Source organism: Tachyglossus aculeatus, chromosome 17 (genome assembly GCF_015852505.1).
Source record: "Tachyglossus aculeatus isolate mTacAcu1 chromosome 17, mTacAcu1.pri, whole genome shotgun sequence".
In the NCBI taxonomy this organism is placed as follows: Eukaryota; Metazoa; Chordata; class Mammalia; order Monotremata; family Tachyglossidae; genus Tachyglossus; species Tachyglossus aculeatus.
The window spans coordinates 55,652,004-55,789,848 of NC_052082.1; the positions used below are offsets into that span (position 1 = coordinate 55,652,004).

The 137,845-nt window shown below is 55.2% G+C and overlaps 7 protein-coding genes and 1 non-coding gene across 12 annotated transcripts; 3 read left to right on the plus strand and 5 right to left on the minus strand.

Moving 5' to 3' along the window:
* Positions 1–10,620: 10,620 nt before the first annotated feature.
* BCL7B (BAF chromatin remodeling complex subunit BCL7B) lies at positions 10,621–19,842 on the minus strand. The gene is made up of 6 exons (XM_038759220.1): positions 19,718–19,842; positions 14,686–14,761; positions 12,634–12,730; positions 12,207–12,377; positions 11,874–11,953; positions 10,621–11,663 (listed from the first exon to the last, which is right to left on the minus strand). Exons 1-6 carry the CDS (start codon positions 19,807–19,809, stop codon positions 11,571–11,573), a joined length of 609 nt encoding a protein of 202 aa, XP_038615148.1. The 5' UTR covers positions 19,810–19,842; the 3' UTR covers positions 10,621–11,570.
* A 9,157-nt stretch (positions 19,843–28,999) lies between these two features.
* On the minus strand, positions 29,000–35,232 carry TBL2 (transducin beta like 2). Of its 2 annotated transcripts, XM_038759158.1 has the most exons (7): positions 35,115–35,232; positions 33,247–33,380; positions 31,819–32,003; positions 31,457–31,608; positions 30,608–30,734; positions 30,332–30,484; positions 29,000–30,073 (listed from the first exon to the last, which is right to left on the minus strand). In XM_038759158.1, exons 1-7 carry the CDS (start codon positions 35,230–35,232, stop codon positions 29,611–29,613), a joined length of 1,332 nt encoding a protein of 443 aa, XP_038615086.1. In that variant the 3' UTR covers positions 29,000–29,610. The 2 variants fall into 2 exon arrangements, with proteins under 2 accessions (XP_038615086.1, XP_038615087.1); XM_038759159.1 differs by lacking the exons at positions 33,247–33,380; positions 35,115–35,232 and having other exon boundaries at positions 31,842–31,927.
* Positions 35,233–39,503: 4,271 nt separating this feature from the next.
* MLXIPL (MLX interacting protein like) lies at positions 39,504–56,418 on the minus strand. 3 transcript variants are annotated; one of them, XM_038759624.1, is made up of 17 exons: positions 56,048–56,418; positions 51,596–51,702; positions 51,289–51,371; positions 50,890–50,979; positions 50,604–50,648; positions 50,206–50,398; positions 48,300–48,380; positions 45,218–45,372; positions 44,611–45,112; positions 43,619–43,683; positions 43,250–43,388; positions 42,951–43,072; positions 42,086–42,205; positions 41,859–41,986; positions 40,477–40,600; positions 40,221–40,350; positions 39,504–39,719 (listed from the first exon to the last, which is right to left on the minus strand). In XM_038759624.1, exons 1-17 carry the CDS (start codon positions 56,416–56,418, stop codon positions 39,601–39,603), a joined length of 2,574 nt encoding a protein of 857 aa, XP_038615552.1. In that variant the 3' UTR covers positions 39,504–39,600. The 3 variants fall into 3 exon arrangements, with proteins under 3 accessions (XP_038615552.1, XP_038615551.1, XP_038615553.1); XM_038759623.1 differs by having other exon boundaries at positions 40,221–40,345; positions 40,466–40,600; XM_038759625.1 differs by lacking the exon at positions 39,504–39,719 and having other exon boundaries at positions 40,257–40,350; positions 40,466–40,600.
* A 10,695-nt stretch (positions 56,419–67,113) lies between these two features.
* Positions 67,114–71,916, plus strand: VPS37D (VPS37D subunit of ESCRT-I). The gene is made up of 4 exons (XM_038759531.1): positions 67,114–67,251; positions 68,116–68,287; positions 71,182–71,264; positions 71,509–71,916. The coding sequence occupies exons 1-4, from the start codon at positions 67,114–67,116 to the stop codon at positions 71,914–71,916; spliced, it is 801 nt and encodes a 266-aa protein (XP_038615459.1).
* An 11,256-nt stretch (positions 71,917–83,172) lies between these two features.
* BUD23 (BUD23 rRNA methyltransferase and ribosome maturation factor) lies at positions 83,173–93,253 on the plus strand. 2 transcript variants are annotated; one of them, XM_038759451.1, is made up of 12 exons: positions 83,173–83,239; positions 86,793–86,830; positions 87,365–87,460; positions 87,563–87,645; positions 87,727–87,823; positions 89,142–89,238; positions 89,402–89,452; positions 90,376–90,461; positions 90,613–90,658; positions 91,078–91,139; positions 92,587–92,676; positions 92,774–93,253. In XM_038759451.1, exons 1-12 carry the CDS (start codon positions 83,192–83,194, stop codon positions 92,826–92,828), a joined length of 849 nt encoding a protein of 282 aa, XP_038615379.1. In that variant the 5' UTR covers positions 83,173–83,191; the 3' UTR covers positions 92,829–93,253. The 2 variants fall into 2 exon arrangements, with proteins under 2 accessions (XP_038615379.1, XP_038615377.1); XM_038759449.1 differs by lacking the exon at positions 83,173–83,239 and having other exon boundaries at positions 86,581–86,830.
* Positions 91,698–91,830, plus strand: LOC119939862. The gene has a single exon (XR_005454822.1).
* STX1A (syntaxin 1A) lies at positions 93,206–110,693 on the minus strand. Its single transcript, XM_038759452.1, has 10 exons — positions 110,614–110,693; positions 100,200–100,277; positions 99,606–99,705; positions 99,197–99,271; positions 98,185–98,258; positions 97,660–97,768; positions 97,261–97,334; positions 96,267–96,404; positions 94,667–94,777; positions 93,206–94,529 (listed from the first exon to the last, which is right to left on the minus strand). Exons 1-10 carry the CDS (start codon positions 110,641–110,643, stop codon positions 94,452–94,454), a joined length of 867 nt encoding a protein of 288 aa, XP_038615380.1. The 5' UTR covers positions 110,644–110,693; the 3' UTR covers positions 93,206–94,451.
* Positions 110,694–130,986: 20,293 nt separating this feature from the next.
* Positions 130,987–134,503, minus strand: ABHD11 (abhydrolase domain containing 11). Its single transcript, XM_038759417.1, has 6 exons — positions 134,421–134,503; positions 132,687–132,822; positions 132,344–132,517; positions 131,881–132,051; positions 131,559–131,740; positions 130,987–131,303 (listed from the first exon to the last, which is right to left on the minus strand). Exons 1-6 carry the CDS (start codon positions 134,501–134,503, stop codon positions 131,171–131,173), a joined length of 879 nt encoding a protein of 292 aa, XP_038615345.1. The 3' UTR covers positions 130,987–131,170.
* Positions 134,504–137,845: the final 3,342 nt, after the last annotated feature.

A 137,845-nucleotide genomic window follows, 5' to 3' on the forward strand; every position in this document is an offset into this window, starting at 1 on the left:
GGGCCTGGCGGAAGTCAGGGTGGCGAGTGACCCCGGACCCCTCTACATAATAATAATAATAACGACATTTATTAAGCGCTTACTATGTGCAAAGCACTGTTCTAAGCGCTGGGGAGGTTACAAGGTGATCAGGTGGTCCCACGCGGGGGGGCTCACAGTCTTCATCCCCATTTTACGGATGAGGTCACTGAGGCCCAGAGAAGTGAAATGACTTGTCCAAAGTCGTCACCCAGCTGACGATTGGCGGAGCCGGGATTTGAACCCCCGACTTCTGACTCCAAAGCCCGGGCTCTTACCGTACATGTATATGTGCTTGTACATATTTATTACTCTATTTGCTTATTTATTTTACTTGTACATGTCTATTCTATTTATTTTATTTTGTTAATATGTTTGGTTTTGTTCTCTGTCTCCCCCTTCTAGACTGCATCCTCGTGTCTCTCCCCACTTCAATCCATACTTCATGCTGTTGCCCGGATTGTCTTTGTCCAGAAACGCTCTGGGCATGTTACTCCCCTCCTCAAAAATCTCCAGTGGCTACCAATCAACCCGCGCATCAGGCAGAAACTCCTCACCCTGGGCTTCAAGGCTGTCCATCCATCCCCTCGCCCCCTCCTACCTCACCTCCCTTCTGTCCTTCTCCAGCCCAGCCCGCACCCTCCGCTCCCCTGCCACCGCTAATCTCCTCCCCGTCCCTCGTTCTCGCCTGTCCCGCCATCGACCCCCGGCCCATGTCATCCCCCGGGCCTGGAATGCCCCCAATCCCTCTGCCCCTCCGCCAAGCTAGCTCTCTTCCTCCCTTCAAGGCCCTGCTGAGAGCTCACCTCCTCCAGGAGGCCTTCCCACACTGAGCCCCTTCCTTCCTCTCCTCCTCGTCCCCCTCTCCATCCCCCGCATCTTACCTCCTTCCCTTCCCCACAGCACCTGTATATATGTTTGTACACATTTATTACTCTATTTATTTTACTTGTACCTATCTATTCTATTTATTTTATTTTGTTAGTATGTTTAGTTTTGTTCTCCGTCTCCCCCTTTTAGACTGTGAGCCCACTGTTGGGTAGGGACTGTCTCTATATGTTGCCAATTTGTACTTCCCGAGTGCTTAGTACAGTGCTCTGCACACAGTAAGCGCTCAATAAATACAATTGATTGATTGATTGTTGGGTAGGGACTGTCTCTATATGTTGCCAACTTGTACTTCCCAAGCGCTTAGTACAGTGCTCTGCACACAGTAAGCGCTCAATAAATACGATTGATTGATTGATTGACCAGTGGCCGGCGGTGACATCGGCCCGGGACGGCTTCCTCACCAGCAAGAGGCCTGGAACGTTTTAATAATAACAGGCAGCGTGGCTCAGTGGAAAGAGCCCGGGCTTGGGAGTCAGAGGTCATGGGTTCAAATGCCGACCCCGCCAATTGTCATCTGGGTGACTTTGGGCGAGTCACTCCACTTCTCTGGGCCTCAGTTCCCTCATCTGTAAAACGGGGATTGACTGTGAGCCCAACGCGTGGGACAACCTGATCACTTTGTAGCCTCTCCAGCACTTAGAACACTGCTTTGCACATAGTAAGCGCTTAACAAATGCCGTTATTCAGCACTTAGAACAGTGCTTTACACATAGTAAGCACTTAATAAATGCCATTATTATTAACAATAATAACAATGATGGTATTGGTTAAGCGCTTATTACATGCCAAGCACCGTTCTAAGCACTGGGGGGGATCCAAGGTGATCAGGTCATCCCTCGTGGGGCTCACAGTCTTCATACCCGTTTTACAGATGAGGGCACTGAGGCCCGGAGAAGTGAAGTGACTCGCCCAAAGTCCCACGGCTGACAAGTGGCGGAGCCGGAATTAGAACTCACGACCTCCAGCTCCCAAGCCCGGGCTCTTTCCACTGAGGCACGCTGCTTCTCTGAAGAAAGAAATTCGGCTTTAGAAACAAATTCACGAGATCCTATGGGAACAAACGGCTAACTCGAACCTAAGAAGAAGAATAGTGATGGTACTTGTTAAGCGCTTACCGTGTGCCAGGCACTGTTCCAAATGCTGGAGTAGATACAAGATAGTTGGGTTGGACACAGTCCCTGTCCCATGTGGGGCTCGTAGTCTTAATCCTCATTTTACAGATGAGAGAACTGAGGCATAGAGAAGTAAGGTGACTTGCCCAAGGCCACACAGCAGACAAGTTTTGGAGTGGGGATTAGAGCCCACGATTGTGGTAACAACTGGTATTTGGAGGGCGACTCAACATAAGCAGGTCGGACGCGGTCCCTCTTGGGGTTCACCGTCTGAGAGAGGGAGAGCTGGTGTGCCCATTTTACAGAAGAGGAAACGGAGGCACTGAGCAGTTCGGTTGCTGAGTCCAAAGTCACACAAAAGGCAAACCGCAGAGCCCAGCTTACAACCTAGTCCCTTGGCCCTGTAGTCTTTCTCTTCAGCGACGCCGGGTTTGCCGGCACCCAAACCTCAGTTCCCCTTCTGACAGAGGAAAACCTGAGCCGGAGGAGAGCGGGAAACCCTGAGGTGATATTGGGTCTGACCCCGTAGGACTTTGGACATCTCATAATAATAATAATAATAATAATAATGGCATTTATTAAGCGCTTACTACGTGCAGAGCACTGTTCTAAGCGCTGGGGAATTTACAAGGTGATCAGGTTGTCCCACGTGGGGCTCACAGTCTTCATCCCCATTTTACAGATGAGGGAACTGAGGCCCAGAGAAGTTAAGTGACTTGCCCAAAGTCACACAGTTGACAAGTGGTGGAGCCGGGATTTGAACCCATGACCTCTGACTCCAAAGCCCGGGCTTTTTCCACCGAGCCACGCTGCTTCTCATGGTCAGACCTCTTCAGCCTCAGCCAGCTCTCACTCACGCCAGCCATAAAGACATACGGAAGACAACGAGAAAGTAAGTAGAACCGCGTGGAATCACCTTTAGCGGTTTTCTCCTCCCCCAACCTGTCTTAACTGAATAGACTTGGCGATATAACCCTTGCAAGTGAACTAAAGCATCCCTAAAAAAGCTGGGTAGACAACAAGGACAAACAAGTGAATGTGTGAGCCTGGAAATGAGTTATTGGCTAGTACAGATGTAAACCTAAAAGAACCGCTGAAAAGCATCATGGTGAACTGTACTTTCCAAGCGCTTAGTACAGTGCTCTGCACACAGTAAGCGCTCAATAAATACGACTGAATGAATGAATGAATGGAGATGCAAATAATAGAGAAATAGTGAGATGATAACCAGCGGGAAGGAGAAAAGCAGAGTGGATTATTCTCAAACTGGGTAAATCAACTCCAGGATCTTTAGCAGGGGAAAATATTTTCCCAATCAACCGATAGGATTTACTGAGCACGATGGAACGTGAAGCGCTGCACTAAGAATTTGGGGGAATACAGTGGAAGCAAGACACATCTCCCTGCCCTCAACAGGTTTATAATCTAACCGAGCTAATTTTCTCTCATCTCTAAATCCTGAAGTTGGGACGGGTGAGGCCAAGAATCGAATTGTCAGGTCAGGAAAGCCACTTCAGGGGCGTATTATTATTATTCTGGATTTTTTGAATCATCGGTGACATAGGCTACTTAAAGAAGCAGTGTTGCTGTGTTCTTCCTTCTCTTCCTCCTCTTCATCCACATAGGTAATAATATTGGTATTTGGTAAGTGCCTACTAGTGCCAAGCACTGTAGTGAATATTAATTATCTTGTATCTATCTCCGTGCTTAGAGTGTTGGCACATAGTAAGCGCTTAACAAATAACACAGTTATTAAGATAAGCAAATCAGATGCAGTACCTGTCCCTCTTGAGACTCACAGCCTAAGGGGGAAGGAGAACAGGTATCTTCTGTCCATTTTACAGAAGGGGAAACTGTAGCACAGAGAAATTAGTGACCCAGTTCACGGGTATCTGGGAGAGATAGCTTCACTGAGTCATGGAGAGGGGATTAATGGCGAAAGATTTCCTGTAAGAGGTGATTTTTGATTTACAGACCTCTGTAGGATCGGCATGTGAACGGGCTAGGGAGCGCACAAGTTGTGAGAGGGCCACATTGTGATCAGTTCATGCATACCCATCTGACCTCTCGGCACCCTCAAATAGGTGTATATTCAATTGTATACACGATCATGTATTTTGACGACTCTAGTTATAAATAGACAGCTCGATCTCACCCCCAAACAGAGGGAGAGGTATTTAAAGCTGAGGTTTGGTTTCTCCTGGGGGAAGACAGGATCCTGGGGAACCAGAGTTATGAGTTGGAAGTCAGATAGAAGCAAGAGAAAAGGAGAAGCACAGGGCTGGGAGGAAGGGAAGGGGAAAGGAAAAGAGCAGCAGAAAAGGGAAGAAGGGGGAACACACAGCCGACTCTAAGAATCCTTCAGCTTCCTCCTCGAAACAGGTCACGAGGGAGAGGAAGGGGTTAAAGCAGAAGGCCAGGAGGGTGTATGGAGAAACTTTGGGAGGGCGGGACCTGAGCTGAGTCAATAACAATAATAATAATACTATAATAATAACGGAAATGGTGGTATTTATTCGGTGCTCATTACGCACCAAGCACTGTGCTGACCACTGGGGCAGACACAATACAATTTGATATTAAAAGGGGAGTCACCTTCTGGGAACCGAGTTGGTGCCAAAATGCCCACGTGCGATGTTATGTGTGAAGGGATCCAGGGATCAGGGACAATCTTCCAAGAAACAGGATTTGGAAAGAGCTGGAGTGACTTTGGAGGAAGCCCATTTTAACCAGGCCGAGGCTGGGCGTGCCTGGAACGGATTTCGTTTACAAAGGAAGTGAGCCTACAGCGGTCTGGACAGTGAGGCATTACATCATAACTCGCGAACAACCCAAAGAGCAGAGAGAGAGAGACGGAATGGGATTTGGCCAATAGAATTCAAATAGGAGGTCGGGAGGTGGGAGGAGAGGGAGAGACAGACAGAGGAAGAGGAAAGAGGTACAAACAGGGACAGAGAGGGCGAGAAATAGATTTAAAAAAAAGGGGGAAGAAGGAAAGATGGAGAGGAAGACAGGGGGACCTTGATAGAGGTGAAGAAAAACAGAGAGATTGGTGGAGAGGGAGGGAGATTGATGGGGAGAGAGAGCGAGAAAGACAGTGAGAAGGGGACAGCGCTGTGGTAAAGATAACGGGGTCACAGCCCCCTGCCAGGATTTTCCGTTTAATAATTTAGCAGTCAGTCAGTAAATCCTATTTATTGAGCACTTACTGTGTGCAGAACACTGTACTAAGGGCTTGGGAGAATACAGTTTAACAAAAGACCCATTTCTGGTCCACAATGAGCTTACAGTCTAGAGGGGGACACACAGACATTAATATAAATAAAGAAATAAAATTACAGATAGGTACAAAAGTGGTGTGGGGCTGGGAGGGGGGATAAATAAAGGAAGCAAGTCAGGGCGATGCAGGAGGGAGTGGGAGAAGGGGAAAGGAGGGCTTAGTCGGGGAAGGCCTCTTGGAGCAGATGGGCCTTCAAAAAGGCTTTCAGGTTGGAGAGAGTAATTGTCAGATATGAAGAAGGAGGGTGCGCCCGGCCAGATATAGGATGTGGGTGAGAGATCTGCAGTGTGATAGACAAGATCGAGGTGCAGTGAGTATATGTCAAGCACTGAACTAAGCGCTGGGATAGGTACAAGATAATCAGGTTGGACATAGGCCCTATCCTCCCTGGGGGCTCCCCTTCAAAGTAGGAGGAAGAACCGGTATTGAAACCCCATTTTACAGAGGAGGAAACTGAGGCACAGAGGAGTTAAGTGACTTGCCACAGGAAGCAAGAGGCAGAGGTGGGATTAGAACCCAGGTCCTACAACTCCCAGGCCTGTGAAATAGGCCACACTGGTTCTCATTTGAAATGGCAAGAGTCTTCTCAGATGATTCCGAGAGCAAAATATCCCCAGTAATAACTGTGGTATTTGCCAAGTGCTTACTATATGCCAAGACTCTACCACGTGCTAGGGCAGATACAAGATAATCAGGTCCCACATGGGGTTCGCATCCTAAGCAGGAGAGAGAACAGGTATTGAATCCCTATTTTGCGGATGAGGGAACCGAACCCCGGAGAGGTGAAATGACTCGCTCAAGGTCACACAGCAGCAAGTGGCGGAGCCAGGATTAGAACCCCTGTCCTTCTGATTTCCAGGCCTGTGCTCTAGCCACTGGGCCACGCTGCTTTCATTCATTCATTCATTCATTCATTCAGTCGTATTTATTGAATCCCCCTCCCCCTCTTCCCCCTCCCCATCCCCTCCGCCTTACCTCCTTCCCCCCACAGCACCTGTATATATGTATATATGTTTGTGCGTAATTATTACTCTATTTTATTTGTACATATTTATTCTATTTCTTTTATCTCGTTAATATGTTTTGTTTTGTCGCCTGTCTCCCCCTTCTAGACTGTGAGCCCGCTGTTGCGTAGGGACCATCTCTAGATGTTGCCAACTTGGGCTTCCCAAGCGCTTAGTCTAGTGCTCTGCACACAGTAAGCGCTCAATAAATACGGTTGAATGAATGAATTTATTGAGTGCTTACTGTGTGCAGAGCTCTGTACTAAGCACTTGGGAAGTCCAAGTTGGCAACATATAGAGACAGTCCCTACCCAACAGTGGGCTCACAGTCTGGAAGGGGGAGACAGAGAACAAAACATATTAACAAAATAAAATAAATAGAATAAATATGTACAAATAAAATAGAGTAATAAATACGTACAAATATATATACAGATGCCTGTGGGGAGGGGAAGTCCAAGTTGGCAACAGATAGAGACGGTCCCTACCCAACATCGGGCTCACAGTCTAGAAGGGGGAGACAGAGAACAAAACATATTAACAAAATAAAATAAATAGAATAAATATCTACAAATAAAATAGAGTAATAAATACATACAAACATATATACAGATGCTGTGGGGAGGGGAAGTCCAAGTTGGCAACAGATAGAGACGGTCCCTACCCAACAGCAGGCTCACAGTCTAGAAGGGGGAGACAGAGAACAAAACATATTAACAAAATAAAATAAATAGAATAAATATGTACAAATAAAATAGAGTAATAAATACGTACAAACATATATACATATATACAGATGCTGTGGGGAGGGGAAGGAGGTAAGGCTGGGGGGATAGAGCGGGGGAGAGGAAGGAGGGGGCTCAGTCTGGGAAGCCCTCCTGCTTGTCACAGCTTCCCAGAAAGAGGCATCACTGTGGGCCGGCTCTCCCTGAAGACGCATCAACTCAAAAATCTGAGGAATTAGAAATGTTGAAGAACTGCTCGAGAAGGTGAGAAGTGCCACCTGCCCAGACTCAGACTCTAAAACATTCCCGGTGGAGCGAAGCCTCTAGCCAGGGTTCCTAACGGGATCTGGAAAGGACAGACAGCTAGTGGAAGGTCACCGGGATTGCTCAAGATTCTATTTCAGAAGAAGGAAAGAGAGGAACTGCTGAGAAAGTCACTATAAATACTGACTGAAGACTATCCGTGGAAACCAGTGTGGTCTAGCGAGTAGAACCCGGGCCTGAGAGTCAGAAGGACCTGGGTTCTAATCCCGGCCCTGCCACTTGTCCGCTGCGTGACCTTGGGAAAGTCACTTCACTTCTCTGAGCCTCAGTTTCCTCACCAGTAAAATGGGGATTTAAGGCTGTGAGTCCCACGTGGGACACGGACTGGGTCTAACCTGGTTATCTTGTATCATCATCATCATCAGTCGTATTTATTGAGCGCTTACTGTGTGCAGAGCACTGTACTAAGCGCTTGGGAAGTACAAGTTGGCCACATTTAGAGACAGTCCCTACCCAACAGTGGGCTCACAGTCTATCTTGTATCTGCCCGAGCGCTTAGTACAGTGACTGGCACATAGTATGCACTTTACAAGTACCATTAAAAAAAATTCCTTACAGGAAATGACTGAAAATCCACATTTCAAGAAGTCACACATTTTCCCCAAAAGTGACAGTATCTCATAGCATTTCTGTATACCTCTACAATAACAATAATAACCATGGTATTTGTTACGTGTTTACTATGTCAGCTGTGTGACTTTGGGCAAGTCACTTAACTTCTCTGGGCCTCAGTTACCTCATCTGTAAAATGGGGATTAAGATTGTGAGCCCAACATGGGACAACCCGATCACCTTGTATCCTCCCCAGTGCTTAGAACATTTGCACATAGTAAGCACTTAACAAATACCAAATTATTATTATTATTATGTGTCAAGCACTGTTCTAAACTCTGGGGAAGATACAAAATAATTGGGTCAGATACAGTTCCTGGCCCACACAGGGCTGACAATCTAAGTAGGAGGGAGAACAGGTATTGAACCCTATTTTACAGGTGAGGCAAAGAGAAGTGAAGTGACTGGCCCAAGGTCACACAGCAGGCATGTACCAGAGCAGGGATTAGAACCCAGAACCTCTGACTCCCAGTCCCAATCCCACTGGATTGTGACTCCTCTGTGAGGGCAGGGATCACATCTACATACTCTCCCCCAAAACTCTCAATAGCTGCCATTGAGTGATTAATTTGCCTACTCTTAATATTTAAGCACTTACTCATCCATCTATCCATCTCTCCATTCTCCCTTTTAGCTAAAATGATTATTTATGTCCGTCTCCTCTTGATTGTAAACTCCTTAAAGGCAGAGATGGTTATCTTCTAACTCTATTGCATTCTCCCAGTGTGGGGTACACAATAGGTGCTCAATAAATACTCCTGATTGATTAATATTTTTGCCCCCAGAGGTTTTTTTCCCTAAATTGTGCCCAGTTAATATTCATGGCCTAGTGGATAGAGCATGGGCCTGGGAATCAGAAGGACCTGAGTTCTAATCCCAGCTCCACCACTTCTGCTGTGTGTCCCTGGGCAAGTCATTTAACTTCTCTGGGCCTCAGTGACCTCCTCTGTAAAATGGGGATTAAGAGTGTGAGCCCCATGGAGGACAGTCACAACTTGAATCTATGCCAGCACTCAGAACAGTGTTTGGCACATAGTGAGCGCTTAACAAGTACGATTACTATTGTTATTAAACACTGATCAGTTAGAACCTGTAGTGGAGAGAAACCCGGCTCCACTTCCAACCACCGTCCGTGGCCTATAATCGGCAGATTCAGACTCTGTGCCTTGCTCAGTCAGTCAATCGATCAGTGGTATTTACTGTGTGCAGAGCACTGGACTAAGCACTAGGGAGAGTACAATATAAGAGTTGGTAGACACATTCCCTGACCACAAGGAACGTAGAGTCTACAGGGGGTGAAAGATAGTAATGTTAAAAATTAATAAATTACAGATCTGGACTTGAGCGTGACTGTGAGTGACTCCAGACTGTTAACTCACTGTGGGCTCCCCCTTTTAGACTGTGAGCCCACTGTTGGGTAGGGACTGTCTCTATATGTTGCCAATTTGTACTACCCAAGCGCTTAGTGCAGTGCTCTGCACACAGTAAGCGCTCAATAAATACGATTGATGATGATGATGATGATGGGCAGGAATGTGTCTGTTATATTGTGCTCTCCCAAGCGCTCAGTACAGTGCTGTGCACACAGTAAGCACTCAATAAATACGACTGAACAAATGAATGAATGAGTACTGTGGGGCTGAGGGACGGGTGAATAAAGGGTTGTGAATTTTCTTTCCGGGCCATTGACCGCGATACTTGCCCAGCGTGGAGTTCAGTTATTATTATATTATCATTAATAATAGTAACGGTATTTGTTAAGCACTTACTTTGTGTCAAGCGCTGTTCTAAGTGCCGGGGTAGATACAAACTAACCAGGTTGGACCAAGTCCACGTCCCACACGGGGCCACAGGGAGTTTACGCTCTAGTGGGAGGAGACAGACCTAGATCTACTTAAGCGAGTGGGTCTAGGAGAGAAAAGTCCCCCACTTTGTGTCCGTGAAAATGCTACTTGTTTGCTGCGTGACCTTGAGTTAGTCATTTCACTTCTCTGGGCCTTAGTCACCTCAGCTGTAAAATGGGGATTGAGACTGTAAGCCCCACGTGGGACAGGGACTGTGTCTTACCCGATTTGCTTGCATCCACCTCAGCGCTTAGTGAAGTGCCTGGCACATAGTAAGCGCTTAACAAATACCGCCATTATTATTATTACAGTTGTTCACCTTCTCTAGGCCATGGCCATAAGGATGAGCATATAGGTCAGACACCAGTGGTTAACAGAGAGATCAGAAGAAATCATTGATGCTGCAGTTGATTATAGTAATAATAATAATAATTATTATTATGCTATTTGTTAAGCGCTTACTATGTACCAAGCATTGTTCTAAGCGCTGGGGTAGATACAAGTTAATCAGATTGGACACAGTCCCTGTCCCACACGGGGCTCACGGGCTTCATCCCCATTTTACGGATGAGGGAACTGAGGCACAGAAAAATGAAGTGACTTGCCCAGGGTCACACAGCGGGCAGGCGGCAGAGCTAGGATTAGAACCCAGGTCCTTTTGACTCTCAGGCCCATGCCCTCGGGCTTCCGATGCCAGCTGGAAGGGATTGGGACCCCTCCATTAAACTCATCCTCCGGTCCCCGGCTCCCAGACAGCCCCCTCCCGCACCCGGGGGCCCTCGACAAGACCAGGACGCTCGGACGCCGACGAAACGTATTTCAAATAGTTTAATTTTAAAAATATTCTATTCAGTGCTAAAATATGTCTTCACTCACAGTCGCCCATTTCCATTTTCTTAAACTTCTGTTTTCTTCTTTTGGAACGAAAAAAATAAAATCACAAGAGTTCGATTCGACATGCAGATTCCAAAGAAAAGGAGTTTTCCCGAAAATCTGAGCTGGGTTGAGGGGGAGGGAGTGGAGGGGAGAGAGGGGTGGGCAGAGGGGGATTGCCGTAGCCACACTACACAGGCCACACAAGCTCTTGCTGGGACACGGGCCGGGGTGGGGCCGTGGGGGGAGTGGGCGAGGGCAGGCCGCTGGGGCGGCTCCGGGAGACGGGACTACTGTAGGGAGCGGGAACGGGAGCGAGAGTGGGACCACCCCGGAGGCCTGTCCGCCGGGGGAGTTTCTGAGCATCTCCCCCTCCTTCTCCCCACTCCTGCTCCCTTGGCACCGGCCCTGGGGCCTGCTGGGAAAGTCCCCGGGCCGCTGCCCAGCCGGTGACTATCCGGCTCCAAGCCGGGGGCATTCGGGAGGCCACGGGGTGGAGGCTCTGGACGGAGACCCTTCTCCAAGACCCGTCTCTCCAGGGGGCGGCTGCAAACCTGGGGGCGACAGCTGGGGTCTGGGGCGGCGGTGGCGGGAGACCCCCCCCCGCAACCCGAACCCGGCCCGCCGAGGTGGCAAGTGGAGCGGGGGTGGCCCGGCCCCCGGCCCGTATGGCCTCCGCCAGCCCGGGGCCCGGGGGCCGGAAAGCAAGCAGAGAGGGACCTAGGGGGCAGGGAGGTAACGCCGGGATCCCGGGCCGGACCGCGGGGCCGAGGCCCTCCCCGCCCTCGGCGACGCGGCGTGGCCTGAACCAGAATCCAATAAATAGAGGCGAGGGGCTGGGTGGGTGGGTGGGCGGGCGGTCGGGCAGATGGGGCTCTGGGATCCCGCTAGCTCTCGGATGCCGTCGGTGGCGCCGCGGGCCGGTCCCCGCAGAAGCGCTTCAGCGGGGGAGCCCCAGGGTCTTCCGCTTCCTCGGAAACCTGGGGGATGGGACAGAACGGAGGAGAGAGCTGGAGTGGCCGGGGAGGTCATGGGGGGACTGGACGGCCGGGCACCCCTGGAGGCCCTGGGCTCGGGCTCCTGGGCTGGTTCCCTGCCCCCTCCTCGCTGCCCCAGGGCGGGCCCCCTTTGCCCGGCCCTGGTGCCCGGGCCTCCCTCCCTGTCCACGGCCCTTCCGCCGGCCCCCTGACCTGGGTCTCCACGGGGACGGGCTCCTCCTTCGTCAGGGTGGGAGGTTCGTCGGCGACTTCTGAGGCAGGCAAGGAGGGCTCTGGGAAGGCAGGAGGGTCAGGGAGGCTTCCCGCCCACCCTCCCCCTCGACCTTCCCCAGGGGCCCATCCCCACCCATGCCACCCACTGGAAAGGGCAGCCAGCCTCCACCCGCCGGCAGCGGTACAGCTGCTTCCCTGGGCATCAGAGATTCGCTCCGTCGGCTCCCCTCACACCCCCGGTGCGGACGATGATGGGGAGGGGCCACAGGAGGAAGGTGGGAGCCGGCCTCCCCCTGCCCGGGACTCGCTCACCCTCCAAGATCTCCTGGCCCAGGGTGGGCGGCTGGGAGTCGTCCGTGCGGAAGTCGGAGGTGTGTGCGGGGCTCAGGGACTCGCTCTGCTGAGGGCTGGGGCTGGAATTGGTGCTGCTGTCCACTTTGAGCTGGTACACGTCCGACATGGAGCTCTGATTGCTGTTCTCGTCTGTAAGCCGGACAGCACCGGGAGAGGAGGAGGAGGAGGAGGAGGAGGACAGGGCATTGGGGGCCCGGCTCTGGGCCCGCCCCGCCCTGCCTCGCCAGCACCGGCCCGACGGTGGGCTGGACCTGGGCCGGGCAGGGCCTTGGAGAGGCCACGGGCTGGAGGAGGAGTCCCTGGCTTTGGGCAACCTCGGTCAGAGGGCCAGGCTGTGGGCCCTTCTCGGTGCCCCCCGACCGTGGGAGAGGCAGGCGGGACTCACCCTGGAACTCTAGGAGGAGGGAGGAGTTGGCGGAGGTGTCGGAGGGAAAACCGTTGGGTTCCCGAGCTGCCGAACTGTTGGACTTGGACTTCTCTTTCTGGAAAGAAGGACAGGCGGCCTCCCGTTAGGACTCGAGCGGCTGGGGAGACCAGCACCCCTGAGCCATCCCAACTAGCTCCGGGTTTGGATTAAAAGAGGGAAAAGTCGGGTGTGTCGGATGGCCCGCCCCTAACCGGGAGGACCGCCACCCCCCAACCCCCCGGGTCCGGCCCACGGTTTTTCCAAGCGTCGGGCGGCCGGAACTTCATTGCTTCTGCTCCCACATCCTCCCCGAGGCGCTTCCGTTCTCAGCACCGACTCCTGCACTCCACTGTTTAGGCACCTACTCACCTACTGAGCCATTTTTCCTTTCTAATAATAATAATAGTTGTGGTATTTGTTAAGCGCTTACTATGTGACAAGTACTGTTCTAAGTGCTGGGGTAGATACAAGGTAATCAGGTTGGACACGGTCCCTGTCCCACATGGGGCTCACGGTCTCAATCCCCATTTTACAGATGAGGTAACTGAGGCCCAGAGAAGTGAAGTGACTTGCCCAAGGTCTCCCAGGAGACATGTGGCAGAGTCGGGATGAGAATCCACATCCTCTGATTCCCAAGGCCCGGGCTCTTTCCTCTAAAGCATGCTGCTTCCCTTCTCTTCTTCCTTTCTCTTCTTCTACCTGTAATTTTTTTTGGGGGGGGGGGGGGTGTCTGTCTTACTTGCTAGAAGCTCCCTGAGGGCAGGGGTCGTGGCTACTGACTCTCCCAAGCATTTAGTACAGCGCTCTGCACGAAAGAAATTGTAAGCTCCTTCAGGGCCCGGTTCCCATCTACTAACTCTTTTGTACTCTCCCAAGTGCTTAGTACAGTCAGTGCTCTGCACAAAGTAGGCGCTCGCTCAGTAAACACTCCTGCTTGGCTGATCCTGAACCAGACACATGTTCAGAGGCCCAAGAGTCCTCGCTGCTCCCAGACACCATTTCTAAGCCCGCAGACTGGGAAGACGTGGCCGTTCGGGTGCTGTTCCGTGGGCCTGGGGGACATCGGGGGAGGAGAAGGAGAGGGGCTCCGAGCCCAACCAGACCCCCAGAGGTGCAGAGGGGGAACGAGACCCTGAACCAACCTGTCTTTCCGGGATCGGGGAGTTTTCGGGGGTCTCTCTGGGCTAGTCCGGGCCATGCTGGGGGCAGCAAGGAGCCCTTCAATCGTTCGATTGTATTTATTAAGCGCTTACTTAATAAACCACCTTCAGCCAACCACTTTTGGCTCCTGGTTAGGCAGCGGGACAAAGAGAGCCTCTTTGCCAACTGGGTTGTCCCCTGGGCCCAAGGGCATCTGCGGGGGTGAGGGAAATCTCAGGATGTTTGTGCTGCGGAGCAAGGGGAGGGGAGGCTTGGGGACCCATGGTCACCCGGGGGGTTCCGCGGCCAGCTCTTGCCCCCTGGGCCCCATGGACTTCTTGCGAGGTTCAGCCCCACGCGCCTTCCTTACACAGAGCACTGCCCCCGTTGTGGCCCCATCCAGATCTGGGCCGGGACCAAAGGCAGAGAAATCCTCCAGTCTTCTGGAGGCTAAATAACACTAATAATAATGATGGTATTTGTTAAGCGCTTACTAGGTGCCAGACACTGTACGAAGCAGTGGGGTGGATACAAGCTAATCGAGCTGGACAGGATACAAGCTACTCGAGATGGACACAATCCCTGTCCCATGTGGGGTTCCCAGTCTTGTTCCTTATTTTACCGATGAGGTAACTGAAGCACAGAGAAGTGAAGTGCCTTGCCCAAGGTCACACAGCAGACGAGTGGCGGAGCTGGGATTAGAACCCATGACCAATATGATCTATCTCCCTTTGGGGCGAGCCGGTATCCCGTCCCTCTGCCTTCCGAGGTCTTCCGATGCCGAATAAAGAGGGGGCACTGAGGCCCCACCCTGAAATCTGAAGGCTCTCGGAGAAACCCTGCCCTCGCTGGGACGGGAAGATGCCAGTGTCCCTGGCATCCAACACTTACCTCTTTGCTGTCAGTCACTGGCACCCACTTAAATATCCGAAGGGACGTGTCACCCACAGTCACCCACTTCTTCTCCCTGGCACAGGAGGAAACCGGTTAGAGCAGGCAGAGGTCGTTGGCTCCCATTCAACCCGAGGGGCTCCTCAAGGCAGCCCTCTGCCATGTTAGGGGATCCAAAGTCATCCCAAAACAGGGCCTCTGGGGGTTAATCTCCCTTCCCTCTGGTTTAAAGACCTATAGCTCTATACTCAGGCCAGCTCACTCTACATATGTGTCCCACAGCACGTATGTATAGATCTGTAATTTATTCATTTATTTACTTATTTATGGACACTAATGTCTGTCTCCCCCCTGTAGACTGTGAGCTCGTTGTGGGCAGGGAATGAATGTATCTATTGTTGTACTGTACTCTCCTGGCTCTTAGTACAGTCCTTTGCACACAGTAAGCGCTCAATAAATACGATTGATTGATTTGCACACAGTAAGTGCTCAATAAATACAATTGAATGCATTAGTGAAAACATCCTTATGGATCAGAGGGGGAAGTGTTGCAGAGCGGGGGGATTTTCCATAGTCATCCAGGGAGACAATGGAAAAGCCAGAACCAGAATTCCAATCCCTCATTCCAAGCCTGCTTTCTAAGAAGCGTGGCCTAGTCAAGACGAAAGAGCACAGGCCTGGTGACCAGAGGATATGGGGTCTCATCCCCGCTGCACCGCCCCTACCTGCTATGCAACTTGGGGCAAGTCATAACTTCTATGTGCCTCAGTTTCCTAATTTGATGACGATGGTACTTGTTAAGCGCTTACTCTGTGCCACGCAGGGTTCTAAGCGCTGGGGTAAATAGAAGCTAATCGTATTCAAACTTGGTTGTCAAGGCCAGGAGTAGCCTCTTCGATAGATCAGTCCATGGTATTTATCGAGCGCCTGGGAACTTGTGTTGTGGACAAGCAGGGGAACTTCTGTGTGACCTTGGGGGCAAATCACTTCACATCTCTGGGCCTCAGTTCCCTCATCTGTGAAATGGGGATTGAAACTGTGAGCCCCACGTGGGTCAGGGACTGTGTCCCACCCTATATGCTCGTATCCACCCTAGCGCTTAGTGCAGTGCCCACCACATGGCAAACGCTTAACAAATACTGCAATTATTATTATGGGGCACTTGGGCAGCAGGGGATTTTCTTGCAGAAAGTAATGCCCTTTTCGAGGGGTGCCAAGGTGGGGTGAGGGTAAGTGAGATCTCAGCGGGAAGGTCCGTCTGGTCTGGGGGAGGGCATTCGTTCTTTCAACAGAGAAGCAGCATGGCCTAGTGGCTAGGGCTTGGGAGCCAGAGGTCGTGGGTTCTAATCCTGGCTCCTCCACCTGTCAGCTTTGTGACTTTGGGCAAGTCACTTCACTTCTCTGGGCCTCAGTTCCCCCATCTGTAAAATGGGGATGAAGACTGTGAGCCCCACGTGGGACAACCTGATCACCTTCTATCCCCCCCAGCGCTTAGAGAAGCAGCGTGGCTCAGTGGAAAGAGCACGGGCTTTGGAGGTCATGGTTCAAATCCTGGCTCCGCCAATTGTCAGCTATGTGACTTTGGGCAAATCACTTAACTTCTCTGTGCCTCAGTGTAAAATCTGTAAAATGGGGATGAAGACTGTGAGCCCCCCGTGGGTCAACCTGATCACCTTGTAACCTCCCCAGGGCTTAGAACAGTGCTTTGCACATAGTAAGTGCTTAATAAATGCCATCATTATTATTATTAGAACAGTGCTTCACACATGGTAAGTGCTTAACAAATACCATCATCATCATTATTATTATTCAATCGTATTGATTATCTATCCCATTATTATCTATTGAGAAGCAGCGTGGCTCAGTGGAAAGAGCATGGGCTTGGGAGCCAAAGGTCAAGGGTTCGAATCCCAGCTCCGCCACTTGTCTGCTGTGTGACTTTGGGCAAGCCACTTAACTTCTCTGTGCCTCAGTGACCTCATCTGTAAAATGGGGATGAAGACTGTGAACCCCCCATAGGACAACCTGATCACCTTGTAACCTTCCCAGGGCTTAGAACAGTGCTTTGCACATAGCAGGCGCTTAATAAATGCCATCATTATTATTATAACAGTGCTTTGCACATGGTAAGTGCTTAACAAATACCATCATCATTATTATTATTATTCAATCATATTTATTGAATATCTATCCCATTATTATCTATTGAGAAGCAGCGTGGCTCAGTGGAAAGAGCACGGGTTTGGGAGCCAAAGGTCAAGGGTTCGAATCCCAGCTCCGCCACTTGTCTGCTGTGTGACTTTGGGCAAGCCACTTCACTTCTCTGTCACTCAGGTCCCTCATGTGTAAAATGGGGATGAAGACTGTGAACCCCCCCATAGGACAACCTGATCACCTTTCATTCATTCATTCAATCATATTTATTGAGTGCTTACTGTGTGCAGAGCACTGGACTAAGCGCTTGGGAAGTACAAGTTGGCAACATATAGAGACGGGCCCTACCCAACAGTGGGCTCACAGTCTAGAAGGGGGAGACAGACAACAAAACAAAACATATTAACAAAATAAAATAGAATAAATATGTACAAGTAAAATAGAGTAATAAATATGTACAAACATATATATACAGGTGCTGTGGGGAGGGGAAGGAGATAAGGCTGGGGGGATGGGGAGGAGGGGGAGAGGAAGGAGGGGGCTCAGTCTGGGAAGGCCTCCTGGAGGAGGTGAGCTCTCAGTAGGGCTTTGAAGCTTTGCACATAGTAAGTGCTTAATAAATGCCATCATTATTATTATTAGAACAGTGCTTTGCGCGTGGTAAGCCATTAACAAATACCATTATTATTATTATTAAAACGTATTTATTATTATCTATCCCAGTGCTTAGAACAGCGTTTGGCACATAATAAGCGCTTAACAAATACCATCATTATTGTTATTATTCAATTGTATTTATTGAGCGCTTACTGTGTGCACAGCACGGCGCTAAGGGCAGGCCTCTCAGGAGAAGCATTGTAGCCTAGTGGAAAGAGCACAGGCTTGAGTTCTAGACTGCAGCGTGGCTCAGTGCAAAGAGCCCGGGCTTTGGAGTCAGAGGTCATGGGTTCAAATCCCAGCTCTGCCAACTGTCAGCTGTGTGACTTTGGGCAAATCACTTCACTTCTCTGGGCCTCAGTTCCCTCATCTGTAAAATGAGGATTAAAACTGTGAGCCCCCCCCCACCCCAGGGACAACCTAATCACCTTGTAACCTCCCCAGCACTTAGAACGGTGCTTTGCACATAGTAGGCGTTTAACAAATCAATCAATCAATCAATCGCATTTATTGAGCACTTACTGTGTGCAGAGCACTGTACTAAGCGCTTGGGAAGTCCAAGTTGGCAACATATAGAGATAGTCCCTACCCAACAGCGGGCTCACAGTCTAAAAGGGGGAGACAGAGAACAAAACCAAATAATAATAATAATAATGATGATGGCATTCATTAAGCGCTTACTACCTGCAAAGCACTGTTCTAAGCGAACAAACTAACCATACTAACAAAATAAAATACCAATAACAAATACCATTATTATTATTATTAGTCTGTGAGCCCGCTGTTGGGTAGGGACCGACTCTATGTGCTGCCAACGTGTACTTCCCAAGCGCTTAGTACAGTGCTCTGCACACGGTAAGCGCTCCCTACACAGGATCGAATGAATGAATCTCCACACGTCAGCTGTGTGACCCTGGGCAAGTCACTTCACTTCTCTGCGTGGCTCAGTGGAAAGAGCCCGGGCTTTGGAGTCACAGGTCATGGGTTCGAATCCCGGCTCCGCCACATGTCTGCTGTGTGACCTTGGGCAAGTCACTTAACCCGGGCCTGGAATGCCCTCCCTCTGCCCCTCCGCCAAGCTAGCTCTCTTCCTCCCTTCAAGGCCCTGCTGAGGGCTCACCTCCTCCAGGAGGCCTTCCCAGACTGAGCCCCTTCCTTCCTCTCCCCCTCGTCCCCCTCTCCATCCCCCCATCTTACCTCCTTCCCTTCCCCACAGCACCTGTACATATGTATATATGGTTGTAAATATTTATTACTCTATTTATTTATTTATTTATTTATTTTACTTGTACATTTCTATCCTATTTATTTTATTTTGTTGGTATGTTTGGTTCTGTTCTCTGTCTCCCCCTTTTAGACTGGGAGCCCACTGTTGGGTAGGGACTGTCTCTATGTGTTGCCAATTTGTACTTCCCAAGCGCTTAGTCCAGTGCTCTGCACATAGTAAGCGCTCAATAAATACGATTGATTGATTGATTCTCTGAGCCTCAGTTACCTCATCTGTAAAATGGGGATTAAGACTGTGAACCCCACATGGGACAACCTGATCACTCTGTATCCCCCCCAGCGCTTAGAACAGTGCTTTGCACATAGTAAGCGCTTAACAAATACCATTATTATTATTATTATTATTAGACTGTGATCCCGCTGTTGGGTAGGGACCGACTCCATGTGCTGCCACCTTGTACTTCCCAAGCGCTTAGTACAGTGCTCTGCACACGGTACGCGCTCCCTACACAGGATCGAATGAATCGCCACACGTCAGCTGAGTGACCTTGGGCAAGTCACTTCACTTCTCTGTGCCTCAGTTCCCTCATCTGTAAAACGGGGATTAAGACTGTGAGCCCCACGGGGGACAACCTCATCTCCTTGTGTTCCCCCCCCCAGCGCTTAGAACAGTGCTTTGCACAGAGTAAGCGCTTAACAAATATTAACATTATTAACGAGGGGCAGCCCCCTCAGAGGGAGCGGGTGACGGGGCGGGGGCTCCCGCGCATGCGCGGGCTCCAACGGTCCCTGCGGGCCGGACCACGTCTCGCGCTGCGCCGCGATTGGCTGCGTGGCCGTCACGTCACCGCCCCCCGACGCCGGCGCTCGGCCCCGCCCCCTCCTCCTCATCTCCCCCCCCTCACCCCGCCCCGCCCTCCTCCCTCTCCCCTCCCCCTCCCCCTCCTCCTCCCTCAGGGTCGCTCGGCAGCCCCCCGACCCCGCTCCTCCTCACCATTTCCGCACTTTCTCGATGGCCGCCATCACCTTTTTGATGTCATCCTTGGCCCGGCTGCGGGTCTCGGCCCGGACCGACCGGCCCGACATGGCGGCGGCGGCGGGAGCGGCGAGGGCCGGGGCTCTTGCTCCCAGGACACGGAGCGAGCGCGCGCCGCACGCGCCGCCGCCGCCGCGTCACCGCCCGCCTGCTCTGCCCCCCCCCCCCCAACACCTCCCCCCCATCCTTCCCCCTGGCGCGCGCGCGCGCGCGCTCTCGCGCACCGCCCCCCCCCCCCCGCTCGTGTCCGCAACGCGCCTGCGCGGCCCTGCCGCCTTTCCCGCCCGCGGCGCGCGCGCGCGCGGCACGTGCCCCGGCGCTGAGGAGAAGGCAGGCGCGAGGACCAACGCCACGGCCTAAGAATAATAATTAATAATAATAATAATAATGTTGGTATTTGTTCAGCGCCCACTATGTGCCAAGCACTGTTCTAAGCGCTGGGGGAGGGAGGTGTATCTCCCACAGGTGATCAGGTTGGCCCACATGGGGCCCACAGTCTGCATCCCCCTTTTACAGATGAGGTAACTGAGGCCCAGAGAATAATCATCATAATAATGATGGCATTTATTAAGCACCCATTAAGTGCCAAGCACCGTTCTAAGCGCTAGGGGGGGATACAAGGTGATCAGGTTGTCCCACGTGGGGCTCACAGTCTTCATCCCCCTTTTACAGATGAGGTAACTGAGGCCCAGAGAATAATCATCATAATAATGATGGCAGTTATTAAGCACCCACTAAGTGCCAAGCACCGTTCTAAGCGCTAGAGGGAGATACAAGGTGATCAGGTTGTCCCACATGGGGCCCACAGTCTGCATCCCCCTTTTACAGATGAGGTAACTGAGGCCCAGAGAATAATCATCATAATAATGATGGCATTTATTAAGCACCCACTAAGTGCCAAGCACCGTTCTAAGCGCTAGGGGGGATACAAGGTGATCAGGTTGTCCCACATGGGGCTCACAGTCTGCATCCCCCTTTTACAGTTGAGGTAACTGAGGCCCAGAGAATAATCATCATAATAATGATGGCATTTATTAAGCACCCATTAAGTGCCAAGCACCGTTCTAAGCGCTAGGGGGGGATACAAGGTGATCAGGTTGTCCCACGTGGGGCTCACAGTCTTCATCCCCCTTTTACAGATGAGGTAAGTGAGGCCCAGAGAATAATCATCATAATAATGATGGCAGTTATTAAGCGCCCACTAAGTGCCAAGCACCGTTCTAAGCGCTAGGAGGGGATACAAGGTGATCAGGTTGTCCCATGTGGGGCCCACAGTCTTCATCCCCCTTTCACAGATGTGGTAACTGAGGCCCAGAGAATAATAATAAAATAATGATGGCATTTATTAAGCACTTACTATGTGCAAAGCACTGTTCTAAGCACTAGGAGGGGATACAAGGTGATCAGGTTGTCCCACGTGGGGCTCACAGTCTTCATCCCCCTTTTACAGATGAGGTAACTGAGGCCCAGAGAATAATCATCATAATAATGATGGCATTTATTAAGCACCCACTAAGTGCCAAGCACCGTTCCAAGCACTAGGGGGGATACAAGGTGATCAGGTTGTCCTACATGGGGCACACAGTCTTCATCCCCCTTTTACAGATGTGGTAACTGAGGCCCAGAGAATAATAATAAAATAATGATGGCATTTATTAAGCACCCATTAAGTGCCAAGCACCGTTCTAAGCGCTAGGGGGGGATACAAGGTGATCAGGTTGTCCCACGTGGGGCCCACAGTCTTCATCCCCCTTTTACAGATGAGGTAACTGAGGCCCAGAGAATAATCATCATAATAATGATGGCAGTTATTAAGCGCCCACTAAGTGCCAAGCACCATTCTAAGCGCTAGAGGGAGATACAAGGTGATCAGGTTGTCCCACATGGGGCCCACAGTCTGCATCCCCCTTTTACAGATGAGGTAACTGAGGCCCAGAGAATAATCATCATAATAATGATGGCATTTATTAAGCACCCACTAAGTGCCAAGCACCGTTCTAAGCGCTAGGGGGGATACAAGGTGATCAGGTTGTCCCACATGGGGCTCACAGTCTGCATCCCCCTTTTACAGTTGAGGTAACTGAGGCCCAGAGAATAATCATAATAATAATGATGGCATTTATTAAGCACCCATTAAGTGCCAAGCACCATTCTAAGCGCTAGGGGGGGATACAAGGTGATCAGGTTGTCCCACGTGGGGCCCACAGTCTTCATCCCCCTTTTACAGATGAGGTAACTGAGGCCCAGAGAATAATCATCATAATAATGATGGCAGTTATTAAGCGCCCACTAAGTGCCAAGCACTGTTCTAAGCGCTAGAGGGGGATACAAGGTGATCAGGTTGTCCCACGTGGGGCCCACAGTCTTCATCCCCCTTTTACAGATGTGGTAACTGATGCCCAGAGAATAATAATAAAATAATGATGGCATTTATTAAGCACTTACTATGTGCAAAACACTGTTCTAAGCGCTAGGAGGGGATACAAGGTGATCAGGTTGTCCCACGTGGGGCCCACAGTCGTCATCCCCCTTTTACAGATGAGGTAACTGAGGCCCAGAGAATAATCATCATAATAATGATGGCATTTATTAAGCGCCCACTGTGTGCCAAGCACCGTTCTAAGTGCTGGGGGGGGGGGATACAAGGTGATCAGGTTGTCCCACGTGGGGCCCACAGTCTTCATCCCCCTTTTACAGATGAGGTAACTGAGGCCCAGAGAATAATCATCATAATAATGATGGCATTTATTAAGCACCCATTAAGTGCCAAGCACCATTCTAAGCGCTAGGGGGGGATACAAGGTGATCAGGTTGTCCCACGTGGGGCCCACAGTCTTCATCCCCCTTTTACAGATGAGGTAACTGAGGCCCAGAGAATAATAATAAAATAATGATGGCATTTATTAAGCACTTACTATGTGCAAAGCACTGTTCTAAGCGCTAGGAGGGGATACAAGGTGATCAGGTTGTCCCACGTGGGGCCCACAGTCTTCATCCCCCTTTTACAGATGAGGTAACTGAGGCCCAGAGAATAATCATCATAATAATGATGGCATTTATTAAGCACCCATTAAGTGCCAAGCACCGTTCTAAGCGCTAGGGGGGGGATACAAGGTGATCAGGTTGTCCCACGTGGGGCTCACAGTCTTCATCCCCCTTTTACAGATGAGGTAACTGAGGCCCAGAGAATAATCATAATAATAATGATGGCATTCATTAAGCGCTTACTATGTGCAAAGCACTGTTCTAAGCACTAGGAGGATACAAGCTGATCAGGTTGTCCCACGTGGGGCTCACAATCTTCATCCCCCTTTTACAGATGAGGTAACTGAGGCCCAGATAACAATAATAATAATAATAATAATAATAATAATGGCATTTATTAAGCACTTACTATGTGCAAAGCACTGTTCTAAGCGCTGGGGAGGTTACAAGGTGATCAGGTTGTCCCATGTGGGGCTCACAGTCTTCATCCCCCTTTTACAGATGAGGGAACTGAGGCCCAGAGAAGTGAAGTGACTTGCCCAAAGTCACGCAGCTGACAAGTGGTAGAGCCGGGATTTGAACCCATGACCTCTGACTTCAAAGTCTGGGCTCTTTCCACTGAGTCACACTGCTTGTCTAAGCAGCAGAAGACAATAATAATAATGATGGCATTTATTAAGAGCTTACTATGTGCAAAGCACTGTTCTAAGCGCTGGGGCGGTTACATGGTGATCAGGTCGTCCCACGGCGGGCTCACAGTCTTCATCCCCGTTTTACAGAGGCTCAGAGAAGCAAAGTGACTTGCCCAAAGTCACACAGCTGACAATTGGTGGAGTGGGGATTTGAACCCATGACCTCTGACCCCCAAGCCCAGGCTCTCTCCTCTAAGCCACGCTGTTTCTCTGCAGATGAGGTCACTGAGGCCCAGAGAAGTTAAGTGACTTGTAATATTTTTTTTATTTGAAAGCAGCTTTCCCTCACCTTGCCCAAGGCCCCTCGTTTAATGTCTTTGAACCAAGGAGGTGCAGGAAGTTTAATTTTTGGACCTCTCTGGATAATAATAATAATGATGGCCTTTGTTACGCGCTTACTATGTGCAAAGCACTGTTCTAAGCGCTGGGGAGGATACAAGGTGATCAGGTTGTCCCACGTGGGGCTCACAGTCTTAATCCCCATTTTACAGATGAGGTAACTCAAGTGACTTGCCCAAAGTCACACGGCTGACAAGTGGAGCTTACTACGTGCCAGGCACTGTACGGGCTTAGGCCGAGGGGACGAAGCTGGCGGGTGAAATGAGAGCTCCCTGCTGTTTCCAGTGGCTTGCTACATAAATAGGAAAACCTTTACCCAATGCAGTGCCTTGGTTTCTCGACCTCTGGAGTCTGGATTGCTCGTACTTGACCGGAGGCGCTAAGGCACTATGTATGAGCTCTGCTGATGAAGGATGCACTAAAAAAACCTTTTGCTGAATTTCTGGCAGTGTCAAGACCCAAGCTGAGATGGAAACAGATGATCGCTGGCCCTGTCTGCTCGATCGCCCCACCCAGTTATAAACCCAGGGGCCACCTCGCAGTGTCACCCGATCTGCCCAGGAACCGAAATCAAACCCGCTACCACCCAGCTCCCCGGGAATAAGGTATTTCATCTCTTTCGGCGGCAATGGAGGAAATGTGGATTTTCCTGTGGACGTAGCCTGAGGCCCTGTTCATCATTCTGTGTTCGCGAGGCTACTTGCTCAGAAAGAAGTGCTGTGTGGGGATTGTAGGGACGCACAGGCCTGCTGAATTCTCCCTTTGCCTCGGGCTGAACGATGTTTAGGTTTCCAGGACCCGGCTGACTGAAGGGAGGAGAACAGATCAGGTCGGGGCTAGAGAAGAATTTGGGCAAAGGGGTGATCAATTCAATCCATGTATGGCACTTAGTGAGCACTTACCATGTGCAGAGCAATAGTCTATTATTGTTGTTACTATTATATTTGTTAAACGCTTACTATGGGTCTAATGTAAGCATGTTGTGGGAAACCCATCGCTTCTTTTAGAGAGTTATAACTGACTCACTCTGAGGCCTTTAATTAGCCTCTACAAGGTGACTCTTGGAAAACAACCTCTTTTGATCATCTAGGGTGCTTTGAAAGGAAGACCTGTTTTTTTATGCCCTTTAATCAACTCTGATTAGGCGTTCCCACTGTGTGCAGAATAGGGAAAGCCGGATGGGGAGGGTGGAAGAGGAGAGAGGGAGATGGTCCACTTCGAGAAGCAGCGTGGCTTAGTGGAAAGAGCAGAGGCTTGGGAGTCAGAGGTCGTGGGTTCTGATCCCGGCTCTGCCGCTATTCAGCTGTGTGACCTTGGGCAAGTCACTTAACTTCTCTGTGCCTCAGCTACCTCATCTGAAAAATGGGGATGAAGACTGTGAGCCCCACGTGTGGACAACCCGTATGGGTTGTGGGAATGGGAGGACGAATGAAGATAGGGTTGATGGGCTGTATTTGATCTCATTATTTCATCATCAATCGTATTTATTGAGCGCTTACTATGTGCAGAGCACTGTACTAAGTGCTTGGGAGGTACAAATTGGCAACATATAGAGACAGTCCCTACCCAACAGTGGGCTCACAGACTAAAAGGGGGAGACAGAGAACAAAACCAAACATACTAACAAAATAAAATAAGTAGAATAGATGACTTTACCCCAAAGCTTGACACAGAGTATGCACTTAGTATTTTTATTATTATAATTACAATGATGATAATTATTGTGATAATTATAATAATGTCCCTAAGAGACACAGCCAAATCAATTTTTGCAGATATTTTGTAGTGGACCCACATGGGGCTCACTAAGGGGGAGGGAGAACAGGTATTTAACCCTCATTATATAAGTGAGGAAACTGAGGTGCAGATAATCAACCAATCAGTCAATTGTATTTATTGAGCGCTTACTGTGTGCAGAGCACTGTACTAAGCGCTTGGGAAGTCCAAGTTGGCAACATATAGAGACAGTCCCTACCCAACAGTGGGCTCGCAGTCTAAAAGGGGGAGACAGAGAACAAAACCAAACATACTAACAAAATAACAAGACAAGTTAAGTGACTTGCCCAAGGTCACATTGCAGGCAAGCAGCAGAGCCAGGAAGAACACAGGTGCCCTGACTTCCAGGCGTGGGCTCTTTCCATTAGGCAATACAGCCACTTTTCATCGTGGGCACACAGCAGGAGAGGCTTGGGGGGAGCAAAGCCTCAACACGCTGGGCGACCAGAGACTAGAGGCAGAGTGGAGTGAGACGGGTTGTCCTGTGAGGACTTAAAAGTCACTGGCGGCCTCAGCCGGGCTCTGGACAGCTCACCTGGGCCTCGGGGGGCGGGGGGTGCCAGCTGGGGAGATCCAGGTACAGGGAGAAGGTTGGCATTAGAGGAGTGAAGTGTGCCAAGATCCGCCCTTTCCTCTCCATCCATACCGCTACCCTGCTCATTCAAGCTCTCATCCTATCCCGTCTGGACTACTGCATCAGCCTTCTCTCTGATCTCCCATCCTCGTGTCTCTCCCCACTTCAATCCATACTTCATGCTGCTGCCCGGATTATCTTTTTCCAGAAACGCTCTGGGCATATTACTCCCCTCCTCAAAAATCTCCAGTGGCTACCAATCAATCTGCGCATCAGGCAGAAACTCCTCACCCTGGGCTTCAAGGCTGTCCATCCCCTCGCCCCCTCCTACCTCCCCTCCCTTCTCTCCTTCTCCAGCCCAGCCCGCACCCTCCGCTCCTCCACCACTAATCTCCTCACCGTACCTCGTTCTTGCCTGTCCCGCCATCGACCCCCAGCCCACGTCATCCCCCAGGCCTGGAATGCCCCCAATCCCTCTGCCCATCCGCCAAGCTAGCTCTCTTCCTCCCTTCAAGGCCCTGCTGAGAGCTCACCTCCTCCAGGAGGCCTTCCCAGACTGAGCCCCTTCCTTCCTCTCCCCCTCGTCCCCCTCTCCATCCCCCCATCTTACCTCCTTCCCTTCCCCACAGCACCTGTATATATGTATATATGTTTGTACAGATTTATTACTCTATTTATTTTACTTGTACATATCTATTTATTTTATTTTGTTAGTATGTTTGGTTTTGTTCTCTGTCTCCCCCTTTTAGACTGTGAGCCCACTGTTGGGTAGGGACTGTCTCTATATGTTGCCAATTTGTACTTCCCAAGCGCTACGTACAGTGCTCTGCACATAGTAAGTGCTCAATACGATTGATGATGATGAGGGCTGGGTTTGGAGTAGGAGAGCGGTGAGGTGTGGTAGGAGGGGGCATGGTGATTGACTGCTTTAAAGCCAACGGTGAGGAGTTTCTGTTCCATGTGGAGTTTCTGCTTGATGAGGCCGTGGTTCACAAAGGATTCTTTCGTGCGGAGCCACTGACAGCATTAGCGACAGCAGCATAGTGCCCGTGCAGTGCTGTAATCAATCGACTGATCAGTCCTATTTATTGAGAGCTTACTGTAAAGCCAGGATTCAACAGGCCTCGTTGGCCACTCTGGTCTTTTCTGCGCACGTTTGCCGGCAACTTTTCAGGATTCCTGCTGGGCCTGACCTCTACCCAGCACATCTTAGATAGTTCTTTGGTCAGTAACTTCACCGTGATGGCAGCAGATAGGGCCGGGACTAGAACTCAAGTCTTCCGCTTCCTGGGGACAGGCCCTTACTCCTGGACCATTGGTAGGGCTGTTAGCAAGAGAAAATGTCCACGGATGACTAATCTTGACATCACCCATAGCACTTGCTTCTTTCGGGTGGACTGTAAGCTCGTTGTGGGCAGGGAATGTGTCTGCTGATTGTTATATTGTACTCTCCCAAGTCCTCAGGACAGTGCTCTGCACACAGTAAACGCTCAATAAATACCACTGATTGATTCAGGTGGTAGAAACTTGTTCAGTTACCCTAGTTCTCTATGTCTCTTCCCAAGATGTCCATCTGTTTCATAGAATAATAATGGCATTTATTAAGCGCTTACTATGTGCAAAGCACTGTTCTAAGCACTGGGGAGGTTACAAGGTGATCAGGTTGTCCCACGTGGGGCTCACAGTCTTCATCCCCATTTTACGGATGAGGGAACTGAGGCACAGAGAAGTTAAGTGACTTGCCCAAAGTCACACAGCTGACAATTGGCAGAGCTGGGATTTGAACCCATGACCTCTGACTCCAAAGCCCGTGCTCTTTTCCACTGAGCCACACTGCTTCTCGTCATGTTGGGGGGGGGGGCGGTGTTAAAGGGGGATGGTGTTTATTATATTATGGTATGTGTCAAGCATTGGGGTAGATATAAATTAATCAGGTCGGACAGAATCCCACATGGGGCTGACAATCTAAGAAGGGAGTAGAAGGGACCTCCTAGACCTGGTTCTTCTAGACAGTGAGCCCGTTGTTGGGTAGGGACCGTCTCCATATGTTGCCAACTTGTACTTCCCAAGCGCTTAGTACAGTGCTGTGCACGCAGTAAGTGCTCAGTAAATACGATTGAATGAAAGAATGAGTACAGGTGTTTAATCTCCATTTTACAGTTGAGGAAACTGAGGCACGGAGACATTTAAGTGACTTGCCCTCCATCACACAGCAGGCAAGTGGCAGAACCAGGATTCAAACCCAGGTCCTCTGACTCTTAGGCCCGTGTTGTTTCCATTTGGCCAAGCTGCTCTGAAGGGCAATTAACTTCCCGGTCTCTAGTGGAGTGTTTTTCAACTAGCAGTATCAATTTCTCTGGGAAGCCGGATGTTTCCAAGGAACTTGGAAGAACGGGAGGGAATGAAAAGCCCAGGAGTATAAAGAGGTGAAGGCCCTCCCTCAAAAAAAAATGCAAAACAGTGTTCTTTGAACATTTCTGTGACCCCCCCAACCACTGGTGTAATAACCACCTCCCAGAGCACTATTTCTGAAGTACTACTGCATGCTTGTCTTTCTTCGTTCCTCTTCTGAGCTCTCCCAAAGGCTTAGGTCAGTTCTCTGCACACGGACGGCGCTCGATAAATACTATCGATCGATCGATCCTGAGCCGCGATACTCCCAGCTCCTTTCCCACGCACGCCCTCCATCCACTGAGAGGCTGGCCCGCCACCCGGACCCTGAAAAGCTCCCCCCACCAGCTGAGTCGGACCCCATCTTCACCTTATAACCCAGGGCTGGGTTGTCGCTCCGCCCCGCAAAGCTCAGAAATAAACACAATTTGACAAATGATAGAAAATTACAGGGTATTATTCTATAACACCTTTTTTTTTTTTCCTAAAGCACTTTTCACCCTCACAGAATCCCCGTGGGGTAGGCAGAAGGAGGGGATCGTTTCCCCCCTTGTAAAGTTGGGAAGAACTGAGGCACTAAATGGGCTAGCCTTGACCTGTCCACGGTTATGACCGAGTCAGACTCCTGCCATCACGGGCACCTGTCTGTTCCCAATCCTCCGTGCTTCTCTTTCCCTCTGGCCAAGGGTCCCGATCTCTTCCCCCGAGGCTCGTCCCGCTACGTATTTGGATGTGTGGCCTAAGATCGGAGAAGTGCCAGCTCCCCTCTTCCGACTTCCTCCCTCCCTCCGGTGCTGAGCGGATGGGATCCCACCTCTCTTTGCCTTAGAGGCAGGAAGCCCCTCCTGCCATCACCTGGTGCCACCCCTCCTACCCCCAGGCACCCGCTATTGGAGCCTGGGCACGTGGCTTTTATTCCCTGTCAATAAGGGGAGAGCAGAGGCTTCAGGGTAGGTCAGTGAAACCCAGTTCTCTGTCCCAGAGCACATTATCGTCTCCACCCGAGGGCAGTGCCACCAAACCGGCCCCGGAGCGGGCAGGAAGGAAGGAGCGGAGAGTTGGGAGGAGCCTCGGCCAGTGCCTCGCCCCCCGCCTCAGCCCCGAGGGGCCTCCAGGCTGTCCAGGGCGGCCTGCGCCTGGCTCAGCTGCTGCTGTAGTCTCTGGCGGGTGCTCTCGTTGGTGGCCTTGCGGAGCAGCCCCTGCATCTCCTCCACGACGGCCCGGTGGCCGGGGGCGTTGTGGAAGACCCGCACGGCCCGGTCCCCACATGAGGCCAGGAAGCGGCCCGTGGTGTCGAACGTCAGGTCGGCCACCGGCTCCCCGTGGGCCTGCCTGAAGTGCTCCTCCTGCTTGCCCCGCCTGGTGTTGTAGAGCCACAGGCTGCAGCCGCTGGCCAGGGCCAACACCTGGGCATCCGGGGAGAGGGCCAGGCGGCAGGGCCGGGACGCGGCTTCGTCATGGCGCCCCGTCAGCAGCAAGTAGGGGTTCTGCTGCTTCTTGTACTCCACGCTGGTGTCCCAGACTTTCCACGTGCCGTCTTTGGAGACCGTGGCCATCCTACCCCAAGGAGGAGAGAAGTCATGGACGCGCCTCCCTAAACTCCCGGGGAAACCCTGGCCCCCACTTCCAGGAAAGGAAGAAGGGGGCAGTTAGGGGGTTCTGAGATGGGTGCGATGAGGCTGATGCCAACGGTTCTGGAGCAGGGGGGTTGAGACTGTGGGAAGGGGCAGGAGACCAGGATCCGGGCTGGTGGGCGGCGGGGGAGGCAGGGGGCCGAAGGGAAGGGTGGGGGGAAAAATAGAGGAGGCCACTCACCGGCGCGAGTCATTGGAGAAGGCGAAGGAGTAGACCCTGGCCGTGTGACCCTTCAGCTCAAACGCCCGAACCACCTCCGGGAAGTTTCCAGTTTTTTTGAAGCGAACCTCCCACACCTTCACATCTGGGGTGAAGCCGCACGCGGCCACGAACCTGCCACGCGCGCAGCCCGAGACCGGAACGTCACCCTCGTGGGGAAGAGGGGCGGGCGGCACCTACGGCTTGGCACCCCCAGGGTCCCACCAACCGCGGGAGGCCCCCCGGCACCCCCCTCACCTGCTGCAGGGAGAGATGGTAGCGTGGGCATTGTTCATCTGGGTGGTGTTGATGGTGGCCAGCACCTCTCCTTTCAGGTTCCAGATGAGGATGGTCGTGTCGCTGGAGGCGGTCATGATAAACTTGCCTGGGATCCGAACGCAGGCTGGTGGGTGGCCAGTGGCACAGAGAAACTGGGCCCAGCAGACCCCGCTGCCTCACTGGTCGTGCTGTCCTTAGGAGGAGACCCTCAATCTAGACAGGGTCTCTGCAGTGTCCTGCTCTCTCCCCGTGCCCCTCCCCTGGGTTCTTATCCCAGCTCTGCCACTGGCCTTCTGGGCAATCTCATGCAAGTCCCTTGACCTCTCTGGGCCTCAATTTCCTCACCTGTGAAATGGGGATAAGATACCCACTCTCCCTCTTGGACCACGAGTCCGCTGTGGGATAGAGAGTGTGATGACCGTCTTCTAGCCACCCCTGTTCACAGCATAGTGCTTGGCAGAGAGGAGGCACTCAAATACCAAAGTTATTATCCACCCCCTCCCAGTCATCACCACCCCGGGAAGGGTCATTCAGTCAATCGTATTTGAGCGCTTACTGTGCGCAAAGCACTGTATTAAGCGTTTGGGAGAGTACGCTACAGCAATAAACAGACACGTTCCCTGCCCACGAGCTTACGGTCTAGAAGGAAGGTGACAGAGATGGATCAACTCCCCTCCTCAGGGACCACCCTCACGGCTGGAAGCTCCTCGAGGGCAGGGATCGCGTCTGTTTCCTAGTGGACTCTCCCAAGCGTCCAGTACAGCGCTCAGCACTCAATACCACTTACTGACTGACTGATGGAGGAAAGCACCCCGGGCGGCTCCTCACCCGTCTCCGCGATGGCGATGTTGATGATGGGCGCTTTGTGCTTCTTGGGGAAATCCTCGGGGGCCGCTGTGAACGTGAAGCCGCCGTCCTCCCGCTTGGCCATCTTGTAGACCCGCAGGGTGTTCTCGTTAGCCAGCCAGACGATGAAGGCTCTGGGAACGGGGAGGAGGGAGCAGTCAGCTCCCTACGCCAGGAAGCTGATGGAAATTCCAGGACGTACACCTCTGGGAGTCCCATTCCCGGCCCACGGCCAGGGGAAGGTGCAGCCCCAGATGGGGTATTGAGAGATGCGACAGGATCCTTAACACCTTTCCCTTCCTCTTTCTCTCTCTCTCTCCCCCTCCCTCCCCAGCCCTTCCCACCTGCAGTCAGGGCTGAAGCGCACCAAGGTGGCATGGTCCAGCTCCACGTTGGCCTGCCGGCAGCGATGGTCCCGTTCCAGGAAGTCCTTGGTGCTCCAGATACGCACGGTGCGATCATCCGAACAGGTGGCCAGGTACTTGCCATTGCTGCTGAAATCCAGGCAGGTGATGTTCCCGCTATGACCCTGCGGTAATAATCGGGGTACTTACTAAGCGCGAACTGTGTGCTACTGAGCTAAGCGCTGGGATGCAGAGGACGAAGTCCCTGTCCCGCACGGGGCTCAGAGCCTCAGGGGGCCTACTAAAGGGGTCTCCGGGTCAATCTTTTAGACTGTGAGCCCACTGTTGGGTAGGGACTGTCTCTATATGTTGCCAATTTGTACTTCCCAAGTGCTTAGTACAGTGCTCTGCACATAGTAAGCGCTCAATAAATACGATTGATGATGATGAATCCTGATGTCAGCTCAGCTATTGCCATTCATTCATTCAATCGTTTTTATTGAGCACTTACTGTGTACAGAGCACTGTACTAAGCGCTTGGGAGGGTACAATATAAGAATAAACAGACATGTTCTCTGCCCACGAGCATCGCCATCACTGAGACACAGGGACCTTCTGCCCCACCCCCTGGGCCTCACTGGACTCTGTATCCAGTTCTGTTGTCAAAGCACTTGATAATAATAATAATAATGATGGTATTTATTAAGCGTTTACTATGCGCAAAGCACTGTTCTAAGCGCTGGGGGGGGTACAAGGTGATCAGATTGTCCCACGTGGGGCTCACAGTCTTCATACAGAAGCAGCGTGGCTCAGTGGAAAGAGCCCGGGCTTTGGAGTCAGAGGTCGTGGGTTCAAATCCCGGCTCTGCCAATAGCCAGCTGTGTGACTTTGGGCAAGTCACTTAACTTCTCCGGGCCTCAGTTACCTCATCTGTAAAATGGGGATTAAGACTGTGAGCCCCCCGTGGGACAACCTGATCACCTTGTAACCTCCCCGGCGCTTAGAACAGTGCTTTGCACATAGTAAGCGCTTAATAAATGCTATTATTATTATTATTCATTCCCATTTTACAGATGAGGGAAGTGAGGCACAGAGAAGTTAAGTTCCCGGGAAGGGCTGGGAAGATAGTCACCCCACCCCCAGCACTTAATACCTAGCCGCAACTGATTTGAACATCTGTCTCCCCGTCTAGACCGTAAGCTCCTCGTGGACAGGGAGCGTGTCTACCAACTCTGTTGTACTGTCCTCTCCCAAGTGCTCAGTACAGCGCTGTGCACACAGTAGACGCTCAATAAATACCACTGATTGCCTAAAGGGCTTGAAAGGAGATGGGGCGCAGAGTGGTGATGTCCACCTTGCGGAGGGCGGCAGCTGCCACCTGCAGACATCTCGGCGCCAAGGGGCTGGAGCGATCTAGGGAAGGTTTACCTTCAGGGCCGAAGCCAGGAGGGGATGAGTGAAGTTATGCTGCGGATGCTTCTCCTTACGGCTCCGCTGCTGCTGCTGCTTCAGCTTCTTGGACCCCAGGGGCTTCTTGACAGAAACTCCGTTTGCTTTCTTGCCTGAGAGAGAGAGAAGCCAAGTCAGAGCCCCACAGTCTTCTACGACCTGGTGGGGAGGGACGTAAGGCCTTCAAGCCCGGAGCCTGAGGTGGGGGACACACGGCCAAGCTGGGGGTTCCTGCAAGGGCAGAGGTCAGCAGGCTGGATCACCGATGAGGGACTGGGAGGAAAGGTGAGGGGGTTAAAGCCCAGACAAGAGGGTGGATCTACTTTTGTTGGGAAACAACTCACAGGCCTAAGCTTGTTGTGAGCAGGGAATGTGTCCGTTTATTGTTCTATTGTACTCTCCCAAGCACTTGGTACAGCGCTTTGCACGTAGTAAGTGCTCAACAAATACGACTGACTGGATGGTCTAAACGGGCAATTTCCCCAACTGCTTGGCCAAGCTACCTCCAAATTTGCAGCTGTCTCCCGGAGCTGGGTCTGCTGGGGGCAATTCCCGTCCTTGCCCCAAAGGGGACTGTCCGCTCCCAAGGGGCTTGTGTGGACAGAGAATGTTATCTGCCAATTCTGTTGCACGTACGCTCCCAAGCACTTAGTACTGTGCTCCGCACACAGTAAGTGCTCAGTAAATACTGCTGTCGATGACAGGGATGCAGCAAAGTGTAGTGGACAGTGCCCGGAGCTGGGAGTCGGAAGGTCATGGGCTCTAGTTCCGGCTCCACCACCTGTCTGCTGTGTGACCGTAGGCAAGACACGTCACTTCCCTGGGCCTCAGTCCCCTCGTCTGTAAAATGGGGATTGAGGCCATGAGCCCCACATGGGACAGGGACCGTGTCCAAATTGATTTGCTCGGATCCACCCCGGCGCTTAGTACAGTGCCTGGCACATTCTAAGCGCCTCACAGATGCCACAATGACAGGAGCAGCGTGGCTTAGTGGAAGGAGCCCGGGCTGGGGAATCAGAGGTTGTGGGTCCCAATCCCGGCTCCTCCACTTGTCCCACTGTGCGACTCTGGGCAAGTCACTTAACTTCTCTGGACCTCAGTGACCTCATCTGCAAAATGGGGATGAAGTCTGTGAGCCCCATGTGGGACAACCTGATCACCTTGTAACCCCCCGGCACTTAGAACAATCAATCAATCGTATTTGTTGAGCGCTTACTGTGTGCAGAGCACTGTACTAAGCGCTTGGGAAGTCCAAGTTGGCAACATATAAAGACAGTCCCTACCCAACAGTGGGCTTACAGTCTTAAAGGGGGAGACAGAGAACAAAACCACACATACTAACAAAATAAAATAAATAGAATAGATATGTACAGGTAAAATAGAGTAATAAATATGTACAAACATATATACATATATACAGGTGCTGCGGGGAAGGGAAGGAGGTAAGATGGGGGGATGGAGGGGGGAGAGGAAGGAAGGGGCTCAGTCTGGGAAGGCCAGCTCTCAGTAGGGCCTTGAAGGGAACGGTGCTCTGCACATAGTAAGAGCTTAATAAACGCCACCATTAGCATTATTATCAAGTCACTTCTCTGGGCCTCAGTTCCCTCGTCCGTAAAACGGGGAATAAGACTGTGCGCCCCACGTGGGGCAACCTGACGGGCGTGGGTCTCCCCCGGCGCTTAGAACGTAGTAAGCGCTTAACAGATGCCGTCGTCATCATTAGGATTATTACTGTGGACGAGGGACTGGGAGCTCCGTGAAGGCTTGAGCGAGAGGTCGGGGCAAGGGCGGCCCCCCCCCGGTTTCCCCCCGCCCGCCCGTCCGTCCGTCCGCCCTCCGGTCCCTACCGGCGGTGTCCCCTGGGGGCTCCCCCGGGTCCGGCCGCCCCCATCCCGCGGCCAGCGCCACGGCCAGGGCCAGGAGCCCGACCACCAAGCTCAGCGCCACCAGCGACCCGCCCTCCATCTTCGTCCGCCCGCCCGCCCGTCCGCCTGCCACCTCAGCGGGCCGCGGGGCCGCGCACGCCGACGCTAGGGCTGCGTCGTGACGTCACCGGCAGGGGAAGGGGAAGGGGAAGCTTCTGCCCCGAGGGCCGCTCGGGGGCGCTGGAGGGTGGTCAGGGGGCCTGAGGGGATGGGCCGGAGGGGAGACGTGGGGGCTGGGGGGGTGGGCCGGAGGGGAGACTGTGAGCCCACTGTTGGGTAGGGACCGTCTCTCTAGGTTTCCCAAGCCCTTAGTACAGTGCTCTGCACACAGTAAGCGCTCAATAAATACGATTGAATGAAGGGGAGACGTGGGGCAGAGACGGGGGGCTGAGGGGATGGACGGAAGGGGAGACGTGGGGCTGAAGGGGTGGACCGAAGGGGAGACGCGGGGGGGGGGGGGGCGGCTGAGGGGATGGACGGAAGGGGAGACGGGGGGCTGAGGGGATGGGCCGAAGGGGAGGCGGGGGGGGGGGGAGCTGAGGGGATGGACCGAAGGGGAGACGTGGGGCTGAGGGGGTGGGCCGAAGGGGAGACGGGGGTCTGAGGGGATGGGCCGAAGGGGAGACGTGGGGCTGAGGGGGTGGGCCGAAGGGGAGACGGGGGCCTGAGGGGATGGGCCGAAGGGGAGACGTGGGGCTGAGGGGGTGGGCCGAAGGGGAGACGGGGGCCTGAGGGGATGGGCCGAAGGGGAGACGTTAGGCTGAGGGGGTGGGCCGAAGGGGAGACGTTGGGCTGAGGGGATGGGCCGAAGGGGAGACGTGGGGCTGAGGGGTTGGGCCGAAGGGGAGACGGGGGCCTGAGGGGACGGGCCGAAGGGGAGACGGGGGCCTGAGGGGAGACTTGGGGCTGAGGGGATAACGGCAGGGGAGACTTGGGGCTGAGGGGATAAAGGAAGAGGAGGCGTGGGGCTGAGGGGATGGACGGAAGGGGAAACGTGGGGCTGACGGGGCTGAGGGGATGGACCAAAAGGGAGATTGGGCCTGAGGGGATGGGCCGAAGGGGAGACATGGGGCTGAGGGAATGGACAGAAGTGGAGACATGGGCCTGAGGGGAGACTTGGGGCTGAGGGGATAACGGCAGGGGAGACATGGATGGAAGGGGAGACGTTGAAGGGGAAGGGGAGTCCCAGAGACATGGGGCTGAGCTGAGGGGATGGACGGAAGGGGAGACGTGGGGCTGAGGGGATAAAGGAAAAGGAGGCGTGGGGCTGAGGGATAAAGGAAGAGAAGGCGTGGGGCTGAGGGATAAAGGAAGAGAAGGCGTGGGGCTGAGGGGACAAAGGAAGAGGACGCGTGGGGCTGAGAGGATGGACGGAAGGGGAGACGTGGGACTGATGGTGCTGAGGGGATGGACCAAAGGGGAAACATGGGGCTGAGGGGATGGACGGAAGGGGAGACATGGGGCTGAGGGGATAAAGGAAAAGGAGGCATGGGGCTGAGGGGATGGACGGAAGGGGAGACATGGGGCTGAGGGGATGGACGGAAGGGGAGACATGGGGCTGAGGGGATAAAGGAAAAGGAGGCATGGGGCTGAGGGGATGGACGGAAGGGGAGACATGGGGCTGACGGGGCTGAGGGGATGGACCAAAGGGGAAACATGGGGCTGAGGGGATGGACGGATAAGGAGATGTGGGGCTGAGGGGATGGACGGATAAGGAGATGTGGGGCTGAGGGGATGGATAGAGAAGGAGCGTGGCTCAGTGGAAAGAGACCGGGCTTTGGAGTCAGAGGTCATGGGTTCAAATCCTGACTCCACCACTTGTCAGCTGTGCGACTTTGGGCGAGTCACTTCACTTCTCTGGGCCTCAGTTACCTCGGTTACCTCAGTCCCCCTTTAAAATGGGGACTAAGACTGTGAGCCCCATGTGGGACAACTTGATTACCTTGTATCTCCCCAGTGCTTAGAACAGTGTTTGGCACATAGTAAGCGCTTAACAAATGCCATTATTATTATTATTATTATGGATGGAAGAGGAGACGTGGGGCTGAGAGCAAGAGATGGGAAATATGGGAGTGTGTTGTATTGTACTCTCCCAAGCCTTTTGTACAGTGCTCTGCACAGAGTAAGTGCTCAATAAATATGAATGGAAGGGGAGAAGGGGAGACATGGGGCTGAGGTGATGGATGGACAAGGAGACATGGGGCCGAGGGGATGGACAGAGGGGGAGGCTGAGGGCAAGAGGCAAGGGACATATGGGCGTTTTGAGGGCAGACGATGGACCCACCAGGCCATGCTGCTGTTCTGCAGAGAGCTGCCTGGAAGGGGGGCGGGGGGCAGGCTAAGCAGACTGGAGAGCCGGAGGGCTGGGTACAGGGGAGGAAACGGAAGTCTCTCCCTTTGGTTTCTGTCTCGCTTTGATTCCTCACCCAACTGAGTCCCGGTGGAGTTGCTGTGTCTGCCTTAGGGTATGTGTATTTGCTGTGGGGGTGGGGGTGGGGGGCGGCAGCGGTCTACCTCTCCTGCTGGATCTTCCCATGAATGCTAATAATAATCATAATTGTGGTTTTTGTTAACTGCTTTCAAAGTACCGAGCACACTAGACACAGGACTCACAATCCTAGGAGGAAGGGAGAGCGGGTATTTTAACCCCATTTTACAATGAGGAAACCAAAGCCCAGAGAGGCTAAGTGACCTGCCCCACATCCCAAAGCAGGTCAGTGGCAGAGCTGGGCCTATAACCCAGGTCTCCTGACTATCAGTCCCCCTGCTCTTTGCACTAGGCCAGGAGGAGTGGGTAGGGTGGGGCAGGCCTGGCAGGGGCCCAAGCCGCCTCCTCATCATCCTGCCCCCCACCAGCGAGATTCATAATGGAGGATTGGTTTCCATCTCATCAAAAGCTTTGACGGAGCAGGGAGGTGGTGGGGTAGTTCTCTTCCCTGGGTTTGTCAGATCCTCTCCTAATGACATTAATTAAGCACTCTGATAGATACAAGGTCTTAATGTTCCCAGTCCCACAGGTATTTGATCCCGATTTTACAGATGTGGAAACTGAGGCACAGAGAAGTTAAGTGACTTGTCCAAGGTTGCACAGTAGGCAAGTGAGTGAGTCAGGATTAGAACCCAGGTCATCCGACTCCCAAGCCTAGGCTCTTTCCAAGAGGCATCCCAAGTGGAAGGCCAGTCACCTGCCCCCAACCATCCTCCCCAAGCCAACTGGTGAGGATCTGCCAGTGGACGGACACCCCCTCCCAATCTCTTGAACTGGGCTGGATTTCCCCCTCCGCCCCCCGACCCTTCCCCTTCCTGCCTCCACCCATGGCCAGCAGACTGTGGTCCCAGAGATCTCCCTCCCTCCGAGAGAGCCCACAGGATCTTAGAGGAGGCCATCCCATTCCAGGCTCTGGCTTGACCCCATCTTATCTACCCCAGTGCTTAGTACAGTGCCAAGCACATGATAAGTGCTTATTGTACTCTCTCAAGCACTTAGAATAATGCTCTGCACCTTGTAAGCGCTCAATAAATACCGTTGATTGACTGTGGGTCATTCAAGCACTTTGGTTCCTCTCCCAGCACACCGTAGGTGCTCCAGATATACTAGTGATTGCTGGATCGCTCGGGGCTTCCCCTCCAGGCCCTGTTCTCCTTGCCACCCCCAGCCCTAGCAGGGAGAAGGCCCTAAGGAAGGCCCAATCCCACCTCCGACAGCCCTGCAGTGGACAACGCACACTGAGGTTCAGAACAACACTTTCCCTTTATGCAACACGAATTCTTTAAAACAATCACACTCACATCAGCTCCCTCCCACCCTTCCTCCAGGTGTCCATGGCCCCGGCTGTCCTCCCACAGCCCAGGGGCTGACCGGGTCCCTCTCCTGAGCCCCCGGGTCAGGGCACCAGTCAGACTCTCCTCCCCCTGCCATTCTGTGACCTTGGCGCTCCTGTCCTTTCTGCCACACTATCCTGGCAGAGGGCAATGCCAGAAAAGGCTCAGGAGTGGGCAGGTCTCCCAGGCTGATGCTTGGCTCCTCCGGCCTCACCCCAAATCCTCTAGCCTTCCCCCTTTTGGGCCCTGGGCCTGTACACCCCACTTCAGGCCTTGGCAGTCCTAGCTGTGGTTCGGTCTCTTCTGTGCCTGCCCCCCCGGACCAGATACTGGACAGGCCTTGGGGCTGAGGAGGGAGACTCCCACTGGAAGCCGCCAAGCCAGGGGAAACTAGTTAATTCCCCCTAACTCACCCCCAGCCCCAGTCCCGACTCCCTATCCTCAGGGCGGGCGGGAGGCTGGCCTTGGGCACGGGACTCCATAGAGCTGGAGGCTGGGCCCCCGGCAGGCGTTCGACAATTTTGGCGGACCGATGGTCAGACGGACGGTCAGCTGCGGAGGCCCGGGGCACGGCGGGCAGCCTCCCCTAGCTGGTGCCGCCCAGGGCTCTGGTGGCCACGGCCTGAGCGGCCTGCTCCGGGACGCGGGCTGGGTCCGTCAGAATGCAGGTGGAGGTGCTCAGCTGGCGGAGGGAGCTCAGGACGGCTGGGGGGACGGGACGATGCACCATTGGTGTTGCCCACCATCCCACCCCCTCCTCACGGTGCTGGAGGCAGTGGAGTCCCCATGGGGCTCAGCACCTCACCGCTGGGGACCCAGGGGACCGGGCCTCTCCCCAAGGAGGGAGCACAGCTGGGGAAGGGCAAGGGAGAAGGAAGAAAGGAAGAGGAACATTGGGATTGGCGGGAAGAGGAGAACAGGAGGGGACCAGAAGGCTGCAGAAGAAGGAGGGGCAGAGAGGAGAGGTGGGAGGAGGGGAAAAGGTTGGGCAGGGACAGGGCTCGGTGAAGTTGGACAGGGCAGGGACGGGGCTGGGAGAGTGCTTTGCAGACAGTAAGCGCTCAATAAATACAACTGAATGAGTTCAGAGGAAGAGTTGGGCAGGGGTTGGGCTGGATGAAGTTGGATGGGGCTGGAGCTGGGCAGGGCTGGGTGGAGCTGGGCAGGGGTGGGCAGGGCTAGGGTGGGGGCGATGAGGTTCCGTACCGGGGCGCAGCGCGGGGAGGGAACAGTGTTGGTCCAGCCAGGCGAGGGAGGTGTGCCGCAGGCTGTGTTCGCTGGCCGTGGACACCATCCCGTTGAAGGACTCGAACAGCGGGCGGATCAAGATGCTGAACTAGGTCCACCGTCAAGGAATGAGGTACCGCACCCTCCCCGCGTGCCTCCCCTGACCCGCCCCAGTACACACCCTTGCCCACTGCGCAGGGCCCCGTGTGTCCCTGTTGGGATACGAGGAGGATACGAGCCAGAACTTCCAGTTCTGCAGCGTGCGGGCACGAACGTAGGCGTCGAACATGTCCCGCATCTGGTGGAAGCGCTGGTGGGTGATGGGCACTCCTGTGGCCGGCAGCTGCTGCTGGCACAAGCTGGCGGGGGGCGGGGGACGAACATGGGGAGGGGGTCAGGGGGCTCAGACGGGCTCCCTGGGCAGTGAAGGCGCCCTGGTGGAGGTGGTGTCTCTGTGGGCTGTGTGGCATTTGTTAAGCACTTACTACCTGACAAGCACTGTTCTAAGCACTGGGGTATATCCAAGGTAATCAGGTTGTCCCACGGGGGGCTCCCAGTCTTCATCCCCATTTTACAGATGAGGAAACTGAGGCAGAGAAGTGAAGTGACTTGCCCAAGGTCACACAGCAGACAGGTGGCAGAGTCAGTATTAGAACCCATGTCCTGTGACTTCCAAGCCCGTGCTCTTGCCTCTAGGCCATGCTGCTTCTCGGAGGGCTTATTGAGCGCTTACTGTGACCCTAGCACTGTACTAAGCGCTGGGATAGGACAATATAATAGAGTTAGTTGGTAGACATGATGCCCGCCCACAAGGAACTGTGCCACATGGTTACCTATTACTTTTGGATAATTTTGATTAAGGGGATGATGACTGGATGTTGGTAATTAGCGAGTAACCGGCTGTCTTTGGAGTAGAGAGGAAATTCCTATACCCTAATCTGCAAGCTCGAGAAATTATTCCAGTGAGTAAAGGAAGTGACCATTAATTAGGGGGGGGTCTGTGATTAATGGTCAGTCAGGAGGTCGATAATAATAATAGGGGCATTTGTTAAGCGCTTACTATCTGCCGGGCACTGTGCTAAGTGCTGGGGTGGATTCAAGCTAATCAGGTTGGACACAGTCCATATCCCACAAAGGGCTCACGGTCTTAAGCCCCATTTTACAGATGAGGTAGCTGAGGCACAGAAAAGTTAAGTGACTTGCCCAAGATCACACAGCAGACAAGCAGCAGAGCCAGGATTAGAACCAAGGTCCTTCTGAGTCCCAGGCCCCCAGGACAAATTAAAAATCAGAGCATGTTACTCCATCCTCATTTTGAAAATGGAAGTCTGGGCGCCAGCAACGCTCAACCATTCTCACCCTGGGGCTTATAGCAGCATCAAGTTTTTTGGGAGTTTTTTTATGGTATTTGTTAAGCGTTTGTGCCAGGCACTGTACTAAACGCTGGGGTAGATATGAGCTAATCGGGTGGAACAAAGGGTGTGCACATGTGTGACGACACCAGGAAAGGGGGGCATTTTCTCTGGGACCCTGCGGGATTGGGGTGTGTGTGTGGCGGGCCCCGCTCGCGCCCAGGCGGCCCCCATTCGCCCCCACCCCCACCCCAACGGATCCTACTTGATGTCCGCGTTGAGCTCCTCAATCTGGGCCCGGAGCCGCTGGACTTCCTCTTGCATGGCCGCCCGCTCTTGCTGCAGCATGCCGATGTACTCCGCCGTCTTCTGCAGGGTCGTGGCCTTGCTCACCTGGTGGTCGGGGTGGAGGTGGGGGCGGGGGCCGGGGCCGGTGGGCCTCCGCCCGGCCCCCCCAACTTCCCCGGCCCGGGCCCGGCCCGAGCGGCTCACCTTGAGGCCGGGCTGGCTGTTCAACGTGCTCACCAGGCCGTGCAGCGTGTCGAAGCCCAGCTTGATGTTGAACCGGCGCTTCTGCTCGGCCGAGATGTGAGTGATGCGGCGGCTCTCCGTCTGGGGTGCGGGGGAGGGTGGCGGGGGGCGGCAGGAGGAGGGAGTCAACGCCCACCCACAGATCATCATCATCAGAATGAGAACAGTGCTCAGTGCTTAGAACAGTGCTTGGCACATAGTAAGCGCTTAATAAATGCCATCATTATTATTATTATTAATAAGAATATTTATACTCTATTACTCTAGATAATTTGTTACTCTATTTCATTAATGATGTGTATATATAGTAATGATAATAATTGTGGTATTGGTTAAGCGCTTACTATGTGCCAGGCACTGGACTAAGTACTGGGCTCTGTACAGATCAGGGCGGGCGGGCCGGGGCCAGAGGACGGGGAAGCAAAGCCCCACTGGGTGGGGAGGGCAAGGGTGGGCAAGGAGACAGCATGGCTACAGGAAAGAGCCCTGCTCTGGATGCTAGAAACCCCCCCCCCAACCCCCACATGTTACCATCATGTACTTCCCAAGCGCTTAGTACAGAGCTCTGCACACAGTAAGCACTCAATAAATACGATTGAATGAATGAATGAATGAAACCCACCCTGCTGTATGACTCTGGGCAAGTCACAACCTCTGGGCCACAGTTTCCTCATCCGAAAGATGGAGATAAGACACTTTCCTTCCCTCTAAATGCGGGATGGGGCTGTGTCCTAATGCTTAGCACACCGTACGGGGCTAACAAATGCCACCGGCATCGTTATTATTATGAGGAGAGGGTAGGGGTGGAGGGGGAGACAAGACCCACCTTGTTGCTCTCTGGCCGCCCTAGGCTGAATGCGGGGTGAGGGGGGGAGAGGCCAGCGCCCGGCCCCACGCCGGTCAAGGGGGGCAGCGGGGACAGCTCTCCAGATGGCCGCCGCTCACCACCTGCAGCAGAGACGGGTGGGCTCGGGAGAGCCAAAAGGGGGCCGGCCCCCTCCCCGGTCCCTTCAGGTCGTCACCCTTTTTGGATTCCTGGGTCACCCCCTCCTCTCCCATCCACTACCCCTCCCGTTCCCCCCTGCCAACTCTGCTCCTGTCTTCCCCCAGAGTCCGGCCACTGACCACTGGTGGAGGGGGGTGACAGGCGCTCTGCTTTGGGGACCAGCAGGGATCTGGTGGGGGGCAGGGACGTCAGGGCCTGGGGGGGGCGAGGCGCTGCCAGCCGGGGGAAGAATTCACAGAACTCAGGGGCTCTGACCTGCTGCAGAGAAAGGTCAGGGGAAAGACAGCTGGGGGTCAGGAAGGGAAGAGGGTGCCATGCTGGGGCTTCTGACCCATCCCTACATCACCCCCCAGGAGCCCTCCGACACTCCCACTGTGAACCCCGCCCCTTCGCCTCCCCTGTCCTCCTCTCCCTCCGTCCCAAACCCTGACAACCCTGGAGACCTCCAACGTGTCCCGTCCGTCCCCCCCGCCCCCCCTCCCCATTACCGGGGAGCCCGGAGGCCCCAGCGCAGTGCAGAGGGCAGGCGGCTCCAGACTTGGCTCCGGCTTCGCTGCGGTACCAAGGAAAGCCGAGTGACTGAGGAGTGTGGACACCGAAGGCCTCAACCTCAACCCTCTCCTCTCCACCCACCCAACTTCAGCTCTCTCCTCTCCACTATCCTCTCCTCCCCCCACCCAAATTCAGCTCTCTCCTCCCTCCAACCCAACCCCTCTCTTCCCCACTAACCCCTCCTCCCTTCCATGCGGCCTCAGGCTGGGACCCAGTCCAGGTGGCAGGGACAGCCCTCCATGGCTCCCCTGATTCATTCATTCAATTGTATTTATTGAGCACTTACTGTGTACAGAGCACTGTACTAAGCGCTTGGGAAGTACAAGTTGGCAACATATAGAGACGGTCCCTACCCAACAGCGGGCTCACAGTCTAGAAGGAATCCCCTGATTCCTGACTTCCCTTCCGATGCCCGCAGGCTCAGAAGAGAGGCTGCCCCATTTCCATGGCCCTGGGACTCCCAACAGCCTCTGCTCCCTTTTGGGATGAACTGACTCCCAACAGCCTCTGCTCCCTTTTGGGAAGAACTCAGTGGCATCGTTAGGCCTTCCCAACTTTTAGAACGTAAGGAAAATCACCACTGTGGCCACTGCAGCTGTGACTTTTGTGACTCTTGGTCTGAGCCATGAGTAGGGGCTCGAAATTCTGATACAATTGTATTCATCCTCACCCCTGTCTTTCCCCATTTTTCCTGCTGCGTCTATCATCAAGTCCTCTCTACCCCGCTCTTTGATTGTCAGTCCCTTGGGTCAATATTTCATCCGGGGACTTCTTTCCCAGTGCTCCCTACAGTGCTTTGCACACAGTAGGCCTACTGCTACTACCACTCACTACCCAGTCATGCCCTCCCCCATCACCCCGCTCCCACAGCTTGAACCCCCCCGACAAAATCTTCCCATCTCCCCCACTCTGATGCCAAGTTCCTTACCGGCTGTGAGCAGCTGAGTGAGGCAGGGATTGGGGCCCGCGGGGAGGGGGCTGGGATGCTGCGGTGGTGGACTGGGCCTCCGTCCCCGGGGGCTGGGCACTTTGGTTCTGGGCTGGGCCCCGAGGGGCATGGAGAAGTGGGGGCCACTGGGAGGGGGCAGGTAACCCAGAGGCAGGGCCAGGAGCTCCATGGGGTAGGGGGGCTCTAGAGGGCACGAGGGGAAGCCCGGAGGAGGGGGCAGAGGAGGGGCCGCTCCGGAGGGAGCCGAGCCGGGGAAGGGGAACTTGGTCCGAGGGAGCGGGTACAGGAGGGGGTCCTCCTGGCTCCCCGCGGGTGGGGCCTGGGGAATGAAGGGGTTCGTCGGGCCGGGCTCCAGGCCGGTCCCCTTGGCCAGGCTGGGGAGGAGCGGAGGGGGTCTGGCCTTGGGGTCAGGGGGCAGGAGGAATTCGGGACTCAGGAAAGCACTGGGAGACTCCAGCGGGGCTGGGCAAGTGGTCCGGGCCTGAAACAGATGGACAGAAGGTGGAACCCCTGGGGCCCAGCAACCTCCCCCCACACCCCATCCTAATATCACAGCCCCGGTGGTCCCCCGGCCGGCGCGGCTCACCTGCAGGCGGCTTCCAGGTGAGAGAGGCATCTCAGAGGGGGCAGCGGCGGGGAGCCCCGGGGGGTCTCCGAACAGGGGCTCGGTTGAGGGGTTGAAGCCGGGAGCTGCTGGGAAGCCACTGGGGGTCGAGGGGGGCCGGTAGTTGGTGAAGAAATCTGGCACAGAGAGGGGACGGGGGATGTGCAGTTGGTGGGGGAGGAAAGGAGTGGGTCAGAGCCCGGGCACGATGGGGAGAGGGAGAAATTTGGCTACGGCAAGGAGGTGGGTGCCTACATCTCTCCGCCCCTGCCCCCTAGTCCTGGAGTTGGGGAGAGGTCTCCTGAGCCATCCCTGAAGGGGTTTGGGGCCCGGGGGCGGGGGGGGGGTGGCGGGGAAGGGAGGCACCCCTAGGGCTCTGGGCCTGGTCGGGGGGATTGTGAAACTCTGGGAGTTTCTGTCTCACTCACTGGGGAAGCAGGAGGGGTGGCACAGCGGGAGGGAGAGGGCGAAGGACCGGCCAGGACCCCAGGCCGGGGTCAAGACATGGGTGTGCCGGGTGCGGGGACCATTACAGGCACAGGGTTGGGAGAGGGGGCTCGGTCCACCCCTCCCACTCCTCGGCTGCTAGCTGTCAGGATGATGGGGACCGGGAGGCCAGAGGGCAGGAAGCAGGATGGAAAGGCCTGGTCCTAGAAGGGAGGGGGCCGGGAGGCCCAGGAAACGCCCCTGCCATTGTCTCCCCCCCACCCAGATGCCTGACTCCACCCCCACCCCCCCCAGCCTCCTTCTTGGGTCTGTCCCTAGGCCCTCTGCTCCCCAAACCCAGGACCCACAGTATCAGACTCTCCTTAGGGAAAGGGGAGGCTGAGCTGGGGTAGGGGGTCGGGGGACTGAGACCCACGGGGCCGATGGGGAAACCACAAGGGAGCAGCCTGATGGCCACGGCGGGGTCGGAGGTCTGGAGGTCGGGCTGCCCAGAGAGAGGGTCCTGCTGGGGGCCGGGGCAGGGAAGGGTTGGGTAAGTCAGAGTCTATTCTGGTTTGGGGAAGCGGCTGCCTTCAGGCTGTGGCTGACCACATCCCCTGCTTCCCGACGCCCCAGCCCCCCACCCTTCTCCCTTCAAGAACGCCCCTTCCCCCCAACAACACACACACATACACAAAAACGCACACACCCAGAGTCTTCCTTTCACCTTTCCTCAACCCCGGGCCTTTTGGCCTGGCCGGCCGCTGCCCCGGCCCCTGTCCCAAGCCGGCCCGTGGACTCCACCCTTCACCAAATCCTGGCCTTCTTGGGCACTGAGGGCCCAGGGTATATTCACGTCTGTTGTACTGTACTCTCCCAAGCGCTTAGGACAGTGCTCAGCACACAGTAGGCGCTCAGTAAATATGGTCGATCGATTGGGTCTTCAGCCCTCTCAAACTCCTTCCTCCCCTCAGGACTGGAGCTGGAGACCCTCCCCCTTCCCCAGTCAGGGGGGTGACAGGCTTCCTCTCCACATCCAGGATGCCCACTCCTCCCAGCTAGGAGACACCGTGCGGGCCGGCATCCAGGGTGGCTCTGAGTTCAAGGCTATGATCCGTCAATCGATCAATTAGTGGTATTTATTGAGAGCCCCGGGGGCAGACTACTGTCTTAAGCGCTTGGGGGAAAACAATAAAGTTGATTAGAAACGTTCCCAGTCCACAAGTCTGTCTGTCAAATTGTCCTCTCCCAAGCACTTACTACAGTGCTCTGCACACACTAAGCTCGGTAAGTACGATTGACCAACTGAAACAGTGGCTGTAACTAGGTGTCATTATTTCCGTGTAAATTCCTGAGCGTGTCAGTAATGGTGTAAATCCATAGGTGTATCAGGAAATGTGTATGTAAGTAGGCATGTTTCTGTGGTTTGCAGGGGTAAATCATTGCGGGGGCAATAATCGTAGTTGTGACGGTGGCTTTGTCGGCCCACATGTGTGATAATGACAGTGTGTGTCAATCCTGTGATGGTGTGTGTGTAAGTCTGAGGGTGGGCTTATTATACTCTCCCAAGTGCTCTGCACACTATAAGAGATCAACTGTCGGCCCCCTGTAAACATCCATTTATACTGACGGTGACATAAAATGTGAATAAATCTAAGGGTGGCCCAAGTTACCACATGAATAAATCTGTATAAATCTAAACGGGATCGTGTGCGTAAAGCCGAGTGGGTGATGATGACCGCATGTGTAAATCTGCATCAGTCTGAGTGTGACCGTGTGTAAATTGGAGTCCGTGTGGATGACCATAAGGGGAAATCTGAGTGTGACCGTTTTTGTATAAATCTGTGTGAGACAATAACAGAGCGGGTAGATCCAAATGTGTAAGTCTGACTGTGGGTTGGTGACTGGATGGCCTCTGCCCGTCCATTCTGCCCCTTGCCCCCTCTCCTCCTCCGGTTCCCCCTCCAAAGAGCCCCAAGAGCACCGAGGGGCCCGGGAGACCGAGGGATCCGGGACCACCCCCCTTCCCGTCTGGGAGCCAGGTCCAGTTCTTCCAAGGGGAGCCCAGAGCCCCTGCCCCGTCCCCCGCCCAGGCTGACCTTTTCCACCACCCCGAGAGCCCCCCGGATTCCTCCTCGTTTCTACATAGCAGCCCTAAACCCCTTTCCTTCTCCCACCCTCCCAACGCTTCCTGACACCCCCCTTCCCAACACACGCACAACACTCCCTCTCAAGCGGTGGTCTCCTGGCCCATCCCCTGCCTGGGACCCCTCTGAGGGGGTGGGGGGGGGGTGTGGAAGTCTGGGGGTGTGGACATCACTGGTCCTACCTGCAGCCAGGACGCCCCCGCGTAGCCAGGGCCAGGCCGCCTGCTCCCCCGGCGCTGCCATGGCCCCTTGTGGCCCGGGCAGCCCCCCAACCCAAGGCCCAGAGCCGGGGGCGGGACCGGGGGGGTGGGGTGGGGGGCGGTTCCTCATTCCCACCCCCTTCACCCTAAGGGCCTATAAGAAAACACCCTCTGGCCCTTCCTCTCCGGCCCTTGGAGGGGGCGGGGGGGCGGGGATGAGGCCTGGGGGTGGCCTGAAGACCCTAAAGATGCCCCAACAGCCCCCTCGCCCCCGGGGCCTGGTCCCCCTACCCGAGATGTCCATGAGGTCATCCAGGCTGGGCTGCAGAGGGGTCAGGTCCGGCTGGATCATGTCAGCGTTGCCCAGGTAAGCTGGACGGGACCGGACCCAAGGCCCACGGAACCGGCGGGGGAAGACGGAGGAGAGGAGGGGTACAGGATAAGCTCCTTGTGGGCAGGGAATGGGGCTGTTTATTGTTGCAGTGTCCTCTCCCCGGCGCTCGGTTCAGTGCTCTACACCCAGGGAGTGCTCAATAAATACCACCGATGGATAGTCCCGTGCCACCCACTCCCCAGCGCCGACGGCAGGACCATCCCATCCCATCCACCCCGGGAATTTAGCCCGCCGCCGACCCCGGGCCTCCCCATAATAAGAATAATAATAGTGATGGCATTTGTTGAGCACTATGTGCGAAGCACTAATCTAAGCGCTGGGGGCGGGGGGAGTGTGGCTCAGTGGAAGGAGCACGGGCTTTGGAGTCAGAGGTTATGGGTTCAAATTCCGGCTCCGCCAATCGTCAGCTGTGTGACTTTGGACAAGTCACTTCACTTCTCTGGGCCTCAGTTCCCTCATCTGTAAAATGGGGATGAAGACTGTGAGCCTTCCGTAGGACAACCTGATCACCTTGTAACCTCCTCAGTGCTTAGAACAGTGCTTGGCCTATAGTAAGCACTTAATAAATGCCATTATTATTATTATATAAGGTGATCAGGTTGTCCCGCATGGGGCTCACAGTCTTCATCCCCATTTTACAGATGAGGTCACAGAGGTTCAGGGAAGTGAAGAGAGTTCACAGCTGACAAGGGGCAGAGCCGGGATTAGAACCCATGACCTCTGACTCCCAAGCCCGGGCTCTTTCCACGGAGCCACGCTGCTTCTCTGCCATCTCTCGCCGGCTCAATCCGGACCCCCGGGGGTCGCGCCCGCAGAGACCTTCCCTCCTCCACCGCTATGCTTCAGGAGAAGGGGTGGCGGGGGGTGGGGAAACAACGCCCCCAAATTGGGGACCGGCTGTGGGGCCAAGCAAAGTGACTTGGTGGAAAGAGCTCGGGCTTGGGAGTCAGAGGTCGTGGGTTCTAATCCCGACTCCCCCATTTGTCAGCTGTGTGACTTTGGGCAAGTCACTTCTCGGTGCCTTAGTTTCTTCATCTGGAAAATGGGGATGAAGACTGTGAGCCCCACGTGGGACAACCTGATCACCTTCTAACCTCCCCAGCGCTTACTTAGAACAGTGTTTGGCATATAATAAGTGCTTAATAAATGCCCTCATTATTATTATTATACAAGGTGATCAGGTTGTCCCGCGTGGGGCTCACAGTCTTCATCCCCATTTTCCAGATGAGGTCACAGAGGTTCAGAGACGTGAAAAGAGTTCACAGCCGACAAGGGGCGGGGCCGGGATTAGAACCCATGACCTCGGACTCCCACGCCCGGGCCCTTTCCACGGAGCCACGCTGCTTCTCTGCCATCTCTCGCCTGCTCAATCCGGGCCCGCGGGGGTCGCGCCCGCAGAGACCCCCCCTCCTCCACCGCGATGTTTCGGGAGAAGGGGCGGCGGGGGGTGGGGAAGCAACGCCCCCAAATTGGGGACCGGCTGGGGGCCAAGCAGCGTGGCTTGGTGGAAAGAGCTAGGGCTTGGGAGTCAGAGGTCGTGGGTTCTAATCCCGACTCCCCCATTTGTCAGCTGTGTGACTTTGGGCAAGTCACTTCTCGGTGCCTTAGTTTCTTCATCTGGAAAATGGGGATGAAGACTGTGGGCCCCACGTGGAACAATCTGACCACCTTGTATGCACCAGCGCTTAGAACAGTGCTTGGCACATAGTAAGCGCTGAACAGATACCATTATTATTAGGCAGAGATAGAAAGGTGGTGTCCCCCCCACCCCCGAGGTGGGGGGGTGTCTTTGGGGAGACGCACCATCTTCGGGGGGCAGCGGGGCGGGGAGTTGGGTCATGGTGAACAGGGTGTCCGAGATGTCCGACAGGAAGGAGTCCAGGTCGAGCAGCTGCCCCCCCCGGGGCTCCTCCTTGGCCCCCCCCAGCAGGACGGGCACCACGCTGGAGAAGAGCTGCTGGCACCACCGCTCCGGGGGAGGCCAGACCCCCTCGGCCTGGGGGGCACAGGACACCCCTCGGTCCGGCCGTCGGCCCTCTCTCACCCCCCGCCCGGCCCACGTTGGTCGCTTGGCCCGCGGGCCGATCCCCCCTCCCCAATTCCGTGCCCACCTCACCCCCTGGCCGCCCCCTGGCCCACCCCCAGCTCCCCTCTGCCCTGGAGGAGTCCGGGGGTCTTTCTTCCCCACCCCCAACACCCACCTGCCTGGGCCCCAACACGTCCCCATCTCTGCTGGGCTTTCGGAGCTGCAGTGGGGGGCACACAGGGCATCGCACGTCACCCCCTGTCTCCCACACACCCCAACCCCTTACCCACCTTGGGCACCTGGACCCCCCTCCCCAACCCCCGGCATAGGCTGCCTAAGCCCACCAGGTGGCGCCCTTGCCCCGGGCCCAGCTCTGCCTGCAGGAGAATTGGGGGTGGGGGGCAGGTTTGGGGGGGGGGGGCGGGCAGGTCCAGGAGCTCAGGGGCCCGGGCCCCGCTGACCCGTTTCTTGTAGTAAATCCGCCACTTGTGATATTCGCGCATCACCACCTCGATCCGCCGTTTCCAGTAGTTTCCCTCCAGGACCACTGCCTGGGGAGAGGGGAGGGGGGCTCTGAGAACCCGAGCTTGTTACCCACGCCCCCCGACAGGCGCCAGCTCCTCACCGCCCCCTCCCCCGATTCCCAGAGCATCCTCTAGCGTTTAGTGACCCCGGCTCCCAAGCAGCAGGAGATCTCGGTGGAGTCGGGCAAACACTGGGGCAATCACGAGGGGACTGGGGTTGGGACTCCGTCCACCCCCCAGGCCATGGCTGGGGGGAGGATCCGGTGGGGGGCAACGAGAAGGGACTCTGGGGGAAAGGGGCACCCAGAGGGTGGGGGGAGGCGGGTAGGAATCTACCTCTGGCTTGCGATGCTCGTCGGCTTCAGAGCCCTGCAGGGGAGTCACGAAGCCACAGACTGGACTCTTCCTCCGCTCCACATCTGTGGCAGGAGGGGACCAAAGTTTCGCCCTTCTCTGCTCCCCGTGGCTCCCCCAGTAACCCCTACATCCTGGATGTGTTAAGACCCCCTTCCCTCTCTCCACTCCTCCATGGACGTGTCCCGTCCCCCCCAGGATGGACCAAACCAGGGTCCCACCGCTCCCTAGGATGGGCCAGCCCCTCCCCTCCATCTCCCAGGGTTGGGGCAGTCCCTCCCTGACTCACACTGGATGTACCAGGCCCTCCAGATTGCATTGTTGAGGCGGATTTTGTCCCGGCAGAGGAGCTTCAGGCCCTTGAAATTTTTCCACTTGGGAGACACCAACTTCCCACTGCGGAGAGACGGAGAGAAGGAAGAAGGGGACGGGCGGGCGGGATGGAAAGGGGCCAGGTTGGGGGGAGGTTACAGAGAAGAGAGAAGCAGAGTGGAGTTGAGAAGCAGGGTCCGAGGGGACAAAGAACTAGATCAAAGGAACCGGTGGGCACAGCGGCAAACAGATTCTCTGCAGGGGACGGATGGGAGGGGGGTGGACGGCAGAGAAGACGCTTGGAGATCCTCAGTGGAGGCATTCCCTCCCCCAAATCCATGCTCCTCTCCCCAGCTCCCCCAAATAGTCCTTCACCCCATCTATAATCTGCCTGGGCTACTCTGTTTGCTCAGCAACAGCTGGTGGAAGGAGGGGGCTGCCTGGAAGGCCTCATTACCCTAACACAGTGCACACAGACGCAGTTGCCCTTCCTCACCCACTTCCAAACAAACACCATCTGGGAAGAAATAGCCTCTTCCCGGCCCCTCTCCTGGAGGCTTAGCTTCCCCAGAGGTCCTTGACGGACCTGCTGAGAGTCTGAGTTCCCAATGCTGCCTTCTGGTTGTCGCCCCCACCCCCAGACCTTCCTCCCCACCCCCACCATACAGGTTCCGGTCGCGGATAACGTGGCTTACAGCTCTCCCCACTTGCACGGTCACGGGAGAGAGCGAGGGCATGTGGGAAGCTAATGCAGGATAGGAGCCCAAATGGTGCGGTGGGGTGAGGTTTCATCACGCCCCCACTCATTTGTCCAGGTAGGGGAAAGAAGCTGGGAAAATGGATGTTGTTCAACGGACCCTCCTCAAGTGGTCATAAATAATAATAATAATAGAAACTGTAGGATGTGTTAAGTGCTTACTGTGTGCCAAGCGCTATGCTAGCCATTGAGATAGATACAAGTTAATCAGCTTGGATACCGTCCCTGTCCCACAAGGAGCTCATAGTCTAAATAGGAGGGAGAGTAGGTATCGAGTTCCCAACTTACCGGAAACGGAGGTCCGGAGAAGTGAAGTGAGTTGCCCGGAGTCCACTACAGATTCATTTTGAAATTCTGGAGCCCGGAAATCCCTTCCCCCAGGAGAAGAGTAAGGAGGACCCCCGCTGTTGTTCACTCTCAATCAATGGTATTTACGGAGCGTTTACTATGTGCAGAGCACTGTACTGAATGCTTGGTATTACTATGTGCAGAGCACTGTACTGAATGCTTGGTAGAGTACGATACCACAGAGCTGGCAGACGCGTTCCCTGCCCACAATGAGCTTAGCATCTAGAGACTCCCCTGACGCTTAAGGAAGCAGAGCCGCCCCATCTGAAAGTGGGACAGAGCCGCCCTCCAGAAATTTGGAGTTCCAGCAGCTTCTAGGGCCACTGCAGCAGGGGCTAGAGGAGAGAGAGTCTGGGGTCCTCAGAGGTGGAAGCCCCTGTCCCCCTTCACAGTCACAATCTTCCTGCTTTCCTAGTGGGCCCTGAGCTTCTACAGAGATGCTCCCCCATCCCGGGACCCAGCCTGCCCCTGTCCTGGAGTTTATCTGAGAATGTTGTTGGGTAGGGACTGTCTCTACATGTCGTCAAACTTGTGCTTCCCAAGCTCTTAGTATAGTGCTCTGCACACAGTAAGTGCTCAATAAATATGATTGAATGAATGAATGTCTGCGTGATGGGGGGGTGGGGGTGGAGTGAGGCCTGTAGCAAGGAAGCATCAGGCAGGGGGTGGGATAGCAGCGTGCCCTAGTGGATAGAGCCCGGGGCCCGGGAATCAGAAGGACCTGACTTCTAATCCTGACTTCGCCGCGTGACTTGGGCAAGTCACTTCACTTCTCTGCACCTCAGTGACCTCATCTGCAAAATGGGGATTAAGACTGTGATCCCTGTGTGGGAGAGGGATTATGTCCAACGTGATGAACTCGTATCTACCTCAGCGCTTAGAACAGTGCTTGGCACATAGGAAGCGCTTAACGAGTACCGTCATTCATTGTACCTTGACCCCACTCTGGTGCCGGGGGTGGCGGGGAGGTGGCGGCTCCGGCGGAATCCAGGGGCTTGGCTCTGGATCTCGGGGGTGGGGGCAGTTTGAACTTTCCACATTGGGGCCGGCTAGCTGGCCGCCGAAGGGACAGATTGAGTTGCAACATGACCCGGGCCCGGGGCCAGCACATGTGGGCCAAGGTTACCCACCGGCGCCCCGGCCAATGGGCTCCCAGCGCCCGTGGCCACGACACTGACTCCCTCTCTCCCCTTCCCTGCATTTCAGCCCCGGAGGGGGGCAGGACTGGGTGTCCCCAGGTACCAGCCCAGGGTCGGGGGGAGGGGACCCAGGGGTGGGGGGCAGCAGATCTGGGAGGAGAACGGAGGAAAGGGAGCGTGTTTGCAGAGAAAGGATCAAGGTCGGCTGGTTCCCCCGCCACGTCTCCTCGGACTCCCGGTAGATAATTTATCCCGATTCCTGAGCTGCTCTTTGGCCCCGAGGGGACTTTGCTTGGCAGTCAGGCGGCCTGCCAGGACCCCGAACTCAGAGCCACCTTGAGCCTGAGAGGGGGTGAGAGCCCCCCCGCCCCCGCCCACTCCCTCGGAGCTGGTCCCAAAGTCTGGGGGAGGAATCCACGCGAAGGAGGGGCCCGGTCTGTCCCTGTCTGGGCCCCAGCCTGCCAGAGAACCCGAAGTGGGCGGTGAGGGGGGAAGGGGGCAAAGGAGTCCGAGGTCCCTGCCTGGCCTGGTCCTGCCCAGCAGTTGTGCTAGGTCCCTCAGCAAACTCCCCCGCCCCACCGAGGCTGCCCCATGATAGACAGTGGTCTCCTCCCACCACCTCAGCCCCTCTGGTCCAGTCGGGCCTCCTGGACCGCAGGCCCTCTGGTCCAGCCCGGCCTTCCAGCCCACGGCCCCTCTGCTTCAGTTCAGCCACCCAGGCCGCAGGCCCGACCTGGGGAATCCACTCTAGGGGTGGGGTGCGGAGCGGGAAGGCCGAAGGTTCCTGGAGGAAGGGTTTTTGGTTTCCCCTCTCTCCAGCCGCCGTGCTGGATCTCAAGGGTCAGCCCTGGGGAGGGGTCCAGGGGTCCAATATGCAACCCCCCAGAGTGTGCCCCTGCCCGCATTAGCCTGGGACCAGCACAGAGGAGTTCTGCAGAGCCGAGGGGATGGGATATGGCATCTGCAGAGGGGGAGGGTGGGGATGGAGACCCCTAGGGTCTCTGCATAGGGTCATTCATTCATTCATTCAATCGTATTTATTGAGCGCTTACTGTGTGCAGAGCACTGTACTAAGCGCTTGGGAAGTCCAAGTTGGCAACATCTAGAGACGGTCCCTACCCAACAGCAGGCTCACAGTCTAGGGTCGTGGGGTCTAAGGGGCTGTAGGGGGTGGGGGAGGAGATGGGTCTGAAGGTCTGGAGGGGAGGTTTGAAGAGGTGAGAGTGAGACTATCGGGGACAGTGATCCTGGAGTCTATTTGTGAAGGGATCTGGAGGCGGGGCAGAAGTCTGGAGATTGAGGGTTCAGGGGTCGGTCTGGGATGGGAATCAAGGGAATCGATGGGAATCAAGGGTCTGGGATGGGAATCAGAAGCAGCGTGGCTCAGTGGGAAGATCACGGGCTTTGGAGTCAAAAGTCAGGGGTTCAAATACCGGCTCTGCCAAGTGTCAGCTGTGGGACTTGGGCAAGTCATTTAACTTCTCTGTGCCTCAGTTACCTCATCTGTAAAATGGGGATTAAGACTGTGATCCCCCCGTGGGACAACCTGATCACCTTGTAACCTCTCCAGCGCTTGGAACAGTGCTTTGCACAGAGTAAGCGCTTAATAAATGCCATCATCATCATCATCATTATTGTTATTAAGGGGACCTCCAGTTTGCCTGAACAGGATAAATGTCAGAGGGCCTGGGGTCTGTCTGGATTAGGTTTGGGGGGTGGGGTCTGTCTGGGATGAGGGTCAGGGTATGGGGAGAGGGTTCTGTCAGGATTGCAGGGTTGGGAATCTTAGGGTACTTTGGGGGGCCTTGGGGGTCTGTCTGGATGGGGGGGGGGTCTGTCTGTGGTGAGGGTTAAGGGGTTGGGGCCTGTCTGCATTTCAGGATTGGTAGTCTGAGGGCCTGCCAGGGGTCCTGGGGGCTGCCTGTCTATGGTGAGGGTCAGGGCGTTGGGGTTGGTCTGGATTGGGGGAATCTCGGGATCTGTCTGTTGGGGGTCCGTCCGGATCGGGGGTGTCCGGGATCCTGGGGTCTGCCCGTGGTGAGGGTCGGGCTGCGGGGACCGGGGGAGAGGTCTCCCAGGGGCCGTCTGGATTGGGCGCGGGCTGGGGTCCGTCAGTGGTGAGGGTGTACAGGTCAGTCTGGGTTGGGGGCGGGGGGGGGGGTCCCCGGGGCGCAGCCCCTCTCACCTGTAGGCCAAACTCATGCAGTCGAAGAGGCGGGTGAGGGTGGGGTCGATGGTGGGCGGGCCGCCGTCCCCGGGGGCCGGGGGGCCCCGCCGCCCCCGCCCCCGCCCCCGCCGCCGGCCGCCCCGGGGCAGGGCGTCGCTGTGCGGGGAGGACACCATGAAGTGGCCGCTGTGGATCACCTGGCAGCGGACCGGGGGGCCCGGCCCGGGACCGGGACCCTCACCCTCCCAGTCCGAGTCCGAGTCCGCCTCCGCCGGGGGCCCCGGCACCGAACGCCGGACCGACAGGCCCCCGGACGGGCCCCCGGACGGGCCCCCGGTCAGACCCCCGGACAGGCCCCCGGACAGGCCCCCGGTCAGACCCCCGGCCATCGTCGCCCCGGCCCGCCGGGCCCGCCGTCCAGCTCCGGCCACCGGTGCCCATTAGCTTAGCCCCGCCCCCAGACCAGCCCCCGGCCCCGACCCCCGCACGGGGGTCCCGCCCCGAGGGCGGGGCCCCCGGGGGCATCTAGGGGCACCACCTGCTGGGGGGGCAGGACCGGCTAGGGGGGTGGGCAGGACCGGCTGGGGGGGCAGGACCAACTTGGAGGGGGTCAGGACCGGCTGAGGAGGTGTCAGGATCGGCTGGGGGATCACGACCTGCTTGGGGGGGGGGGGGGGGGATCAGAATCGGCTGGGGGTCAGGACCGGCTGGGGGTCAGGACCAGCTTGGGGGGGAGGTCAGGACCAGCTAGAGGGTCAGAACCGGCTGGGGGGGTCATCACGACCTGCTGGTGAGTCAGGAGCGGCTGGGGGTCAGGAGCGGCTGGAGGGTCAGGACCGGCTGCGAGGGTCAGGACCGGCTGGGGGGTCACGACCTGATGGGGGTCAGGACCGGCTGGGGGGGTCAGGACCAGCTTGGGGTGGGTCAGGGCTGGCCGGGGGTCACGACATGCTGGGGGTCGTCACGACCGGCTGGGGGTCAGGACCAACTTGGGGGGGGGGTCAGAACCGGCTGGGGGGTCACGACCTGCTGGGAGGGGTCAAGACCAGCTTGACCACCTTATGTTGCCAACTTGTACTTCCCAAGCGCTTAGTACAGTGCTCTGCACATAGTAAGCGCTCAATAAATACGATTGATTGATTGATTGATTGGGGCGGGGGGTCAAGACCGGCTTGGGGGGGTCAGGACCGGCTTGGGGGGGGTCAGGACCGGCTGGGGGGCGGGGATCACGACCTGCTGGTGAGTCAGGACCGGCTTGGGGGTGAGGACCGGCTGGGGGAGGGTCAGGACCGGCTGGGGGTCGGGACCTGCTCGGGGGGTCGCGGCCCCGCGCGAGCCGGGACCATTAGCATAATTTCTGGGTCGGGGGTGCAGGGGCGGGGTCTCCGGGAAAGGGCGGAGGACAAGGGCAGTGCGGGGGGGGGCCTCTCTGGGAGGGAAGTTGTTGGCCACATCGGGGTCCGTGGGTGGGGCGGGTCGCCCCACTTTCCTCTCCCAACGACCCCTAAAGGGGCGCAGAACGGGGGTGCGGGGACTACGGAGGAGACCCCCCCGCCCCCCTCCATCCCCCTTGCAGTTGCTCAGGATAATTCGTGTTTGGCCTTGCGATCCCAAGAAGCAAAGGGGAATCGTGCGCTCGCCTTCATTGCCAAAGGGCAGGGACCCTCCCAGGGGCTAGAAAGTCCGGACCCGGCCGTAATTAATTCGAGCAGGCTCTAGGGCAGATCTCACCCGGCCCGGCCTGTTGATTATATAGGATTTGGGACTGGTTTTAAAGGTGGGGTGGGATTTGGGAGTTTGAGATTGTCAGCAAAGAGTTTGATTTAAAGTTTGCCAGGCCACCTGCTCTTCCTCCTCCCCTGGAAAGGATTTTTATTTTTAATGGTATCTGTTAAGTGCTTACTATGTGCCAGTCATTGTACTGAGCACTGGGATAGATAGAAGACAGGTTGGAGACAATCCATGTCCCACATCAATCAATCAATCGTATTTATTGAGCGCTTACTGTGTGCAGAGCACTGTACTAAGCGCTTGGGAAGTACAAGTTGGCAACATATAGAGACGGTCCCTACCCAACAGTGCGCTCACAGTCTAGAAGATGAGGCTCACACTCAATCCCCACTTTACAGATGAGGTAACTGAAGCACAGAGAGGTTGTGACTCACCCAGGGTCACACAGCAAAGTGGCAAAGCCCGGGATTAGAACCCAGGTCCTTCTGATTCCCGGGCCCGTGCTCTATTAGGCCACGCTGCTTCTCTATCTTGACCTGTGAGAGTGTGTATGTTGTGGGTGTGACGCAAAGGGTTTAGTGGAGAGAGCACGGCTTGGGACTCAGAAGTCATGGGTTCTAATCCCGGCTCTGCCCCTTGTCTGCTGTGTGATTTGGGGCAAGTCACTTAACTTCTCGGTGCTTCAGTTACCTCATCTGTAAAATGGGAATTAAGACTGTGAGCCCCACATGGGACAACCTGATTACCTTGTATCTACCCCAGGGCTTAGAACAGTGTTTAGCACATCAATCAATCAATCAATCTTATTTATTGAGCGCTTACTATGTGCAGAGCACTGTACTAAGCGCTTGGGAAGTACCAATTGGCATCACATAGAGACAGTCCCTACCCAACAGTGGGCTCACAGTCTAAAAGGGGGAGACAGAGAACAGAACCAAACATACCAACAAAATAAAATAAGTAGGATAGAAATGTACAAGTAAAATAAATAAATAAATAGATAAATAGAGTAATAAATATGTACAACCATATATACATATATACAGGTGCTGTGGGGAAGGGAAGGAGGTAAGACGGGAGGATGGAGAGGGGGACGAGGGGGAGAGGAAAGAAGGGGCTCAGTCTGGGAAGGCCTCCTGGAGGAGGTGAGCTCTCAGCAGGGCCTTGAAGGGAGGAAGAGAGCTAGCTTGGCGGAGGGGCAGAGGGAGGGCATTCCAGGCCCGGGGGATGACGTAGGCCGGGGGTCGATGGCGGGACAGGCGAGAGCGAGGTACAGTGAGGAGATTAGTGGTGGAGGAGCGGAGGGTGCGGGCTGGGCAGTAGAAGGAGAGAAGGGAGGTGAGGTAGGAGGGGGCGAGGTGATGGACAGCCTTGAAGCCTAGGGTGAGGAGTTTCTGCCTGATGCGCAGATTGATCGGTAGCCATTGGAGGTTTTTGAGGAGGGGAGTAATATGTCCAGAGCGTTTCTGGACAAAGATAATCCGGGCAGCAGCATGAAGTATGGATTGAAGTGGAGAGAGACACGAGGATGGGAGATCAGAGAGAAGGCTAGTGCAGTAGTCCAGACGGGATAGGATGAGAGCTTGAATTAGCAGGGTAGCGGTTTGGATGGAGAGGAAAGGGCGGATCTTGGCAATGTTGCGGAGCTGAGACCGGCAGGTTTTGGTGACGGCTTGGATGTGAGGGGCGAATGAGAGAGCGGAGTCGAGGATGACACCAAGGTTGCGGGCTTGTGAGATGGGAAGGATGGTAGTGCCGTCAACAGAGATGGGAAAGTCAGGGAGAGGACAAGGTTTGGGAGGGAAGACAAGGAGCTCAGTCTTCGACATGTTGAGCTTTAGGTGGCGGGCGGACATCCAGATGGAGATGTCCTGAAGGCAGGAGGAGATGCGAGCCTGGAGGGAGGGGGAGAGAGCAGGGGCAGAGATGTAGATCTGGGTGTCATCAGCGTAGAGATGATAGTTGAAGCCGTGGGAGCGAATGAGGTCACCAAGGGCTTAACAAAAACCATCATTATTATCATTATAGGGAGGAGTGTGTGTGTTTCAGGGCATCCATGTAGGTGTGTGTGTGTGAATAAATGTCTTTGCCGTAAGGGTGCTATGTGTGAGAGCGTCATATTACGTGTGTTTACCGTTTTGTAGTAAAAGTGTTTAGTAATAGCCTTTATTAAGCACTTACTCTATACCACGATTAGTATTATGATTATTAGCACTGTACTATACTAAGCTCTGGAAAAGAATACAAGTGGGAATCAGACATGGTCTCTGTCCCTTGCAGAGCTCACAATCTGAGTTTACGGAAAAAGCAGCATGGCTTAGTGGAAAGAGCACAAACCTGGGAATCAGCAGACCTGGGTGCTAATCCCAGCACGTACCTGCTAGAAGACCTTGGGCAATTCACTTAACTTCTCAGGGCCTCAGTTCCCTCATCTGCAGAATGGGGATCCAGTATCTGTTCTCCCTCCTACTTACACTGTGAGCCCTATGTGAGATCTGACTATTTTGTATCCACTCCAGTGCTTAGTAGAGTGCTGGGCACATAGTAAGTGTTCAACAAATACCACAATTATTATAATCAGGGCACATAGTAAGTGTATACCACAATTATTATTATCATTTAAGATAGACAAATGAGGAGTGACGAAACATCAAAACACAGCAGGATAGTACGTTAGGATTGTGTACGCATGAGTGTTGAAGTGGCAGGTTTATTGTACTGGGAGAGGGAGGGTGGAAAGTGAAGAGTTTGGGGGAGGGAGGAGAGGAGGGGGGTCCCTGCTAGTGTCTGACCCACTGAGGGGTTTGAGGAGTGGGAACAGCAGGATCCATGGGAGAAAGGAATGGAATCAATCATATCAATTGATTAATCAATCATCTGTAAAATGGGGATAAGAGTATGAGCCCCACTTGGGCCAGGAACCGTGTCCGACCTGATCAACTTGTATCTATCTCCAGTGCTTAGAACAGTGCTTGGTACTTAGGAAGTATTTAACAAGTACTATAATAGTAATAATAATAATAATTATTATTATTATTTATTAAGCACTTACCATGTGCAGATCACTGTACTAAACACTGGGAAAGAGTACGCAGATGGGAATTAGAACTCTTCGGATGATTCTTAGAATCCACTCCTTTCCCTGTGCCTCTGACCCCATCCCTTCTCCCCTCTCAAAAACACTCCTCTGTTTCGCTCTTGCTTTCAAATCACTTTCGTCCATCTCCTTCCCCTTCGAATTCACCAGAGCCCAGGTCTTCCTCCTATCTAAAAAGCCTGCTGTTGACCCCACGGCTCCAATCAATCAATCAATCAATCCATCGTGTTTTGCCTCAGCTCCCTCCTCTTACTCTGTCCAAACTCCTCGAATGCGCTGGCCACCTGCAGCCTCCCACTTCCTCTCTCCAACTCTCTTCCGGATCTGTTGCAGTCTGGACTCCGCATCCTTCTCTCTCCTGAGACTGCATTTGCCAAGATCTTCAGTGGCTTGATTCAATCGTCATTGCTTAGCAAATACCATCATTGATTTGGCTTTAAAGCCCTCAATCTCCTTGCCACTTCATACCTCACCTAACTACTCTCCTATTACAACCCAAGCTGCACTCTTTGCCCCTTTAATGCCAATCTTCTCACTGCACCTGAGTCTCGCCTATCCTGCGCCGACCCCTCGCCCACATCCTACCTCTGGCCTGGAACGCCCTCCCTCCCCAAATCCGACAGACAATGACTCTCCCCACCTTCAAAGCCTTATTGAGGGCCCATCTCCTCCAAGAGGCCTTCCCTGACTAAGTCCCCTTTCTTCTTCTCCCACTCCCTTCTGCATCGCCCTGATTTGCTCTCTTTGTTCATCCCCCCCTCCAGCTCCCAGCACTTATGTCCCTATCTGTCATCTATTTATATAATAATAATAATAATAATAATGGCATTTATTGGGCACTTACTATGTGCAAAGCACTGTTCTAAGCGCTGGGGAGGTTACAAGGTGATCAGCTTGTCCCACGGGGGGCTCACGGTCTTAATCCCCATTTTACAGATGAGGTAACTGAGGACCAGAGAAGCTAAGTGACTTGCCCAAAGTCACACAGCTGACAATTGGAGGGGCCAAGATTTGAACGCACGACCTCTGACTCCAAAGCCCGGGCTCTTTCCACTGAGCCACACTGCTTCTCTAGCTTGCTGTGTACATGTAAATAATGGCATTTATTAAGCACTTACTGTGTGCAAAGCACTGTATATTAATGTCTGTCTCCTCTCCTCTAGACTGGAATCTCTTTGGGGGCAGGGAATGTGTCTGTTGTAGCGTACCTTCCCAAGCTACACTTTTCATTCATTCATTCAGTCGTATTTATTGAGCACATACTGTGTGCAGAGCACTGTACTAAGCGCTTGGAAAGTACAATTTGGCAACAAATCCCCGTCCAGCAACGGGCTCACAGTTTAGAAGGGGGGAAATGGACAACAAAACAAAATGAAACAAGTAGGCTGGTATCAATAGCATCCATATTAATAAATAAATAGAATTATAGCTATATACACATCATTAATACATCACTATACTATACTATATATGTACACTATACTATTATTATTATTATTAAGTGCCGTCGAGTCGTTTCCTATTCTTAGCGACTCCGTGGATATACTTTCTCCAGAACGTCCTATCCTCTGCCATAATCTTCCTCCCCATTCCCCCTGCCCTACCTCCTTCCCCTCCCCACAGCACTTGTATATATATTTGTACAGATTTATTACTGTATTTATTTTACTGGTACATATTTACTATTCTATTTATTCTGTTAATGATGGGCATAGAGCTTTAATTCTATTTGTTCTGACGACTTTGACACCTGTCTACATGTTTTGTTTTGTTGTCCTTCTCCCCCTTCTAGACTGTGAGCCCGTTGTTGGGTAGGGACCGTCTCTATATGCTGCCGACTTGTACTTCCCAAGCGCTCAGTACAGTGCTCTGCACACAGTAAGCGCTCAATAAATACGACTGAATGAATGAATGAATAATCCGCAACCTTTCTAACAGTTGTTCCGTTATCGTTTTTATGGTTTCTATCCGTCCGGCTGCCGGCCTGCCTCGTCCTTGTTTTCTCTGGACTTTTCCTCGCATTAGTGTCTTCTCCGGAGAATTAGCCCTCCTGATGATTTGTCCCAAATATGCTCATCCAAGTCGAGTCATTTGGCCTTCCAAAGACCACTTTGGTTTAACTTGCTCCAAAATCCATTTGTTGGTCTTTCGGGCAGTCCGTGGGATTTGCAAAAGCCTTCTCCAACCCTACGTTTAGAAAGAATCGATGTTCTTTCTATCAATCAATCAATCGTATTTATTGAGCGCTTACTGTGTGCAGAGCACTGTACTAAGCGCTTGGGAAGTACAAGCTGGCAACATATAGAGACAGTCCCTACCCAACAGTGGGCTCACAGTCTAAAAGGGGGAGACAAAACCAAACATACTAACAAAATAAAATAAATAGAATAGATATGTACAAGTAAAATAAATAAATAGAGTAATAAATATGTACAAACACTGTCCAGCTTTCGGATCCATCCACTGCCCCTGGAAACCCCAGAGAGTTGACAGTTGGTATAATAATGATGACATTTATGATGGAGAAGCAGCGTGGCTCAATAATGATAGAGAAGCAGCGTGGCTCAGCGGCAAGAGCCCGGGCTTGGGAGTCAGGGGTCGTGGGTTCTAATCCCAGCTCTGCCACATGTCTGCTGTGTGACCTTGGGCAAGTCACTTCACTTCTCTGAGCCTCAGCTACCTCATCTGTAAAATGTGGATTAATAATAATAATGATAACAATAACAATGATACTTATTTTATTTTGTTGGTATGTTTGGTTCTGTTCTCTGTCTCCCCCTTTTAGACTGTGAGCCCACTGTTGGGTAGGGACTGTCTCTATGTGATGCCAATTTGTACTTCCCAAGCGCTTAGTACAGTGCTCTGCACATAGTAAGCGCTCAATAAATACGATTGATTGATTGATTGATTGATAACTCCCCCTCATCCCCCTCTCCATCCCCCATCTTACCTCCCTCCCTTCCCCACAGCACCTGTATATATGTATATATGTTTGTACATATTTTTTTACTCTATTTATTTATTTATTTAATTTATTTGTACATATCTGTTCTATTTATTTTATTTTGTTAGTATGTTTGGTTTTGTTCTCTGTCTCCGCCTTTTAGACTGTGAGCCCACTGTTGGGTAGGGACTGTCTCTATATGTTGCCAATTTGTACTTCCCAAGCGCTTAGTACAGTGCTCTGCACATAGTAAGCGCTCAATAAATACGATTGATGATGATGATGATGAACAATGGCATTTGTTAAGCGCTTACTATGTGCAAAGCACTGTGCTAAGCATTGGGGGGAATACAAGGTGATCAGGTTGTTCCACGTGGGGCTCACAGTCCCCATTTTACAGATGAGGGAACTGAGGCTCAGAGAAGTTAAGTGACTTGCCCAAGGTCACACAGCAGACATGTGGCGGAGCTGGGATTAGAAGCCATGACCTCTGACTCCCAAGCCCGGGCTCTTTCCACTGAGCCACGCTGCTTCTCTGTGATTATGAGTGTGAGCCCCATGTGGGAAACCTGATCACCTGTATCCCCCCCAGTGCTTAGAACAGTGCTTCGCACATAGTAAGCGCTTAACAAATGCCATTATTATTATTACTTATTAAGCGCATACTATGTGCCAAGCACTGTTCCAAGCGCAGGAGAGGTTACAAGGTGATCAGGTTGTCCCACGGGGGCTCACGGTCTTAATCCCCATTTTCCAGATGAGGTCACCGAGGCCCAGAGAAGTGAAGTGACTCGCCCAAAGTCACCCAGCTGACAATTGGTGGAGCCAGGATTCGAACCCACGACCTCTGACTCCCAAGCCCGGGCTCTTTCCACTGAGCCCGCGGCTTTGTATGCTACCCTCGACCCTCGGTAGAGTGCTTTACACCCAATACGCGCTCGGTCGGTACGATGGACCGGGGTAGAGGGCTGGGAGGAGCCCTGGAGGGGTTTTTCTTTTTTTGGGGGGGGGTGGGGGGGAAGGGTGAGCCACGAGAAGCAGCGTGGCTCAGTGGAAAGAGCCCGGGCTTGGGAGTCAGTGGTCATGGGTTCCAATCCCGGCTCCGCCAATTGTCAGCTGTGTGACTTTGGGCAAGTCACTTCACTTCTCTGGGCCTCAGTGACCTCATCTGGAAAATGGGGATGAAGATTGTGAGCCCCCCGTGGGACAACCTGATGACCTTGTAGCCTCCCCAACGCTTAGAACAGTGCTTGGCACATGTGAGCCCCTGTTGGGTAGGGACTGTCTCTATGTGGTGCCGACTTGTACTTCCCAAGCGCTTAGTACAGTGCTGTGCACACAGTAAGCGCTCAATAAATACGATTGATTGATTGATTGATAGTAAGAGGTCATGGGTTCTAATTCCGGCTCTGCCCATTGTCAGCTGCGTAACTTTGGGCAAGTGTCACTTTCATTCATTCATTCATCCATTCATTCACTCAATCAATCGTATTTATTGAGCGCTTACTGTGTGCAGAGCACTGAACTAAGCTCTTGGGAAGTACAACTTGGTAACATACAGAGATGGTCCCTACCCAACAAGGGGCTCACAGTCTAGAAGGGGGAGTCACTTCACTTCTCTGGGACTCAGTGACTGCATTTGTAAAATGGGGATGAAGACTGTGAGCCCCCTTTGGGACAACCTGATGGCCTTGTAACTTCCCTGGCGCTTAGAACAGCGCTTGGCACATAGTAAGCCCTTAATCAATATCATTATTATTATTATCATTATTATATACAGGTTACTTACTGTGTGCAGAGCACCACAGTACACAGTAATAGAAGCAGCCTGGCGCAGTAGAAAGGGCTCGGGCTTTGGAGTCAGTGGTCATGGGTTCAAATCCTGAGTCCACCAACTGTCAGCTGTGTGACTTTGGGCAAGCCACTTCACTTCTCTGGGCTTCAGTTACCGCATCTGTCAAATGGGGATGAAGACTGTGAGCGCCCCCTCGTGGGACAACCTGGTCACCTTGTAACCTCCCCAGCGCTTAGAACAGTGCTTTGCACAGAGTAAGCGCTCTAGACTGTGAGCCCACTGTTGGGTAGGGACTGTCTCTCTATGTTGCCAACTTGGACTTCCCAAGCGCTTAGTACAGTGCTCTGCACACAGTAAGCGCTCAATAAATACGATTGATTGATTGATTGATTATGTTTGGTTTTGTTCTCTGTCTCCCCCTTTTAGACTGCGAGCCCACTGTTGGGTAGGGACCGTCTCTCTATGTTGCCAACTTGTACTTCCCAAGCGCTTAGTACAGTGCTCTGCGCACAGTAAGCACTCCATAAATACGATTGATTGATTATGTTTGGTTTTGTTCTCTGTCTCCCCCTTTTAGACTGTGAGCCCACTGTTGTGTTGGGTAGGGACCGTCTCTCTATGTTGCCAACTTGGACTTCCCAAGCGCTTAGTACAGTGCTCTGCGCACAGTAAGCGCTCAATAAATACGATTGATTGATTATGTTTGGTTTTGTTCTCTGTCTCCCCCTTTTAGACTGCGAGCCCACTGTTGGGTAGGGACTGTCTCTCTATGTTGCCAACTTGTACTTCCCAAGCGCTTAGTACAGTGTTCTGCGCACAGTAAGTGCTCAATAAATACGATTGATTGATTGATTGATTATGTTTGATTTTGTTCTCTGTCTCCTCCTTTTAGACTGCGAGCCCACTGTTGGGTAGGGACCGTCTATGTTGCCAACTTGGACTTCCCAAGCGCTTAGTACAGTGCTCTGCACACAGTAAGCGCTCAATAAATACGATTGATTGATTGATTATGTTTGGTTTTGTTCTCTGCCTCCCCCTTTTAGACTGCGAGCCCACTGTTGGGTAGGGACCGTCTCTCTATGTTGCCAACTTGTGCTTCCCAGGCGCTTAGTCCAGTGCTCTGCGCACAGTAAGCGCTCCATAAATACGATTGATTGATGATTGATCATGTTTGGTTTTGTTCTCCGTCTCCCCCTTTTAGACTGCGAGCCCACTGTTGGGTAGGGACTGTCTATGTTGCCAACTTGTGCTTCCCAAGCGCTTAGTCCAGTGCTCTGCGCACAGTAAGCGCTCAGTAAATCCGATTGATTGATATTGATTGATTTGGGGGAGGAGGAGGTGTTTCCTTTAAGAGTGTCCGCGCGCGGCGCCCTCTGGCGGCCGGAGCGGGGCAGGGCAGGGGAGGGGAGGGCGGCCCCTGGCCGGGAGCCGGGGAAACCGGGGATCCAGGGGGGATCCGGGGGGGATCCGGGGGGGATCCAGGGGGGGATCCGGGAGGGATCCGGGAGGGATCCGGCATGTACCGGGCCCGGGCGTCGCGGGCAGGGCCGGACTCGGGCAGCCCGGGCCGCTTCGGCATCCTCAGCACCGCGCAGCTCCGGGACCTGCTGCAGGACGAGCCCAAGCTGGACCGCATCGTGCGGTTCAGCAGGAAGGTGGGTGCGGCCCGCGGGACCGGACGGGCACCGGACCGGACCGGGCCGGGCCCCAGGCACGACGGCCTCCAGGGCCGCAGCATCCCGGGCCCGGGGGGAGGACGGATCATGGAGCCAGGGAGCCAGGCCGCCCAGGCCTCGGGATGGGGACGGGCCGCGGGGGTCGCACAGCCCGGCTGGACACGGCCCCTCGCGCTCTCCCTCCCCCCCTTTGTCCCCGGGGGTGGGGGGTCCGAGAAGCCCCACCCCTGCCGTCTGCAGCCCAGGCTGGAGACACCCCCCACCACCACCACCCGACCCCCAAACAAATATACAAAACCCAGGGGAAGGCGGGCAGAGAAGGGGATGGGGACAGGGGAACGGGAGGGATTGACCCTTTTGCCGAGGACGGGGACAGGGACCCTCTGCGGTGGGGAGATGAAGGGGCCCGGCGGTGGGAAGGCCACGAGATGAATTCCTGCTGTATTGTACTTTCCCAAGCGCTCAGTCCGGCGCTCTGCACCCAGTCAGCGCTCAATAAATGACCGATTGGATTCCGCTGGGGCGCCCCCGGAAGCAGGGCGCCCAGAAAAGGGGTGCTGGGGCTTACAGAGGGCCGAGAGGGAATTCGGGGCCTGGGGGCGAGGAGGTGTTGATGAACCGTGTGGGGAACTCCGAGGGCTTGGGTGGGCCTGGAGAGAGGAAGGCCCATCCTGGAGGCAGGGCAGGGCAGGGCGCTGACTCTGGGGCATCGGTGCCCAGCCAGCGTGGATGGGAGGCGCTTACAGGGGGCACACTGGACGTAGGTTGGTTGTTTGGGGGGAGGTGGGGGCTGGGGGCGCGCGGTTGGGGGGGACGGTTGACTCCTTGGGGTCCCCTCCCCAGTTCCAGGGCCTGCAGCTGGAGCGAGAGGGATGCCTGGCCTCCAACTACGTCCTGGCCAAGGAGAACCTGGCGCTGCGGCCCCGGCTGGAGATGGGCAGAGCAGCACTGGCCATCAAGTACCAGGAGCTCCGCGAGGTGGCCGAGAGCTGCCGTGCCAAGCAGCAGCGCCTGGGTGAGAAGGACCGGGCCGGACCGGGATCCGGTGGGAGTTGGGGGAGGAGGGACGTCGAGGCCGGGGTCCGGGAGCGCCCCGCACGCAGTAAGCGCTCAATAAATAAGATCGAATGAGTGAATGAGTCGGGCCCGGCGGGGACCCAGGGCCGGTTCGGGCCTTTCCTGGGCCCGAGCGGCCACCCCTTTCCTACTGCGGCGGGCCCACTGCTGTTTGTTTGCCCCCTTTTAGACTGTGAGCCCACTGTTGGGTAGGGACTGTCTCTATATGTTGCCAATTTGTACTTCCCAAGCGCTTAGTACAGTGCTCTGCACATAGTAAGCGCTCAATAAATACGATTGATTGATTGATTGATTGATTTGCCCCTGCTGATGGGTGGCTAGGGAGGGGGTGACCCCTCCTGTCCCCCGCGCCCCCCACAAGGCGTTCTCCCCAGGGCCCGGCTGTTTGAGGGGAAGGACGGGAAGGGGAGGAAAGTACGTGGTCCGGTGCAGTGCGGCCTATAGACTGCAAGCTCGTTGCGGGCAGGGAATATGTGGTATTTTTTTTCTCCCAAGCGCTTAGTACAGCACTCTGCACACAGTAAGCGCTTAATAAATACCATCGACCGATTGCAGGGGGACCTGTAGTCCCACTATTCCCCTCGCACCGAGCAGCGGCAACACAGGGGCCAGACGGAGGCCGAGACAGCACGGTGTCAGGGGTGGGCACAGGGCAGGGGCGGGGGGATTGACGGACAATCACCCTAACCTACCTCAAACAATGATATTTATTGAGCGCTTACTGTGTGCAGAGCAATCAGTCAATGGTATTTATTGAGCACTTACCGTGGGCAGAGAATTGTTCACTCATTCAATCGTATTTATTGAGCGCTTACTGTTCTAAGCGCTTGGGATAGTAGTAATAATAATAATGATGGTATTAAGCGCCTACTACGTGCCAGACACCGTACTGAGCGCTCGATTCAAGACGGCCGAGTTGGACACAGTCCCTGTCCCATGTGGGGCTCACAGTCCCAATCCCCACTTTATAGATGAGGTAACCGAGGCACAGAGAAGTGACTTGCCCAAGGTCACAGAGCAGACAAGGGGTGGAAAGTACAATACGGCAGAATGATGGTGGTTGGGAGGGCTTTGAACACCATGACGGCAGAGAGCAGCAAGGGCTATAGGTTAGACTCCGGGCACTGTTCTAAGCTTTTGGGAGAGTACAGTGTACCAGGGTTGGTTTACCTAGATTTTGTGTACAGAAACAAACCAAAATAAACCCAAACCCGCACATACCCCCCAAAGTGCCACTCCACCAGCCATCCAATCTCAGCCCCACCCCATTCACTCATTCATTCTATTGTACTTACTGAGCATCTGCTGTATGCAGAGCACTGTACTAAGCGCTTGGGAGAGCACAGTACGACAATAAACAGGCACATTCCCTGCCCACAGTGAGCTTTTTTCTGTGCCCCAGCTAGTCACTGTCCCCCTCCCTTCCCCACAGCACCTGTATATATGTATATATGGTTGTACATATTTATTACTCTATTTATTTACTTATTTATTTATTTTACTTGTACATTTCTATCCTATTTATTTTATTTTGTTGGTATGTTTGGTTCTGTTCTCTGTCTCCCCCTTTTAGACTGTGAGCCCACTGTTGGGTAGGGACTGTCTCTATGTGTTGCCAATTTGTACTTCCCAAGCGCTTAGTACAGTGCTCTGCACATAGTAAGCGCTCAATAAATACGATTGATTGATTGATTGATTGGGGGTGGAGATGCGTTGAGGGGGGTGGGCCCTGAGACCCCGGCCTGCCTGGCTGTCTTCCCCCAACCCCAGCAGGGCCACTTGGAGAGAAGTGGACTTTCAGTGTGTCCCCTTCGGGAAGGCTGTGTGGCCCAGTGGGCAAGCCGTGGCCTGAAAGTCAGAAGTCCCACGTTCTAATTCCGGCTCCGCCACACGACTACTGTGTGGCCTTGGGCGAGTCACTTAACCTCCCCGTACCTCAGTTTCCCCAGCTGTAGAATGGGGGATAATAATACCTGAACCCTACCTCACAGGAGGGGTTGAGGGGAATAAATTAAGATGATTAATGGAGGGTGCTTTGGCAATAAAGGCTCCAAAGAGAAATTTGGGAAGCAGTGTGGCCTAATGGGTAGACCCTGAGCCTGGGAGACAGAAGGACCTGGGTTCTAATTCCCGCTCTGCCACTTGATTCATTCATTCAATCAATATTGAATCAATATCAATATTAATCAATGAATATCAATCAATATTTATTGAGCGCTTACTGTGTGCACTTAATAATAATGATAATAATGGTACTTGTTAAGTGCCAAGCACTGTTCTAAGCGCTGGGGGAAGATACAAAGTTATCAGGTTGTCCCAGGTGGGGCTCACAGTCTTCACCCCCATTTTTACAGATGAGGTAACTGAGGCCCAGAGAGGTTAAGTGACTCGCCCAAAGTCACACAGCTGACAAGTGGCGGAGCCGGGATTAGAACCCACGACCTCTGACTCCCAAGCCCGTGCTCTTTCCACTAAGCCACGCTGCTTCTCTGCCTGCTGAGTGACCTTAGGTGAGTCACTTCACTTCTCCGGGCCTCAGTTCCCTCAGCTGTAAAACGGGGATGAAGTCTCTGAGCCCCGTGTGGGACAAAGACTGTGTCCAACCCGATTTGCTTGTCTCCACTCTGGTGCTCAGTACAGTGCCTGGCGCATAGTAAGCGCTGAACAAATACCACAATTATTCAGTGGTTGGGAGAGGGTGACTGAAGGTCGGGGGAGAGATGTGAAGGATGAGGGGTGTGTGGAGGAGGGTGGTGGTGGGGGTGACGTTATGTCCCTGGGGATTTTGGGGGGAGGGCCCAGGCTGTGACTGCCTCCCCTTTTGGCCCCCAGAGGTGAGTCTGCAGCGATGGAGCCCTCACTCTGTCCTGAACCACCTGAGGGCCGAGCTGGACGAAGCCGAGCAGGAGGCTGAGGTGAGGGCCCTTGTCGGGGGTGCCGGGGAACTGCTTCTTACGCCAGGGCGGGGGCCTCCGGACCGGTTGTGGATGTGGGGGAGAGAGTCGCCCTATCACGGGAGGGCAGGAGTCTTCCTTCTTGAGGTTTGTCAGGGTTTGAGGTGTGTCACGGGCTGCCCTGTCCCAGATCCTAGCCCTGCCCCGGCCCCGGCCTCGGTGGGCCCTTCACCCCTCCGCCCTTCCGCCCTCTCCCACCCGGCAGGAGCAGATGGAGCAGCTGCTGAGCGGGGAGCGGCCCCTGGAGAGCTTCCTGGCGGGCTTCCAGCAGGGCCGAGCCCGGGCCCACCTGCGCCGGACCCAGGCCGAGAAGCTGCAGGAGCTGCTGCTGCAGCGGGAGAGACCCCCGCCCCCGACCCCGCCGGAGCCCCCCCCTCCACCCACAGGCCCCAAGCTCTTGCCGCTGGTCCAGGGCCCGGCCCCGGCCCCGGCCCCGGCCGGCCCCCTGCGGCCCACTGGGGCCCTGGGCCCCCTCCCCGCCGCCCCGCGCCACCTCCCTCCTCTGGACTCCCGCCCGGCGCCCCCACCCCAGGGCTCCCCCCTACGCCAGCTCGGCCAGGCGCCGCTGCCCGCCGCCCCCCGCGCCCTGCAGCCGGAGCCCCCTCACCGGTAGGGCCCGGGGCCGGGCCGGGGAAGCGGCGGAGGGGCCCGGGGCCTGGGATCTCAGCGCACGGCCTCTGGCCGGGGGGCGGGGGCAGGCCCCCCACCCTCGGACTCCAACAGCCCTCGGCTCACCCCCGCGGGATGACCCAGAAGAGAAGGGTCTCCAGGAGGAACAGGTGATGGGGCCCAGGCGGGGGGCTCTACCTCTTCTCTCCCTGGCACGGAAAGGTCGCAGCGGCGGGGCTGAAGGCTGACTCGCCTCTCCCCTCCGCTCCCCTCCTCTCCGCCAGAAGGGTTTGGGTCGAGGGGACAGAGCTGCCCCTATCTCCCCCCCCACAACCACCCGCCCATCCTTTCCCAGAATTCCTGGGCACAGGGATGGGTCACTGGCTGGGCCAGTTGTCCAACCCCCATTTCCCGAGGCCCTCGGGATGGGGCTGTTTGCCCCATCACCCCTGAGCCGGGCCGGACCCCGATCCAAGCAGGACGCCCACCCCTTCGGGCACCCTTGGAGGAGGAAGAAGGGGAAGTCCAGAGACCCCCCCCGCTCAACCCCCATCCGACTTCCTGAGCTTGGAGACCCCCTGCCCAGGGTGGAATCTGGGCCCAGCCCACCCTGGGCTCCCTCAGGCAGAGAGACAATGGGCACTCCCTGCTCCGGCTGGTCAGATGGGGCCTGACGCCCCCACCCCAAGAGTGGCCCCTCGATCTACCCCCCCTGTGTTTCCCACCGCGAGGGTTGCTCCTGCCCAGCCTCCCCTTTTGGGGTCTTGCCCAGGCCCAGCCCAGCTGGAGGGAGTTTGGCACTGGTCCTCAGGGGAAGGGTCGCCTCTGCCTTGGGAGGGGCAGGAAGACCCCAGGTGGGGTGGGGGGCGGGAGCCTACAATGGCCCCTCAGTCGGTCAACAGGGCTCAGTAGTCGGGTTCAGCTCCTGCTGGCTCTTGGTTAACTCCCTTGAGGAGGACTAGGTTGTGGGGGGGTGGAGGAGGGGGGCTTCTCCCTGTGCCCCCTGAGCCCCCAAGGGAAGGTGGGGAGGGGACCTGGGGGGTGGGGAGGCCAGAGAAACCTGGCACTGGAACCCCAGGACAGGTTGAGCCCACCGCTTCCCCTGCCTGGACTCTCCTCCTCCAGAGGGTGGGGGGAGGTGGGGCCAGGAGGAAGCTCGGGCCTGCATTTCCATGGGAACCCGCCCGAGGGTGGGGGACCACTGGGCTGGTGGGGGGGGGGAGAGGAGAGTGTCTCCATGGGAACCAGCTGGGTGGAAGGAGGAGGGGCCTTCTGCATCCCCATGGCAACGGCTGAGGCGGGAGGGGAGTACCCCAAGCAGCCCCCAGCTCTTGTCTGGGATGGGAAAAAACATGCCCCTCCCCCAGCCGCGGCCCTAGAGGGATGGGGGTCTTCTGCCCTGCAAAGGAGCAGGGGAGGTGAAGGGGAGGGGATGCAAAGGGGGCACGGGGAGAGGCAGGGCAGCCGTGGTTAATGAGAAGCCCCATTAACAGAGAGCTCCTCCCGGCTGGGCCTTCCTGTTCTCCCACGGAGGCTGCCGGGAGGGGGTTGAGCAGGAGCAGAGCAGAGGCAGAGGCAGAGGGGGCGGGGAGAGGCCACTCAGCTGGCCCCTGACCCACACCTGGAGCCCAGCCACCCCTGGCCCATGGCTAGCCGCTGGAGGAGAGGGAAATGGGGCGCCGCGGTCGGCTCGGGCAGAAAACACGCGTGCCACCCGACCCCACCGGCCAGTCCACCCCAAGTGAACTTGCGTTCCCAGAGAGCGAGGCGGGAGTCGTTTCTGCTGCCGGCCTCTTGGACGGAGCAGTACATCTGCTGTCTCTTGGAAACCTGAACCCAGAAAAGACTGGATGGGAGCCAGGGTTCCATCCTGGACTCGTGGGAGCTTGGGAGGCAGGAAGTTTGGGGGGGACTTTGGGGTGAGTGGGGGAGGTCACTGGCTCTCTGGAGGGCGGCGTGAAAATCTCAAGGGATGGAACTGATCTGGAGCGTCTGTGGGGACACGTTGGAATTCAACGGGGATACGCTAGAGGATCGAGAGTCTATCCCAGAGAGCTGTTTGGGAGAGAAAAAAGATCCAGAGCTCATAGTAGACCCCAGAAATTGAGACTAAATAGGTTTGGAGATCAGAGTCCTCGGCAAACACAAATATAGGGACCCTTCAGATGGAAAGGGAGCTTTGGCTAACCTGGCCCTGAAGACAGCCATTGGCCCAAACTTCTGAAACCATTAAACCATCTAGGAAGGACCAATAGGAGAGAACATTGGTTTTCAGCTTGTAGGAGGAAGAGGAGGAGGGCAGGCTGGTGTTGTCAGTTTTAACTGGAAGGCTGGGTTAGTTTTTCTGCCAGCGCGGCTGGTGAAAGGTAGGTAGTTGGCGAAGGAGCTGTGGAATCGCTCTTGCTGCCAAGTACAGTTCAGTCAGTCATCTGAAGGATGATGTAGGCTCCGGCCCGGAGTGGCTTGGAGGTGAGTGAAAAGAGCTTGGGGATGATTTTCAGACTGCCGGAGGAACTTTTCTGTGGCCCCAGGACCCAGACTGAGCTTTAAATGCTGAGGTACCTGAGGAAATTGTGCAGGTTGAGAAAAGGAGGAGTTTGAAGAGGGCTTGACTAGAGGGAAAGTCAGGCTGGAGAGGGGAGAGTCAGGGGTGTGGGATGGTCCATGTTGGGTCACTGAGGGGAGAGGCAGGGAGGGAGAGGTGTTGGACGGTCTGTGCTGGGTCCCTGGGTGGAGAGGCTGGGATGAGGAGGGGAGAATGAGGGATGTTGGATGGTTCATGTTGGGTCACTGGGGAAGAGTCAAGGGTGTTGGATGGTCCATTCCTAAACCACGATGATAGATGTCCAGAAAGGCAACTGGTACCTGGCCCTCCCGACTCCACCTCCTAGCATCCTGGAGCCCACCCCCACCCCCCGTTGGAGACCGGATTTTCCCTGCCAATCGACTGACTTTGGCCCGCAAGGCCGATCGGGGAAGGCTGGTGGGCAGAAGCGGACGGCCCCTGCCCGTCCCCGAGCCGGCCGCTACCGCCCTCGGGAACCGGGGCAGGAGGGCCACTCCTTCCCCGCCTTCAACTTCTCGCCAATATGCCACTCTCCCGGGACTCGGAGGCCTCCGCGTCGGGCCCCCCGCCTGCCTCAGCCGTCTTCCCGGCCGAAGCGGCATCGCTCACGGGCAACCCGGCTCAGAGCGGACGATCGCGACCCTCTCCACCGACTAGGCGGGAGCTGGAGGAGGGCACCAGAAAGAAGATGAAAGGAGAACCCTGCTACGGGGTGAGATGACCGGCCTGCTCCTCCTTGTGATTCCCAGCTCTTCAAGGGCAGTAACTATATACGTCTGGCTCTATTCTCACCCGGGACTCTCTTCTAACACTGTGCACGCCGTGGACGCTGCTTAAGAGTCGGGTCGGCTCGAGTTTGCTTCCTTTCCGAGCCCTGGGCAAGCCCATGATGGTTCCTGGCCTGGCCCAGTTAGGATTAGGCTGAACCACTCGGAGCCAGGGACCAAAGCGGGAGAGAGGGATGAAGCGGGGAAGAGCTGGAATCGTTTTTCACACGCGTCCACGGCGGGGGAAAGCTGTGGAGAAAATCCCTCCCAACGCCTTATTTCCAGCTCCCCCTTCCCTCCCGGCGGCCTCTCCACTGAGCCCGGAGTTGACGGAGCTGAGGACGGAATCCCACTAGAATTTTCCAAGCTCTCACCGTGTCTCGCCGGTGAGGGACTGAGGACTCCGAAGGGGTCCGAGATGAGGGAATTCTTTCCCTTCGAAGTGTATTCCACGGCATACTCCCCTATCCCCGCCCTATCGATCGTGGGTCCTCCCCTGAGAATATTTCCGAGCCCCCCGAGTTCTCTCCCATTCCCCTTCCCCCCGCCACCCATCCCCGGCCGCTTCCCCATGGGATCGGCCTGTCAGCTGCAGCCAAACTGTGCCCTAACTTGCTGGCTCCCCGTTCTTTCTTGGCACTTGTCGTCCCAAACCCTAGACAGTATTGTCGCAGAAAGTTCAATAAAATTTGGTGTGTGTTTCTATAGCCCTTTGGGTCTGTGATGGGTCTGTGACGGAGAAGCAGCACGGCGTAGAGTCCCAGTCCTAGGAGTCAGAAGGTCTATGGGTTCTAATCCCGGCTGTGTGACCTTGGGCAAGTCACTTCTCTGAGCGTCAGTACCCTCGTCGGTAAATGGGGAATGAGACTGTGAGCTCCACGTGGGACAGGGGCTGTGTCCAACGCGATGTGCTTATATCCACCCCAGTGCTTCATACAGTGCCTGGTATGTATTAAGCACTTAAATACCACAATTGTTATTATTATTGATGTTACCCCCCAGTGGGGGCCAACAGCATCACCTAGGCCAGATCAAGCCTTTAGAGCTAAACTCCCAGAGGTCAAGGACCATTCAGTCAGTCAATTGTATTTATTCAATTTTATTTATTGAGCGCTTACTGTGTGCAGAGCATTGTCCTAAGTGCTTGGAAAGTACAATATAGCAATAAATAGAGACAATCCCTGCCCACAAAGGGCGTATTGAGCACATACTGTGAGCAGGGCACTGTACTGAGCCCTTGGATGAGTACAATACACTGTAAGACACATTCCCTGCCCACAATGAGCTTACAGTCTACAGAACATCTTTTACGCTCATTACGTTATGGTGATAAAAGTATCTGTTGGGGGTTTACTATGCGCCCGGCACCATACCGAGAGCTGGGACAGATACAAAAGAAGCAAGTAGGACACGCTATGTCCCTGTCCGATACGGGGCTCACAATCTAAGTAGGGGCACGAATATATTGAAGCTCCATTTTTACAGAGGAGGGAGCAGAGGCACAGAGAAGTTAATAGATAGGAGGAAGAGAGTACACATGTTCCTAAGTCCTGAGGGGATTGTTTTTGGGGTTGAAGTGGTGCAGGAGGGCTGAAGTGACAGTTGGGGAGATTAGAGACTAATTAGGGCAGGACTTTCTGAGCCCTTCCCTAAGCCCTCATTTCACCTTCTCCCACTCCCTTCTGCATCGCCCTGCTTTGCTCCCTTTATTCAGCCCACCGCACCACAGCACTTATGTCCATCTCCGTCATTTATTTGTATGAACGGGTCTCCCCTTCTAGACTGCAAGCTAGTTGTGGGCAAGGAACGGACCTACCAATGCTGTTATACTGTACTCTAGGAAGTGCTCAATAAATAAATATAACTGACCGATTGACCTGTCCGAGGGCCCACAAAAGTCTAGTGGAGCCAGGATGAGAACCCAGGTCCTCTGACTCCCAGCCTGTGCTCTTTCTATTAGGCCATGATATGAGAAGCAGCGTGGCTCAATGGAAAGAGCACGGGCTTTGGAGTCGGTGGTCATGGGTTCAAATCTGGGCTCTGCCAATTGCCAGCTGTGTAACCTTGGGCAAGTCACTTAACTTCTCTGTGCCTCAGTTACCTCATCTGTAAAATGGGGATTGACTGTAAGCCCCCCGTGGGGCAACCTGATCACCTTGTATCCCCCCAGCACTTAGAACAGTGCTTTGCACATAGTAAGCGCTTAATAAATGCCATTATTATTATTATTATTATTATTATTATTATTAACATTCCCTAGTGCCTAGTACTTAGTTCTGCCCGTGGCAGGCACTCCAGTCTATGGAATTAGACTCCTCCCAGGTGGTCAGAGGGGCCAGATTTTCACCTCAGTCTCAGAGCTGGCAAGAAGCTGTGTCTCAGCTGAAGCACCATCCCAAAGGAGAGGCTGTGATGATGAGGAGGATGGTATTTGTTAAGCGCGTAACAAATGTGCCAAGCGCCGTTCTAAGCACTGGGGTAGATACAAGCTAATCAGGTGGTCCCTCGCGGGGCTCCCAGTTTTAATCCCCATTTTACAGATGAGGTAGCTGAGGCACAAAGAAGTGACTTGCCCAAAGTCACACAGCAGACAAGTGGCGGAGCGGGGATTAGAACCCATGACCTCCGACTCCCCGGGCCGGGCTCTTGCCACTAAGCCACGCTGCTTCTTCCCGAGGCTTAGCGCTTGTACTAAGCGTTTAGTACAGTGCTCTGCACACAGTAAGCGCTCAGTAAAGACGATTGAATGAGGCTTGCAGGAAGGGGAACAGGGGACCGGAGAACAGCTACCAGTGAACTGTGACCAGCCCAGAGGAGACGTGACTTGCCCACGGTTGCGCAGCAGGCGGGCGGCAGAGCAGGATTAGAACCCAGGTCCTCTGACTCCCAAGACCGTGTTCTTTCCCCTAGGCCCCGCTGCTTCCCCCAGCTATCAACACGGCGGTTTTCAGAAAGAGAAATACAATCGGGCTCTCAAACTAGCTCCTGCCCCTCGACACCCCCTCGGCAAGAGACCTGTTTTGGTTTTGAGGGTATTTGTTAAGTAAGAATTTAACAGGCGCTGTACTAAGCGCTGGGGTAGATACAAGCTAATCAAGTGGGGCACAGTCCCCGTCCCACGTGGGGCTCACAGTCTCAATCCCCATTTTCCAGGGGAGGGAACTGAAGCCCAGAGAAGTGAAGGGATTTGCCCGAGGTCACACAGCAGAGTGGCAGAGGCAGGATTAGAACCCAGGTCCCCGTGGCTCCCAGGACTGGGGTCTGTCCACTAGGCCACACGACTCCCGGGGTTTTCACCCACGCGGCCTGCCAGACCCCAGATGACCCTGCTCCCACTCAGAGGATGGGGGTGGACGGAGGGGCGTGCCAACGGAGCTACACAGAGTCCTCAGAAAATTCCAAGTTCTTGAGGTCCCTTGGACTTCCCTGGGGAAGCAGCGTGGCTTAGGGGATACAGCTCGGGCTTGGGAGTCAGAGGACCTGGGTTCTAATCCCAGATCGGCCACGTGTCTGCTGGGTGACCTCGGGCAAGTCATTTCACTTCTCTGGGCCTCAGCTGCCTCATCTGTAAAATGGGGATTGAGACCGTGAGCCCCATAAGGGACAGGGACTGTGTCCAACCCGATTTGCTTGTATCCACCCCAGCGCCTAGTACATTGGCTTGCACACAGTAAGCACTTAATACCATTATTATTATTCCCTTGAGGACCGCGTGTGCCCTGCACTACAAACGCAAACCCAAGTGCGTAGTACAATGCTCTGCATCCAGTAAACTTTCAATAAATACAATCAAAAATGAATGAACCCGTACTACTGGTTGCTTTGGCTCTGACATTGGCATATATTACGTATTTTTCAAGTTACACTTGGGCACGAGAGAATGAAATGAGTCTTCGCCAAGGCCCCGGGTCTCCACACCAAGCAGAGGCATTGGGATTGTGGCCCACAGGAGCTTTCCACCTGCCCCACGCGACTCCCGTCTTGGGGGGCCTGAGTTCGATTTTGGGATGGGGGGACCCCCCCAGAGGATGAGAAGAGGCGGGGGATTCTCGGCTCTTGGAGACCAGGTACCGTTTAATGGATAGCTCTGCCGTCCTAGGGAGAGGGAGCCCGACGGTCATTGATGTGGGGAAGGTCCTGGGGTGCCCCAGCTTCATTTTGAGGTGGGAGGGGATCCCCAGGATGGTGTAGGGGGATCCTCTCCGCTCTGGGAGACCAGGGCAGGTTTAATGGGCAGCTTCTCCGTCCTAGGGGGAAGAGAGCCTGTTGGTCATTGATGAGGGGGAGATAATGGGGCACCCCAGCTCCATTTTGGGGCGGGGGTCCCAAAAGGCTGAGGAATGGGGCAGTGGTGACGGTTGCGGGGTGATGCCCTGGGGGACTGGGACCGGCTTAATGGGCAGCTTCTCCATCCTAGGGGAAGAGGGCCTGGTGGTCATCGATGAGGGGGAGATCCTGAGACATCCCGGCTCCATTTTGGGGCAGGGGTCCCCAGAGACTGAGGAATGGGGTGGTGGTGACGGTTGTAGGGTGATGCTCTGGGAGACCAGGGCCGGTTTAATGGGCACCTTCTCCGTCCTAGGGGGAGGGGGCCCGGTGGTCATCGACAGGGTGCGGGGAGGCCCTGGGGCGCCCCGGCTCCATTCTGGGGTGGGGGTCCCCAGAAGCTAAGGAGATGGGGCATCGGTGAGGCTCTGGGAGATCAGGGCTGGTTTTTAACGGCCGGCTTCGCCATTCTAGGGGGAGAGGGCCTGGTGGTCATCGACGAGGGGGAGATCCCGGCTCCTTTTTGTGGGGGGTCCTCAGAGGCTGAGGAGAGAGGGTGGGGGTGACGGTTGAGGGGTGATGCTCTGGGAGACCAAGGCCGGTTTAATGGGCAGCTTCTCCGTCTTAGGGGGAGAGGGCCTGGTGGTCATCGACGAGGGGGAGATCCAGGGGTGCCCCGGCTCCACTTTGGGATGGGGATCCCCGGAGGTTGAGAAGAGGGGGTAGTGGTGATGCTCTGGGAGACCAAGGCCAGTTTAATGAGCAGCTTCTCCATCCTAGGGGGAGATGGCCTGGTGATCATCGACGACGGGGAGGTCCTGGGGCGCCCCGGCTCCATTCTGGGGTGCGGGTCCCCAGAAGCTAAGGAGATGGGGCGGTGGTGATGCGCTGGGAGACCAGGGCCGGTTTACCAGTTTAATGGTCAGTTTCTCCGACCAAGGGGGAGACGGCCTGGTGGTCAGCGACGAGGGGTAGGTCCTGGGGCGCCCCGGCTCCATTTTGGGGTGCGGGTCCCCGGAAGCTATGGCGATGGGGCGGTGGTGATGCTCTGGGAGACCAGGGCCGGTTTACCGGTTTAGTGGTCAGTTTCTCCGACGTAGGGGGAGACAGCCTGGTGGTCTGTGACGAGGGAGAGAACCTGGGGCGCCCCGGCTCCATTTTGGGGTGCGGGTCCCCAGAAGCTAAGGAGATGGGGCGGCGGCGATGCGCTGGGAGACCAGGGCCGGTTTCCCGGTTTAATGGTCGGTTTCTCCGGCCCAGGGGGAGACGGCCTGGTGGTCATCGGCGAGGGGGAGGGGTCCCCCGCGGCCGCTACTTGTTTAGGAGCCCGCCGAAGAGGAGCGCCAGGAGGAGGCCGAGTCCGAGGGGCAGGTCGAGGCCCCTGAGCCAGCCGGCCGGGGCCCGCTCCCAGCGGCCCCGCCCCCGCCCCTGGCCCTGCCCCTGCCCCTGGCCCTGCCCCCGGCGGGCCTCCCTCTCCGCCCGCTGCCGGCGGCTCCGCTCCAGCTGGCGGCCGTAGTGCGCGCGGTAGAAGGCGTCGAAGTCGAAGGGGGCCCGGGGCGGGGGCGGCGTCCGGGGGACCGGCCCGGGCCCGGGCCCGGCGCCCGGCGGCGGGGCGGAGGCGGCGGCGGCGGCGGCGGCGGCGCCGGGGCCCGCGGTCCGTCGGGGCCCAGCAGGCCTCGGTCGTAGCGGCGGCGCAGGCTGGCGGTGCCCAGCACGGCGTAGGCCTCCACGATCCGCGTGAAGCGCTGGGCCGCCTCGGCCGAGCCCCCGTTGCGGTCCGGGTGGTAGAGGAGGCTCTGGCGGTAGTAGGCCGCCTTGATCTGCGCCTGCGTGGCGCTGGGCGCCACGCCCAGCACGTCGTACAGCGCCCGGCCGCACTGCCGCCGGCCCCACGACCCGGACACGGGGCCGCAGCGCAGCAGCGGCAGCGCCAACCGCCGCCGCACCGGCAGCAGCGGCGCCATCCCGGAGGACGACGGGGACGCCGGGGCGCCCGAGCGCCCGAGCCCCCGGGGGCGGGGCCGGGGGACCCGAGGGACAGCCAATCGCAGGCGGACGGGGGGGCGGGGACGGAAGCGGAGGCCAATAGCGGAGGGCGGGGGCGGGGACGGACCGCGATCCAGCCAATCGCAGGGGAGCAGAGGGGAGAGGGGCGGAGCCTGAAGCGGAGGGAGGGGGCGGGGCCGGGCCGCGGGAGAGCCAATCGCAGGGGACCGGGGGGCGGGCGGGCACTGAAGCGGTAGCCGATAGCGGAGGGAGAGGGCGGGGCCGGACCGCGATCCAGCCAATCGCTAGGGGAGCAGGGGAAAGGGGCGGGGCCTGAAGCGGAGGGAGAGGGCGGGGCCGGGCCGCGGGAGAGCCAATCGCAGGGGACCGGGGGGCGGGCGGAGACTGAAGCGGTAGCCGATAGCGGAGGGAGAGGGCGGGGCCGACCCGCGATAGAGCCAATCGCAGGGGAGCAGAGGGGAAAAGGGGCGGGGACTGAAGCGGTCGCCGATAGCGGAGGGCGAGGGCGGGGCCGGACCAAGGGAGAGCCAATCGCAGGGAAGCAGGGGGAAAGGGGCGGGGCCTGAAGCGGTGGGCGAGGGCGGGGCCGGACCAAGGGAGAGCCAATCGCAGGGGAAGAGGGGAAAAGGGGCGGGGACTGAAGCGGTAGCCGAGGGCGGAGGGCGGGGGCGGGGCCTGCCCGCGGGAGAGCCAATCGCAGGGGAGCAGGGGGGGAAAGGGGCGGGGCCTGAAGCGGAGGGAGAGGGCGGGGCCGGACCGCGTTCGAGCCAATCGCAGGGGGAGAGAGGGAAAGGGGCGGGGACTGAAGCGATAGTCAGTAGCGGAGGGCGAGGGCGGGGCCGGCCCGCGATCGTGCCAATCGCAGGGGAGCAGAGGGGAAAGGGGCGGGGCCTGAAGCGGTGGGCGAGGGCGGGGCCGGGCCAAGGGAGAGCCAATCGCAGGGGAAGAGTGGGGAAAGGGGCGGGGACTGAAGCGGTAGCCAATAGCGGTGGGCGAGGGCGGGGCCGGACCGCGTTCGAGCCAATCAATCAATCAATCGTATTTATTGATCACTGTGTGCAGAGCACTGTACTAAGCGCTTGGGAAGTACAAGTTGGCAACATATAGAGACAGTCCCTACCCAACACTGGGCTCACAGTCTAAGAGAGCCAATCGCAGGGGAAGAGGGTGAAAGGGGCGGGGACTGAATTGGTAGTCAATAGCAGAGGGCGAGGGCGGGCCGGCGCGCGTTCTAGCCAATTGCAGGGGAGGGAAAGGGGCGGGGCCCGGGGCGGTGGGCAACGGCGGCGGGCGAGGGCGGGGTTGGCCCGCGTTCGAACCAATCGCAGGGGACGAGGGGGCGGGGACTGAAGCGATGGCCAATAGCGGAGGGCGAAGGAGGACCCGGGCTGCGTCGAGCCAATCGCAGGGGCCTGAGGACGGAGCTTGGGGCGGCGGCCAATAGCGGAGGGCGGGGGCGTTGCCGGGCTGTGCTGCAACCAATCGCAGGGGATAGGGTGGGGCGGGGTTCGGAGCGGCGGCCAATAGCGGTGGGCGAGGGCGGGGCCGGGCTGCGTTCCAGCCAATCGCAGGGCGGGAAGGGGGCGGAGAAAAGGGCGGGAAAAGTGTCGCGTGGGCGGAAGCGTCGGTGGAAGGAGGAGGCGGCGGCGGCGGCGGCGGCGGCGTGCGGAGCGATGGCGTGCAGCGGGCGGAGGCCCGAGCACCGCGGGCCCCCGGAGCTGGTGAGGGGCCCCACTCAATCAGTCAATCAATCAATCAATCAGTCGTATTTATTGAGCGCTTACTGTGTGCAGAGCACTGGACTAAGCGCTTGGGAAGTACAAGTTGGCAACATGTTGAGACAGTCCCTACCCAACAGTGGGCTCACAGTCTAAAAGGGGGAGACAGAGAACAAAACCAAACATACTAACAAAATAAAATAAATAGAATAGATATGGACAAGTAAAATAAGTAAATAAATAGAGTAATAAATATGTACAAACATATATACAGGTGCTGTGGGGAAAGGAAGGCGGTAAAATGAGGGGGATGGAGAGGGGGACGAGGGGGAGAGGAAGGAAGGGGCTCAGTCTGGGAAGGCCTCCTGGAGGAGGGGAGCTTCGCTCCTCAGAAATCCCTTGGCTCCCGAACGGGCCTCTTAATAATAAGAATGGTGTCTGGCTGGTAGCGCTTACTGTGTGCCAGGCACCGTTCTAAGCGCTGGGGGAGATACAATAATGGCATTTATTAAGCACTTACCATGTGCAAAGTACTGTTCTAAGCACTGGGGAGTTTACAAGGTGATCAGGTTGTCCCACGTGGGGCTCACACTCTTAATCCCTGTTTTACAGATGAGGTCACTGAGGCCCAGAGAAGTGAAGTGACTTGCCCAAAGTCACACAGCTGACAAGGGGTGGAGCCGGGATTTGAACCCATGACCTCTGACTCCAAAGCCCAGGCTCTTTCCACTGAGCCACGCTGCTTCTCTTCACCATCCCAGTGGACTCTACCCCCCCCATCCCCCTCTCCATCCCCCCCACCTTACCTCCTTCCCTTCCCCACAGCACCTGTATATATGTTTGTACATATTTATTACTCTATTTATTAATTTTACTTGTACATATCTATTCTATTTTATTTTGTTAGTATGTTTGGTTTTGTTCTCTGTCTCCCCCTTTTAGACTGTGAGCCCGCTGTTGGGTAGGGACTGTCTCTATATGTCGCCAACTTGGACTTCCCAAGCTCTTAGTACAGTGCTCTGCACACGGTAAGCGCTCAATAAATACGATTGATGATGATGATGATGATGACTCTCCCAAGCGCTTAGGACAATGCTCCGCCCATAGTGCACGCTCAATAAATACGGTTGAATGAATAAATGAACGTTTAGGACAGTGCTCGGCATTTTATAAGCGATCGATGAATCAATCAGTGATCGTCTCCCCTCTAAACTCCAAGCTCACTGTGGGCAGGAAATGTGCCTCTTTATTGCCCGATTGGACTCTCCCAAACGCTTAGGACAGTGCTCCGCCCACAGGGAGCGCCCAGTAAATATGATTAAATGAATAAATGAACGCTTAGCACAGTGTTTGGCACTCTAAGCGATCTATCAATCAATCAGTGATCGGCCCCCCCCTAAACTGGAAGTTCATTCATTCATTCAATCATATTTATTGAGCGCTTACTGTGTGCAGAGCACTGTACTAAGCGCTTGGGAAGTACAAGTTGGCAACATATAGAGACGGTCCCTAACCAACATTGGGGTTCGTTGTGGGCAGGAAATATTCCTCTTTACCGTTCTATTGGACTCTCCCAAGCGCATAGGAGAGTGCTCCGCACATGGTGTGCTCTCACTAAATAGGACTGAATGAATAAATCAACGCTTAGGACAGTGCTTGGCACTCCATAGGCGATCGATCAGTCAATCAGTGGTTGTCCCCTCCCTGTAGACTGTAAGCTGGTTGGGGACAGGGGATGTGTCTGTTTATTAATAACTGTAATTATAATTATGGTATTTATTAAGCGCTTAATATGTGCCAGGCACTGTACTAAGCACTGGGGTGGGTACAAGCAAATCGCGTTGGACACAGTCCCTCTATCCACTGCACCGTGCTGCATCTCGTTTTGGACTGTCCTAAGCGCTTAGGACAGGACTCTGCACAGAGTGCGCACTCAATAAATACGTTTGAGTGAAAAAGTGAACACTTAGGACAGTGCTTGTCACTTTATAAGCGATCAATCAATCAGTGATTGTCTCCTTCTCTAGAGTGTAAGCTCGTTGTGGGCAGGGAATATGTGTGTTATACTGTTGTGTTGTATTCTCCCAAGTGCTTAGTACAGTGCTCTGCACACAGTAGGCGCTCAGTAAATATGGTTGAATGAATAAATGAATGCTTAGGATAGTGCTCGGCACTCTATAACACTCAGTCAATCAGTGGTCGTTTCCTCTTCTGATAATTATGGAATTTGTTAAGCCTTACTGTATGCTAAGCACTGTTCTAAGTCCTGGGGTGGGTATAAGGTAATCGGGTTGTTCCACATGGGGCTCACAGTCTTAGTCCCGGTTTTACAGATGAGGTAACTGAGGCACAGAGAAGTGAAGTGACTTGCCCGAGATCACACAGCAGACAAGTGGCGGAGCTGGGATTAGAACCCAGGTCCTCTAACTCCCAAGCCCGGGCTCTTGCCACTAGGCCAGGGTGCTCCTCTAGACTGTAAGCTCTCTGTGGGTAGGAAATGTGTCTGTTATATTGTACTCTCCCAAACGCCTAGGACAGAACTCTGCACACAGTAAGCGCTCAATAAATAGGAATGAAGGCTCTTTATTGAGTGTTCTCTGCGTGCAGAGTATTGTCCTAAGGGCTTGGGAGAGTATCATACAACAGAATTAGGAGACGTGGTCTTTGCCCATACCATTGATAAATTGATTCTGGAAGACCCCTCCCCGGCCACGGGGACCCCTAGTCCCTGGGCATCTCCCAGGGGGGATCCCCGTCCCCCGTCCCACACTCATTCATTCATTTATTCATTCATTCAATCGTATTTATTCATCATCATCATCATCAATCGTATTTATTGAGCGCTTACCGTGTGCAGAGCACTGTACCAAGCGCTTGGGAAGTCCAAGTCGGCAACACATAGAGACGGTCCCTACCCAACAACGGGCTCACAGTCTGGAAGGGGGAGACAGACAACAAAACAAAGCATGCAGACGGGTGTCAGAATCATCAGAACAAATAGAATTATAGCTATATGCACATCATTAACAAAGTAAATAATAGTAAATATGTACAAGTAAAGTAAATAGAGTCATAAATCTGTACAAATATTTGCTGTGAGCCCACTGTTGGGTAGGGACTGTCTCTATATGTTGCCAACTTGTACTTCCCAAGCGCTTAGTACAGTGCTGTGCACACAGTAAGCGCTCAATAAATACGATTGATTGATTCTGTGGGGAGGGGAAGGAGGTAAGGCCGGGGTACTATACAAGTTCTGTGGGGAGGGGATGGAGGTAAGGCAGGGCGGGGGGGAGAACGGATGGGGAGGAAGAGAGGAAAAAGGGAGAAAACAGAGACAAGTCACAGCTTTTGTAGGGTCTGGGGTCCAAAATGCTTTCTAGATTTCTCTTCCCTCTAGCAAAGGGAACCAAGAGCAGCTGTCATGACAGCCCGTCAGAACAGGGAGGTGGAAAACCAGAGTTTCATCGGCAAAAGATGCAGTTTTGTAGACCTGGGATCGCCTCCTGATAATGAGCTCCCAGTGACAGCACTCACTCTCTTCTTCTCTCTGATACAGTTTTACAACGAGGACGAAGCTCGGAAATACACACAAAAGTAAGAGGTGGGGCACGCACCGTGGTCCTAGGAGCCGGAGACCTGGGGCCCTTATTCCGATATGATTGTGTGCTGTTTACCTCAGCCCTTAGTACAGCACTTGGCACGCCAATCATTCAATCAATCGTATTTATTGAGCGCTTACTGTGTGCAGAGCACCGTACTAAGCGCTTGGGAAGTACAAGTCGGCAACATATAGAGACAGTCCCTACCCAACAGTGGGCTCACAGTCTAAAAGCTTCGTAAGCGCTGGTCCATTTCTGCTTCCCTTCTGTCTCGCTGTGGGGCCCTCCCCGCTTCGGGGCTTCAGTTTTCTCATTTGTAAAATGTTTCTGTCCCTGGGGAACCAGGCTGGAGTATCCGGGTGGGACCTGCTTTTGGAGCCCGGGATTCGTGGGATCTTTGGGGATGGGGGAGTCAGCCCGGGCGAGGGAGAGGTTGGGCACCTTTTCTAGGTCGGGTGCAGGCGTGGCGTCTGTTGGCCAGGTGCCTCCTCCTCTGCCCCCACCCCCCTATCTTTTGTGATTTCCCCAGCTCCAGGATGATTGGCATCCAGACCCAGATGTCAGAGCGGGCTGTGGAGCTTCTGGCCTTGCCCGAGGAGCAGCCCTGTTTCCTGCTGGATGTCGGGTAAGGCGACCTTATCCCCACCCCGTCCTGCCCCCCGGGGCGTCCGTGGGGCATCCGAGCGGAGCGGTTCCAGCCCCGCTCCCTCCCTGTCGTGTCTTCCAGCTGCGGGTCGGGACTGAGCGGTGACTTCATCTCGGAGCAGGGGCACCACTGGGTGGGCATTGACATCAGCTCCGCCATGTTGGGTAAGTTGGCAAGAGGAGGCGCCGGGCCGGCTGCGCTTGGGGGAGGGCACCGCCCACCCTGACCCGTCTCCTCCCCCGTAGATGTGGCCGTGGAGCGAGAAGTGGAGGGAGACCTGCTCCTGGGGGACATGGGCCAGGGCATCCCCTTCCGGCCGGGCACCTTTGACGGCTGCATCAGGTGGGTCTCCTTTCTTGGTTTTCTGCCCCTTGGGTGGAGCCTAGAAAGTTCAACCACCCTGAAGTCTTGGAGCTTGAGGAAGGGTCCGGGCACTGCCAGCAGGATAATAATGATAACCGTTGTCTTTGTTGAGCGATTACTATGTGCCAGGCACTCTACTAAGCACCAGGGTGATCGGGTTGGACACTGTCCCTGTCCCACATAGAGCTCACAGTCTTAGTCCCCATTTTGCAGGTGTCACAGAGAAGGTACAGAGAAGGGAAGCGACTTGCCCTAGGTCACACAGCAGACAGGTGGCGGAGCCAGGATTAGAACCCAGGTCCTTCTGACGCCCAGGCCCCGGGCTCTATCCACTAAACTATGCTGTTTCCGAGTTGTTGATCTGCAAGCGGTGGATCAGGGAAGGAGGGGCGACTGCAGGGCCGGACGGGGGATCTGGTGGTCGAGGGGGATCCCTAGTAGAGCCTTGAGCGGCAACAAGGTCTCCGGAGCGGGATGGAGAAGCCCCGGGCCTTCCTTGAGCTATGAGGAGGCAAAGGCCAGTGGGAGAAAAGATGGGCTGGGGGATGCCCCTCCTCACCGCCCCCAGGGTGTGGTCAAAACCCTCGGGGAAGCAGGGTGAGTAGGCATCAGCGGTATCAAGTAAGAGTCAGAGTAAAGGCAAACCCATCACGTGTCTTAGGTGGGGAACGGGCAGGGGGACGGGAGCCTATTGGGGAAGCCCATGGAATAACCCCGACCAGGAGAGCTTCGTCTCTCCCCCCGCCCCTTAGGCTCTAAGCTCGTTATGGGCAAAGAATGTGTCTGCTATACTGTTCCGTTGTACTCTCCCAATTGCTTAGTACAGTGCTGTGCACACAGTAAGTGTTCAATAAATACCATTGACTAGCTGACAGGAGGAGGGTGAGAAGCTGAGCGAGAGGGCTACAAGCATTGGAGGAAGCAGCGTGGCATAGTGAGTAGATTGCGGGCTTGGGAGTCAGAAGGTCATGGGTTCTAATCCCGGCTCCACCACTTGCCTGCTGTGTGACTTTGGGCAAGGCACTTCGCTTCTCTGGGCTTCAGTTCCCTCATCTGTAAAATGGGGATTGAGACTGTGAGCCCCTCGGGGGACAGGGACTGGGTCCCACCCTATCGACTTGTATCCACCCCAGCGCTTAGAGCAGCCTGGCACATAGTAAGCGCTTGCAAATACCATCCGTATTATTGCCTCACTCGCTCAGCCCTGTGTGCCCGGGAAAAGAGCCTTGGCTTGGGGTAAGGGGCCTGCCCGGACCCCCGGAAGCCGCCCAGTGACCGTCTGCACCCTTTCTTTCAGCATCTCGGCGGTGCAGTGGCTGTGCAACGCAGATAAGAAGAGTCACAGCCCGGCCCGGCGCCTCTTTCAGTTCTTCTCCTCCCTTTATGCTGCTCTGGTGAGGCAGCTCTCCCCTGGTCACCCTCCTCATTGGGGTGGACGGTTTGGGGGCCACGAGGGTCTCCCCAACCCTGAGGCCAGGGGCGGTGGTGGGCCGGAGGGAGGCGGCGAGGATGGGGTTGACGAAGCCCCGCTCGCCTGTCTCCCACGGGTCCACGCAGGCGCGAGGAGCCCGAGCCGTCCTGCAGCTGTACCCCGAGAACGCGGAACAGGTGAGGGGCCCGTCTGGGGCGCGGGGAAGGCCGGGTGCCACAGCATGTCTTGGCTGTGCAGGCCGCTCTTCTGCCTCTGGCTTGGACTTCCTCATATCTGACAATTATCCTCCCCCGCTGCAAGGTGCCATTGACAGCACTTCTTCCTCTCCCTTATGTGTCGCTCTGACTCGCTCCCTTCATTCGTCTCATTCCCTCCAGCACTTATGTCCATATCTGTCATTTATTGATATAATAATAATAATGATGGTATTTGTTAAGCGCTTACTATGTGCCAAGCACTGTTCTCAGAGCTGGGGGCATACAAGGTGATCAGGTTGTCCCACGTGGGGCTCACAGTCTTCATCCCCATTTTACAGGTGAGGGAACTGAGGCCCAGAGAAGTGAAGTGACTTGCCCAAAGTCACACAGCTGACAATTGGCAGAGCTGGGATTTGAACCCATGACCTCTGATTCCAAAGCCCGCTCTTTCCACTGAGCCACGCTGCTTCTCTATTGATATTAATGTCTGACTCCCCCCTAGATTGTAAACTCGTTGTGGGCAGGGAACTGTTTATTGTTCTTTTGTCCTCTTTCAAGCGCTTTAGGACAGTGCTCTGCACATAGTAAGTGCTCAAAGAATCTGATTGAATGAGTGAATGAATGAACCCCTCCGTTAGGCCTCCTCACAGGGAAATGGCTGGGGGGGGGGTTCCCAGAGAGTGGGTGTGAAGGCCAAATGTTCCTGGGGAGGCCCCGGGTCCCAGGGTGACCTCCGGCGGGGCTGGTTGTTCCTCTGAGCTCTGGAAACTTGGGAACCGGCCCGGCCCAGCCGGGGAGTTGGTGGGGGGCTCGCCCTCCCGTCCAACTCCTCTCCTCAGGAAGCTGGCTGGGCTGGGGCTCTGTCGACTGATCCCCAAAACTTGTGTGTGTGTGTCCCCCAGCTGGAGCTGATCACCGCCCAGGCCATGAAGGCCGGCTTCCTGGGAGGATTGGTGGTTGATTACCCCAACAGCACCAAGGCCAAGAAGTGAGTCCAGTTCCCTCTGTCCCCTCCATCCCCTTTCTCCCCGTCTGCCTTCCCTCCATCCCCCTTCCATCCCCCTTCTCCGTATTCCCCCTTCTTCCCATCCCCATTGTCCGTCCCTCAGCCCTCGCTGAGCTGCACTCTCTCGTTGCAGGTTTTTCCTGTGTCTGTTTGCCGGGGTGGGAGGTCCACTGCCTGAGGTAAGGCTCCCAGTCTTTCCCAAGGAGTATCAGGGTGGGATTTGGGCTCCCAGTCCCTGCGGTGGGCTCCCCACCGCTTTGAGGGAGTCATTTCCCAGCCCTTGGCCCCTGGGAGGTTAGGCTCAGAACCAGGCCCAGCCAGCCTGAGGGCGGGAGATGGGCTTCCTGGCTCCCCGTGGGGGCCCACTGTGCCACTCCTCATAGCCCCAAGGTGAATCTTGAGCGAGCGGGAAGGGGGGCACCAGAAGTGGGTCTCCCCGAGATCAGGGTGGGCATGGAGGGAGGGCCGGATGGGAAGATTGAGCCCGGTGACGGGGCAGGAGGCCTGCTGGCTCTTCCCATTCCAGCCCCCCAGGAGCTCTGGCCTTTTGTGGGAGGGGCAGCCGGGGCCCCGGGCCTCTGACCTTGGGCTCTTGCAGGGCCTGGGCAGTCAATGTGCCGAAGGAGAGGAGCTGAAGGAGTCCAAATTCTCCAGAGAAAGGTAGAGGTGCCCGCCGGGCTCAGGAGCCTCTTGGCTCGGAGAGGAGAGGCGAGGGGAGGAACAGAGGTTATAACTGGGGTCGGGGAGCGCGAGGGAGCCCTTCTGGCTGATGGATGCAGGGCCTTGGGGAAGAACAGGACCTGGGTTTGGTTCAAGGTACCACCTTGGCCCCCTCTGACCATGGCCCCATCACTGCCAGCTGTTGGGATGATGGGCAAAGTGCGCCTCCGCTTCTGCCAGCTATGCAGTGACCCGCCTGGGGCTCTCAGAGCACCTGGTCACCGGCTGCTGGCCAGAGAAGGGAGGCTCCGGACCCAGAGCCCCGCGGCCCAGCTCCCCAAGTCCCCGAAAACTCACCGGCTGCTCCTCGGGACCAGGAGCGCACGGTGGGAAGGCAGGAGGGTCGGCGGAGGGCGGGGGCGTGGGAGGAGGGAGCTGGCAGACGGACGATCTTTCTTCACGGTCACGGTCGTGTGACCTTGGGTGAGGTGCTTCCCCTCGCTGGGCCTGTTGGGAGAAGGGCGAGCCCCAGGGGTCTGGTCCAGAGAAGGGGCGGCAGGCTCCCGGCCTTCAGCGGCTGTGGGGGTCACAGGCTCCCCCCAGCCGGGGCGAGGGGCCGAGAGCAGCAGCTGAGGAGAATCGTGGCAGCCGCCAGAGCTGGGGTTGCTGCATTTTCCGGCCTCAGACAAGCGGCCACTGGCCCTCCCTCTCCCCTTCTCCCTCCTCCCAGTCGTCTTCCCGAACTGGGTGGTGATGCTGCTCGTGGTATGGGGCATGGGTGGTCCCTGAGTGGGGCTGAGCCAGCTGGGTTCGCATACTTCCGTGGGGTCCAATTCCAGTGTGGGTAAGCTCCACTGAAGCCTCCTGCCCACCCTCGCCCCCTCCCAACCCTCGCTAGCCACAGGATTAACTTCTTCATTTCACTTCTGGGCCTGAGTTCCCTCATCTGTAAAATGGGGACTAAGAGTGTGAGCCCCAGGTGGGACAGGGACTGGGTCCAACCTGATTAACTTGCGTCTACCCCAACACTTAGTGCTGAGCACACAGTAAGCACCTAGCAACCTAACAAGTATTACTAGTATTATTTATTAGGGCAGCTCTGCTCTTCCCCCAGCCAGGAAATGGGAGCATAGGGTCTCCAAGGGGCTGTTTTGGGTTTTTTTTTAAATGGTATTTAAGTGCTTAACTCTGTGCCAGACACTGGGGTAGATACAAGCTAATCAGGTTGAGCCCGGTCCCCGTCCCACATGGGGCTCACATGCTTAGATGTGAGATGTGGTACCTGTAAAATGGGAAGAGAAGAGAAGGGACTTGCCCAAGGTCACCCAGTGGACAAGTGGTGGAACTGGGATGAGAACCCAAGTCCTTCTGACCCCCCGGGCCCGTGCTCTGTCTGTGAGGCCACGTCTGGGGTACCCCCGACCCCCTTCCTCCCCTCCCTCACTAGGCAGCGGTTCAAGACGGCCAAGGGCAAGTCGGTGAAGAAGAGCCGCGATTGGGTGTTGGAGAAGAAGGAACGGCGGAGGCGGCAGGGCAAGTGAGTGGAGGGCGAGCCCGGGTCTGCGATGGCAGAGGGGGGCGAGGGTCTCTGTCTCTCTCACACTCACATGGCCACCCCCCCATCTCTCCCCCAGGGAGGTGCGGGCCGATACCCGCTACACTGGCCGCAAACGGAGGCCTCGCTTCTGAGCCGGGACCATGGCGGGGAGCGGACGCCTGGGCCTCGGCCTCCTCCCCGCAGCGAGACTCAGGACTGTTCGCTGGGAGGGAGGACGGGCAGGCACAGAAAGTACTGCGGGCCCCGTGCCCCCGGAGTCTGCCAGCCGGGCCCCACCCTCACTGTCAGACCCAACAAAGCAGGAGCCATCGCTGCTCTGCCTGAGGTGTTGCTCCTGGCTGGCCCGGGCCTCCTGGCTCCCCCCTCACGGTCCTTGGTCTCGAAACCCAGGTCCAGGTGGCTGGGTTGGGTTGGGATGGAGACCCTCCCCAGCCGGCGTTGGGAGGAGGGGAAGGGCCAGAGCAGAGCTTCCCCGTCTCCTGCCCTAGTGAGGCGCCAGGAGCCAGGCCCGGGATGGATACAAATGTTTATTCTACATAAAAATTTCACAAAATGGCTGGCTGATTGCACCGTGAGCTTTGGTGAGGGGGTGGAGGGGGCGGGGGGGCGTAGAAAGAAGGCAACACGGACAGTTGTCACAGTCACTGGGCTGTCGCGGAGGCTCGGAAGCGGGACGGAGCACGGACACGCACGCACGCACACGCCTGCTGCGAGGAGAGTGGGGGAAGGGCTGGGCAGATGAACCAAAGCCCCAGTGCGGTTGGAGGGCGAGGCTACCCCTTTACTGAATACTGTGTCAGTGACTCCCCCGTCTCCTCCCACTCCCCCCTACATGCATGGCACCTCGATGACAGGGACAGAAGGGAGACGTGGTCCGGGGAGGGCCGGGCAGCAGCCCGCACATGCAACATCCGAGGAGGGTCCTGGGCACAAGTGGGGGGCGGGGGCTGGGGTCCCACTCTCCTCTGAGGCTGGCGGCGGGGACCCTGTCTAGCCCCCACCCTGCCAGCCACTTGGGCACAAGCCCAAGATGGGGAATGGTGCCTCACTGAGACTTGCAGGGGGGGATCGGGTTGGCCCGACCTGGGCTTGGCAGTGATGAGCTATTCTAGGCCTCTGACCCACCCTGCCTCTGCAGCCTTTCCCTGGTCCCCCTCCTCCCCCACTGTGCCGCCCTGTTGGGGGGTGGGGAGCAGAAAGGAGGGGGTCCCCCGGGTCTGAGGCTGCTGCAGGCTACTCAGTGCCCTCACCCCGACCACCGGGATGGGGCCTGGAGGCCACGCACGGGGAAGGAGCCGGAAAGGGGATGGGGGAGGACTGGACCCTGGAGGGGTGGGGCGAGGCAGGGGATGGGGACCGGGATCCTCCCCGTGAGGAGGGGCTCCAAGCTGGCAGCCCCCCGAGGTGGGGAACGGAGGGAGTCCGGGCTGGGCGAGGGGAGGCACCACCACGGCCACACGAGGGCTGGCCCAGCTTGCCCGCGTGCTTGAAGGCGTGGGGTGGGAAGGGCGGCTATCCTGCCCTCCCTGCCCACCGGCCTGCCCGGTTCCCTGGGGGCTCCTCCCCCCTCACCGCCACAGCCACCCCCATCATACAGATACACATAGTGACACCACGGGGTCATGCACACAACACGGCCTGGCTGGGCCGGGCCGGGCCCAGGGGGCGGTGGGGACGGGAGAGAGCAGCTTGGGGCTCCGAGTCCAGGGGCGAGGATGGCAGGGAGGGCGGCTCCGGATGGTGGGCAGAGAGAGCTAGCTGAAGATGCCACCAAACGTGGAGGCGATGATGACGCCCAGCACCACGCAGCAGACGATGATCATGATCTTCTTCTGCGGGGGGACGAGGGGGCGCGGAACGGGAAGGAGAGGTCAGGGTATCAGCTGCCAGCCCCGGGGGGTGGGGGCTGGGGTCTCTTTTGCCCCCCGGGGCCTGGCAGGCCGACGGGGGTCACGTCCGTCCCACTCACCTGCCGGGCTTTGCTCTGGTACTTGACGGCTTTCTTGGTGTCGGACACGGCGCGTTCCACGTAGTCCACGGAATGTTCCACGTTGTACTCGATGCGGTCGATCATCTCCCCCTGGGGGGTCGAGGGGACGGGGGTGGGCGAGGGGGGCGGCTCCACGGGCCGGGGGTGACCCGGTCCCTGAGCCTGGGGGGCACCTGAGGCGGGAGAGAAAGAGAGGGAAAGGGTCGGGGGAGAGATAGGGCTTCCGCGGAGGGGGTCCGCGCAGAGTCCACGGACCCCCAATCTTCCGCCTCCAGCCCGCGGACCCCTGGTCGTCGCCCAGGAGAGGGTGAGGCCGTCAGGAAGCCCCGGGGAGAGCAGAGAAGAGCAGGGTTGGGGAGGAGAAGGGGGAATGAAAAGCCGGCCAAATGGGGTCACCATGCTTACCCCCCACTTCCAGGGTCAACCCAGATGGGGAAATCCCCAGGCCCAGGCCCCCTCCCCTCCCCAAGACACCCCAGCCTGTCTCCTCCTGTCAAGCTGCTATCAGGTCAGTCCCTCCAGGAAGGCCTCCGCAGGTAACTGGAGTGCCTGGGTCAGTCCTCAGCTCTGGCCACTGAACCTGGACTAGGGCTCTCCGGGCCCACCTCTGCCATCCACGCTTTGGGGGTCTGACCTCTGCCCGCTTGTCTGCCTGGGACTGTATCACCCTGCTAAGGTGTGGCCTACTGATTAGAACCCGGGCCCTGGGAGTCATAGGAGCCGGGTTCTAATCCCACTCCTCCAGTTGCCTGCCGGGGGCTTCAGGCCAGCCCTTTCCCTTCTCGGTGCCTCAGTTCCCTCGAATGTAAAATGGGGATTAAGACTGCGAGCACGACAAGGATTGTGTCTGACCTGATTACCTTACATCTACCCTGGCGCTTAAAACGGTTCTTGGCACCTAGTAAGCGCTTAACAAATACCACTATTGTTATTACAATTGCCACTAACAATGATAATTATTACAATAAGGCAGATGGTCAGCTCCTGCCGGTGGGCGCTTGGCTTCTCCCTTTCCTGGCTCTGCCCTCGTCAGGGGGCCGGTTGGTCGGCTGGACAGACGGACCAGATCTCCTCCGGGAGGGACCCGACACCCAGGATGGAGGCATGCGGTGAGCAGGGGGGACCCCCCCGCTCCATTTTGGAGTGGAGCCATGCAGCGGGCAGGGCCGTGCGGGGGAGTGGGGAGGGGCCATGCAGGAGGCGGGGCCACCCCCTTGGCACATGCACCTGGGTACCCAGGCGGGTGTTACCTGAGGCCTCCATCCAGGGGCAGCGTGTGGGGCGGAAACAGGTGGTGGGGGGTTAGAGCAGCCCAGGGCCGAGCTGGGGGAATCCCTCCACCCCCACTGGGGGGAAGGGTTGGCGAACAGGGGGCACCCTGACCCCGCTCGGGGCGCAGAGGGTGGCGTCTGGCGAGGCCCAGGGTCAGCAGGAGAGCCAGCCGGGGCGGTGGGGTCGCCAGGCGGGCCGGGATAGGGCAGGCGTGGGGAAGGGACAGACCGGGCCCCTGCCCCGGACCCCCGGGGAGGGGATGGGGGGGGAGGGTGGGGCGCGAGCAGGGCCCCAGGGGGATCCTCACCTGGCTCTCCACTAGCATGGCCATATCCATGAACATATCATGGAGTTCCCGGATGCTGGTCTCCAGCTTGATGATCTCGCTGTGCCGGGTCTCGATCTCACTCAACGCCTGCTTGGTGATGTTGGAGTCCATGATGATCTGGGGAGTCGGCGGGTAGGGGAGATTGGCACGGTCACTCCAGACCCAGAGACCCCCACGGCACCCCCCGAGCCCCCTTTCCGGCCCCCCGCTCCCCTCAGGCCCAGCCTAGAGTCTTCCCTCCTCCTCCATAATTCGTCTGCTGTCTGCCACCTCTGCGTTCTCCCTCGGACCCTGCCCCTTTCTCAAAGGGGAAGCATGAGAACCGGTAGGTGGGGATTCCCTCTCCAGACATCCGCCCTTCACGCCCATCTCCCATCCCTAACTCTTGAACTCTGACCCCTCCTCCTGCCTTCCGATCCTTCCATCCATCGGTCAACTGCTACACTGTAAGTCCCTTGAGGAGGGCAGGGATGGTCTCCATTTCTGCTGTACTTTCCCGGATTGCTGATAACCTTCTAATAATAATAATAGTAATTGCTGATAACCTTATAATAATAATAATAGTAATTGTAGTATTTGTTAAGCCCTTGCTGTGTGCCAGGCACTGTACTAAGCACTGGGGTGGATACAAGCAAATCAGGTTGGACCACGGTCCCTGTCCCACACGGGGCCCACTATCTTAATCCCCATTTTACAGATGAGGTAATGGGCCCAGAGAAGTGAAATGACTCGCCCAAGGTCACACAACGGGCACGTGGCAGAGCCAGGATTAGAACCCAGATCCTCCTGGCTCCTAGGCCCGTGCTCTATCCGCTGAGCTACTTCTAGCCTCTCCCTCATCCTAGAAGTAGATGATGAGATCCTTTACTTAGCACACGCTGGGTGTGATGCCGCGTGCTTGGCTGCTACAGGGAGAGACAGCTTAGGGCTGGGGGTGGGAGAGGATGGAGGGTGAGAGTGGTCTGAGGCTCACCCCCGAGGCAAAGATGGCGGGGTTCCCACTCTCCAACATGTCCTCCAGCTCCTCGCTGGTGGTGGTCCTGCCGGCTGGGGAAGGGAGGAGGAGGGAGCAAGTTGAGGCCTTTCTGTCTTTCAGCCCTGCCCACCCCCCGGGGGTTGGGGTGGAAGGGACAATGGGCACCGAGGCCAACTGGAGTTGGGCAGAGGAAGGACTCCAGCTGGCCGGGGGGAGGTGGCCCGTGGCCCGTGCCTGGCGACTCCGTCAGGGCTGGCAAGGGTGTGGGTTTTGAGGCTGGGCCTGGGCCTTTGGGGACAAGCTATGCTGCGTGGCTGCGCCCAGCCGGCTCGGGGGGCGGGCAGGAGGTGGGCCGAGGAGCGCGTCCCCCCCAGGTCCGCCCCTCAGGGCCCTCACTGATCTCCAGCTGCCTCTGGATGCGACCCTTGCAGCGCTCGCGGTAGTCGGACTGGGTGGCGTTGTATTCTGACATCACCTCCACGAACTTGCGGGACAGGGTGGAGTGCTGGGGGGGGCGGGCAGGGGGCACGGGGGCTCAGTGCAGGTCTCCACCTGCCCTACCCGCCCCGGCCCGTAGCCCCTCGGCCCACCCAGTCTCTTGCTGGGGAGCGGAGGGCTGCGGGGATAGACTGCACAACCAACTCCCTAGACAGTCTCGTATACACAATAACACACAAACACACACACACATACATGTCACTTCCCCTATACATGTCAATTCCCCTCACGCTTACACTGACACAGCATCAAACCCAGTCATCATCCACAGGCAGTCCCAGTCCCATCCCCAGGGCCACACATGGGGATACGTGTTCATGTATGCACATACACACACATGCACATGCACACACACTCTCTCTCTCTCTCTCTCCCCTCCCACCCCACAACCACCAAGATGCTTGCCCCCAACCAGCTTCCTACCTGTGTTTTCCTGATTCTCAGATCGGCAGACGATCGGTTTAGTCCCTCCTCCTGCTCGATGCTCTGCTCGATACCTGTTGGGGAGACCCCTTGTTACTCCTAATGTCTGGCCGGGGGGCACCCAAGCGACATCCCGGGAGAGGTTGGGGAGGAACTAAACTAAATACGCTATTGATGCCCGTCTACTTGCTCTGTTTTGTTGTCTGTCTCCCCCTTCTAGACTGTGAGCCCGTTGTTGGATAGGGATTGTCTCTTATCAGTTGCTGAACTGTACTTTCCAAGTGCTTAGTACAGTGCTGCACACAGTAAGCGCTCAACAAATATGACTGAATGAATAAACGAACCAGTGCCCTCCTCCTAGGGGGTGTGGCTGACGGGCAGGACCTACCTGCCTACCTACCTGGGCTGCTGGGGTGAGGGGGACACTGAGAAGCCACTGGAAAAGGCAACATTCATTCACTCATTCAGTCAATCAATCGTATTTATTGAGCTCTTACTGTGTGCAGAACACTATACTGAGCACTTGGGAGAGTGCTACAGAACAATAAACAGACACATTCCCTGCCCACAATGAGCTTAGAGTCTAGAATAATAATAATAATGGTCTCCCCCTTCTAGACTGTGAGCCTGCTGTTGGGTAGGGACTGTCTCTATGTGTTGCCAATTTGTACTTCCCAAGCGCTTAGTACAGTGCTCTGCACATAGTAAGTGCTCAATAAATACGATTGATTGATTGATTGAATAATGATGATGGCATTTATTAAGCACTTACTATGTGCAAAGCACTGTTCTAAGCACTGGGGAGGTTACAAGGTGATCAGCTTGTCCCATGGGAGGCTCAGTCTTTATCCCCATTTTACAGATGAGGGAACTGAGAAGGTCCTTGGGCCCCCGAGCTCTGACCTGGGGCTACTGGGGAGGGGGCGCCTGGGTTGGGCGGGGTGAATCCCAGGGGAGGGTGGGGGGGTCCGGGCTCCGGGGCCTGGTAGGGGCAGGGGAGATCCAGACTCACTCTTCAGCTTGGACCGCACTTTGTTGGCTGTCTTTTTGATGTCTGCCATGAGCTCCTCCAGCTCTTCCTTGGTCTCTAGGGGAGCAGAGGACAGTGTGGACCACTGGCAAGTGGAGTCTGCCCCAGGTCCGGCCCCCCAGGGAGGGGTCTCCAGGCCCTCAGGAGCCCCAGACCAAACCCGCCTGTCCCTCCAGTCGGGGCGGCGCCTGGGCCCAGATTCTTTTCTTGGCCCGTGGGCGCACAACCATAGCTGTGTTATCTTGAGCACAGAGGGAGGGTCAGAAGGACCCCCACTGGGCACAGCCTGGTTCGATTCTACCTCTCAGTCCTGCCCTGGTCCCCTACCCACCCTGTCCCTACCCACTTGCCCTCCTGCCTCCCCACCCCACCCCCACCAGTGCCCACTCACTCTCGTCGGGGTTCGGGGAGGCCAGGATGGCGCTGTGTTTGCGTTTCACTTCCTCCACGTTCTCTGAGATCTTGTCAATGAAGCCCCGGATCTCCTCCACCTGGAGGCGGGGGGAGGCCCGCGGACCGGGGGTCAGAGGTCAGAGGTCAAGCGGGAGAGTTGGGGGCACCCCTGCACCCGCACCATCACACAGACATATAGGCATGTGCATGCCTGTTTCTCACATGCACACACACAGTGAGCTGCAGCCCAGATTAGGGCTGTAGCAGCCCAGGGCTATGGAAGCCACGGTTCCCCACCTGCTGAAGGTCTCCCCCTCTGCCCCCTGCTCCTCTTTTCCCACCCCCACTCCTGGAGCCATTTTCATCCATCCGTGACCTCAGGTGGCGATGGGGGTAGTCGAGATTAGCCCCACTCCTCTGAGCCCCCGGTTCTCCCTTCTCCAGCCCACCCTAGCACATGGCTCTCGGGGCAGTTCCCGCTGGGACCCCCGAGACCCCAACCCCCTCCAGCTTTATGCTCCGGGGCCGGGCCGGGGCGGGGGGTGGCGGAGGAGGCGGATGGGGGCTGCGGGGGCCCGCTGGGTGCTCCCACCTGCTCAAAGAACTCATCCATGAAGCGGTCTCTGTCCACGCTGACTGTGACCTCGTCATCATCGTCGCTGTCCTTGGCCTGCAGCACACAAACACACACACACACACAAGCTGGTCAGCACTGGCCTGGGCCCAATCCCTCCCTCTCCCAGCCTGCACAGAATGGGCCTCAGCTCTGCCCAACCTCCCCCCGGCCTTGGCACCGAGTGGCAGTGCCAGCTACTCTGTGCAGAAATGGCGGGGGATGGGGGGGTTGCACCCACTCATCCCCCTCTCTCAAGCTCCTTCAGGCTACTTTTTTTATATATATATAGCATTTATTAAGCGCTTGCTATGTGCAAAGCACTGTTGTAAGCGCGGGGGGGTTACAAGGTGATCAGGTTGTCCCACGGGGGGCTCACAGTCTTCATCCCCATTTTACAGATGAGGGAACTGAGGCCCAGAGAAGTTAAGTGACTTGCCCAAAGTCACACAGGTGACAGTTGGCGGAGCTGGGATTTGAACCCACGACCTCTGACTCCAAAGCCCGGGCTCTTTCCACTGAGCCACGCTGCTTCTCGAAAAACAGGGGGCTCCAGAGGCACAGGGGAGGGCTGGGCAGGCTGCGGGTAGAAGAAACCTCCCCTTGCTGGGGATGATGATGATGATGGTATTTGTTAAGCACTTTGTGTCAAGCACTGTTTTAAGCACTGGGGTAGATAATAATAATAATAATAATAATAATGGCATTTATTAAGTGCTTACTATGTGCAAAGCACTGTTCTAAGCGCTGGAGAGGTTACAAGATGATCAGGTTGTCCCACGTGGGGCTCACAGTCAATCCCCATTTTACAGATGAGCTAACTGAGGCACAGAGAAGTGAAGTGACTTGCCCAAAGTCACACAGCTGACAAGTGGCGGAGCCGGGATTTGAACCCTTGACCTCTGACTCCAAAGCCCGGGCTCTTTCCACTGAGCCACGCAGATACAAGCTAATCAGATTGGACACCTTCCTTGTCCCACGTGGAGCTCTCAGTCTTAATCCCCATTTTACAGAGGAGGGAACTGAGCCCCGGGGACGAGAGGTGATTTGCTCAAGGTCACGCAGCGGACCAGCGGTGGAGCCGGGATTAGAACTCAATCCTTCTGACTCCCAGGCTCAACTTCTACCCACTAGGCCAAGCTGCTTCCACAACGAAGCCTGCCACCCTTTTCTCACCGTGGTCAGGAGCAGAGGGCACCTGTGGCAGCCCGGGTCATCCCGGGTCACGCCGGGCCAGCGAGGGGGGTGGGAGTAGTGGGTGGGAGCGGTTTGGGGGGGTGGATGCCATGGTCCCCTCCCCATGCTGCTGAGGCTGGGGCTGCGAGGTGGCCGCCTGCTCCACCCGGTGCCCCCGGGCACCACGGCACCCTCGTGGGGAGAAGGTGCCCGTGACGGCAGCAGCTGCCGCCCAGGCCCGGGAGAACAAGGCTTCCCGTCAGGAGTAATTACACATTTGGCTTCTCCGGCTCAGCCTCCGGAGCGCCCTCCACGCTGTCACCAGCCCTCCCTCCCGGGCCCTTTTGTCTGTGTCTCCATCAACGTGGCTCTCGGAGGCCGGGGGGCGGAAGTATCCCCGTTTTCCAGGCAGGGAAACTGAGGCTCGGAGTGAAGGCGAGAGTTCTGGACCAGAATCCCTGGTCTCCCGGGCTTCTGGTATCCCAAACAGGCTTTAGTCGGTCTGGTCAGCCCGGCACGGTCTTCGGCCTGATGCCCAGAGCCCAGCCGCTGCTGGAGGCAGAGGGGCATGGGGAAGGGTCGTCTCGCTCAGCCTAAGGAGGTGGCCCTTTGACCTCCTCCCGGCTGGCTGTGGGGGCGAGGCCCGATGTGGCAGCTAGTAGGTTGGCCCCAAAGATGAGCTGGACTGTGGGCAAATGGGGGTCCCAGCGGGGGTCGTGGCAGTCCCCTGCCGGCTCTCCGGGGAACCTGAGTCACCAGTGCCCACCTTCGTACCTGGGAGAGTGGCCACGGCCAAATGCTTGCTGCCTCGGCCCACCCTCAGGCATGTGTGGGTACACACGGGGCCAAACATGCACACACGACACAGGGATGCATGTACCCCCACTGCCAAACCATGTCCTCTCCCCTCACCGCCACCGAGGACACACACGGACACACACGTGGCCACACACAGGCACGTCTGCGTCTCCCGCCCCAGGCCGGGGCGCCGCACGGGGAAACAGGCAGGGCGGAGAGGAGGCTGGGCCTTCTCCAGCTGTTGTTCGGTGCCAGCCCTGCCAGGGTTGGGAGGCCGGAACCTCTGCCGGGCCGGGCCGCCCGGAAAATCAGATGTGATCCGCGGGCGGCTGGCCTGTCAGGCTGCCTCCCACAAACACTAAAATAGACCCCCGAGGCAGTGCCAAGCGCCCCCTCGCCCACGCTGGGGAGGAGCCGGCGGCGGGGGGGAGGAGAGGGATGGGATCGGTGGGAGGGAGAGAGGGCCAGACTGGGTCTGTACCCCTTAAACACTTTGATATCCCAACCCTGCCCCACGGCACTTATGTCCATATCCTTATACTCTGTTGTCTCCCCTACCTCTGTCTTATTTTAATGTCTATCTCCTCTCCTAGATCGAAAGCTCCTTGAGGGCAAGGACTGTGTCTACCAACTTTGTGGCACCCTCCCAGGCGCTTAGTACAGTGCTCTGCACATGGTAAGTGATCAATAAATACCACTGCTGAATGGATTAGGAAGGGGAGTGGGGCAGACAGAGGGAGAGGGGGTCCCAGGGGAGAGGGTGGGAGCAGAGGGGAGTTGGAGGGGATGAAGGGGTTGTGATATGCCGATCCCCGACTCTGAGCCCTTTCCTTGCCTCACGGGATCCAGCTCCTCATGGGGAGACCGAGGCCTCGTTCTTCCCGCCAGCCGGGAGCAACAGCTGCATGGGAAGCAGGCTTCTAGACTGTGAGCCCACTGTTGGGTAGGGACCGTCTCTATATGTTGCAAACTTGTACTTCCCAAGCGCTTAGTACAGTGCTCTGCACACAGTAAGCGCTCAATAAATACGATTGAATGAATCCTGCCGGGCAGCCCTGGGCACTAGCGCCAGTATCAGGCTTCCGGCCCTGGAGCGGAGTGACTTCTTGATTTGATTTGATTGATTTAATGGCATTTATTAAGCGCTTACTATGTGCAAAGCACTGTTCTAAGTGCTGGGGAGGTTACAAGGTGATCAGGTTGTCCCACAGGGGGCTCACAGTCTTAATCCCCATTTTACAGATGAGGGAACTGAGGCACAGAGAAGTGAAGTGACTTGCCCAAAGTCACACAGCTGACAGTTGGCGGAGCAGGGATTTGAACCCATGACCTCTGACTCCAAAGCCCGGGCTCTTTCCACTGAGCCACGCTGCTTCCCTAACTCTAACCCGAACCTTAACCCAACCTTTCTCCTTCTCCCCAACCCCTGGATCTGGGGAGAGTAGAGTGGCTTAGTGAATCGAACCCGTGCCTGGGAGTCAGAAGGACCTGGGTTCTAATCCCAGCTTTGCCACTCGTCGGCTGTGTGACCTTGGGCAAGTCACTTAACTTCTCTGGGCCTCAGTTCCCTCATCTGTAAAATGGGGATTAAGAGCGTGAGCTCCATGTGGGACAGGGACTGTGTCCATCCCGATTACCTTGTATCTACCCCGGCACTTAGAACGGTGCTTGGCATATAGTAAGCACTTAACAAGTACCATAACTATTATTATTAGGAATCACGGGAATGTGAAAATCAATCAATTATATTTATTGAGTGCTAACAGTAATAATTAATCATGGTATTTGTTAATCAATCAATCGTATTTATTGAGCGCTTACTGTGTGCAGAGCACTGTACTAAGCGCTTGGGAAGTACAAGTTGGCAACATATAGAGACAGTCCCTACCCAACAGTGGGCTCACAGTCTAAAAGGGGGAGACAGAGAACAAAACCATACACACTAACAAAATAAAATAAATAGAATAGATATGTACAAGTAAAATAAATAAATAAATAGAGTAATAAATATGTACAAACATATATACATATATACAGGTGCTGTGGGGAAGGGAAGGAGGTAAGATGGGGGGGATGGAGAGGGGAGATGGAGCGTTAAACACTCACTATGTGCCAAACAAGCTCTGGGGTAGTGAGAAGTTAATCAGGTTAGACACAGTCCCTGTCCCCCGTGGGGCTCACACTCTTGATCCCCATTTTCCAAATGAGATAACTGGGGCACAGAGAAGTTAGGTGACTTGCCTCACGACACACAGCAGATGTGTGGCGGAGCTGGGATTAAAACCCAGGTCCTTCTGACTCCCAGTCCTGGGCTCTAAACACGAAGCCACACTGCTTCTCTGTACTAAGCACTCGGCAGAGTACAATATAACGGAGTTGGTAGACCTATTCCCTGCCCACAGCGAGCTGACAGAAACCCATCCCTGACCTGAACCCAAACCTCTAACCTTAACCCCTAAAATGAACACTTTAACACTAACTCTAATTTCAGCCCTAACTTCAACCTTAACCCCCAACCGTAAACTCGGCCCTAACCCTTAACCGTAACCTCAAATCCATAACCCCTTTTCCCTAACCCCTAACCCCACGCCCTCAAATAAAATTTCCTTTTGACCCCAGCGAGGCTCAAGAGATACCAAACATGATGATGGGGAATCAGTTTGGCCAGATCAGGGCAGGACGATTGGCTGGTGGGGGGGCCTATGCCCAGGGACCCCATGACTCTGTGACATCTTGAGCCCGCTGTTGGGTAGGGACCGTCTCTATATGTTGCCAACTTGTACTTCCCAAGCGCTTAGTACAGTGCTCTGCACACAGTAAGCGCTCAATAAATACGATTGAATGAATGAATCTTGTGGCTTGGGGGTTCCTGAGGAATCCTGTGCCCGGTGCTCAGCTTCAGCCTACTGGAGTCCTGCTCCGCCCGACCCCCTTGCCAATTCCTGGCCGGATCTGGGCCACCTACTTGTCCCCCACGGCCCCAGGGCTCCTCTGCTCCCTCACCTCTGCACAGGTACACGGCAGGATTTGGGCTTGGGTAGAGGGACCACCCAGCACGATCCCAGCAACCTCTGGCTTACTGCACCTGCCCCAACACCTGTGCCCGCCCTCTGTCAGGTCCCGAACACGTCAGTCTCCACACAGGCCAGGCCTGGACCTGGGGAATTTGGTCTGGGCAGGAGGCCAACCCTTGACCCCATGACCTGAACCACAGAACTACCCCCACTGGGGCAGGGAGAGGGGCTGTCTGGCAACCAGATCCTGCCTTGGTGCCCATCCAAACTCCACCCCAAGCTTGGCAAATCCAATCCCAGGCACTGCCACCCCATCGCAGCGCCTTTACCCTGCAAACCCCAGAAAAGAGCTACCTCCCCCTCTTTCTTGACCTCTCTGTCTCTAATGCGCTCTTCCCAACTCCTTCACCTTGGGCTCCAGGCAGGGGTTTGCAGGTGCTGAGGTCAGTCTTCCAGTAACTGCCCCGCTGTCCTCTTGCCCTGCCAGCCCCACTGTCCCTTTTAGACTTTTAGACTGTGAGCCCACTGTTGGGTAGGTACTGTCTCTATATGTTGCTAACTTGTACTTCCCAAGCGCTTAGTACAGTGCTCTGCACACAGTGAGCGCTCAATAAATACGACTGATGATGATGATGATGTCCCTTTGCCCATTGAGGCTGCCCCTGCCAGCAGCACCCCCTCGCCAGCCCCCATAACACCAGGCTGAGTTCCACGCCGTCTGCTGCTCCGAGCTACTTGGAGACTATTTTGGGAAGCCAGGAGCCAAGGAGGAAGGTTTGTTTCTTTTTTTATGGTATTTTTTTAAGTGCTTACTATGTGCCAGGCACAGTACTAAGCGCTAAGGTAGATACAAGTTAAACGGGTTGGACACAGTCCTTGTCCCAAATAGGGCTCGGAGACTTAATCCCCATTTTACAGACGAGGTAACTGAGGCACAGAGAGGTTAAGTGACTTGCCCGAGGTCACACGGCAGACATCGCGGACCGGGATTAGAACCCAGGTTCTCCTGGCTCCCGGGCCTGTGCTCTATCCACTAGGCTATGCTGCTTCTCAATGATGTGAGAGAAAGGTGGAGCTAGCTAATGGGGGGGCCAGCTGAAGGTCATTAATTAATTCATCCATTCAATCGTATTTATTGAGCGCTTACTGTGTGCAGAGCACTGTACTAAGCACTTGGGAAGTACAAGTTGGCAACATATAGAGACGGTCCCTTCCCAACAACGGGCTCACAGTCTAGAAGGGGGAGACAGACCTGGAAACTCCCCCATGGCCAAGGCCTCGGGGGAACCTGGGAAGGGAAAAGCCCCCTCAAGCCACGGTAGCTATGGCCCACTGGTATTCTGGGGAAGGAGGGGGGCTCTACCCTGGTGCCTCTGCCCTAGTTCCTTGCCTGGTTCTCCTGCCCCTTCAAAATCAGGACTCTGAGAAGAACTAGTTCTGGGCACCTGGGGTAAGTGGAGGGCAAACCCCCATGGGTGTTGGGCCAACTGAATAAGGCTGGACCTGGCCTAAAGGGCCAGTGTGGGTTCGGCTTGGGCCCCTGAGGAAATCTGGGCCCACAGGAGGAAGGTGGAACAACCACTGAATCCCTGCCTGAAACTGGGCCTCCGCCACCTCAGGGCAGCCTGAGGGCCCAGACTCCCCTGCAGCCCCCACACTCCACACCCTCCGAGGCCCCATTCCCCCACCACCCCCGCCGGGCTCCCCAGACAGCTATTTAAAACCCAGCGCTGTGAGGAGGGTGGCAACAGCTCCTGGCGCTGTCTCTCGGAAGCCAGAGCTGCCAGGCCCGCTGCCTCCTGAGGCCCAGGAACAGCAGGCTCCCCCGTCCCCCGCCCCCCAACTTCCACCAGTCCCTGCTAAGAAGCCACCCTTCAGAGGTGGCGGAGGCGCAGGTGAGAGGAACTGAGGCAGCTCTTGGCTCCCGCCGCCGCTGCCCCAGGGCCAGAGCTGGACCTGCCTCACCTCCAGGGCCAAGGCACATACGCAGCCCCTCTCCAAGACTCCCCATGGACCAGCGCATTCAGAGCGGATTAGGAGGGGACGTTTGCTTTCTCCCTGAGGCCAGACCTCCTGGGGCTGTTCAGGAGAAGCGGCGTCATCCGCTTCCAAAGGTGGGGGTCCGTCCCCAATTCCTTCCCCATCTTGGGACCCTGAGCCTCATTTTCCCCTCTGGGGGAGTGGGGATAATAATAATAATAATGATGGCATTTATTAAGCGCTTATTATGTGCAAAGCACTGTTCTAAGCGCTGGGGAGGTTACAAGGTGATCAGGTTGTCTCACAGGGGGCTCACAGTCTTAATCCCCATTTTTACAGATGAGGTAACTGAGGCACAGAGAAGTTAAGTGACATGCCCAAAGTCACATAGCTGACAATTGGCGGAGAGCTCACCTCCTCCAGGAGGCCTTCCCAGACTGAGCCCCTTCCTTCCTCTCCCCCTCGACCCTCTCTCCATCCCCCCATCTTACCTCTTTCCCTTCCCCACAGCACCTGTATATATGTATATATGTTTGTACATATTTATTACTCTATTTATTTATTTATTTATTTATTTTACTTGTACATACATATTCTATTTATTTTATTTTGTTAGTATGTTTGGTTTTGTTCTCTGTCTCCCCCTTTTAGACTGTGAGCCACTGTTGGGTAGGGACTGTCTCTATATGTTGCCAACTTGTACTTCCCAAGCGCTTAGTACAGTGCTTTGCACACAGTAAGCGCTCAATAAATACGATTGATTGATTGATTGATTGATTGATTGTGGGCTCACAGTCTAAAAGTCATTACCCTATTCGAGGGCAGGGGTGCGGGAGGACCAGCTGGGTCCTGGGCCCTTCCCAGCAGGTAGCGGGGCCGCTCCGTCACCTCCCTGGCTGGATCTCTGCCGTTATCCACCCTGTCTCCCCCAGCACCCCAGTCCCCATCCCATTCAGGAACCCAGACTCTAGCAGCAGGGGCTGTGTAAAAAATATCCTAGGCCCAGTGATGACATCAGAACCCATCCTGCCCATCCATCCCGTGGGTGCCGCCCGGCCTGAGCAAGGATGAGCAAGGTGGAGGGCCTCTAGGCCAAATCACTTTCTCCCTGAGGCCAGACTTCCTGGAGAAGGGGCATCATCCTCTTCCTAAGGTGGGGGTCCCTCCCCAGTTCCTTCCCCACCTTGGGACCCTGATCCCAGTTTCCCCTCTGGGGGAGTGGGGATGGCCTGTCCTGGGTTGAGGGGAGGGGGTCTGTTCTGATACAATGCTCCCATGCCACTGACCAAGGTGGCTGATGGAGAAGGGGCATGGGGCATCAGAGATGACATGAAAAGGGTCTGGGGCCTAGAAACTGCTCCGTGGCTACACCTCAGCAGTGCTGGCTGCAGTCAGCTGTGGCCAGGGGTGGGGGTGGAGGATGTGAAGGGACAGGCCAGGTGGGAGCTAATGAGCAGGTCTGGCTTGCTAATTATGTGATCTTCCTGTCTCGTTTTCCCATATTCCCCATCCCTGAAGTGGCTTCAGGAGCCCGTTTAGTTTGCTGAGGGGTGGTGGTGGTGGTGTGTGTGTGTGCGTGTGTGTGTGTGCATGTGTGTGTGCATGTGTGTGTGTATATGTGTTGGAAGCTTCATTTTGCTGTGGGAGGGAAAGGAGGGAGCCCAGAGCTGAGAAGGGGGCGAGGCGAGAAGGGGAAGTGTCGGGGAGAGAGGAGAAGGCAGTGGAAGGAGGAAGGGGGTGCAGATTCTCAATCCATCAATGGTATTTATTGAGCCCTTACTGTGTGCTTACTATTCCCTGGGGAGTCTCCACTGCTCAAGGCCCAGAAGTGAAGGGAACTGGACAACTGGACCAACCGCACCAATTGGATTTGGCCCAGAATCAATCTGACTTAGATAGCGCCCAGCAATTGAGTACCACTCAACCTGGACCAAAGGATGCCCAGGCAGGAAGTGCTGGATTAGGGTGGAGAGGGCAGGGGCTCCCTTCCCCCTGACCCATATCTGTTCCCACTGTACTAAGTGCTCAGTACAGCGCTCTGCATGCAGTAAGAGCTCAGTAAATATGATTGACCGAGTGTGGCCCCAGTGGGGTGGGGGTTCCCGGCCTTAACCAGGCCTCTGGTCCCCTGGAAGAGCCACCCCCAGCCTCCCATGAGGGCAACCCCCAGAATTGGGAGGAACAGGATGCTGTGGAGGCCAGTGCCCTGGATAATCCACCCACTGGAGAATCAGCAGCCCCTGGATAATGGGGGCTCAGCCGGCCTCATGGCTCAGATGGCAAGGAGCAGGCTCTCTCTACCCGGGTGGGAAATGGAAAATCCGGCGGACAGGTGGCATTCCAGAAATAATACCCAAACCCACTGATCCTTCTGCTTCCCGGAAGCAACCTCCCCTCGGACTCTTCCTCCCCACCATCCCGTCCCCCGTTCCTGTGGGAGAACAGGCCAAGGAGCCCCCCCTCCTCCAAATTTCTTGCTGGAACTTTTACTCCTCTCCACCACCCCCGCGGTCTTCTTGGCCGCCACATACTTCTGAGCCTCTCTGGGATGCGGATCGTCTCTCCCCGTCTGTGCCCATCTCTTCCCACCACAGACGCCCGCCCACCTTGTGGCCGGGGAGACTTCTCCGGGCGACGGGGAATCGGATGGACGGGAGCGTGGGATCGGTGGGAAGTGGGGGGGGAAATCCGTGAGCAACCCCCAGGGCCGGGCTGCGGGAACTCCGTCGGTGGTGAGGAGGGGGTGCGAAGGCCCCCCTTGGGGAAGGGGGCTGTGGGGAGGCAACGGGGAAGAGGGGGCCCACCAGGTTGGAACAGAGACCCCGGGTAACATCATCAATCGTATCTATTGAGCGCTTACTGTGTGCAGAGCACTGTACTAAGCGCTGTACTAAGGTAACAGAGACAGGTCTGGCCCAGTGGCCCCCTCCCCAGCCCCTAGACCCCCACTCTCCATCCCGGGGGAAGGACAGGGGAGACAGCGACAAGTGTCCCTACCCCGAGGACTTCGGGATGAGGGACCTGAGTTGGAATAAGGGGGAGAAGGCAGGGGGGAAAGCCGGGGGAGGGAAAGATTTTTGTCCTCAATATGTAGCAGAGGGCAGAGGGGCGAGCCGAGGACCTTGGACAGCTCTGGGCCCAGCAGGACCGGTCCCCTCGAGCCCCCGGGAAACTTCGGGCTGTTTTTCCGGTGGCGGTGGTGGGGGTGGTGCTGGGGGTCCTCTGAGGAGCCGGGGGATCGGAGGGGGAGTGGGGCAGCCCCGCCACCCCCCTAAGCGAGAGGTGGTCCCCCCGGGGACCTCAGCATCCTCGCCCCCTGGCCGGCTGGTCCTGGGGGCCCGGGCGCCCCTTCCTCCGGTCTCCCCCAGCCTGGGGTGGGGGGGTGTCCCCGTGCCCCCCGCCCCCCCCCGGGGGCGCCCACTGACCGTGCGGAGCTCCTGCGTGCGGTCCTTCATGCTCCCGGGGCGGCGGGCTGGGCCGGGCAGGGGCGGGCAGGGCTGGGCCGGGCCGGGCTGGGCTGGGCAGGGCCGGGCCGGGCTGGGCTGGGCTGGGCCGGGCGGGGCGGGGCGGGGCGGGGCGGGGGCTCCGCTGGCCCAGCTCGCATGCGCGGCCGGGCCGCTGCAGATGCGCGGCGCCTCCCTTCGCCCCGCCCCGGGCCCCGGGCCCCGGGCCCCCTCCCTACCTCCCCGCCAGTCCAGGCCTTCCTCCAGGACCCTCCCTCAGGATCCTCCTCCAGGCCCCGCCCCCAGGCCCCTCCTCCAGGCCCCTCCCCCAGGACCCTTCCCCAGGATCCTCCCTCAGGACCCCCCCAGGACCCTCTCCCAGGATCCCCCCCAGGACCCTCCCCCCAGGACCCTCCTCTAGGACCCTCCCCCAGGACCCTTCCCTCAGGACCCCCCCGGACCCTCCCTCAGGACCCTCCCCCAGGACCCTTCCCTCAGGACCCCCCCGGACCCTCCCTCAGGACCCTCCCCCAGGACCCTTCCCTCAGGACCCCCCCGGACCCTCCCTCAGGACCCTCCCCCCAGGATCCTCCATCAGGACCCTTCCCCAGGACCTTTCCTAAAAACCCTCCCCCAGGGCCCTCCCCCAGGACCATCCCTCAGGACCCCCTCAGGACCCTCCCCCAGGACCCTCCATCAGGACCCCCCCCAGGACCCTCCCCCCAGGACTCTCCCTCAGGACCCCCCCAGGACCCTCCATCAGCACCCTCCCCCAGGACCCTTCCCCAGGACCATTCCTCAGGACCCCCTCAGGACCCGCCCCCAGGACCCTCTCTTCCGGAGAACCCCACCCCCCAGGACCCCTCTTGCCACGCCCCTTCTGGGACCTCCTTCCTCAGAGCCCCCCCACGGAGAATCCCCCAGGAAGACTCTCCCCTCCATTCCCCCCCAAGCCCCCCCGCGTCAGTCCTCCCATCCGGATCCCTTTGTCGGAGACCCTTTCCTGGCTCCCCACTCGACCCCACCCCCTGCTGCCTCCTCTCTTCCCCCTCCTTTAGGGGAATCCCCGACCTCCCCTCAAATCCACTCCTCCACCCCTTCCCCCAGGCCTATTGGTTTTCCAATCCAGCCCACCCGAGTGCATCCTGGCCCCCTTCCCGAATTTGCTTCCTGAAGACTCCCCACTTGCCTCCCTCTCCTGGGGCCTCCCATCCACCTGGGGCTCGCTGATTTGGGGTCCCCACCCCGACTTCGTCCTCCCTCCCAGCAGGGTCTCAGCCCCTACCCCAACTTCACACTGTTCCTTAAAGTCAGATTGCTGCCAGACAAGATGTGGCAGGCCCCACATCACTCCCTATCCAGACCCTCTATCCATTATTATTATTAAGGCAAGCTCTCCTGACTTGCTCCTTTTGTTTTCCCCCCCTCCCAGCCCCACAGAATTTATGTACTTATCTGTCATTTATTTATTTATATTGGTGTCTGTCTCCCCTCCTCTAGACTGTAAAATCGCTGTGGTCAGGGAATGTGTCTGTTTGTTGTTGTACTCTCCCAAGTGCTTAGAATAGTGCTCTGCACATAGTAAGCGCTCAATAAATACGATTGAATGAATGAATGAGAGGGAGTCAGGGTTATGGAAGGCCCTGAAAGGGCTCTTCGCCGGTCTGTCCTGAGCCAAGGTGAATAATAATAATTGTGGTACTTGTTAAGCACCTACTATGTGCAGAGCACTGTTCTAAGTGCTGGGGAGGTTACAAGGTGATCAGGCTGTCCCACGGCGGGCTCACAGTCTTAATCCCCATTTTACAGATGATGTAACTGAGACACAGACAAGTTAAGTGACTTGACCAAAGTCACACAGCTGACAATTGGCAGAGCTGGGATTTGAACCCATGACCTCTGACTCCAAAGCCCATGCTCTTTCCACAGAGCCACGCTGCTTACTATGTGCAGAGCACTGTACTAAGCGCTCAAGAGGGTACAATACAACAGACTTAGCAGGCACATTCCCTGCCCAAAGCGAGTTTGTAGTCTGCGGGGGGGGGGGGGGGGGGGGGGGGGTGAAGATCTGCCTGCCATTCCCCTCTAGACTGTGAGCTCATTGTGGGCAGCAACTTGTTTGTTGTTCTACTATACTCTCCCAAGAGCTTAGTACAGTGCTTTGCACACAGTAAGTGTTCAATAAATACGATTGAATGAATTCTCTCCTCTGGAGGTGGATGTGAGAAGGGAGGACCCCCTCAGTCGAAGACTGAGCTCACATGTCGAAGACTGAGCTCCTTGTCTTCCCTCCCAAACCTTGTCCTCTCCCTGACTTTCCCATCTCTGTTGACGGCCCTACCATCCTTCCCGTCTCACAAGCCCGCAACCTTGATGTCATCCTCGACTCCGCTCTCTCATTCACCCCTCACATCCAAGCCGTCACCAAAACCTGCCGGTCTCAGCTCCGCAACATTGCCAAGATCCGCCCTTTCCTCTCCATCCAAACCGCTACCCTGCTCATTCAAGCTCTCATCCTATCCCGTCTGGACTACTGCATCAGCCTTCTCTCTGATCTCCCATCCTCGTGTCTCTCTCCACTTCAATCCATACTTCATGCTGCTGCCCGGATTATCTTTGTCCAGAAACGCTCTGGGCATATTACTCCCCTCCTCAAAAATCTCCAGTGGCTACCAATCAATCTGCGCATCAGGCAGAAACTCCTCACCCTGGGCTTCAAGGCTGTCCATCACCTCGCCCCCTCCTACCTCACCTCCCTTCTCTCCTTCTCCAGCCCAGCCTGCACCCTCTGCTCCTCTGCCGCTAATCTCCTCACCGTACCTCGTTCTCGCCTGTCCCGCCGTCGACCCCCGGCCCACGTCATCCCCCGGGCCTGGAATGCCCTCCCTCTGCCCCTCCGCCAAGCTAGCTCTCTTCCTCCCTTCAAGGCCCTGCTGAGAGCTCACCTCCTCCAGGAGGCCTTCCCAGACTGAGCCCCTTCCTTCCTCTCCCCCTCGTCCCCCTCTCCATCCCCCCATCTTACCTCCTTCCCTTCCCCACAGCACCTGTATATATGTATATATGGTTGTACATATTTATTACTCTATTTATTTATTTATTTATTTATTTTACTTGTACATTTCTATCCTATTTATTTTATTTTGTTGGTATGTTTGGTTCTGTTCTCTGTCTCCCCCTTTTAGACTGTGAGCCCACTGTTGGGTAGGGACTATCTCTAGGTGTTGCCAACTTGTACTTCCCAAGCGCTTAGTACAGTGCTCTGCACATAGTAAGCGCTCAATAAATACGATTGATTGGTTGATTGATTGAGGGGGCTGGACTGGGCGGAAGTGAACAGAATTTGGGGGCTGTTGGTCCCAGTTCTAGCTTGGGGGTCTGCCACGCAAGACTCACCCCCTGGATCCTGCTGAGGTCCCACCCACCCATCCCCTTCACCACATTCCTGTCCTGGGAGACTGGGTGGGGACAATTGTCTTTTAAAGGTCCCCTTTAAGCGCTTACTATCTGTCAAGCCCTGTTCTAAGCATTGGGGTAGATGGGGTGGCCTAGCCAGGAGAGTTGGGCAAGTGGTATCGGGATCACTCCAGACTGGTTCATGACCTTCAGGGGGAACGGGGTGGGATGTCCTGCAGTCGTCGTTCTGAAAGGGAAGAGTCCCCCTGTGAAGTACTGCCCACCCGAAGCCTGGTTACTCCATCCCCACTCCTGCTGGCACCGTCCCCCACGCCCGGGGCGAGGAGCTGGGGCATCTGCTCCCCCGGCTCCCACCCCCTGAAGTAGCCCAGGGCTCAGATCTCCCGGCCAGATGGTGAGGTAGCAGCTCCAATCCCATTCCGGGAATTCCCCAGCTGCCGTCCTCGAGGGCTTGTCCAATTGCTCTGCTCCTGGAAGCTGCCTGGAGATGCAGACAGAGTGGCAACTGGGGCCCAGCATTGCCGGATGTTGTGCTGACTGCTGTGCCCCTTCCATCTGGCCAGCTGCTGGTGGACCAGGTGGCCCCCTGTGGCTACCCCCGATCCCCCTCGAGTCGGTTCCTACTCTGGAATCTTTGCCACCCTGGATTGGAAAGATCCCAGCCTGTGGCCACCCAGGGGCGAAGGGAAGGCTAAAGGTGAGTCCCCTGAAGCTAGAGGGCTGAGGGGAGTTTGCCGCTGGGAAATGGCTATTTGTGGGAGGAGAGAGAAGCAGCGTGGCTCAGTGGAAAGAGCCCGGGCTTGGGAGTCAGAGGTCGTGGGTTCTAATCCCGGCTCCGCCACATGTCAGCTGTGTGACTTTGGGCAAGTCGCTTCACTTCTCTGTGCCTCAGTTCCCTCATCTGGAAAATGGGGATTAAGACTGTGAGCCCCATGTGGGACAACCTGATCACCCTGTAACCTCCCCAGCACTTAGAACAGTGCTTTGCACATAGTAAGCACTTAACAAATGCCATTATTATTATTATTATTATTATTAGGCCCGGAACAGGACACAGAGAAGGACATAAGGGTCGTGAGGTCAGTGGGAAGTTTGAAGGGAGAGAGCTTGGCGTGTTGGGGGGAGTCAAGACCATGATATAATAATAATAATAATAATGATAGCATTTGTTAAGCACTTACTATGTGCGAAGCACTGTTCTAAGCGCTGGGGGGGGGATACAAGGTGATCAGGTTGTCTCACGTGGGGCTCACAGTCTTAATCCCCATTTTAGAGATGAGGGAACTGAGGCTCAGAGAAGTTAAGTGACTTGCCCAAGGTCACACAGCTGACAAGTGGCGGAGCTGGGATTGTAGTATTCGTTAAGCACTTTCTATGTGCCAAGCACTGTTCTAAGCACTGGGGTAGATACAAGGTAATCAGGTTGTCCCACGTGAGACTCACAGTCTTAATCCCCATTTTACAGATGAGGTAACTGAGGAACAAAGAAGTGAAGTGGCTTGCCCAAGGTCACACCGCAGACAAGTGGCAGAGCCGGGATTAGAGTCATGACCTCTGACTCCCAAGCCTGGGCTCTTTCCACTAAGCGAAGCTGCTTCTCTGATGAGGTAAGGGACAAAACTCCCAGCGAAAGCAACACCTCCCAAGTGAGAAAGGTGTCTCCCCCATTCCCAGTGACCCCGTATCAGAGCGAGGAATACCCCTCCCAGACCCACAGCACTTAGGTCCGTATCTGTAATTTATTTATTTATATTAATGTCTGTCTCCTCCTCTAGACTGTAAACTTGCTGTGAGCAGAGAATGTGTCATATTGTTATATTGTAATAACCCAAGCGCTTAGTACAGTGCCCTGCACACAGTAAGTGCTCAGTAAGTATTATTGACTGACTGCTCATCACCCTTCCCAGCTGTGTCAGGAGCTGTTTGCAGTCTTACCCCCATCCATCCTGCTTACGAGAAGCAGCACAGCTAAGTGGAAAGAGCCCGGGCTTGGGAGTCAGAGGACGTGGGTTCTAATCCTACCTCTGCCATTTGTCTGCTCTGTGACCTTGGGCAAGCCACTTAACTTCTCTGGACCTCAGTTACCTCATCTGGAAAATGGGGATGAAGACTGGGAGCCCGATGTGGGACAACCCGATTATCTTGTATCTACCATGGCATTTAGAACAGTGCTTGGTACATTCATTCATTCATTCATTCAATCGTATTTATTGAGCGCTTACTGTGTGCAGAGCACTGGACTAAGTGCTTGGGAAGTACAAGTTGGCAACATATGGAGACAGCCCCTACCCAACAGTGGGCTCACAGTGTAGAAGTAAACGCTTCATAGTAAATGCTTAACAAATACTACTATTATTATTATCCCACAGGTCACCCAGCTGGCAGGAAGCCTGAGGTTGGGCAGGGTGGAAAAGTGCTCAGCACATAGTAAGTGCTTAACAAATACTATTATTATTATTATTATCCCACGGGTCACCCAGCTGGCAGGAAGCCTGAGGTTGGGCAGGGTGGAAAAGTGCTCAGCACATAGTAAGTGCTTAACAAATATAATATAATAACGATAATGATAATAATGATAATGATAATAATAATAATAACAATAATAATAATAATAATAATAATAACCAGTGCTGTTCCTGGACCAGGGCCTCTTGGGACCACTTGTCCAGGGGGACCCTCACCCCTCCTCGCTGGTTTACCATGATGCGGACTATAATTCCCACAAAACCCACCACGTAGGTGGACAGCTGAACATGTGCGGATTCCCACTGAGCTTGCTTGGGTCCTGCAACAAGAAAGCCCCTCTTCCCCAGGTGTCATTTTAGGCTTAGCCAAAACAATAACAATAATAATAATAATAATAATTGGCATTTATTAAGCGCTTACTATGTGCAAAGCACTGTTCTAAGCACTGGGGAGGATACAGGGTGATCAGGTTGTCCCACGTGGGGCTCACAGTCTTAATCCCCATTTTACAGATGAGGTAAAGGAAGAGGGTCTTAGCTTGGGTGAGACTAGGTTGGGTGACCCCTTTTGCAGGGCAACCCAGAAGACTCTCTCCATCTCTGGCCCACATCTCAGCGGTTAGTACAGTGCCTGGCACATAGTAAGTGCTTAACAAATACCATAATAATAATAATAATAATTTTGGTATTTAAGTGCTTACTATGAGAAAGGCACTGTTCTAATAATAATAATAATAATAATGGCATTTATTAAGTGCTTACAATGTGCAAAGCACTGTTCTAAGCACTGGGGGGATACAAGGTGATCAGGTTATCCCATGGGGGGCTCACAGTCTTCATCCCCATTTTACAGTTGAGGTAACTGAGGCACCGAGAAGTAAAGTGACTTGCCCAAAGTCACACAACTGACAATTGGCGAAGTGGGGATTTGAACCCATGACCTCTGACTCCAAAGCCCGGGCTCTTTCCACTGAGCCACACTGCTTCTCCATCACTTCCTCTGTGACCTTAATTTCCCCTTTACCGTTATCTTCCCCACCATGACCCTCTCCCCCATCACAATCATGCGCCAGAAGAATGCGTCACACAGCTGGCAACTGGAGGAGCCGGGATTTGAACCATGACCGCTGACTCCCAATCCCATGCTATTTCCACTGAGCCACGCTGCTTCTCATTATTATTTTATTATATTATAGTATATTATAATTATAATATATCTTATATTATAAATATAACAATAATTATTGTGGTTATTTTTGTTCTGTCCTCTCCCCTTCCCCACGGTCTCCTGTCTGTCCAGCCTCCACTTTGGATGAGGAATTGCTTCCACTTGCTGGTCACCCCGGCCCGGCCAGGGGCCTGTTGGTGTTTCCTTTAATCCCTCAGGGTTATATAATAATGACAGTATTTATTAAGCGCTTACTATGTGCAAAGCATTGTTCTAAGCACTGGTTATATTTACTGAGCCTCAGCTTGCTGGGGGCAGAGCATTGTACTAAGCAGAGCTGCCTAATGGTTAGGGAGAAGAGAAGCAGCGTGGCTCAGTGGAAAGAGCCCGGGCTTGGGAGTCAGAGGTCACGGGTTCAAATCCCCACTCCACCACTTGTCAGCTGTGTGACTTTGGGTAAGTCACTTCATTCATTCATTCAATCGTATTTATTGAGCGCTTACTGTGTGCAGAGCACGGTACTAAGCGCTTGGGAAGTACAAGTTGGCAACATATAGAGACGGTCCCTACCTGACAACGGGCTCACAGTCTAGAAGGGGGAGACAACACAACCAAACATGTGGACAGGGTGTCAAGTCGTCAGAATAAATAGAAGTAAAGCTGGATGCACCTCATTAACAAAATAAATAGAATAGGAAATATGGACAAGTAAAATAAATAGAGTAATAAATCTGTACAAACATATATACAGGTGCTGTGGGGAGGGGAAGGAAGTAGGGCGGGGGGGGATGGGGAGGAGGAGAGGAAAAAGGGGGCTCAGCTGGCAAGTGGCGGAGTCAATCAATCAATCAATCAATCGTATTTATTGAGCGCTTACTGTGTGTAGAGCACTGTACTAAGCGCTTGGGAAGTCCAAGTTGGCAACATATACAGTCCCTACCCAACAGTGGGCTCACAGTCTAAAAGGGGGGAGACAGAGAACAAAACGAAACATACTAACAAAATAAGTCGGGATTCGAACCCATGACCTCTGACTCCGTAGCCTGTGCTCTTTCCACTGAGCCACACAAAATGTGGATGGAGACTGTGAACCCCGTGTGGGACAAGGATTGGGTCCAAACTGATTAGCCGGGCTCTCCCCGAGCGCTTAGACCAGTGCCTGACACGTAGTAAGCTTTTTAACAAATGTTGTTATTATTTATTAATTAGCAGGCACCTTCCCCCCCCCCCCCCGCCCGGGCCTGGGATGGGTTGCTATGGTGACGGGCGCGCCGTGTCCTCCCCCGTGACAAGTGGCAGTGCGTGTCGGCGGGGGGCGGGGGTCGCCCACGCTGGCTCCCCGGGGGGGCTTCTCCACTCGTCAGCCCCGCAAGGCAAAGAGAGCCCACCCACGGACCTCCAGGAGGGCCTGGGGATGGGGATAATAATAACTATGATGGCGTTTATTAAGCGCTTACTTTGTGCAAAGCACTGTTCTAAGCGCTGGGGAGGTAACAAGGTGATCACGTTGTCCCACGGTGGGGGGCTCACAGTCTTGAGAGCCTTCCCAGACTGAGCCCCTTCCTTCCTCTCCCCCTCGCCCCCCTCTCCATCCCCCTCATCTTACCTCCTTCCCTTCCCCACAGCACCTGTATATATGGATATATGTTTGTACATATTTATTACTCTATTTATTTTACTTGAACATATCTATTTATTTTATTTTGTTAGTATGTTTGGTTTTGTTCTCTGTCTCCCCCTTTTAGACTGTGAGCCCACTGTTGGGTAGGGACTGTCTCTATGTGTTGCCAACTTGGACTTCCCAAGCGCTCAGTACAGTGCTGTGCACACAGTAAGCGCTCAATAAATACGACTGATTGATTGATTGATTCATCCCCATTTGACAGATGAGGCCCAGAGAAGTGAAGTGACTTGCCCAAAGTCACCCAGCTGACAAGTGGGGGAGTCGGGATTTGAACCCATGACCTCTGACTCCAAAGCCCATGCTCTTTCCACTGAGCCACGCTGCTTCTCGTAAGGGGATGGGAATGGGGGTCCCCGTCTGTGGTGACCACACCCCCAGATTGCATTCTGTGGGCGGATGGAGGGCGAGTGGGAGGGGATGGGGGAGAGAATAATCTATGTGCCAAGCGCTGGTCTAAGCGCTGGGGTAGATACAAGGTCATCAGGTTGTCCCACGTGGGGCTTACAGACTTAATCCCCGTTTTACAGACGAGGGAACTGAGGCCCGGCGAAGTGAAGTGACTTGCCCAAAGTCACACAGCAGACAAGCGGCGGAGCCGGGATTAGAACCCACGACCTCTTACTCCCAAACCCGGGCTCTTTCCACAGGAGGAGGAAGAAGGGGAGGGAGTGGAGAATAATAGTAATAATAACAATAACAATTATTTATTCACTATTATTGTAATTATTATCATTATTGTATTTGTTAAGCACCTACTATGTGCCAGGCACCGTACTAAGCGCTGGGGTGGATTCAAGGAAATCATGTTGGACACAGTCCCTGTCTCACATGGGCACAGCCCACTATTGGGTAGGGACTGTCTCTGTATGTTGCCAACTTGTACTTCCCAAGCGCTTAGTACAGTGCTCTGCACACAGTAAGCGCTCAATAAATATGATTGATGATGATGATGATCTCCATTTTACAGATGAGGGGACTGAGGCACAGAGAAGTGAAGTGACGTGCCCAAGGTCACATGGCAGACGAGTGGCGGAGCTGGATTAGAACCCATGACCTTCTTACTCCCAGGCCCGTGCTCTATCACTAAGGAGGAGGAGGTTAGAGAAGCGGTGTGGCTTAGTGCAAAGAGCACGGACTTGGGAGTCAGAGGTCGTGGGTTCTAATTTCGTCTCCGCCACCGATCAGCTGTGTGACTTTGGGCAAATCACTTGACTTCTCTGTGCCTCAGTTACCTCATCTGTAAAACGGGGTTATAAGACTGTGAGCCCCACGTGGGACAACCTGATAACCTTGTGTCTACCCCACCACTTAGAACAGTGCTTGGTGTGTAGTAAGTGTTTAACAAATGTCATTATTAATTATTATTATTATTATTATCATCTGAGGATGGGGGGGGAGAGGGGGGAGGTCTCATCTCCATGAGACCCCCTGCCACCTCTCAGCTGGCAGGTCTAGGGAAAGAGGAAGGACATTGAAGCAGCGTGGCTCAGTGGAAAGAGCCCGGGCTTTGGAGTCAGAGGTCATGGGTTCAAATCCCAGCTCCACCAACTGTCAGCTGTGTGACTTTGGGCAAGTCACTTAACTTCTCTGTGCCTCAGTGACCTCATCTGTGAAATGGGGATGAAGACTGTGAGCTCCCCCGTCGGACAACCTGATCACCTTGTAACCTCCCCAGCGCTTAGAACAGTGCTTTGCTCATAGTAAGTGCTTAATAAATGCCATCATTATTATTATCCCCCCGCCTTACCTCCTTCCCCTCCCCATAGCACCTGTATATATGTATATATGTTTGTACATATTTATTACTCTATTTATTTTACTTGTACCTATTTATTCTATTTATTTTATTTGGTTTATATGTCTTGTTTTGTTGTTTGTCTCCCCCTTCTAGACTGTAAGCCCGCTGTTGGGCTTACAATAATAACTGTTATTGTTATGTTGCCAACTTGTACTTCCCAAGCGCTTAGTACAGTGCTCTGCACACAGTAAGCACTCAGTAAATACGACTGATTGATTGATTGTTGGGTGGGGACCATCTCTATATGTCGCAAACTTATACTTCCCAAGCGCTTAGTACAGTGCTCTGCACACAGTAAGCGCTCAATAAATACGATTGAATGAATGAATTGAATGAATGAATGGGGCTGGGCCCCCGCAGAGTGGAGCAGGTTTTCCAGCTGGGAAAACACGGCAGCAATAAATCAATCAGTCAATTAACTCTATTGAGCATTTACTACATGCAGAGCGAGGTGGAAGTTATGTGGAATTTAGAGAAGCAGCCTGGCTCAGTGGCAAGACCCTGGGTTTGGGAGTCCGAGGTCATGAGTTCGAATCCCAACTCCACCACTTGTCAGCTGTGTGACTTTGGGCAAGTCACTTAACTTCTTTGTGCCTCAATTCCCTCGTCTGTAAAATGGGGATTAAGACTGTGAGCCCCACGTGGGACAACCTTGATTACTTTGTATCCCCCCGCCCAGTGCTTAGAACAGTGCTTGGCACATAGTAAGCGCTTAACAAATACCAACATTACTATAACCGTGGCCGGGTAGAAGAAGAAGAAGAAGAAGAAGAAGAAGAAGCAGTACAGCAGTGGGGTGACTGCCACTAAAGCCCCTTCTGACCAAGATACTGGCCATATCCAGGCCGGTAACTCCCCCTAGGCCTACCCCATCCTGCTTCCCTGAGACCCTCCATTAACATCCAAGCAGCCATGATCAATTAATGATATTTATTGAGTATTTATCGTGTTCACAGCGCTTTTAGTAAGTGCTTGGGAGAGTACATGTAACAGGTTTGGTAACAATGGTGGTATTGAAGTGCTATGTGCCAAGTACCTTATTAAACCCTGGGGTAGACACAGGATAATTAGGTCCCAAGTGGGGCTCACAAAGTACAAAGGAGGGCGGGTATTGAATTCCCCACTTTGTAGTTGAGGGAACTGAGGCACAGTGAAGTGTTTTGCCCAAGATCACATGGCAGGTAAATGGTGGAGCTGGGATTAGAATCTCGATCCTCTGACCCCCAAGTCTGTGCTCTTTCCTCTAAATTGTGCTGTTTCCCTATGTATGATTCCTCTCCTCGTGGACTTTACAGTCTAGAGGGGAAGGTGGACTTTGAAATAAATACAGGTAGGGGAACTGTCAGGATATAAGAATATGCACATAAATGCTGTGGGGTGAATAGCCAGTATTTAAAGAGTTCAAATCCAAGAGCATAAATCACACAGAAGGGAGAGGGATTACTGGGGGAAAGGAGAGTTTAATTGGGGAAGGCCTCTTGGAGGAGATGTGATTTTAGGAGGATTTTGAAGGTGAGGAGTAATTCATTCATTCATTAATTCAATCGTATTTATTGAGCGCTTACTGTGTGCAGAGCATTGTACTAAGCGCTTGGGAAGTACAAGTTGGCAACATATAGAGATGGTCCCTACCCAACAGCGGGCTCACAGTTTAGACGGGGGAGACAGACAATGAAACAAAACATGTGGTTAGGTGTCAAGTCATCAGAATAAATAGAAGTAAAGCTAGATGCACATCATTGACAAAATAAATAGAATAGTAAATATGTACAAGTAAAATAAATAGAGTAATAAATCTGTATAGACATATATACAGGTGCTGTGGGGAGGGGAAGGAGTTAGGGTAGAGGGAGGGGGAGAGGAAAAAGGGGGCTCTGTCTGGGAAGGTCTCTTGGAGGAGGTGAGCTCTCAGTAGGAGTTTATTGTTATATTGGACCTTCCCAAGCGCTTAGTACACTGCTCTGCGCACAGAAAGTGCCCAATAAATGTCACTGATTAACTTCCTGCTGAGGGGCTAATGGATATAGCACAGGCTTGGGAGTCAGAAGGACTTGGGTACTAATCCTGGCTCTGCCACTTGTCTGTTGTGTGACCATGGGCAAGTCGCTTCTTCTTTCGGCCTCAGTGACCTTATCTGAAAAATGGGGATTAAGACTGCGAGCCCCATGTGGGACAGGGACTGTGTCCAACCTGATTAGTTTGTATTTACCCCAGCACTTAGTACAGTGCCCAGCACATAGTAAGTGCTTAACAGATACCATGAAATCAATCAATCAATCAGTCGTATTTATTGAGCACTTACTGTGTGCAGAGCACTGTACTAAGCGCTTGGGATGTACAAGTTGGCAACATATAGAGACAGTCCCTACCCAACAGTGGGCTCACAGTCTAGAAGTTGAAAAAAGTTGGTTCTTTGCTAGATTGCTGCAAAACAAAGAAAAGAATAATTTTCAGGAATTGATGTGAAAGCACCTTGCTGCTGATTAATCAGGACTCCCTTTTCCTTTATTTTAAAGATGAGGATGACCTGTTACCACTTTTCAGGCTTTGGGGATAATAATAATTATAATAGTAATTGTGGAATTTCTTAAGCATTCACTGCGTGCCAGGCAATGTATCTGTCCCCCGAGACTTCTAGTAAGCTAGGGCTAGGAGCTCCACAGAAACCATCCCCAGGACTATCTGGTGTGTGACATCAGACCTTATTCAGTTAAATAATCCATCTTTTTAATTTTTTTCCACCATTTCTGTCCTTGCTCCAGCGTGGCTTTCTGGCCTACCATTCCCAAGGGAGACCTACCCTGATTAGCAGTCACATTTGATCCCTTTTTGCAAAGACAGAAAAGAAAAAAAAAATCAAAGCTGTTACCTTTGCTCAACTATTATCAGCTTTCTTTCCTGCCTGAGGTGGGGCGGGAGAGAGAAAAAGTGAGAGGGGGAGGAGAGAAGGCGCCAGGAGCAACAGAGGGACACATCTACACTTTCCTGCTTTTTTTTTCCTTCAGTTCCTTATGCATGCCACATCCCTTCTTCCAGCTTTAGCTCTTCTAATTTTGTCCCTCCACAATCATGCTACTTCTTCATCCTCCTTTTCTGTGATCTGCCCTAATTTCCATCCTCTGGAGCACATTCCCATTTCCCATCGTGTGGTGTCTGAAGAGCCACAAAGGACAGTTCCCGTTTGTACAGGAAACAGCTGGAGGTGGGTTGGAGGGGAGGGGAGGAGGACGAGGGGGAAAAGAAAACGTAGCGTGGCCAGATGGTTAGAGCGCAGGCCTGAGAGTCAGAAGGACCTGGGTTCTAATTCCGCCTCTGCCACTTGTCTGCTGCCTGACCTTGGGCAAATCACTTCTCTTCTCTGTGCCTCAGTTAGCTCATCTGTAAAGTGGGGATTAAGACTGTGAGTGCTACGTGGGACAACCTGACAACCTTGTATTTACCCCAGGGCTTAGAACAGTGCTTGGCACATAGTAAACAAATACCACTGTTATTATTATTAGTCGCTCAATAAATACTATTGATTGGTTCATTTCCCAGCTCTTCCTTCATTCAATCATTCGATCGTATTTATTGAGTCCTTACTGTGTGCAGAACATTGTACTAAGCACTAGGGAGAGTACAATATAACAGTAAGAGGATACATTTCCTGCCCACAACGAGCTTCAAGGCCCTACTGAGAGCTCACCTCCTTCAGGAGGCCTTCCCAGACTGAGCCCCTTCCTTCCTCTCCCCCTCGTCCCCCTCTCCATCCCCCCCATCTTACCTCCTTCCCTTCCCCACAGCACCTGGATATATGTATATATTTATTACTCTATTTGTTTATATATTTATTTTACTTGTACATATCTATTCTATTTATTTTATTTTGTTAGTATGTTTGGTTTTGTTCTCTGTCTCCCCCTTTTAGACCATGAGCCCACTGTCAGGTAGGGACTGTCTCTATATGTTGCCAAATTGTACTTCCCAAGCGCTTAGTACAGTGCTCTGCACACAGTAAGCGCTCAAAAAATACGATTGATGATGATGATGATGAGCTTGAGTGCTTACTGCATGCAGAACATTGTACTAAGCACTTGGGAGAGTATAATATAATAGTAAGAGGATACATTCCCTGCCCACAACGAGCTTACAGTCTAGAGGGGGAGACAGATGTTAATATAAATGAATCAATTACAGATACATAGAAAAGTTCTGTGGGGCTGTAAGGGGGATGAATAAAGAGAGCAAGTCAGGACGATGCAGAAGTGAGTGGGAGAAGAGGAAAGGAGGGCTTAGGGAAGGCCTCTTGGAGGAGGTGGGCCCTCATTAAGGCCTTGAAGGGAGTGGGGGGATAAGGCTTTGCCCTGGCACTTTGGGGTGGGGGTGGGGAGTGGGCGGCTGTGTCTGGTGCCAGTGGGCCAGGATGGCTGGACATTAGCCTGGGGAGACAGAGAGAGAAAGTAGATTAGCAGTCCCTCAAAGTCTGGATCAAAGGGTACTGGATCCAAGGGCAGAATGGCTTCCAATAGTAGAAACAGCATTTACTGAGCGTCCATTTGGTGTGGTGCACTATACTGGGCACTTGGAAAGATCAGAATAATGAAAGGATACATTCCCTGCCCACCAGGAGCTTCTACTCTTAACGGGGATGATGTATGTAAAAATATCTATAACTAGAGATGTTAAAAATAAGTAAATAGACCAGACGTACATTTATGAGTGCTGAGAGGGTAAATCATTTATATGCGACGTACATTCATGAGTGCTAAGGAGAGGGTAAATCTTTTACACGTTGGAGTTTCCTGAGGGGATGACCTGGCTCAGGAGGCTGGGAAATTCATCAGGGAAAGCCTGTTGGAGGAAATGGGAAATTAAAAAGTCTTGGAACAGAGGGGAGGGGTGTGGACTGCCTGGTGTGCCAAGGGAGGGAGGGAATTCCAAACCCTAGGAACCATAATGTCTATCCCCCCCCCCCGCCCCCCAGCCGCTCTAGACTGTAAGCTCATTGTGGGGATGGAATGTATCTATTTATTGTTGTAGTCTACTCTTCCAGGAGCTTAGTACAGTGCTCTGCACACAGTAGGTGCTCGATAAATACAATTGAATGAATGAATGACAGCGGCAGGAGAGTCAGTCAGTCAATCACATTTATTGAGCATTTACTGTGGGTAGAGCACTTTAAAGTGCCAGGGAAAGATTGTGGTGTGGCTAGAAGGTTGGCTTGGGAGGAAAGGAAGCAGCAAGTTGGGGAATAGAGGAAGAGAGCAGGCAGTGGGTGGGTGTTCAAGTAGCTCAGCTTGTTTTGAAGGGGCAGGGGCGAGTTCCTGTGTCTGGCTGAGATTCACCTCTTCCAAGTGCTTTTCTCAGTGCACTGCATTCATCCACTCGTTTGTATTTATTGGGCACTTACTGGGTGCAGAGCACTGTACTAAGTGCTTGGGAGAGTACTATACAACAATAAACAGCCGCATTCCCCGCCCACAACGAACTACACCAGATGCTCAGTAAATATTGATTGATGGCTGGCTGAAAGGGAAAAGGGTAAGAACTTGGGACCCCGTTACTCTGGGGTATGGGCTATGAAGGTAACAGGAATAGACGGATCGGGAGATAAAGGCTGGGAAAGGGGTTCCTTTCAATCAATCAATCGATTGTATTTATTAGTGCTTACTGTGTGCTGAGCACTGTACTAAGCGCTTGGGGGAGTACAATGCAACAGAATTAGTGGATGCAATCCCTGCTCATAACGAGCTTACAGATCAGAGCACATAAGTGCTGGAGGGCTGAGGGAGGGGTGAATGAAGGGGACAAATCCAAATGCAAGTGTGTCCTAGAAGGTTAGTAGGAAGAAAAAGAAAAGATTAGGGAAGACCTCTTGGCAGAAATGTCACACAGTCGAGAAGTTCAGAATGTGGCATTTGAGCAGCAGAGGGGTCATCCAAAAGCTCCGGTGACTTTCCAGTGCTCGAATGCCGTGTCGGTGTGTCCAAGATCAGAGATTGAACCAAAATTTATTCATTCATTCATTCAATCGTATTTATTGAGCGCTTCCCGTGTTCAAAGCACTGTAGTGAGTGTTTGGGAGAGTACAATATAATAAGAAACAGACACATTCCTGCCCACTTCAGGGGCCCAGATACCTGCTGTCAGTATCCCCTTACTATCTGTCAGAGCCCTCTGTCGCCTTCCGAAGGTTTTTTTGTGGGGGGGCTGGGTGAGGGAGGGGTTTTTTTAGTTGTGTTCATTTAGAAACTGATTATCTGTGCCTCTGGAGACACTTGGCCCAAGTGGGACAACCTGATCACCTTGTATCCCCCCAGCGCTTAGAACAATGCTTTGCACATAGTAAGCGCTTAACAAATGCCATGATGATGATGAAATGTGCTTTTAATAAGGTTTTGAAGGCCGGGCGAGTGATTGTCTGATGGATACTAGGAGGGAGGGCATTCCAAGCTCTCCCACAGCTTGCCTCTCCCCTGGCAGAAGCTGGAGGATGCTTGGATCCTTCCTTCCTCCTCTTCACTGGCCAGGCCCCTCATTCCTGAACTCTGACCCCATCCTCCCACCAGCTGAGCAGTCAGCTCAGCCTTTTTTCCTCTGGGGAAATCTGGGCATCTCCGGGAGAGGGATGGGATTCCACCTCCCTCCTCTCGCCCTGGTACTCCTAGGCCAAGGTCGAGGTGATTTTGAAGGCTCTTGTTATTTCCATGTTGTCAGCTGCATGGCTCAGTGGAAAGAGCCCGGGCTTTGGAGTCAGTGGTCATGGGTTCAAATCCCGGCTCTGCCAGTTGTCAGCTGTGTGACCTTGGGTAAGTCACTTAACTTCTCTGTGCCTCAGTTACCTCATCTGTAAAATGGGGATTAAGACTGTGAGCCCCATGTGGGGCAACCTGATCACCTTGTATCCCCCAGCGCTTAGAACAGTGCTTTGCACATAGTAAGTGCTTAGTAAATGCCATTATTATTATTATGTAATAATTTTGTGCTAAGGACCAAGACAGATGATCAGCTATGAACCCCGTCCCACACTAAGCTCCCATTTTAGTAGGTAAGGAGAGCAGATATCTTATCCCTATTTTACAGATTAGGCAACCGAGGCCCCGGGGGGGCGAAATGACTTGCTCAAGGTCACCTGGCAGGCCCTTCCCACTAGGCCGCACTGCCCAGGAGCCTCAGCTCCTCTCCTCTTTCCAGTTCTACCTGGTCCCTAGGGTCCTGGCAGCCCCCAAGTTTGACCGGAGAGGGAGGAGGCCGGAGAGAGGCCAGGCTGGTTCTCACACCTGAACCCTGAGCTGTGAAGAGGAGAGGGGCGGGGCAGCTCTGGTTGGGAGTGTCTCAGTGACAGTAACAACAGCAACAAGAAAGGTTCCACGGATCAGTCATATCCGACTCCCACTGGCTCCCAAGGGCCCAGGCCTGCCAGCCCACTGCTGATGTTGGAGGGGTGGTCCCGCAGGAAGTGAGGACCCCTCAACCTCACCTCTGAAAGGTAAGTCCCTCCCCTGCTCAGGCTTCTCGGGGCTAAGATTTCATTCATTCATTCACTCGTATTTATTGAGTGCTTACTGCGTGCAGAGCACTGTACTAAGCACTTGGAAAGTACAATTCAGCAATAGAGACAATCCCTGCCCACCCCAAGCTTTTCCACCTCTGAATGACCAGGGCCCAAGTTAAAGCCAATGGAAGCTCGTTGTGGGCAGGGAATGTGTTTGTTTATTGTGGTATTGCACTGTTCCAAGTGCTTACTACAGTTCTCTGCGCACAGTAAGTGTTCAATAAATACGATTGAATGAATGAATGAATTCATTCATTCAATCGTATGAAGCACCCGGCTGTCTGACATGGTTTAGCCAATGACTCAGAGGTGAGAAGCGGTGCGGCCTAGTGGGAAAAGCTCGGGCCTGGGAGTTAGAGCACTGGGGCTCTAATCCGGCTCTGCCCCGAACCTGCTGCGTCACCTTGGGCAAGTCACTTCACTTCTCTGGGCTTCAGTTTCCTTATGGTAAAATGAGAAATTTCTGTTCTCCTTCCTTTGGACTGTGAGCCCTGTGTGCGACAGGCGCTATGTCCGATGTGCCTCCCAGGGCTTAGTGCGGTGATTGAAACAGAGCAAGTGCTCAACAAATACCACAGTTCTTAATTTGGGTCCTCCAGCGAATAGGGGGCTGTGGGGGGAGAGTGGTGTGTGTGTGTCTCTCTCTGAGGGGGTAAACTTGGCTTGCAGTGGAGGGTGTGGAGGTGGAGAGGAGATGGAGAAGCTGGAAACGGCAGGATCTGTTGGGAGAGCAGCCTCAGCACATTTATCCCTCCCCAGGGGGCCGGGGCCACCCCGGCTCGTGGCTGCAGCTGTGACACTCAGGCCCCGGGCTGGTCCCACCCGAGCTGGAGGAGGGCGCCCGGCTCAGGAAACCTGGGCCTGGCTCGCTGGCCTCCGCCCAGGAACCGGCAGACACTGAAAACCTGCAGCAGAGACAGGTAAAGAGCCTTTGACCTGGAACCCCCAGCCTTCCCCCTCCCGCCTTGGGTCTAGAGCAAAGGCCACGGCCTCCACAGGAGAGGCCACTTCCAGGCCTTGCCTGGGGCCCAAGCCCTCCTTGTGGCCACACCTCCGGGGCTGGAAGTCCCAGCAGCCTGGCTTCTCTGCTCCCCTGCTTCCTCAGGGCGCATCTCCCCTCTCTCTTCTCCCTTCCAGCGGGAGCTGCAGCCTGGACCAGCCCCGCAGCAGAGCTCCGAGGCGCAGAAGACAGGACCGACGCTGCAGCAGGTTACCCAGGAGCGGGACGAAGCCATAGCTAAGTAAGAGTTCGCCCTGCGGAGGGTGAGGGGAGGTGGCCTTCTGGGGCCCAATAAAAATAACTGTGGTATTTGTCAAGCGTTTACTATGTGACAGGCACTGTACTAAGTGCTAGGGTAGATTGGACACAGTCCCCGTCCCGTATGGGGCTCACAGTCTGAACCCCTGTTTTACAGATGAGGTAACTGAGGCCCAGGGATGGAAAGTGACTAGCCCAAAGCCACACAGTGGCCCAGCAAGAGCTGGGCTGGAGAGAAATGGGGAAGGCCCTAGCCCACAGCCCCAGAGCACATTACCAGACCACTCAGGCCCTGCACTCCAGGCCAGCCCTGCTGTGGGGAGTGGGTACGAAGATTTTGGGGGGAAATGGGGACACAGAAAATGGAAACAGGTGAGGGGTGGTGTTGGGCAGGGAGTGAAGGAGCCTAGGGGGGAATGAGCCCAAGGCAGCAAGGCTGAGGGGCGGGCTGCCAAGGAGACCCCTTTCTGCTAAGGAGACTTCTTTCTGTCGTGGACACTCCTTTCAACTAAGGAGATTCCTGTCCGCTGAGAAGACCCCTTTCCCCTGAGGAGACCCTGGTCCTCTGAGGAGACCTCTGTCCTCTGAGGAGACCCCGTTCCGCTGAGGAGAACGCTTTCCACTGATGGTAGGAAGCTGGCAGTGGAAGCGGAACTGGGCCTGTGCCGGATGGAGCTGCGAGCCCTGGAGGAGCAGCTGATGGAGGCTGTGCAGGAGAAGCTGGAACTGGCCCAGGAAGTGGAAGCCTGGAAGGTGGGTCTGGGGTACCGGAGGGAGAGACGGGGAGGCGTGGACCAGGGCCCCCGCCGGGCTCAGACTGCCCCAGGCCTGAGGGTCTGGACGGCCCCCACCATTCAGACCGACCGTCCCTCTCTGCAGGAGGACATGCAGCAGCTGATTGCCCAGCAGGTGCAAAACCAGCTGCTGAGGGAGCAGAGTCCGAGCGGGAGGGCCCAAGCGCCCCCCAGGACGGCCCGACAGGCCCGGACGCTCCCCCCATTCCTGCCGTGGCGGCGGTGAGGCACGGAAGGCACCAGAGCGACCGCTTTATTAAAATGTGAGAACTTGGGCCGGCGATGCCCGGGCGTGAGTGCTTGGGTAGAGGTAGAGGTAGAGTCGTGGACCCGGCTCCCATCGCTGTCCATCTTCTTGGCCCCGGGCCGGCCCCTCGACCCCTCTCTGGTCAGGGTCAGGGGCTGTTGGGAGGGGAGCGGCCCCTTACGTCAGGAAGCCTCGGATGGCAGCTATGAAGTCGCGGGGCTGGTCAGCGTGAACCCAGTGGCCGGCTCCCGCCACGGAGAGAATCTGGGCCTGGGGGAAGAGGCGCCTGATCTTGGGGTGGTGGCTAGGGCTGCAGGGCGAGCAGGAAAGGGAGAGGCAGGGGTCAGCATCAGGGCAGAAGGACACACCCTCCCCAAAGCACAGGCAGCTCTTCCCCCTGGCCAAGGAACCCGGCACCCTTTCTCCCCACCTCAAGACAAACCAGTTTTCTCCCCACAACCAGGCCGGGGCAGGGAGGAGTGGGAGGAGCACAGAGCAGCGGGGAGCAGCAGGGAAGAGCTTCAAGCCTGACCCCTTCCCCGGATACCTCCTCCGGAGGCCTCACCGGATGAATGGGGAATTGGAGCCGCCGAGGAAGAGGGTGGGGCCCGAATAGGTCCCTGGGAGTTGGGGGAAGCCCATGAGCGCATCCATGTGATGAGTCAGGGCCTCCAGGTTGACCCTCCAGACGTAGCGTCCAGCCACCTCTACGAGGTTGGTGATCAGGAACTGGCGCACGGAGACTTCCTGAGAGGGGGCAGAGTTCAACCCACCAGACCCGTCCCCCCACTGGCCGCCGCCCCCTGCCCTTCGGTTCCTTCCGCTCCAGCCTCCCCCCCCTCCGTGTCCACGCCATGCCCCTCTTTTCCTCTGGCAGGAGGGGTCACCTGAATGACGGGTTTCAGCCGCTCGTCCGCCAACTTGCGGGCCTGGGAGCGGGTCAGTTCCTTGGGGATCTGTATCGCCTGCATGGCCTCCACGAACGAGAGGAAGTCACTGACGCCGGTCGTCTCCTCCGGGCTAATGTCCACGGACACGAGGCGCTCCACCAGCTCGGGCTGAGGCCCAGAACCATGAACAGGGTTGGCTTGAGCCCCGCCTGAGGCCAGAACACCCCCCCAACCTCCCCTGGACCTGCCAGACCGCGGCCACCCCCATAGTAAGGACAAGAACCTGTCCGGTGGTGGGGAGCTGAAGGGGGCTTTGGCAGATTCCAGAATCCAACGCTCCCACCCTGACCCACCCCTTCCGAGCTGGGCTCGGCGGCTCTTGCCAGGCCGAATGCATGAGGTAAGTCGTTGTGGGACAGAGGCACGGACCCACCCAGACCCTCGGGCCGGGCCCACTCGCCTTCTGCAGTGCCAAGGTCATGGCCGTCTTGCCCCCCATGCTGTGCCCAATGAGGACACAGCGAGGGAGGCCCAACTGGGACAGGAGGGCCTGCAGGTCAGCGCTCATGGCCTCGTAGCTCATCTCCGAGCTGTGGGTGCTCTCTCCGTGATTCCGGGCATCCACTGTCAGCACCTAAGTGGGGGAAAAAGGGGCTTCTTGAGGGCCTTTACCCGGGGCACACCATATCGCGGAGGGCCTCTGCTACTCGCCCCTCTATCTTGGTCCTCTGAAGCTGCCACCGCTGACCCGCCCTGCCGCCTAACCCGTCCTCACCCATTTCCCATCTGGCACCCTAGTTCACCTTTCTGCCCGTCTGCTGCACCAGGGACTTGGCGATGGACTGGAAGTTGGTTTTACTGCCAAACAACCCGTGGAGGAAGACGAGGGGGGTTTCCTGGGTGGGTCCGTCGAACTGGGTGAAGGAGAGTGGCACCGGCCTGGCTTGGGGACGGGGTGAAAGAGAGGGCTTTGATGGGGACCAAGTCAGAGAATCAGGCAGCAGCCCAGAATCCATGAAACAGGGAGGGGGGTGGGTGCCATGGGCGATGCCATCACTGGCGATTCTGGTTCCGGTTGAGATGAATAATCATAATGATGGTATTTGCTAAGCACCTACTATGTGTCAAGCACTGTCCTAAGTGCTGGGGTAGACACAGGCAAATCGGGTCGGACACGGTGTCTGTCCCACAAGAGGTTCGCGGTCTTAACCCCCATTTTACAGATGAGGTAACTGAGTCCCAGAGAAGTGAAGCGACTTGCCCAAGGTCACACAGCAGACAAGTGGCAGAGCCGGAATTAGAACCCAGGTCCTTTTGACTCCCAGGCCTGGGCTCTAACCACTAGGCCATGCTGCTTCCATACAAGGCCACGAGTAGACTTGCTTTCGTTCATTCATTCAATCATATTTCTTGATCGCTTACTGTGTGCAGAGCACTGTACTAGCGCTTGGAAAGTACAATTTGGCAACAGATAGAGACAGTCCCTACCCTACAACAGGCTCCCAGTCTAGAAGGGGGAGACAGACAGCAAAACAGAACAGGTAGACAGGTGTCAATACCATCAAGATGAATAGAATTATAGATATATATATATACACATCATTAATAAAATAAATAGAATAATAAATATTCATTCAATCGTATTTATTGAGTGCTTACTGTGTGCAGAGCACTGTACTAAGTGCTTAATGTATGTACAAAAATAATAATAATGCATTTGTTAAGCACTTACTATGTGCCAAGTACTGTTCGAAGCACTGGGGGGATACAAGGTAATCAGGTTCTCCCACATGGGGCTCACAGTCTTAGTCCCCATTTTACAGATGAGGTAACTGAGGCCCAGAGAAGTGAAGTGACTTGCCCAAAGTCACCCAGCTGACAAGTGGCAGAGCTGGGATTAGAACCCATGACCTCTGGCTTCCAAGCCCAGGCTCTTTCCACTGAGCCACGCTGCTTCTCTAATATATAATTCTCATAATAATGTGCACATTCATATATAAACACATAATATAAATCATATAATGATTAATATTAATAATATGAATATTTACTATAAAATGCACATATATAAATACAGAGAAGCGGCGTGGCTCAGTGGAAACAGCACGGGCTTTGGAGTCAGAGGTCATGGGTTCAAGTCCCTGCTCCGCCAACTGTCAGCTGTGTGATTTTGGGTAAGTCACTTCACTTCTCTGTGCCTCAGTTCCCTCATCTGTCAAATGGGGATGAAGACTGTGAGCCCCCCGTGGGCCAACCTGATCACCTTGTAACCTCCCCAGCGCTTACAACAGCGCTTTGCACATAGTAAGCGCTTAATAAATGCCATTATTATTACGTACAAATAGACACAAGTGCTGTGGGGAGGGGAGGAGGGGCAGAGGCTAAGGGGGGACGTCATCCCCAAGGTGACGTCATCACCACCGCCTCCCTCGACGACGACGCCTGACGCAAGTAAAGCTCCCCGTCAGTGACGTCACCACCCCGCGCCCGCCCCCGGCCCCTCCCGATGACGTCATGGCGCGGCCCCCTTGCCTGACCTCGGGCGGCCGTGAGTCGAGGCGCGGGCCAGACAGAGGCTGCGCGGAGGGCGAAGCCGCCAGGCGCGGGCCCCGCGGAGCATGCTCGGCTGCGTGCGCGCGCCCGCGGCGTACTAAAGCCCCGCGGCGCGCGCTGTTCGGGCCCCGCCCCTTGGGTGCCCGCCGAGCGCGCACGCGCGCCACCCGGGCCCCGCCTCTTGGAGTCCCGCCGACCTCACTACCCGGCCCCCCCCCACCTTGGATTCCCGCCGAGCGCGCATGCGTACTACCTGGATCCCCCTCGCTGCCCGCTGAGCGCGCACGCGCGCCACCCGGGCCCCGCCTCTTGGATTCCCGTCGAGCGCGCATGCGTACTACTTGGCTCCCCCCCTTGGGTTTTTTCTCCTGGCGCGCATGCGCATTACCCGTACCCTGGAGACAGGGCTGTTGGGGCGTCTCAATTGTATTTATTCATTCATTCATTCATATTTATTGAGCGCTTACTGTGTGCAGAGCACTGTACTAAGCGCTTGGGAAGTACAAGTTGGCAACATATAGAGACGGTCCCTACCCAACAGTGGGCTCACAGGCTAGAATTGAACGCCTACTGTGTGCAGAGCCTTCATTCACATGTTTTGTTTTGTTTTGTTGTCTGTCCCCTCTTCTAGACTGTGAGCCCGTTGTTGGGTAGGGACCGTCTCTGTATGTTGCCGACTTGTACTTCCCAGGCGCTTAGTACAGTGCTCTGCACCCAGTAAGTGCTCAATAAAGATGATGGAATGAATTATTTCATATTTACTGAGCACTTACTATGTGTGAAGCGCCCGGGAGACTGCCATATGACAGACCCGTTCCCTGCCCACAACCAGCTCAAAGTCCAGAACGCTGTCCTAGAAGCAGCATGGCCTAGTGGGTAGAGCATGTGCCTGGGAATCTGAAGGTCATGAGTTCTAATTCCGGCTCTACCCCTTGTGTGCTGTGTGACCTTGGGTAAGTCACTCATCTTCCTCTGTGCTTCAGTTACCTCATCTGCAAAATGGGGATTGAGACTGAGCCCCAATTGGGACTGTGAGCCCACTGTTGGGTAGGGTCTGTCTCTATATGTTGCCAATTTGTACTTCCCAAGCGCTTAGTACAGTGATCTGCACATAGTAAGCGCTCAATAAATATGATTGATGATGATGATGACAGGGACCAACCTGATTTCCAGTGCTGTCACTGTGGATGGCACATCCACCCGGGAGTAAGAGAAGCAGTGTGGCTTAGTGGAAAGAGCCTGGGCTTGGGAGTCAGAGGTTGTGGGTTCTAATTCCGCCTCTGCCACTCGTCTGCTGTGTGACCTTGGACAAGCCACTTAACTTTTCTCTGCCTCAGTTCCCTCATCTGTAAAATGGGGATTAAAACTGTGAGCTCCCCATGGGTAAATCTGATTGCCTTGTATCTACCCCAGTGCTTAGAACAGTGTTTGGCACATAGTAAGCGCTTAACAAATACCGTCATTATTATTATTCCCATCTCACAAGCCCACAACTTTGTTGTCATCCTTCACTTTGCTCTCTCATTCACCCCACACATCCAATCCATCGCCACAAACTGCTGGTTTCACCTTCACAACATCGCCAAGATCCGCCCTTTCCTCTCCATGCAAACCACTATCACGTTAGCACAATCTCTCATTCTGTCCCAACTGGATTACTGCATCAGCCTCCTTTCTGACCTCCCATCCTCCTGTCTCTCCCCACTCCAGTCCATACTTCACTCTGCTACCTGGATGATCCTTCTACAAAAACGCTCTGGACAAATCACTCCCCTCCTCAAAAATCTCCAGTGGTTGCCTGTCAATCTCTTTATCAAACAGAAACTCCTCACTCTCGGCTTCAAAGCTCTCCATCCCCTTGCCCCCTCCTCCCTCACCTCCCTTCTTTCCTTCTCCATCCCAGCCCGCACACTCCGCCTGTCCCACTGTTGACCTGTGGCCCCCGTCCTACCTCTAGCCTCCTCAAATCCACCAAGCAATCACTCTTCCCCCCTTCAAAGCCCTACTGAAGGCTCACCTCCTCCAAGAGGCCTTCCCAGACTTCCCTTTTCCTCAGCTCCCCCTCCTCTCTGTGTCACCTCGACTCCCTCTCTTTGCTCTCCCCCTGACCCACAGCACATATGTATCTATAATTCTATTTATTTATAATGATGCCTGTTTACTTGTTTTGATGTGTATAAATAATTCTATGTATATATATTGATGCCTGTGTACTTGTTTTGATGTCTGTCTCCCCCTTCTAGACTGAAAGCCCGGTGTGGAGAGGGATTGTGTCTCTTTATTGCTGAATTGTGCTCTCCCAAGCGCTTAGTACAGTGCTCTGCACACAGTAAGCGCTCAGTAAATATGATTGAATGAAAGTTCTAAACAAATACCATAATTATTATTATTATTACTAAGCACTTGGGAGAGTAAAACACAACAGTATGACAGACACAGTCCCTAAGCACAATGAGATTACAGTCTAGAGAATGAGCTTACCATAATCATCATTGTTGTATTTGTTAAGCACTTACTATGTGCAAAGCACTAGGGTAGGTACAGTATAATCATATCTGACTAGTCCCTATCCCGTATAGGGCTCACAGAAGACTGAGGGAACAGGTACTAAATCCCCATTTTATACTTTCATTCATTGTCGCATTTATTGAGCACTTACTGTGTGCAGAGCACTGTACTAAGCGCTTGGGAAGTACAATTCAGCAACAGAGACAATCCCTGCCCACAACGGGTTCACAGTCTAGAAGGGGGGAAACAGACATCAAAACAAGTAATGAGGAAACTGAGGCACAGAGAAGTTCAATGACTAGCCCAAGGCCACACAGCAGGTAAGTGGCAGCCAGGAGTAAGGCCCAGCTCTACCGACTCCCAGCCCTGTGTTATTTCATGTAGACTATAAATTTGTTGTGGGCAGGGAATGTGTCTACCAACTCTGTTGTATTGTACTCTCCCCAGCGCTTAGCACAGTGCTTTGCACACCGGAAGAGCTCAATAAATACCATTGATGATGATAGGCCATGCTGTTTTCAAGGCCCAGTGCAGCGAGTGTGGCCTGTCTTCCCTGGCAGACTGGCAGCCCTCTGAGGGCAGGGACCGGGTCTTTTCTCTGGCCTTTCCCCAACTCCAGTCCAAAGGGGCTGGGGTGAGCCCATTCTCCCCTGGGCTAAGCCCCACCAGAGCAAGAAGCGTGGCATAATTCATTCATTCATTTATTCAATCGTATTTAGTGAGCGCTTACTGTGTGCAGAGCACTGTACTAAGCACTTGGGAAGTACAAGTTGGCAACATATAGAGACGGTCCCCACCCAACAGCGAGCTCTCAGAGCATGGGCCCGGGAGCCAGAAGGACCTGGGTTCTAATTCCAGCTCTGCCCCTTGTCAGCTGTGTGACTTGGGGCAAGTCACTTTA

What these genes read in the sequence shown, in the direction of transcription:
- BCL7B (XM_038759220.1), bottom strand. Translation starts at nt 19,809, where the DNA reads ATGTCGGGCCGGTCGGTCCGGGCCGAGACCCGCAGCCGGGCCAAGGAT. An exon ending in CAGTGACTGACAGCAAAGAG is followed by an intron (nt 12,731 to 14,685) that starts GTAAGTGTTGGA and finishes CCTTCTTTCCAG; the next exon opens with AAAGAGAAGTCCAAGTCCAA. An exon ending in GGGCCAGGAGATCTTGGAGG is followed by an intron (nt 11,954 to 12,206) that starts GTGAGCGAGTCC and finishes CTGCCTTCCCAG; the next exon opens with AGCCCTCCTTGCCTGCCTCA.
- TBL2 (XM_038759158.1), bottom strand. Translation starts at nt 35,232, where the DNA reads ATGGAGGGCGGGTCGCTGGTGGCGCTGAGCTTGGTGGTCGGGCTCCTG. An exon ending in GCCCCCAGGGGACACCGCCG is followed by an intron (nt 33,381 to 35,114) that starts GTAGGGACCGGA and finishes TCTCTCTCTCAG; the next exon opens with GCAAGAAAGCAAACGGAGTT. An exon ending in TCCTGGCTTCGGCCCTGAAG is followed by an intron (nt 32,004 to 33,246) that starts GTAAACCTTCCC and finishes TTATTACCGCAG; the next exon opens with GGTCATAGCGGGAACATCAC.
- MLXIPL (XM_038759623.1), bottom strand. Translation starts at nt 56,418, where the DNA reads ATGGCCGGGGGTCTGACCGGGGGCCTGTCCGGGGGCCTGTCCGGGGGT. An exon ending in TGCATGAGTTTGGCCTACAG is followed by an intron (nt 51,703 to 56,047) that starts GTGAGAGGGGCT and finishes GTCTCTCCGCAG; the next exon opens with TGGGAAGTTGGTGTCTCCCA. An exon ending in CACTCAGCTGCTCACAGCCG is followed by an intron (nt 43,684 to 44,610) that starts GTAAGGAACTTG and finishes TTGGTACCGCAG; the next exon opens with CGAAGCCGGAGCCAAGTCTG.
- VPS37D (XM_038759531.1), top strand. Translation starts at nt 67,114, where the DNA reads ATGTACCGGGCCCGGGCGTCGCGGGCAGGGCCGGACTCGGGCAGCCCG. An exon ending in TCGTGCGGTTCAGCAGGAAG is followed by an intron (nt 67,252 to 68,115) that starts GTGGGTGCGGCC and finishes TCCCCTCCCCAG; the next exon opens with TTCCAGGGCCTGCAGCTGGA. An exon ending in TGCCAAGCAGCAGCGCCTGG is followed by an intron (nt 68,288 to 71,181) that starts GTGAGAAGGACC and finishes TTTGGCCCCCAG; the next exon opens with AGGTGAGTCTGCAGCGATGG.
- BUD23 (XM_038759449.1), top strand. Translation starts at nt 86,658, where the DNA reads ATGACAGCCCGTCAGAACAGGGAGGTGGAAAACCAGAGTTTCATCGGC. An exon ending in GCTCGGAAATACACACAAAA is followed by an intron (nt 86,831 to 87,364) that starts GTAAGAGGTGGG and finishes TGATTTCCCCAG; the next exon opens with CTCCAGGATGATTGGCATCC. An exon ending in ACCCCGAGAACGCGGAACAG is followed by an intron (nt 89,453 to 90,375) that starts GTGAGGGGCCCG and finishes TGTGTCCCCCAG; the next exon opens with CTGGAGCTGATCACCGCCCA.
- STX1A (XM_038759452.1), bottom strand. Translation starts at nt 110,643, where the DNA reads ATGAAGGACCGCACGCAGGAGCTCCGCACG. An exon ending in AGTGCGGTCCAAGCTGAAGA is followed by an intron (nt 98,259 to 99,196) that starts GTGAGTCTGGAT and finishes TCTCCCCAACAG; the next exon opens with GTATCGAGCAGAGCATCGAG. An exon ending in CCATGCTAGTGGAGAGCCAG is followed by an intron (nt 94,778 to 96,266) that starts GTGAGGATCCCC and finishes TCGACCCCCCAG; the next exon opens with GGGGAGATGATCGACCGCAT.
- ABHD11 (XM_038759417.1), bottom strand. Translation starts at nt 134,503, where the DNA reads ATGCTCCGCGGGGCCCGCGCCTGGCGGCTTCGCCCTCCGCGCAGCCTC. An exon ending in TCGACTCACGGCCGCCCGAG is followed by an intron (nt 132,823 to 134,420) that starts GTCAGGCAAGGG and finishes TCCCCAAGCCAG; the next exon opens with GCCGGTGCCACTCTCCTTCA. An exon ending in TGCAGCAGACGGGCAGAAAG is followed by an intron (nt 132,518 to 132,686) that starts GTGAACTAGGGT and finishes TCCCCCACTTAG; the next exon opens with GTGCTGACAGTGGATGCCCG.